This window comes from Beta vulgaris, chromosome 6 (genome assembly GCF_026745355.1).
Source record: "Beta vulgaris subsp. vulgaris cultivar EL10 chromosome 6, EL10.2, whole genome shotgun sequence".
Lineage (NCBI taxonomy): Eukaryota > Viridiplantae > Streptophyta > Magnoliopsida > Caryophyllales > Amaranthaceae > Beta > Beta vulgaris.
This window is the reverse complement of record NC_079207.1, coordinates 40,408,425-40,532,925: the sequence shown is the minus strand read 5'-3', so window position 1 is coordinate 40,532,925 and position 124,501 is coordinate 40,408,425. Positions and strand designations below refer to the sequence as shown.

General features: G+C 36.4%; 6 protein-coding genes and 2 long non-coding RNA genes across 8 annotated transcripts; 4 read left to right on the top strand and 4 right to left on the bottom strand.

The window, feature by feature from the left end:
* Positions 1-17,492: 17,492 nt before the first annotated feature.
* LOC130591928 (uncharacterized) lies at positions 17,493-24,721 on the bottom strand. The gene is made up of 3 exons (XR_008969880.1): positions 24,629-24,721; positions 17,758-17,850; positions 17,493-17,662 (listed from the first exon to the last, which is right to left on the bottom strand). It is a non-coding gene; the product is annotated as an uncharacterized LOC130591928 (long non-coding RNA).
* Positions 24,722-27,584: 2,863 nt separating this feature from the next.
* Positions 27,585-32,579, bottom strand: LOC130592009 (uncharacterized). Its single transcript, XM_057396039.1, has 3 exons — positions 29,095-32,579; positions 28,903-29,021; positions 27,585-27,788 (listed from the first exon to the last, which is right to left on the bottom strand). Exon 1 carries the CDS (start codon positions 31,795-31,797, stop codon positions 30,214-30,216), a length of 1,584 nt encoding a protein of 527 aa, XP_057252022.1. The 5' UTR covers positions 31,798-32,579; the 3' UTR covers positions 27,585-27,788; positions 28,903-29,021; positions 29,095-30,213.
* A 16,818-nt stretch (positions 32,580-49,397) lies between these two features.
* LOC109135348 (uncharacterized) lies at positions 49,398-51,418 on the top strand. The gene is made up of 2 exons (XR_007275653.2): positions 49,398-49,811; positions 51,023-51,418. It is a non-coding gene; the product is annotated as an uncharacterized LOC109135348 (long non-coding RNA).
* A 6,216-nt stretch (positions 51,419-57,634) lies between these two features.
* On the top strand, positions 57,635-59,050 carry LOC130591823 (uncharacterized). Its single transcript, XM_057395757.1, has one exon. The coding sequence runs from the start codon at positions 57,635-57,637 to the stop codon at positions 59,048-59,050; it is 1,416 nt and encodes a 471-aa protein (XP_057251740.1).
* A 10,817-nt stretch (positions 59,051-69,867) lies between these two features.
* On the top strand, positions 69,868-73,254 carry LOC104896789 (hypothetical protein). Its single transcript, XM_010683581.4, has 2 exons — positions 69,868-70,687; positions 72,781-73,254. The coding sequence occupies exons 1-2, from the start codon at positions 70,456-70,458 to the stop codon at positions 72,963-72,965; spliced, it is 417 nt and encodes a 138-aa protein (XP_010681883.1). The 5' UTR covers positions 69,868-70,455; the 3' UTR covers positions 72,966-73,254.
* Positions 73,255-91,140: 17,886 nt separating this feature from the next.
* LOC104907376 (uncharacterized) lies at positions 91,141-92,437 on the bottom strand. The gene is made up of 3 exons (XM_048646905.1): positions 91,447-92,437; positions 91,299-91,343; positions 91,141-91,217 (listed from the first exon to the last, which is right to left on the bottom strand). The coding sequence occupies exons 1-3, from the start codon at positions 92,435-92,437 to the stop codon at positions 91,141-91,143; spliced, it is 1,113 nt and encodes a 370-aa protein (XP_048502862.1).
* Positions 92,438-110,153: 17,716 nt separating this feature from the next.
* LOC104896788 (DELLA protein GAI) lies at positions 110,154-112,923 on the top strand. The gene has a single exon (XM_010683580.4). The coding sequence runs from the start codon at positions 110,626-110,628 to the stop codon at positions 112,459-112,461; it is 1,836 nt and encodes a 611-aa protein (XP_010681882.2). The 5' UTR covers positions 110,154-110,625; the 3' UTR covers positions 112,462-112,923.
* A 3,218-nt stretch (positions 112,924-116,141) lies between these two features.
* LOC130591822 (uncharacterized) lies at positions 116,142-120,311 on the bottom strand. Its single transcript, XM_057395756.1, has 3 exons — positions 119,831-120,311; positions 116,569-117,134; positions 116,142-116,381 (listed from the first exon to the last, which is right to left on the bottom strand). The coding sequence occupies exons 1-3, from the start codon at positions 120,309-120,311 to the stop codon at positions 116,142-116,144; spliced, it is 1,287 nt and encodes a 428-aa protein (XP_057251739.1).
* Between the last annotated feature and the right edge of the window lie 4,190 nt (positions 120,312-124,501).

Below are 124,501 nucleotides of genomic sequence, written 5' to 3'. Positions count from 1 at the left end.
TATCTCCCTTACTCTCTCTTCCTTCTTCTATTTTTTCTCCTCTGCATCTGTGAGGGTTAGTCATGGATGTTCTAATATATGATAAACTCCTTTTCACCTCTTGTTTGTAGTTTTTAGTTTGTTTTCATATTTTGTTAAATTGAATAAATTAATCTCTCTTTATGAGAATTTCTCGAGCCCTGCTATCGGAATTTTTGTCTCTGTTATGGAGGTTTCTTTCTCCACTATGGAAGTTATGAGTCTTGTTTATTTGTTTGTAGTATGAGAAATTATTTCCATTGGTTGGAGTTCAAGACTATAAACATGAAGGTATTAGAAGCTCGGATGCGGTCAATATTAATAGATCAGGAATATTCTTCTCCAAAGTATGTCAAAATGATATACACATCTATTAATAGCTGCAAGATTCAGCAAATACAAGTGGCTTGCGCTACTTTGGTCAATCTGGTTGAATGTAATTTCCTCGAAGACAAGTTTGAATTAATCTTAGTTTATTGTATTTTGTTTTTTTAATAACTAATGTAAATGTCATTTTACCTTAAATTAATAGAATTTTTCTTTAAAAAACACTTATTAATTGTCAACCCTTTAACTCATCCTGTAATACTCCATTATTCCCTATAACATATATTAATTTTCACCCTACACATTGCCATAACTTGCAAAAAAATCATCGCTACTAACCATAAGAGGATCATCCGTGAATGTTAGATTTGAGAAAACTTCCTCATTTTAGTGTTTCACATTGATCAAGATATATAGAGAGAGTTTTAATGCTAGTCATACATAAAATAAGAATTCTAACAAATAAAATATCTTAAACAGATGAGAATTTTGCAGTCATAGTGGGAGGAGGGCAAACACTTAAAATGGATTTGAAAGACAAGAATTATATTGTTGTCCATGCAAGCCTCTTGTAATAATGTTGGCAAAATCATATCTGGTAGGAACATGATGAGCCCATATTTGTCCCAATACAACCTTTTATCGAACTAAATGAAAATTCATCTTAACATGTTTGGTGCATTGATGCTGAATAAGGTTGGTCAAAAGACAAATGACGCTTACAATATTAGAAAATACGACAGTGACCTATATAACCAGGAAGGCAATTTAATTCAAGTAGTAAGTTAAGAAGCCCCAAAAATTAAAACCCTAGTTCCCTCTCTCGCTCTTTCATCTTCTTTCTCTCCAAAAAAACCTTAGTTTGTTTTTAGCCAGTTCGGATTGCCACTATCATTTTTATGGTGGTGGGGCCTTATAATTTCTACTTCGATGTACTATTTTTCTAATTTGTCGTCAATAAACATTCACTTATCTCTATCTATTGGAGAAACTTTTTACCCAATTGTTAGGCTATTTGTCTCCACTAGTGCTAATTTGGTGTTTGATTTCTTAGTATCCCCTTATGGGAATTTAGAGTTAAGTTTTACTTGCCTTATACTAGTGGAAAAAATTTCTTCGTTTTCCACAAACGCATCATTTGGTGAATTTCCTTAAAATTGATAAGTGCTCCGATTGACCAAAGCATTTGTGGTTCCCAATCTTTTTTCTTGTTTATCCTTGCTCGCCCTTTCATTTTCCATCTCCTCTCTTGTCACTCGTTTCTCCTCTTTCAAATGGTGACCTCACCTCCCTCCACTCTCCTCCCACCACAAAACACAAACCTCCAACTCATACCATCTATCACATCAACAAAAACCAAGGATTGGCATTTTGAGTAAAACATGGTTCACTCCCACTCTCACTAACTCCTTTCTTCTTTCTCTTTTTCACGCCTTCTCTCATGAACTACTTTCTCCCTCATACAAAATTGGTTCTTCAGCAGCAGCGATGGAAGTTCGTCAATTTCATTAGATCTGAAGGTAATCTTAATTCTTGCTTTCTCTCTTCTTCTTCTCATATCTAAAGGTAACCCTAATTCTCTTTCCCTACTTTTTCATTATTTAAGCTTTTACGCCATGCTCATCTTCATCTCGAGTAACTTTTCATCGGAGTACAACACGCTCAAATTGGTATGATTTTTTTTATGTTATCAAAAAACGAATTTAACATTATTTTTTATTAGTCGTGCGACTTCCATTTTTCCTCTTGAATTTTATTCTCTTTTGTGTGTTGTATTTTTTTGTGTTTTAATGATCCTCTAAGGTTTTGAATCGTTGAATTACAAGGAATTGAAGATTGTTTTCATTGTAATATGCTTTTCTCATGGTATGAAATCTATATGGTTTTATTTTGTTAAGTAAGGGGGATTAGAGACTATTTATATTGTATTTGCTTTTTTATACTAAATTTTTCATATAACCAATCTGTCACCCTTTTTCTATCTTATTGTGAGTATGAAATGTGATGTTTAGCAATTATGATCGGTGAGTAAGAAACTTGAGCCTCAGTGTGCTCTAATTCTCATACTTTGATAAGATCTTAAGATAGTTTTGAATTCAGGTTTGAATGTTCATGAGAAGATCAGTCATGGTTGTTGGAATATTCTTATCTTTATGAGTTGAAAACATGCTAAATGTTGCAAAAGAACTGATCTGATGGGATCCTAAACTAGAATAGTTGAGTCGATGTTTTTGTGCGCGAAGGAAATGATCAATTAACTGATCATGTGGTGTCTCGAACTAGACCAAATAGAAAAAAGTGATACCCGTTTAAGTGGACAAAATCATCAACTTATCGAATTAAAGTGGCATAACATATGCGCATATATGAAGCCCTTTTTAAAACCCTAAACATCATTCGTTCTTCTCACCTCAGCTCTTTTCCTCTTTCTTCTCTCCTAAATTCTCTCACCTTAAACCCTAAAATATATCATTTTTTGGATGATATTTTCGATGAATTTTCGTAATTTTATATGATATTAATGTTTCATAATTTAGTATAAGTTAATTTCTTTTTGTAGATTATCTTCGTAATTTTTATAGCTTTTAGATCTCTTTTGACCCTTGCTCTTTTTCCATGGATGATGGCTAAATTTAATGGATGTTAATTTGATGGTTGAAAATATATATTTTTTTAAATATAAATGGGTGATAAGTAAGGAGCTTAGAATATTTAGGAAAGAGGTCTAATCAAGAGATTAGAAAGAAAGAGGGTTGGTAAGAAAGGTTGTTGAGCAATGTGTTCCAAGCATCATTTTGCAATGAAGTGGGCAACAACCACTTCTTCTTATCTTGGGAAGTGACCTATGATTTGAACAGAGTGTGACCTATGGTTGGAAAGCTCTTCCAACCATAGGTCACACGTCCCATTATGACAAGAATTGGCTGCTGCCCACTTACTTAACTATTGAAACACGTTCTTAGTAGCCTTTTTGGCCGACTTTCTTTCCTTCTTCGGAAGAAAATATGTTTATTGGATCTCTTTACTTGATATTGTAATCTCCTTACTCGTTCATTACATAATAATGAACGATGTAAGCATAATAATCGTTAAATATTCCATTAAATGAGCTTGAAACAACCAAAACTTCTAGCACATGTAAAATCGATTAAGTGAACTTATTGGTTTTCGTTTCTTTAAGGCTTTGTGAGTTACTCAACTTGCTGAATTCATCACCATAGGATAATTAGAGGTATCAAAGCTCCTTAAACTTTTAATAAGTCTGGAGTATTAGCTAAAACCAAAAGTGAAAACAAATAAATCCTCAAGCATAGGTCAGATGCATATGCATCATTCTCCCCTTCTTGAAAGAAGATACGACCTCAAATCTTTCCATGGCTTTTAGAACATGATGTGTTAGTTAATCTTCTCCCCTTATTGAAATTCTCCCTCATGTATGTTTGATGGATGTTCCAGTGAATAGAATTCTTCACCTTCATCACTTGCTTGAGATATTCCATCTTGAATCTCGAATTTGCTTTAAGAAACATGATCATAATCAATTTTAATAACCCCAAAAGTTTGGACTACCCAACAAGGGGGAGACTGAAACATGGTATCAAAGTCTTTTACAAAAACTTTTCTTTGTGATACAGGAGTAGTTGATGCAAGTTTACTAGCTTTTGTTCATAAGAATGTTTCAGTAGACCTTGGCTTAATTGATATACATGGAGGACTCTTCATGGGGATGACTACTAAGGTGGTAGCATGCTTTCTAACCAACCTAGGTGTATAGAGTAGGCATGTGATATAAACATGTCTATGAGGTTTCTAGTTCTGTTAGAACTCATATCTTTATTGCTTTCCTAGTTATGTTTGTATAAGGAATCATGGTTTTGCCTACGTTCTTAAAACGATGGATTTTACATGATTTAAGGAGTCTAGAGAGTCTAGGACTTAGGGATTTTTCCTAAGCCTATTTGGATTAGTATAGGTGTTTCCTATTAGGATTAGCATGATAGAAGTAGTATAAATACAACCTATGTAGTTCGAATCTTAATATAATGATTAATAATCTTTCGTGAGTTTTAAACTTGAGTGTGTTTACACAAATTCTCTTGATTGTTGGTGGCTTTTTCTTTATACATTCAAAACCCTTAGATTTATTCCTTGTGGTGGCTTTGCCTTTATCATTGAATAATCTAAGAACTAGCTTGTTCTTTGTTTCTTTAACTTGTTCGAATAATCTTTGATTTAATTACACAAACTTTCGCACTTGTTATTTGATCTTAGAAGATTAATTACATCATCTGGTATCAAGAGCATTGTTGACATCCATTGAAGGGATTCGATCATTCATCCAAGTTCATACTATTGCTCGAAATTTTTTTCCTCTAAGGGGGAGTTGTTTGACCTTCAAGAAACACTTAAAGATCAAATCTTTTTTCCAAAATTCTTGAATTTTCAGAAAGTTTCATCAAAGGACGTCATTATTAGTTTTCAAGTGGTGAAATAAAATCATCCAATATCCACAAAAACATCCAAGAACTCGATGAAACACACGTTGTTCTTCAGTACTTGGAGCCCAAGTTTTTGCTCGTCCAAGCCAAATTCTGATTGGCTGCAGCATGGACAACGACCACAGTGGAAGAGAGGGTGGAGAAAAGAGAGTCCCTAGAGGGCTAACCTTTGAACAAGCCCAAAACTTGCGTAGGGATAGGCAGCTTGAGGACCTAACCACACGCATGGACTAGTTGATGTGTATGATGCAACATGGCATGCGTGACAATAGGCGTACCAACTCTCCTAGTCCTGTTAGGAGTGCACGTACTAGCAACCATGAAGCTAGGTCTGATGAGGAGGCTAACCATCCAAAGCATAGACAACCACCAAGAGAGGATGATCAAGGCCTAAGACTCGACCTACCTGCATGTGATGGCGCCATGAAGCCCGAAAAGTTTCTAGAATGGTTGCAAAGTATGGAAAGAGTCTTTGATTACAAAGAGTATGATGATGCTAAAAGGTTCAAGGTGTCTATCCTTAAGCTTACATGTTATGCTATTCTATGGTACAAAAATTTGAGAAAAAAGAGGCGCAAGGATGGCAAACCTAGTCTACGTTCATGGGAGAAATTGAAGACTAGAATGAAGAAGCGCTTCCTCCCTTCTGATTTCACACAAGACATGTTTCGAAAACTTCAAGTTTTACAACAACACTCCTTAAGTGCTAAAGAGTATGTGGTGGAGTTTGAGAGGATGAACATATTGTGTGATGTGGTTGAAAAGGCCAAGCATAAGATTGCTCGTTTCATAGCTGGTTTGGACAAGAAGTTGGCCAAGAAGGTTGATCTTCAACCCTATTGGAGCTTTGAAGAGGTGGTGCAAGTGGACATGAGGGTTGAGAAGTATGTTAAGGCCAAGAAAGTCTCCACCTTTAAGCCTTTTGTGAAGCAAGGAGACAAACCAAGTGGCGCCAAGAAGGATTGTTGAACCCTAGTTTTGATGATGACAAAGAAACAAAGATGCAAACTAAGTAGTGAACTAATGAGTTATTTAAGTGTATGATTTTTAAGGTATCAATGAAAGGAACTAGGAGAATACGAAGTCAAGGAAGAAGCAGTCAAGAGAGAATTTCAAAGGCTAAGTAAAGAAGTTTCTATATGTTGATACTGGAGCAAGCATTGGATCAAGAAGAATAAAAGCAAGGCGTTTTATTTTCTAGTTCCACTGTAAAGGAACATAAGGATGGTAAGGAACTTGGCAGTTTTATTTAGAATAGATTTGTTCCTTGTTAAGGAACAAACTAAGTGGCACTAAAGAATCTGTTAAAGGAACTTGATTTATAAAGGAACTAGACTTAGGCGTGCAGTATAAAACAATTATGTAATTGAGTAAGTCATGCCTAATATAAAGGAAATCAGTGTTACTAAGTGAAAATCAGTTTTAATAGAAAATCTTTTAAGAAAAGATTTTGTTTTTCGAAAAAGATAGAAAATATTATCCGGTTTTTAAGAGTTTATTTAAAAATATATTTTTTAAAGATTAAAATTCATTTTGATATAAAATGTTTGATATTTAAACTGATTTTCGGATAAAGCTCAAGGAACTCCTAATCTTTAGGAGTTGGGCTAAAATATCCACGTTCAAATAGATCATGGGATCATGGGACATGATGAGAAACGTGTTCCTTAGGGGAAGGAACATCATGGGTTAATGGATTAACATGAATATCGATTTTAATTCCCACGTTCTATGTGTTAGTCACTATATATTGAAGTCTAAATAAGTTCCAAAGTGTGTCTGACTAAGTAATTAAGTGAGTTTAACTAATTAAGTGTCAGTGCCTTCATTCTCTCATAATAGCCATTTGTTCTTTGCTTTCTTACTCTAATTCCACTAAGCTTATTTCGATCAATTGTATTTTGGTTTTTGGGGTAAGGGAACTTTGAGTGAAGTTCTGTAAGAGAGAAGCTTTGAGTAAGCTTGTAGAGTGAGAAAACTTCGAGTGAAGTTGAGAGGAACTTGTTAAGGGAACAGTGGCTCAGGAACTTGAGTTTAGGAACTCAAGGTGTGGCTCGAGTTAGAATTAGGTTGTAACAAAGTTGTTTGGCCTAATTAGTGAAAGAGTTGAGTTTAAAATCCCTAGTGGTCGAGGTTGTTTCTTCTTGTTGGGCCCAAGAAGTTTTTCCTCGTAAAAATCCCTTGTGTTCTCTAGCTTGTTTATTCTTTAAGTTTTAATTTCCGCAAAAAGTTACGTTTATTTCTACACCTACAATTCACCCCCTCTTGTAGTGTTCCTAGGGAACTAAAATTGGTATCAGAGCTAGAACTCACGTAAGATAGGAAACCCTATTGAGAAAAAGATCCAAGGAACAATGAATACCACCGAGAAACTTGAAGAAGGTTATTCCACTCAAAGGCCTCCTATGTTCAATGGGAAGTACTACATACTGGAAGAACCGCATGGAGATATTCATCAAAGCTGAAAACTATCAGGTATGGAGAGTCATTGAAGTTGGTGATTTCGAAGTCACAACTACAAATGACAAAAATGAGGTAACTCTAAAACCCCTCTCTGATTATGACAAATCTGATTTTGAAAAAATGGAAGTAAATGCCATGGCTATTAAACTGTTGCATTGTGGACTTGGACCCCATGAACATAATAGGATCATGGGATGCAAATCCGCAAAGCAAATATGGGATTTACTAGAAGTAACCCATGAAGGAACTAATGAAGTTAAAAGATCGAAAATTGATTTACTTATGAATCAATATGAACTGTTCTGCATGAAATCAAGAAAGCATCGAGACATGTTTACTCGTTTTACTAACATTATTAATGAGTTGGCTTCTCTTGGAAAGTTTATTTTATCTGAGGAACAGGTTCGAAAGGTTCTTAGGAGTCTTCCTAAGGACAGATGGATGGCTAAAGTCACTGCTCTTCAAGAAACAAAAGACTTCACTAAGTTCAACTTAGAACAGCTGGCAGGGTCACTTATGACTCATGAGCTTCACCTTGATACTGAATATGGTGAAAGCTCCAAATCAAAATCAATTGCTCTCAAAGCAGATGATGAGAGATTGATTCGTGAAGAAGAAGAAGCAGCCCTCATGGTTCGAAAATTTCGAAAGATGTAAGGAACATGAAGAATGGAAACTTCAAAGGTAAAACTAAGAAATTTTCTAACAAAGCTGCTTGTCATAAATGTGGTAGTACAGATCACTTCATCAAGGAATGTCCTCTTTGGGAAAATGACAAAACCAAAGAAAGGAACAAGGAACGCTTTGCTGAAAGGAACAAAGAATCAAAGACACCCTTTTCTAAGGCAAATGTGCGCAAAGCTATGATAGCTGCTTGGGGAGATTCAGAGACGAAAGAAGAAGAGGAACAACAAACTGAAGAAACAGCAAACCTTTGCCTCATGGCAAACACTGACGAAAAAGAAGATGAAGAAAAAGTTGAGGTAAGTCAACATGGTCTTGAGTCAGACTTAGATTGTAAAACTAGGCTGAAATATATGATCTTCTTTATGATGCAATTCTTGAATGTAGAGATGAACGTGAAAAACGTAAACAAAGCAAGCCTTAAAGTTTGCAAGGAACATAGAATGGCTTAAGAAAATGAGAACAGATGTTGAAACAAGATTCTTTGATTTATTTGATAAAAACTTAAAATCAAAGAATGTTATGAAAGTTTGAAAAATGAAAATTATCTAATTAATTTAGAGATTTCACACTTGAAGGAGTTTGTCCCTGTTCTGAGTTCCTTTGATATAAGATCAACCCTTTGAAAGGATACAGATCTGAGATTGAAAATTATGAATAAAGAGAAAAATTTTAAAGGAACAGATCTGTAATCTTAAAAAGGAACTGGTTGTCGCAAGGAACAGAGGCAAAATCATGAAGTTCCTAAGTGGATTGAGAAACCACAGACCAAAGGAAGGAAGGTCTTGGTTTTGAAAACTACAAGAAAAGGAACAAGACAAAGAAATATGTTGATCTACCTAGTGATAATTTTGTATGTATTGTGGAAGGTAGGTCATTACATAAATCAATGTCAACTAAAATCTGAGATGATTGGAAAAATGTGAAATAAGTAAGAAAAAATGGGTTGTCAAAACAAATCCTAGTCAAGAACAGGAACCCACGAAAGATGGGGTTCCTACAACTAACACTAGTTGATTTTTGCAGGTTGGAGTGAGGGGGAACAACACATGGTATCTCGATAGTGGTTGTTCCAAGCACATGACAGGAGACAAAACTAAGTTTCTCTCACTCACAACCTATGAAGGTGGAAGTGTAACATTTTGATGAATAAGAAAGGTAACATGTTGCATGGGTAAGGTGGTAAGTCACCACTACACTCCATTGAAAATGTATTTTTAGTTGAAGGTCTAAAACATAATCTATTAAGATTTCTCAATTCTGTGACAAGGAAATACTGTAAAATTTGATAAAGAAAAATGCTTGATCATCAACATTAAAACTAAGAAGGTTATCTTGGAAGGAACAAGGAAAGGGAACACATACATTGTGGATCTGACCTTGTTCCTCAAATCAATTTAACTTGTCTTAGTGTTATTGAAGATGATTCACTTCTTTGGCACAAGCGTCTAGGACATGCTAGCTTTTCATTACTTGAGAAACTTAGATCAAAAGATTTGTTTTAGGATTACCATCCATAAAATTTCATATTGATCAAGTTTGTGATGCATGTGCACGAGGTAAGCAAGTAAGATCCTCTTTCAAATCTAAAACGATTGTAAGTACCACTAAACCATTAGAATTAATTCATATGGACTTATGTGGACCATGAGAATTCAAAGCAGAAGTGGAAAGAGGTATGTACTTGTATTGTAGATGACTACTCTAGGTATACTTGGGTTATTTTTCTCATAGTAAAGATGAAACTTATGATGAGTTCCTTGTCTTTGCTAAAAGAGTTCAAAACTTGAGTGGTCATAAAATAATGCACATTAGATCAGATCATGGCAAAGAATTCGAAAATTATAAATTTGATGACTTAAGCAGAGATAATGGCCTAGATCATAATTTTTCTGCCCCTAGAACACCACAACAAAATGGTGTTGTAGAAAGGAAAAATAGAACTTTGGAGGAAATGTCTAGAACCATGTTAATTGCTAGTGAACTTCCAAGGAACTTTTGGGCTGAAGCTGTTAATACTGCTTGTCACATAATTAATCGTGCCATGATGAGACCTATCATTAATAAAACTCCTTATGAACTTTATTTTGGAAAGAAACCAAATATCACCTATTTTAGAACATTTGGCTGCAAATGTTATGTGCATAATAATGGAAAAGATAATCTTGGAAAATTTGATGCAAGGAGTGATGAAGCATATTTTTAGGATACTCACATAGTAAAGCTTTTAGAGTATATAACAAGAGAACTATGTGTGTTGAAGAAAATATTCATGTAATCTTTGATGAATCTGACAAATATAATCCAAGCATACAGGTTGATGACTATGAAATTGGGTTGGTACAACCAAGTGAGTAAAATGCAGATTCACAAGAAGAAGAAGAAGTGAAAGTGGAAAGGAACGAGGAAATGAAAAATAATCATGATGTTCCTGTTCCTCAAGGAGGAGAAGATGTTCTGTTCCTCAAAATGAAGGAACTGAGTCCACCGAGGCTAACAGAGGAACAACTGATGAGTTCCTCATCTACTCAAGGAACTCATGAGGAACAACATGTTCCTATAAGAGAGTTTCAACCAAAACCTTGGAGGCAACAAAAGTCACATCCAATGGAACTCATAATCAGCGACATATCCAAAGGTACGCAAACTAGATCTCAGTTAAGGAACTTTTGTGCATTTCATGCGTTCCTATCAATGATGGAACCAAGAAATCATGAAGAAGCCTTAACTGACTCTGATTGGATTACTGCATGCAAGCTGAATTAAATGAGTTTGAAAGAAACAAGGTATGGCATCTAGTTCCTCAACTAAACAACAAAAAGTAATTGGCTTAAAGTGGGTGTTTAGAAACAAACTAGATGAACATGGAACCATTAGACTTGTAGTAAAAGGTTATAATCAACAAGAAGGAATAGATTATGAAGAAACCTTTGCTCCTGTAGCTAGATTAGAAGCCATTAGAATTTTAATTGCATTTGCTGCTTACATGGGATTTAAACTATATCAAATGGATGTTAAGTGTGCATTTTTAAATGGCTATCTAATGAGAGATGTATATGTTGAACAACCCCCGGCTTTGAAAATAATAATCTCCCAAATCATGTCTACAAGCTTGATAAAGCTCTTTATGGGTTAAAACAAGCACCTAGATCATGGTATGAGAGATTATCAAAGTTCCTTTTAGAAAACAATTTTAAAAGAGGAAAGGTTGATAAAACCTTGTTCCTAAAATCTAAAGGAACTGCATTTTCTTGTTCAAATATATGTTGATGACATCATATTCGGAGCTACTAATGAAACATTGTGCAAAGAATTCTCAAGTCTCATGAGTAATGAATTTGAAATGAGTATGATGGGTGAGTTAAATTTCTTTCTTGGACTACAAATCAAACAAACTGAAAAGGGAATAATTGTTCACCAACAAAAATACATAAAGGAACTATTAATGGCCTCGAAAACTCAAAGATAAATCACACTCCTATGGGAACTTCAACTAGATTAGATGAAGACTCCATAGGAACAAGTGTTGATCAAACAAAATATAGAGGAATGATTGGTTCACTTTTGTATCTAACTGCTAGTCGTCCAGACATAGCTTTCAGTGTTGGTTTGTGTGCTAGATTTCAAGCAAATCCAAAAGTCTCACCTTACTGCTGTGAAGAGAATTCTTAGATATCTTAAAGGAACAGATGATCTTGGACTCTACTATCCAAGAAGTGATACATTGACTAAAAGGATATGCAGATGCAGATTATGCTGGAGATCTTGTAAATAGGAAAAGCACCTCAGGTATGGCACAATTCCTTAGTCATAGTTTAGTTTCTTGGAGTACCAAGAAACAAAACACAGTTGCTTTATCCACTGCTGAAGCAGAATATGTAGCAGCTGCTGCATGTTGCTCTCAAATGCTTTGGATAAAACAACAACTTAGTGACTATGGAATAAACTTTGATTGTGTTCCTATTTATTGTGATAATACTAGTGCTATACAGTATTTCTAAAGATCCAGTGCATCATTCAGAGTTAAACATATATATAGACATCACTTTTTAAGAGAAAATGTTGAAAAAGGTTTGATTAAACTTGAGTTTTGTCAAACTGAGAATCAGATTGCTGATATACTAACTAAGCCTTTGCAAAGAGATAGATATGAAAAATTAAGGCTTGAGTTAGGGTTAATAAAAATTAAGTGATTGTTCCTATGTCATTCCCCCATGTTTGAATCAATTTGAGTGACTTTGTGTGCTAAAAATAATTGTGTTTAATTGCCTAAGACCATTGCAAATTGGAATGTTACAAAACATAAAATGAATTCAAAGAATTAAACAACTCACAAATGTCACATAATACTCCCCTTACTGTTCCTAAGGTAAGAAACATGCATGATATGAAGGAATTGATATGTAGCATTAGTTGTTCCTATAGCACAAGTTCCTTAGCATTTATTTTCTTTCAAAAATTAAAACTCATAAAAATCGAAAAATCCAAAATATAAGGAATCAGATTTAATTAAATCTTGATTCTCATTTATTTCTTTTGTTTTCTTTTTCTTTTTATTTTTTTTATCATTTTCCCGCGTGTCAAAACCTTTACATGCAATTCCCTCTTTAATATCATTCAAGAAACGTGTTCCTCCAACCTTTATCTTCGCCATTAAGAAAACTCCTCACACCTCTTCACATCCTAAAAACCCCAACTCTACTTCAAATCATGGCAAGAACCTCACGCAACTCTCCTTTTCAACATCAAAAACTACCAACTCCTCAAAAGGAAATTCTCCTTCTCCTACCAAAACCTAGAATTGACCAAATCAAGAAACCCCATAAGTGAGCAACAGTTAGAATCTCCAAGAAGGAGTATGCGAGAAGAAAATTAATTGGGGAAGATGATGAAGAAGAAACCCGAACAATCAGGGGAAGAAGATGTTACTCCTGTTCCTTCGAAAGGAACATTTTCTTTTTCCAAGAAAGGGTTGAAAGAGCGAATCACGGTATGTACTGGGTTTTTGTGTAGATTTGAATGGGCAAATAAAGTAGAATTTCATGAATTAACAAACATTCTAAAGGATAGGTATGGAATTCTTATTTGAATTTGCATTTAACAATGCACTTGTTCCTTTAACAATGGATGAATTTTGTGCGAATTTTACTAATATTGATGGTCTTTTCACAACTGAATTTAGGGGAAAGAAAATTAAGTTTAATCAAGCCACATTGGGAAAGGTTTGGGAAGTTCCTTGCAAAGGAACCGATTTGTATTTTAAATGGAAAGGAACTGTTTCTTTTCCGAATTTTCCTCAGGATAAAATTGTTGAATTCTTTGGAGGAACTGCTGGTCATAACAAGATAAATCATAACCTACTCTCTCCACTTCACAAAATCTTGTTCAACTTAGTGTGGAGAGGACTCATTCCTCGCACTGAAAAGAGGAATGAAGTGGGTCTCTTAGACATGTGCTACATGTTTTGTTTAGACCACCACATTCAAATCAACTTCCCTTCTCTCTTTATCCAACATTATTCCCACTGTATTGAGAATCCTGTGTCATTGGTTATGGAGCCTTGATTACGTCTCTCCTTCATCACTTTGAAGTGAGACTAACCGGATGGCCTACTTTAGGAGTTAAGCAAGGGAATATCTTGAATGAGAAAACTCTAAATGGATTGGATCTTTCTGTCCAAGAAGGAGTACTCATTCAAGGGAGAACAGCTCCTAGTTCCTCTAGCAAGAGGAAACTGTCTAAGGTAGAAATTGAGGAACAGGATGATAATGTTATTTTGGAGGAATCCATGCCTAAGCTTCTTGGTACAAAGTTGTGTCTTAGTACATCACACCATCCTCAGACTGATGGGCAAACTGAAGTAACTAATAGAACTTTAGGTGCTTATTAGGGGATTGGTAAGGCAAGAAGTCTAAGGATTGGGATGTGAAGCTTGCATATGCTGAGTTTGCTTATAATAGGTACCTACTTATGCCACAAGATGTTTCCTTTTGAGGTTGTCTATGATACTAACCCTAGGGTGCCTATTGATCTTATTCCCTTCCCTAGTGATGAAGTGTATCATGTGGATGCTAAGGAGAAGGCGCAAGCTATGCTAAAGCTTCATGCACAAGTAAAGGCCAGAATTGAGAAGGTGAACGCCAAGTATCAACAACTAGCTAACAAAAATCGAGTACAACATATGTTCAAGGTTGGTTATTTGGTTCGGTTGCACCTAAGGAAGGAGAGGTTCCCATGCCTTAGAAACAATAAGCTCATGCCACGTTCAGATGGTCCATTCAAGATTGTAGAGAAGGTCAATGATAATGCCTTCAAGCTTGACTTACCTGGAGACTACAATGTGAGTGCCACTGTGAATGTGGGAGATTTGGCTCCATATGTCCATGATGATGAGATGGCTCAATTAAGGTCAATTGTTTCTAAAGAAGAGGAGGATGATACATGAGTAGTTGATGCAAGTTTACTAGCTCTAGTACATAAGAATGTTTCAGTAGACCTTGGCTCAATTGATGTACATGGAGGACTCTTCATGGGGATGACTACGAAGGTGGTAGCATGCTTGCTAATCAACCTAGGTAGTATAGAGTAGGCGTGTGATATGAACATGTATATGAGGGTTCTAGTTCTGCTAGAACTCATATCTTTATGGCTTTCCTAGTTCTGTTTGTATTGGGAATCATGGTTTTGCCTACGTTCTTAAAACGATGGATTTTACATGATTCAAGGAGTCTAGAGAGTCTAGGAATTAGGGATTTTTCCTAAGCCTGTTTGTATTAGTTTAGGTGTTTCTTATTAGGATTAGCATGATAGAATTAGTATAAATACAACTTATGTAGTTCAAATTTTAATATAGTGATTAATAACCTTTCGTGAGTTTTAAACTTGAGTTTGTTTACACAAATTCTCTTGATTGTTGGTGGCTTTGCCTTTATATATTCAAAACCCTTAGATTTATTCCTTGTGGTGGCTTTGCCTTTATCATTGAGTAATCTAAGAACTATCTTGTTCTTTGTTTCTTTAACTTGTTCGAACAATCATGATTTGATTACACAAACTTCCACACTTGTTACAATAGTGGAAAAAACCGCTTTTGCTACTTGTCAAATTCTCCGATTGACTAATCAACCCGAGCATTTGTGAAAATTTTAATAAAAAATATTTACAAGTGCTTTGGTTGATTAGTTAACCGGAGCATTTGACATCAAATGCTCCGGTTGACTAATTAACCTGAGCACTTAATTTGGACCCTCTCTTATATCAATTCATGAAAGCAGTACTTACGCGTATTACTAAAACAATTTAATTTATCGGCCTCCTCATCAGCCCTTCCTCCCTAAGTCTATCGCTCTCTCGACCCGAGTATTGTACTCGCGTCCTCTTCCGTCGTCCTTGCTCCTCCTTCGTCCTCTCAATATGCCGCAGTTGAATCACAAGGCGTCGACCTCGTTGTTTCTTCAATAACCTCCCAAACTTTCAGATTTTATTTTCTCCTAATTTCTAGGTTCTTCTGAATTACTCGAATTATTAGTTTGTTCATCGTTTCTCAAAGTCTTCCTCTATCATGTTGTAGAGAGCTTCTGCCCTGGAAGCTTCACCAGCATTCACACCCGACGGTGGTTTAGATCTGCTTCATGAATATGATTGATGTTTCGAAGAAATTATATCATGTATACATAGGTATTGCATCACATACTGGATGGTTCTTATTTTTGCATGTTTCTCTTCCGTTATGTTTTTCGGGAGAATCATGTTGTGATATTTCTAGTCCTTCTTGAGTGCGAGATTTTATCTTTCTAGTTGAGTCTTGTTTGCATATATAAAAGTTAGGGTTTTCGAATTTCACAATAAAAAACCCTTTCATATACTCTTCAAATTGAGTACGACTTGTATTGTTCTCGTTTTATGTTATTTTATTTGTTTTGAAGTTCTGTTATTGCATACAAGTCAGATATTGTGTTTCGAGTTCCCAGTCTATGGAAGTTTTGCCTAATCTGTTGCACCATTGCTTCCAAAATTAGCACCTTTTGAATTATTTGATCTTAGAAGATTAAATACATCACTTTGTAAATTAGCAACACAAGGACCTTTTGAGGATGCAGTCAGAACAACTTTGATCATCAAGTTTTTCTTATAAACCTCTTAATTTGCTTCTTGCATATTAATGGGTTTTAAAATATATACCGTAAATGCGCGGTATCTGTTGTTAGTAGAGACTTGCAAAATATGGTTCGGACAACAGGGAGAGGATTTCTATAAATTGATATTCAATTATTTAACTACTTCAAGAGAAAATTGTTGAATGATTAATAACTAAACTAAAATAAACTAGATCACAAATGGATGGATGTTTATCAAATAATTAAATACATAGGGCACTCAATCGGTCCACTATGCTTATACTCATGTAATCACTGCAATACAATTCAACAATACTTGGATTAAGGTTCGAGGAATTAGAGTATTTTGTTAATCCTACAATCAAGTCTTAACACTCTTAGACCAACATATGCTCGTACGGTCGCTCAACATAATCAGATCTACCAATTGAAAAAAGCCTCTAATGAATATGATCTTTCAATTCTAACTCATATTAGGTACGCATAACCCATGATATTGCGCAATTACATGAATTAAAAAATTATAACAAATCAATAGGAATTATTATATTTCAATCCAAACATCGAAGAAATTTAAACCATAATCAAACAGGTAAAAACATAGCTTACCTCACTAAGCTTTCGAAAAAGAATACATACTCATAATCTTTAAGAGCACAATAAACATAATGAATATAGAATAATTCTTCTAAATAGATTAAGTACAAAAAAATATCGAATGATTGAAGAGCTTTTAAAGCGAAACCGGTGATATTTATAATCTTTCCAAGCAAAGAGTTAATACAAAAGAATAGACAGCAGACAAGTGACACTACTACATAACTAGCTTTAAGTAACACCCATAAGGTGTTACTTAAAGTGCTTAAAGTGTAACATAAGATAATAGGTAACACTTTTTTGGGTGTTACATCTGCCCGTATCACCTATGCTATTAGAAATACTTTTGATCGCCTATAGTAACACTCAAACAAATGTTACTTTAGATTCGTTTATGTAACACTTTTAATACCTATTGTTACACTTTAAAAGTATTAATTCAAATTTATTATGTAACACTTTTCATATTATTAGTAGCATATTGTAATGCTACCATAACCTATAGTAACACTTCATTAAACTTTACGTATCACATTTTACCATTTAAAGTAGCATCTCTTGTGTTATTAGGTAACACTTTCTTGTCATATTGTATAGCACCTTCTAGGTGATTAAGTAACACTTTTCTTTATTAGGGAATATGTGTATAGACATATATATAAATTAAAATTAATATATGAGTTGAAAATTATATTTATATTTTAATAACTATAGAATTTTGTACACCTATTAGTGCTACTTTCATAGATAATAAACTAATAAAAAATAATATATGTTCAATCTAAAATCAAAATCATCCAACAATAATGTATTCAGATCGTATGGTAATCTAAAACTAGATCTAATAGTCATATATTTGTACTCCATCTTTTATCATCTCGCTATATGCATCCATTTTCCTAGCGACCTTGATGTCATGTGTTGCTACTCCAATTCGGCATTTTGATTCTCTTTTTCCTGCAATAAAAAAATATTAAGATGAAATCTTCAACAACAATATTATAAAGATGCTTGTTAATTATGTTTAAGAAGTAGAGAAACATAACAATTACCTTATCCTCCCATCTTTTTCTTTTGGATACAAAAGGCACTAACTGAGATTGTTTGCAAAAGATGAGTGCGCATGATGACAAATTTTCCAACAGCTGAACAGTGAAAAGGAATCAAAGGCAAAACATATATGAGAAGAGGTAGAGCAATTCGATCATAATGTTTATAATTGTAAGCATAAGAGTGTGGGAATCTATAAGTACTATAAGCGGAATTTCATGAATCTAATTCATAAGCACTTAAATCAGGATCACATGCATATATAATTAAGGATCACATATAAGTTTAGAAATAACCTTTGTAGCGTGAATTTCACAAAGCTTGAGTAATCCGGATAAAGATCCTCGGATGCGATTCCTCTACTTGGTCCACCAACCCGGATCAACACTCCACCAATGCTAGTATGAAAGGAAGAAAATTTCTAAACGTTTAAGGAGTATTACACGTGACTTTTTAGAGAGGGAATAGGAGAGAGAATATAATAAGAGATATCTTATGTATTTTCTTTTCTGCCTAACCCAATATATAAATATATATTAGGTCAGAAATCTCTCCCCTTTTCCTTGCTCTTGGTCGGCCACCCTAGGGCCCTCTTGCGGTCTAGGTTTCTTTTGTTGATCCAACTTTAATGTGTGACCTTGTAGAATCCATTATATTGGGCTTCGGGTTTATTAATTACTAACCCGAAGTTCTATATCGTTCTCTAGCAAGACGTATAGACGACCCAAATAACGAATTATTATCTCATAATACGATCCATATATATTAGTAATTGCATTTAAGTCGAGGACATAAATCCTTCAATCTCCCACTTGTCCGAGACGAGTGTGCAATGTTTTTATTCCTCAAGTCTCTTAATTCTTAATTTGATAGTATGATCATATTTCTATATCATCCATACTAGCTTTCAAATTATTCCTTGAAATCCGAGTTCAAATTGTCAAAACAAATGATCATCGAATGATCCATTTGAGCAGGCCATGCATTTTCAATTTTTCACTCTTCAAGGGGCCAAGACACCTATCCTATCTCATATGGAGGACTTTTCCAATCTTGTAGTAACCAATACTCCACTCAACTTTTAGCACAACCTGAATGCTGCCTTTATAGTCCCCTTTTACGGCATGACGTTTGACAGTATCAAAGTATACAATCATTGGGCTAAGTAATGTTCACTCATGTCTCAGGAATCTACTAATATAATTTCGAAGTTACAGAACTTCTAAGTAGGTATAGTTCGACTATGTATCAACTATACATATCCATATGATTGATTAAACATCTCTATGTTTCCATAGCCCATGAAACGGCGCTATCAATCAATCTTATATGCTAATCCCTTTAATAAGTCATTTATGTCCAGTTTAATGACTTAGATTAGGAACTTTAATATTCTATGAATCTGTTCACTTATGGTGTTTCATTCATCAAATCACATATTTGACAAAACCATAGAATTCAAGATATATTTTGGACATTTTATTTAATACCAAACCAAAATTAAATAAGAAAAATTTATTATCATAAACACAAATAGCAAGACCATGTCTTTACATTGTAAAAAGTTTCTCTAAACCTAGTACAATCTAAAGCCACTCTAACATTTGCTTCAAGCCTATAGCCCTAGCGTGACACTCATGCTTGGGTTGAGGTAGTGGTTTAGTTAGCGGATCAGCCACGTTCTCATCCGTATGAACTTTGCAGATTCTGACATCCTTCCTGTCAACTATCTCTCGAATGAGGTGATCTTCCTCATCACATGTTTGGACTTGTTATGTGACCTTGGTTCTTTTGCTTGCGCAATAGCACCATTGTTGTCACAAAACAACTCAATTCCTTCCAGAACACTAGGTACGATATCCAGCTCTGTCAAGAACTTCTTTATCCAAACTGCTTCCTTAGCTGCTTCAACTACTGCTAATATTCTGATTCTGTCGTAGAGTCTGCTACAGTGCTTTGCTTTGAGCTCTTCCAGCTCACTGCTCCTCCATTCAGACGAAAGACATACCCTGACTGAGAGCGGTAGTCATCTCTGTCGGTTTGGAAGCTTGCATCCGTGTAACCTTCAACAACCAACTCACTTTGTCCCCCATATACTAAGAACATGCCTTTAGTCCTCCTCAAGTACTTAAGGATGCTCTTAGCTGCAGTCCAGTGTGCTTCTCCTGGATTTGCTTGGAACCTGCTCACATGCTCAAGGCATATGCAACATCAGGTCGAGTACTTATCATGGCATACATGATAGACCCTATAGCCGAAGCATAAGGAATGCTACTCATTCGCTTTAACTCATCAGGCTCAGTCGGGCACTGACTCTTGCTAAGCGATATGCCATGTGACATGGGAACGAAACCTCTCTTCGAGTTTTCCATGTTGAACCTTGTAAGAACCTTATCAATATAAGTTTCTTGACTTAGCCCAATCATCCTTCGAGACCTATCTCTATGGATTTAATTCCCAGTATGTACTCAGCTTCTCCAAGGTCCTTCATAAAGAAACAACTCTTTAACCATTCCTTGACTGACTCAAGCATTGGTATGTCTTTCCCATGATTAGTATGTCATCTACATACAGAACCAAGAAGACTAACTGCTCCCACTAAACTTCTTGTAAACACAAGACTCTTCTTCGCTTTTGATGAAACCAAATTGTTTGATTGCCTCATCAAACCGAAGATTCCAGCTCCGAGATGCCTGCTTCAATCCATAAATGGATCTCTGAAGCTTGCAAACCTTTTAGGATTTTCTGGATCTTCAAAACCTTCAGGTTGTGTCATGTACATATCCTCATTCAAGAACCCATTCAAGAATGCGGTTTTGACATCCATCTGCCAAATTTCGTAATCGAAAATGCAGCAATCGCTAAAAGTATCCGAATTGATTTAAGCATTGCTACGTGAAAAAGGTCTCATATAGTCTATACCATGAACTTGTCTGAATCCTTTTGCAACCAGTCTTGCTTTGTAGACATAGACATTTCCATCTTTGTCTTTTTCAATTTGAACACCCACTTGCATCCAATAGGGTTAACCCCATGGCAAGTCAACCAGTGTCCAAACTTTATTCTCAGACATGGAGTCTAACTCGGATTTCATGGCCTCAAGCCATTTCTCAGAGTCTGGGCTCGTCAAAGCTTGTTTGTAGGTAGTAGGTTCTGAATTTTCCAAAATCATAATTTCAGAATTTTCAGTCATTAGGAAATCAACCAACCTTTTGTTTGGAATCCTTGGTCTACTAGACCTACGCGGGGTCTGAGCATCAAGAGAAACGTTCTCTTCAACAATTTGAAGATTTTCGCTTGAATCAACTTCGAATGGGACGGTAGGAGGTTCACGCGTTGAATACGTTATCTCCTAACATGACTTTCGTCTTGTTGGGCCGTCTCTGACATGGTGTGAGCCACGTCCAGTTGTTGCTCATCTCGAATTTCTTCGAGTGTTATTTTACTCCCACTTGTCTTTCTAGAAACAAATTCCTTTTCAAGAAAGACACCATCACGAGCAACAAACACTTTGTTCTCTTGACGGTTATAGAAGTAATAACCCCTTGTCTTTTTGGATATCCCACAAAGAGACATTTATCTGACTTGGGTGCGAGTTTGTCTGATAGTAACCGCTTTACATAGACCTCGCATCCCCAGATTTTAAGAAAAGACAAGTTTGGAGGTTTTCCATTCCATAACTCATATGGAGTCTTTTCTACAGCCTTTGACGGGTTCCTATTTAGTGTGTGTGCAGCAGTTTCGAGAGCGTATCCCCAAAAAGAAATCGGAGATCAGCAAGACTCATCATAGATCGAACCATATCTAGTAATGTTCGATTCCTCCTTTCAGATACACCATTTAACTGTGGTGTTCCTGGTGGAGTTAATTGTGAAAGAATTCCACAATCCTTTAGATGATCATCAAACTCTTGGCTCAAATATTCACACCACGATCGGATCGTAGTGCTTTTATTGTCTTACCAAGTTGATTCTGTACTTCATTTTGGAACTCTTTGAATCTATCAAAAGATTCCGACTTATGTTTCATCAAGTAAATATAGCCATATCTACTCAAATCATCAGTGAAGGTGATGAAGTAATTAAACCCTCCCCTTGCCTTTGTGCTCATAGGACCACATACATCTGTATGTATGAGTCCTAAAAGATCGCTGGCCCTTTCACCTTTTCCAGTAAATGGTGATTTTGTCATCTTACCCATTAAGCATGATTCACATACATCAAATGATTCGAAATCAAATGATGGAATTATACCGTCCTTTTGTAACTTGTGAATGCGCTTTTGGTTTATATGACCCATTCGGCAATGCCAAATATAGGTTAGGTTAGAATCATTTGATTTCTTTTCTTGCTATCTATGTTATAGACTTGTAATGATTTATCAAGCACATAATACCATTTATCAAATTAGCTCTGGCATAGAACATATTATTGTAAGAAATGGAACAACATTTGTTCTTTATTTCAAAGCAAAAACCTTCAGAATCCAAAACTGAAACCGAAATTATGTTCTTAGTTATTGTAGGAACGAAATAACAATATTTAATTCTAAAATAAGCCCAGATGGCAAGTGTAGACTATAGCTCCAGGCAAGTGCAGCAACTCGTGCTCCATTTCCAACGCGTAGCTCTACCTCGCCTTTTGCCAACTTCCTACTTCTTTTTAGTCCCTGCACATCATTAACTATGTGAGAACCACAACCGGTATCAAATACCCATAAAGAAGTAGAAGTCAAATTGATTTCTATAACATATATACCTGAAGTGAAGCCCCAGACTTCTTTATTTCCTCCAAGTATATCGGGCAGTTCCTCTTCCAGTGTCCAATCTTGTGACAGTGGAAGCACTTGCTTTCCGCAGCGACCTTGGCTTGGCGGTTGGCTTAGGTTTTTCAGGACAGTGGCAACTTGCTTGCCTTTGTCCTTCTTTCCTGCCCATTTCTTTTTAAACCCTTTCCCTTTTGAACCAACAGAACCTCTTTCTTTGGTTCAACCTTAGGGATGTTCCTTTCAGCATTGACCAACAATCCATGCAGCTCTTGCAAAGTCTTTTCAGACTCATTCATATTGTAGGTCATTCTGAACTGATTGAAACTATCAGGAGTGAGTGGAGAATAATGTCAGTAGCCAACTCGAGCCTATAAGGGAACCCAAGTCTTTCCATGTTTTCGAAAAGACCCATCATTTCGAACACATGGGGGCCAACAGCTTGACCCGGCTTCAAGTGACATTCAAGAATCCCTTTAGTCTCATACCGCTCAACTCGGGCCTGAGTTTTAAACATGGCCCGCAGCTCTTGCATGATCGTGTAGGCATCCTTGGTTTCGAACCTCTTTTGGAGGTTCGGCTCCATGGCTGCTACCATCAAACAAGTGATTGGTATAGACTTATCACTAGCGTGTTTTGCACGATGTTTCTCTGCGTTAGTTGATTCATCAGTTATCACATGAAGCGGGGTATCTAAAACGTCCTCTAGACCCTTGATATGAAATAGAAGTAGTATTTATGTAGAGTTCTAGTTCTGTTAGAATTTTATGTAAATTAGGGTTTTAATTTAATTAAGTGTTTAAGTGATGAAGGAATCCTATTGTACATAGGAGTCTAATTCCTTATCATTGAGTCTAAGTAGGAGTCTTATTTTGCTAATTATATTATGATAGGCGTGTGATATAGATAATTATAGGTTATTGTTTGTCTTTATCCTTAAATAAAGATAGATAAGTTTATTAGTTGTTATCGTTAAGCTTCACTAGTTTTAGTCGGTTTAGGAATCTTGTACTATAAATATAAGTTTTCGATCATCAATAATAGGAGTTAGTGAATATTTGAGTTAATTCTTGTGAATTAAAGTTTCGGGAGAGAATCCACCAAGACCCAGTTGAACTGTGAGACGAAATACGCCTTAGTTCTTCATATCCCGGTTACTAATTGAGTTGTTGAGACGAAATAAGCCAGCATACTCGAATAAATATAATATCAAAAATACAAAAGCCACTAAACTACATTAAAAAGCCCTAACTAAGTGAATCTTGCATCAAGATCCACATCAACCCTCAAACCTCAGAACGAGTCTTAAGGTCCTTTCCCAATTAAGGAAATTTTCACCCACTAGAAGAATAAATGCTTTTTGCCGCGGTTAAAAAGTGGCCTATTGCTGCGGTTTTGGGCACGCAACAATTAAGGGGGCAGCAATATGTATTAATTATATTGCTGCGGTTTTTAGGCCAACCCGCAGCAATATTTTCATTTATTATCTAGTTAACACATAATATTGCTGCGGTTTCTGGCCCAAAACCGCAGCAATATTGTTAATTAAATATAATAAAAGCAATATTGCTGCGGTTTTAGGCCAGAAACCGCAGCAATATTACCTTTTTAATTTTTTAAATTTTTTTTTGTATTTTATATTGATTGGGAACCTTGAGGAAGCTATATATGCAACCTTGAAGAAGCTATGCAGCAATATGCTATTAAATTTTCTGCATAAATTTCGGCAGAGCTCCGTTTGTAAATTGGATAAACCCATAATTGGAAATTAACTTGTACAACAACAACCAATAACATCTCTGAGATCCACCATCCAAGCAAATCCAAAATTCCATCAAACAACCACCATTATCTCCAACATCCATCATCCAATATTCAACCCAACAACCAACATCATAAATACAATTCCATTATAATCCAACCAAAATATTTAGCGAATCCAACGTATATATATATATATATATATATATATATATTATATATATATATATATTATATATATATATATAATGAAATCCAAATCACTACAATGTTGGTTGGTACAAGTTGCAATAATGTATGTTCGTCTAAAGTTAGAAAAACAAAGAAAATTAACATAAACTAACTAACCTACGCAATGCACTCATCAATAAAGTATCTTGCCCACTTATTCTTCACCTCATTGATTTGATCATCCGTATAAGGATCTTTGGTAAAGGTTTGAGCAACCTGAAAATAATTTACAAAAGTTAGCATCAAATAGTTAAATATATTAAATATGAAATGAATAATTATATGAACTTACTTTTCCATATCTCCGAACCAAAATATGAAGCGAGTACGTCAAAAATGTATCGCATCACAAAATAACCGCACTCCGTGTTCCTTGTTGTTGCGAGGCACTTTATCAAAAGTTTTAAGAAAATGAGAAAATTTACCGTATAATGAGAATAAAGTAAGCTTTTAATTGATCAAGCAATTCTATTATATATCCTCAACATTTTTCCACAAAAGCTTCTCCCGACGAACTTTGTAGCCGCTCATCCGAAACCTCCTAAAAGCACTAGATAATACAACATCAAATGACTCCGTCTTTAATTGTTGTATGTTATAATCTAATTCATTTAAAGTATATCAAACGTATATCAACTTATGCTATCATAGGCATTCTAAGCTTTAACTTCCGCGGTTTGTGAAAGCTGGCAGAATCGAAGGTATAAATTATCCCGAGCAAGGGACATATGATAAGGAGCATCCAATGTTGGTTATTGCAAGATTTGACAACAATAATTACTTAAAAAAGTACATATCATGCAACAATCAATATTTGTAGATATTAAGATAGAATATTACTCTTGAAAGATTGGCGCGAACATGATACTAGCATCTACATCGACGCATCCAACCATAGTCTGCACAATGTACGGCGTTACGTCCTCCGATGAATGCACCTCCATAACGGTGCTTTGCGGACACATCCAGCAAACACGTCCAATAGCATCCCCAAATCCATCCAAGTCCGACTGCGTAGCCCTAAAAATTGGCAAAAGTAAACAGTATGTGAAAAATACAACTACCATATAATTAAATATAAAAAAAATCATAACTTTGATTATTTTTACCTCATGTACACTTGGATAATAGAAATATTAATCATTTCTCCTTTCAAAAACTGACCAATATCCTCCTTGGTCAGAAAAGCGGTGCCATCATCTTTCGAATAATGGAACAAGGATCTCGGCAAGGTAACACTAACAGCATCATCGTCTGCGACGGCAAGGGCAAGCGTATCTGCTAACTCCTGCAGTCTTCAGTGAGGGAGTCCAAGAACGATCGATCGTCGATAACTGGACTAAACTGAGAAGCGAACCGCTGAATGCAGTGGCTAGAAGATCTAACAGCCTCCCCCAAATCCCTTTTTGTATTTTTAGGTGTCGGTGTAACCTATAATTATTTTTCAAAACGCGCATAAGATATGAAATGTTTAAATTGAAAGCTATTATTTTTACAAAAATGGAGGCCTATATGAACAATTACCTCATCACTTAACATTTGTGCTAAACTTTTTTGGCCATTGCACCCAAGTACCCAAAACAATAGCTATAGTGTCGATCTCATATGCAGGGACGGGAACAGGTAGTGGCAAATGACCATGTTTCTCTATAATTCGATGAATTTTCACTTTAGGTGATCATTCATCATTCTAGACCATGAACTGTAGTGGTCTCATCAAAAGCATAAGAATATGCATCTGCCACTAGACAAGTCTCTCCACTATTGGATCTATCAAATACAATCGACATGGAACCTCGTCCTAACAGCAACGTAAATCATGTATATAGATATTATTTGAATAAAAAACACTGTAAATATGATAATTATTTGTATAAAGGAATGTATATAAGATAATTTTTTGTATAAAGCACATGTATATATAATATTATATGTACCTTCAGCTGAGGAGAATGAGTGTTGGAAAATCTAGATAGTGGAGTACGTAGCTGAGTGGGCTGTGAAGCAGCTACCTCGAGAGATGGCCTAGGAGATGGCCCAGGATATGGCCCAGGAGATGGCCCAGGATATGGCCCAGCAAATGGTGAAGCAGATGGTGGAACAAATGATGGAATAGGTGGTGAGTCGCTGTGTAGGAGATGGCACACAAATGGTGGAACAAATGACGAATAGGTGGCTGAGTGGGCTGTGTAGGAGATGGCCAGCAAATGGTGAAGGGAAAAATGATATAGCCACAGGTGACTGAGTAGGTGGCTGAGTAGGTGTTGTACATGTGAAGGAGATGGCCCACAGATGGTGAAGGATATGGCCGGTAGGTGGATGTGAGGTGAGAGTGCTGTGAAATCATCAATTCGCATATATGTGGCGATGTCCTCCCTCCACCTTTCACTCATTTTCCGTATGAGTGCCTCCTCTTGTTCCTTACTCGATCTCCTATAGTGGTACGAGGTACGTGCCCAAAAGCTTGTGTAGCCAACATTACGCCCCAAAACCATAACAGCGACCCGAATGATCTGGCTTCTCTCCAAGAGCCATAAAAAGGGTGTCTCTGTTACGAACCGGAATGAACTCACCCTTGGCTTGCTTCTCCTTGTACTCCAACTGCCCAAAAACACTAGTTAACAGTAATAATAATGTAGTTAATAAATGAAAAAATATTTTATGTCAAACTAAAAGTTAATTATATGATAACATACGTATTTGTCAGCTGCTTTCGTTGTTTCCTTAGCTGGACAAATCGATGTTTAGTAACAGGATCTTTCTTATGCATCGCGCACCACCAATCATCACCCCGGTTAAAATGGAGGACACGAGGAGGATGGGTACTAGATGACGATCCATAATCAAATAGGTGGACCGAATTTCTCCTGCCTCACAACTCTCTAGCATCTCCATAGCTCTCTGACCTAAGTGGTGATGATGTGTGTTCTTCTTTGCGCTCGAGCGCCTTTTTCTCGCTTTTTTTGCAAAATAAAAAAAATACATTAAGTTAGTATAGTATAATATTATTTAAATCAGTAAAACCAAGTTAATAATTAGATTATAAACTTACTATAGCATATTGACTCATCTTTTCATTGAAGGTGGCCCAATCCTCCTTCTTGATGTGCTTGTATACATTTGGCAGACTATCACCTAACTTCTATTTCTTTGATCTAACTCTCTTCATTATTATCCAACCAGACACCAATTTGCTCTTAGAATCCATCCATCTAATGTTCACAGCAGACAAGTTTTGCTTCTTGTATGGAACCAAGTCCCAAATGTGAAACATGTTCTGTTTTTCAAAATAGGCTCAAATGGCTTATTTTGGTTCCAACTTGTCTACATGTTGTATTACTAATCAAATCTACCAATAAATACATGAAATTAAGTATATATGATGTGTTAGAGGTGTTTACAACTTAAACTAGCATGAAACTATTCATATTCATTCATTTGGAAAGAAAATGGCCTAAAATGGCTTATTTTGGTTCCAACTTGTCTATATGTTGTATTATCAATCAAAACAACCAATAAATACATGAAACTAAGTATATATGATATGTTAGAGGTGTTTACAACTTAAACTAGCATGAAACTATTCATCTTCATTCATTTGGAAAGAAAATGGCCCAAAATGGCCTAAAATGGCTTATTTTGGTTCCAACTTGTCTATATAATGTATTACCAATCAAAACTACCAATAAACACATGAAACTAAGTATATATGATATGTTAGAGGTGTTTACAACTTAAACTAGCATGAAACTATTCATATTCATTCATTTGGAAAGAAAATAGTCTAAAATGGCTAATTTTGGTTCCAACTTGTCTATATGTTGTATTACCAATCAAATCTACCAATAAATACACGAAACTAAGTATATATGATATGTTAGAGGCGTTTACAACTTAAACTAGCATGAAACTATTCATATTCATTCATTTGGAAAGAAAATGGCCCGAAATGTCCTAAAAAAGCTTATTTTGGTTCCAACTTCTCTATATGTTGTATTACCAATCAAATCTACCAATAAATACATGAAACTAAGTATATATGATATGTTAGAGGTGTTTACAACTTAAACTAGCATGAAACAATTCATATTCATTCATTTGGAAAGAAAATGGCCCAAAATGGCTAATTTTGGTTCCAACTTGTCTATATGTTCTATTACCAATCAAAACTGCCAATAAACACATGAAACTAAGTATACATGATATGTTAGAGGTGTTTACAACTTAAACTAGCATGAAACTATTGATATTCATTCATTTGGAAAGAAAATGGCCCGAAATGGCCTAAAAAAACTTATTTTGGTTGCAACTTCTCTACATGTTGTATTACGAATCAAATCTACCAATAAATACATGAAACTAAGTATATATGATATGTTAGAGGTGGTTACCATAGTGTCTGTCCACATCAAATCCAACAAGGTAGGAGAAATGTGTCTCCATGACCAATTGATGTTCAGCTTCCGTATAGAAAAACCGATCCAAATACCATACTTGGCTTGCCATTGCCCTAATATAGAAACAATTAGAAATCCAAACATGAAATGGTAATAAGCTAAGTATGATCAATTACATCTATTTACTTGTTGGTCTTCCCAAATCATCAAACTCTAAGACCATATCTCCCGTGTTGTGTAGATTCATCGTGGGACCTCGTTTACTCTTTCTAAATGCCTTTGGATTCCCACTTGACTTCTTCCCGCTCCCTTGTGCATCATGATATGTCGTCGTCTGGCGTGGATCTAAGAATCAAAATAAGGAAATTAAATTGAAAAACGAACAAGTAAATTACATATTGAATATTTACAATAATGAAATAAACGCGAGCCTGAGGGGCGTGGCTGCTCATCACCTGTCACCTCAATGCCAAGTAAAGCATTCCTAAAATTCGCCTTTTACCATTAATAACAATGCACCACTGAGTGTCTACAGGATTAGATACATAAAACACTTGTTTTGCTTGCGATGCGAGGATAAAAGGTTCTTCAGTGTCACGCAGACGACTCATATCGACTAGAGTAAAACCGCACTCATCCCTTTGCAAACCACGTCTATTATCCGCCCCACTTGCATCGAAAAATAGGCATAGTGAAGTCACAATAATCAAGCTCCCATATTTCTTGAATGATCCCATAATATGATTGTGTAACATCAATCGGAGTTTTATCCTTTGCACTCGCATACTCCCTAGATGATGCAACCGTTGAAACCCTACAATTCTGGACCACCTTTGATTTCTTATCCTGACGTTCAGTGTAAAAGGTATAACCATTGATATCATATCCTTCATACGAGTTAAAACTTTCACGTGGACCGTATGCCAACCACTTAATTGTATCAGGTACATGATGGTTGTTTGCAGACAATTCACCAATTACTTTATTGTGGACCTGTTATGCTCATTCATCAATGCCCTCTCCCCTTTTGACGGATTTTTGTGACGCAATTCACGCATATGTCTTTCTAAGTATGGATTAACTTCAATTCATGGTGCAACACGAAAACATGAGCTTTATGCAACTCACTCAATGAATGTGAAATATGTCGCATTCAGACCCCACCTTTGCCTTCTAATCTACCGTCGTGTCTGGACTTTGGAAGACCTATCGTCACAGCTTTAGCAAAATAAGAAGAACAATATCCTCCAACCTCTTCGGCAATTGTTCCTTGAATAATACTAGCCTCTGGTCTTGCTGGATTCTTCACTTCAAAGAACCCATATGTCTCTCAACAGGACCACACAATTTAATCTCCTTTACCAAATAAAGGACTAAGCTAACCATAATGTCAAAAAAAGAAGGTGGAAAATACATCTCAAATTGACAAAGTGTGATCACCACCTCATTTTGCAAAGCATCCAACTTATCAGGATCAAGTATCTTGTTGCATATGGTATTGAAAAATGAACAGAACCTCGTGATAGCAAGCCTGACATGTTTTGGAAGAATCTCGCGTATTGCAATCGGCAAAAACACTTGCATCATCACATGACAGTCATGAGACTTCAACCCAATTAATTTCATATCAGTCATAGAAACAAGTCTTCTCATGTTAGATGAGTATCTAGTGGGAACCTTAATACCGTATAAACACTCACAAAACAATCGTTTCTCTTTCCTAGACAATGTATAGCAAGCTGGAGGCAAATACGTTGTTGTTCCCTTTCCTTTCTTAGCTTCTTCCTTAACCTTTGGCCATAAATGAGGCCGAATCTTCAATTTCTCCATATCTCTACGAACCTTAAGACCATCCTTAGTATTTACTGGCATATTCAACAGAGTACCGATAATTGCATCACAAACATTTTTTCCAATATGCATTACGTCAAGACAATGTCTAACTGGTAAGTATTTCCAATAAGGAAGTCTCCAGAATATAGACTCTTTTTTCCAAATGACACCATCGTCTTTCGAAGGTTTAACCCGCTTACCAAATACTGTTCCCATCCCCTTAACACGATTATAAACTTCTTTTCCAGTTAACGGTCTAGGAGCTAGAGCATTTTCAACAAATCCGTTAAATGGTGCTTTTTTCTTTCGATATGGATGAGAACTATGTAGGAATTGCCTATTAATGATATAGACATGTTTCCCACAATGTGGCAAATGTGTAGCCTCCATACCATTCTCATAAGCAGGATAATAATTTATAGTACAGAATAACATAGCACGAAGCCTGAAATCTTCATTAGAATACGCATCAAACACCGTAACACCTTCGTCCCACATCTTTTTGAGATCTTCGATGAGAGGTGCAAGATATATGTCTATATCATTTCCCGGCTGCTTAGGCCCAGAAATTAAAAGAGACAACATAATATATTTTCGTTTCATGCACAACCATGGAGGAAGATTGTATATCACTAAAAGAACAGGCCAAGTACTATGTTGACTACTCAAATTACCGTAAGGGTTCATTCCGTCCGTACACAATGCAAGTCTCAAGTTCCTAGCTTTCTGACCAAATTCTCTATATCTGGAATCGATAGCTTTCCATTGAGGAGAATCTGCTGGATGCCTAAGCATCCCATCTTTCTTTCTCCGATCAGCATGCCATCTTAGGTTTTGTGCATCTTCTTTAATAGAAAAGAGCCTCCTAAACCTTAAACCTTGGCACAACTGGAATATACCACAACACTTTCGCAGAAGGGCCAGTATTGCCTGGTCTGGGCTCAACCCTATCCGGCAATTTGTAGCGGGACTTACAACACCTCGGGCATTCATAAAGGTCCGCATACTCATTTCGATACAACATGAAATCATTCGGACATGCATCGATCCGCTCATATTATTCCAAACCCAAAGGACACATTAATTTTTTGGCATAGTAGGTAGATTTTGGTAACAAATTACCATCATGAAACATATCTTGTAAAGCTTCTAAGAGTTATGTGAAGCCTACATCAGTCAAATTATGTTTCACTTTTATGTTGAAAAGAGTTAAAACCCCACTCAATTGAGTGTATTTTGTACACCCTGAATAAAGGGGTTTCCCAGCAGCTTCAGACAAACTGTCAAACACTCGTGGCCGCTCATTAAAATGTTCACGAGCCTCTTCCAACATCTCACCTAATCGATCACCAAACTCTTCATTCTCAGTGTCACTATTATCTCCGTTGTCATTTTCATCACCTACTCCATCATCACCTTCAATCCTAACATGATCTTCTATCACAACTTCATTCTCAACCCCGACAATTGACATATCAATCTCTAATGAATTACTAGTGCCAACATCAACATTAACCCTATCCAGAGTATATTTTCCTTTCTCACCATGCCATAACCAAATATAATACTCGGCCCTAAATCCACGACGAATAATATGATCCCTTATGATCCTAATATCATAAATCATATTCACATTGTAGCAATCAACACATGGACAATAAATCTCAGCCTCGCAAGTAAGTTGTTGATGTTCTACAGCACGTTTACAAAACTCATTCACACCTTCTACGAACTCCAACGTGTTCCGCTTTCCATGCATCCAACTTCGATCCATTTCTAAAAACCCCAACACATACATACAAATTATTATCAATTTAAAATTCACATAACTCCAACACAACAAACTAATATTCAATGCATGCTTCCATTGGGTCTTATCACTCCAACCTAACCCATCCTTAAACGTCCAATCCCACTACTGAATGCATGTATCATCATTGATTCTAAGTAAAATTCGGCAGCATTTCCCTTCAGTTCTCCAAGAACACGATAAAGATAATTGTTTATCTTATATGTACCCGGAGAACAAATTAGGGAAATGACTAACCGTATTTCACTTAGGATCAAAGAATCAACACACATTCACCACCTAAGTGAGATGTGACGTTTAAGAACAGTCCCAAAACGGGGTATTCAAGACTTACTCCTAATGAGTAAGTCTTGAACGGGTATCTAGGCAATATGATGTACATAAAAACAATCTCATTCAAGCGATTCCAAGTATTCACCAAACAATAATCGCATTCAAGCGATTTCAAGTTATCATCAAACAACAAGTTCCAAACCATTCCTTAGATTTCCCTTCCCCTCCCATTGGTGAGTCTATCAATATAAAGGTATTGCATGCATATCACTTTAAACAAAGAATTGCAAAAACATCACAATAAGTTTAGAATAAACAATCCCGTATAACATATTAGGGCATACAAAAACTAAAGCAAAATTATCACAGAATCAGTTTTTAATACTCAAATCTTATAACTAAGCATATATATACATTATACTAATCATTTTAAACAACAATTTAAGCCAAAAATTTCATTAAAACACTAATTAAGAAAAATTTACAAAAAAAATAACCTAAGATGACAAATTTGAGGAAACAGCTTGAATGCACTGGAAATTCAAGGAGAAGCACCGGAAATTCAGAGGAGAAGCGCCGAAGGAGAAGCGCCTGAGGAGAAGCACTGGAAATTTGAAGTGGCACCGGTGAAATAGAAGCGGATGAATTCGTTGGAGCAACAAAGGAGAGAAGTGGAGGAATTCGAACTCGCCGGAAAACGAAGGAGGAGAATCTTTCGCCGAAAATTTGTTGCAGACGTCGTCGGAAGAACGAAATCTTTCGCCGGAGGAGAGAGAGAGTGTGTGTGTGAGAGTGTGAGAGTGTGAGAGAGTGTGAGAGAGACTAAGAGAATGTCGTGAAACCCGCCCCCTTTTTTTTTGGTAACAACTAATATTGTTGCGGTTTCCACGTAGGACCGCAGCAATATATTAAAAAATATTTTTTTTAATATATTGATGCGGTCCTATGTGGAAACCGCAGCAATATTAGCTGTTATGGGCCCCACATGTTTTTCAAAGTTTATCCGTTGAACAATATGGCTGCGGTTTTGGTCGGGAACTACAGCAATATTGTCATTTTCTATTTGTTCTTTTCTTTTTGCGTGTTATATTGCTACGTATAGGTAAAATCGCAGCAATATCACCGCAGCAATAAGCATTTATTCTACTAGTGACCATTCAGTTTGTCCTTTTCCAGAAAAGGACGAATGTTGAAACTAGAGTTGTTGTTGTTATTAGACATGATATCTACATATAGAAAAATAAAAGCAAAGTTCAATTTTATGTTTATAAAGCAACTTAAAATATATAGTTGGTTTCTGAGTTGACCACCTATTCAAAATTAAAGACCCCTATGAATAAGTGATTTACAAGATCCTATCAACATGCAACACTAAGCAGACGGAGGTCTTATCTTAACATTACGTTATCAAGATAAGTAAACTCTTTTACTAATTATAACACTTTATAACTCTTGTTTAGATGGATAAACATCACATGCTTAATTAACCATCTCTTGCTTCAAAATTCAAAAGGTTTTTGATAATTTTGTTAAGGACAACCAAACTAAGTTGTAAAATTCACAATTTTACCATATATCCCAAAATAAATGATAACACCCTGCGGAGGCATGACCTATTACTATTAATTAATGGTTTTAAAAGTAGTCTATGTTTGGAAAAGCAAACCTTAATATTTACGGGGCCTAAGTTTATTATGTTGTTATGAATTAGTGAACTCTAGCGCAACAATAAACAACATACAATAAACTTAAAGCATTTTAAAGAATAATAAAATGCGAAATTAAAATGATCTAGTATGGCCCTAATCCTAAGAACTAAGCATCAATGGCTCCTTCTTGGACTCTTTATGGATCTCCATCCACCTTTTCCATGGACCTTCTCTTGATGGACTCTTTGTTTGGATTACATAAGTATCAAAAATAATTTAAATAATAACTAAATTAAATAAATTACAAAATACTTAACGATACGCAGATCGTATTTAAAATTACAAGAATACATCACGATACGCAGATCGTATTTTCTATCTTAATTTGGGCCATACTAGTCATACATAGCAAATATATCATAATATAAAAGCCACATAATAATATCACATATTATACTTGTCAATCAATTAAATATCAAATATTATTAATTAAAGCAAGAGGATAAAATTTTAAGTAATAACTAATCACCTAAAGATTCTATCCCTTGAAACTAGCCTAATTAATTTTAATTAGATTAAAAAATCAGATTATCGATTGAAATTTATGACCAAGTCAACATAATTGAAATTTACTTATCTTTCTCAAAATTCTGTTTTCAAAATAAAATTTCAAGAATAAAACAAAAAAAAATCTGCTGCTGCCCAGTTTTTAGGCACGTTTCCTTTTTTTAAACAAAAAAAAAATTATTTATTTTAGAAAACGTGAAGACCAACAACAACAAGCTGCCAGCCTTCACGCAAGCCTAGAAACGACCACCTTTTCAGGTGACCTTGCCGGTAGCAGAACCACCAGCCCCAGCCCACAACACCGAACTGCAACCGCACGTCACACGCGTGGCTGCTGTCAATAATTTCAGTCGCCGACTTCGACTGCGGGGCAACGTCGACTGCTCGCCGGCAGTTTGCGACCCCCCCCCCTTTGGATGTTCGCCGGCTGACCATCGGAGCAGCCACGGTGGCTGCTCCTCTTTCTCCCCTTCAATTTTCTTTTCTTTTCTTGATATTTTATTTGAAGGAAATTATAATTACAACCTATTGTAAAATTAATTTAGTGATCTTTATCAAATTAAACATAACTCTTTATGCTTAATACAGAAAATTAAATCTTAAAATCGCTATTTTAATTAATTTTCAGATTATTCATAGAATTAATCACTAATTCATATAAAACACCTTTTACATGAATTTATTTTCATACATAAACGATTTTAAGCATGAAAGCAAGTTTGATTAATAACATGAATTTATTTTTAAAATTTAGAGATCTAAAATCAGAATTTATAAATTTCGAAAATTAGGGTTGATAGGGTGAAAAAAATTCGGCTAATATTAATTTAGAAAGCAAGTAATTAAAACTTCTTTTAATCAATTTCAATTAATTATTCAATCCATAATTTAATTCCTCCCCTTAATCAAATTAAAATTAATCATACATAAACTAAACTTTATGACCAAAATTCTATATGCAAGAGGCTAAAACTGATACCACTGTAGGAATCTATAAGTATTATAATCAGAATTTCATGAATCTAATTCATAAGCACTTAAATCAGTATCACATGCATATACAATTAAGGATCACATATAAGTTTAGAAATAACCTTTGTGATGTGAATTCCACAAAGCTTGAGTAATCCGGATAAAGAACCTCATATGTGATTCCTCTACTTGGTCCACCAATCCGGATCAACACTCCACCAATGCTAGCTGGAAAGGAAGAAAATTTCTTTAACGTTTATGGAGTATTACACGTGACTTTTTAGAGAGGGAATAGGAGAGAGAAAATAATAAGAGATATCTTATGTATTTTCTTTTCTGCCTAACCCAATATATAAATATATTTTAGGTCAGAAAATCTCTCCCCTTTTCCTTGCTCTTGGCCGGCCACCCTAGGGCCCTCTTGGGCTCTATGTTTCTTTTGTTGATCCAAGTTTAATGTGTGACCTTGTACGATCCATTATATTGGGCTTCGGGTTTATTATTTACTAACCCGAAGTTCTATATCGTTCTCTAGCAAGACGTATAGACGACCCAATAAAACGAATTATTATCTCCATAATACGATCCAATATATATTAGTAATTGTATTTAAGTCGAGGACATAAATCCTTTAAAGAGAATGTGGAAGATTGAATCGCAAAAGTTTGTAGATGCCTAAGGGAAGATTGGGATTGATTGGTTAACTGACCTACTCAGTAATGAAGGACAAACATAATACCCGGAAGAGTGGAGGAAAAGAATCTTAATAACAATCTATAAAAACGAAGAAGAGGTCCAAGCCTTCTCTAATGAGTCACACCATGAAATGGTGGAAGAGAGTTAGTAGGTGGAATACAAAAGAAATAAAACATGGTTGAAAAAGGTGGAGGTAAAAGCTATTTACAATTGAACCTATCTATTCAACACAAGAGTTTAATTCCACCTAATTATTTCAACAAAATTGTGTCACGTTGGCAAATGCTTCGTAAAGGAAACAGTGACACCAAATCAGATCAACAAGCTTGTTTTGCAAGAGAGCTGGATTCTTGTAGCATATATTAGCGGACAAAAAAATTAGAAAAACCAAATATATGGAGATAGGGGAGGGAGGGGAGTAATTCATTGATGCATGTTTAAACTAAGATTAAAAGAAAAGGAGGCTCAAGAAAGCTCAAGTTCAATGCTCCAATTGTATTCATTTATCACCTTACCTCAAACCCCATCCCCTAGTTTACCTCTTGATAACATCCCAAAAACCTGAATAAATCTTTTTCTAGAGTAAATAAATCATCCAAAACTCTCAACTTTACATTGTAAGTCACTGAAACAACCAACCCCACAACCAAATGACCATTCATAATTATTAGTCATGACTTCATTTCATATATAAGTTATCAGTGATAGCTAAAAATTAAAATCAACTCGTAGCATCAAATAGCTGCATCCTTAGCATGATTTGAGCTAATGTGAGAAATTCAACTAAAACGAGCCAATTAGTACACATTATGTCAACAAAACCCCGCTCCTTGACACTTGTAATATTATTATAATGCACAAATAACGTGGTAGGCAGGTTAAGTACTGACTGGATAGACTAGGCAGATAGGGGGACGTTGACTGGAAAGGTAAGGGTGATGCTAGAGGGCGAGCACTCAGCGATAGCGTTGGGTAGTAGCCACTATAGTAGTGGGTGGCATGGGGCATGGGAAACGCGGGGAAGCATAAATCATAAGCAAAGTAAAGCAAGAGGACGACCCACAGGTGTTTGACTCAACGATCATCGCCAAATGAGGACGAGTGTCCTACCTAATAGGTTTCTTGATTTCTTCCTAGTGGAAAACCAACTACTTCAATCAATTCACAAATTCCAACTACTAATTATCCCAATTAGAACAACCCCATATGAAATTAAGCTACAAAACAATACTAAGCGCTTGAATTCTGTAAGACCACGTCATTAAATTAACAAAGAAACCAAAATTAAACATAATACCCATAAAGAAACATGATGTAAAAGAAAACTATTAGTCTCAATAGTACAAGAACAATCAAGAAATTAGAAATTGAACCTGCTACATCCATAAAGAGGTAAATATCTGATCTTAGAGAAATTCAATAGTTGCAGAGTCTAATAACCAACCCTCATGGCTGATATACTGTCAGGCAATCTCAGTGAATGGTACCATGAAGATTCATTGATTTTATTTAGCATCCAAATGTTTGATTTCTCTTCAGACTTATCATAGAATTTCAGTTTCAAATATATTAGGATCCGGTTATCAACATTATGATATAATTGGAAAGCAAAGTTATCGCAAATACAATGTTAATTACAAGAGAATGATCTACCATGTTTCAATGATAACATACTTTAAACTAACAAAAGAGAATCAGAATATAGACATGTACCATAGCAACCATGGCTGGCATTGTAGTTGTTCGATCTGCAATGCTGGCTCCTAAACCAACATTCGGTGCAGGATATATACCAATTTTAGAGCCCTAGATAAGTTAACATGCTTTCATTTAGAAAAAGGCAGAATATTCCATTAGTCTTTGGTGCAAGCAACAGGAAGCATATTGACCCCTCTCTAGAGAGAGGGAAGGGGAGGAAGAGAGATCAAAGGGGAAGACATCAATAGGGTAAAACACTGCAGCGACATACCTTCACAATTGCAGTAGAAGCCAAAGCAGAAGTATCAAATGAGTGATTTTCTACAGCACGCAATAGCCTAGTGCCACCATTATTAGCTAGAATTTTCACACAAAGAATTGAGTTTTGAACTCAAAAGGTTCCCCTGCAAGGTATCAATTGGATGAAGTATGAGATTCATACGTTCTGAATAATACCTTATCAAGAATTAAATTATCAAATATTTGAAAGAAACCTTGTTGAACGAAACTAAGGCCGTCAGTCTCCACATGAAAATGAGATAGAATATGAGTAATCTTCAGCATACAAATGGAAACTATAAAAAATATCCAACATATTAATGAAACAAATTATTCAAAAGAAAATTCCATAGCCTATAAACTATACATAGTGGCGATAGAAAAACAGATTCAGATTAAGAGAATCAAGAGTCAAACCTGGCAATCACTTGAAGAACGATAATTCCTTGAGAATCATAATGGATTAGAAGAATTCGGAATTAAAAGAATGTGAATTATGATAAATAGAAGAGGAATTCACAAATGTTGCGACAAATATCTCTTCAATAACAATCAATAGATGGATTGTGGATAACAACTCCAAATCGACACACCTTCAGAATCTTGAAGAATCCTTTTAATCCGCCTGCGCATTGTAGAAACCAAGGTCGAAGATGAAGGTGTAGCCTGCAGTGGTTTGTTCGTTTTCTATTGAAAGTTGAAGAAGGTAAACTTAGTTCGTCTTCTAGTTCTGAGGGAAAGAAGAATAATTTTTGGATTGTGGAAGGTAAGGCTCTGAAAATTCATTAATTGGGATTGGGTTTAGTGATAATTGGTTTTCTAAAACAAAAATCTAATTTCAAATTTTTTTAATTATAAATTTATAATTGTATAAACCCTCCAAGACTACAAGACCACAACACAAGTAACACTTATCTAAGTAACACTTTAGAGTGCTACCTCTGATAATTAATGTTGTTAATTTAAAGTGTTACCATATATGTTACATAAAAGTGTTACAATAAATTGTTACTTATTGAAAAGTGTTACCTAAAATGTTACATATTTATTAAGTGTTACTAAAGTGTTACAAATTTAAGCAACAGATTTATCATTTAAAAAGTGTTACCAACATATGTTTCTTAAAGTCAACTTTTTAGTAGTGTGTTTAAACCTAAAAATGAAGAATAAAAGATAAAAAAAATCAAAATTACTAAAACCCTATTTATAGTTTTTGCAAATCTGGCTCTCACTACTATATAATTGACCTTAAGTAATACATTTAGGTAACACTTTTCAAATTGTAGATTTTCTACATATTAAGTAACACTTTTGTAACACTGTAATTATTTTGTAACATTTAAGGTAACACTTTCACAAAATGTAACATTTCATAGTAACACTTCTAAAAATTGTAACACTATGAATTTTACAATAGGTAACACTTGCGAAATAATAACACTAGAACTTTAAAATATGTAACACTTTTAAAATAGTAACACTTAGGAACATTAAAATAACCCTCCCAAAAATATATTTACTAAAATAATGTTCGACCCTCATAATTAATTACTTACTTACTGCATTCACTTTTCCCTCAATTGAACTATCTCTCAATATAACCCTCTCTCACATTGTCCCTCCCTCTGCGGACCTCCACCGTCCTTGGCTTCCGTCTTCCCTCCCTTTGCCTTTCTTCGCTTTCTCAATCATCCTCACTTAGTCCATCGACCTATCATTTGGTTTTAATGACCTCAATCACTCTGTCGATCTCGTTGGCACTGTACTCCTCCGCCGACCTCTCAATTCATCTCTGACCAAGTATTTCTCCCCTTTTTTCGCTCTCCTCTTTAAGAGTTGAATTTTTGGGTTATTTTACTTTTTACATGAATTTAACTATTTATTATGGGTTTTGGTTGTGGTTGTAAAGTGCATTTTTTCATGTTTAATCTAGGAAGTTGTTGTTTGTAATTGGCAAATGGAACGTGCCTAATTCTGAAGTTGAAGTTCAATTTTAAGTGAAAGACTCGTAATTTGTTTATTAGGGCGAATGTGGCTGAGTATTGGTTTTTCATGGTTTTTGATGCATTGGGTATATGATAATTTGATGGGTCTGTGTCATTATTTTGTCTGTATCTTATTGAATGGAGAACTTTCTATAGAGTTTATTTGCTTGCAATGCTGATTAGTTATATTCCTGGCTAGATAAAGTACGCCCATGTCATAGAGGCAAGACTCATTTGCGTCGCATGAAGACTAAAATGCGACGCAGATGACACATATGTGTCGCACATAGCACTACATGCGACGCACATGAGGCTTTTCAATCCCAGCAGCCAAGCTCACGTGCGTCGCATGTAGTGCTATGTGCGACGCACATGAGGCTAATCAACCACACACAATTCATCCAAAACGAGGCTAATTCATCAGCAGCATAATTCACGCCCAATTCATCAGCAGCATAATTCACGCCCAATTCATCCACAACTTAATAATGAATTCAAAATTAGCAATTCATAAAACTAAACTGGAAAAATGTTGAATTTTTAGATTGGATATAAAATTGTATTTTTACAAAACTTAATTATAGAATAATACAAAAATTACAGACTAATACAAAAATTACAAAAAATGAAAATAAAAAAATTACAGAATAATACAAAAATTACAGAATAATACAAAAATTACAAAAAAATAAGCAAATCAACAAAAAGGAAAAAAAACTTCAATTACACAGTTACAAAAATTATACAAAAACAGAAATTTTTACATCTAATGAGAAGCAAACTAAAAAAGAGTTAAACCTAACCTTTTCCTTGAATTTCTAGAAATAAAACTAATTACAAAATCATGCCTCTTCACCTTCATCCTATTCAAACTCAAAATCAGTGGATTGAAAGTCGAATCTCGAACAACGAATTCAAGGCTAATGCTCGACGCTTTGTGTTCGTTTCTCTCTCCTCCCTGTGTTCATGCTCGTCGGAATGGGTCGATTGAAGCAAATAAGGAAAACAATCGCCGGCGAGATCTTGTATGCTGGAGATCCCCTTTTACCTTCGCCACAGAACACCGCGAACCCTCTCGTTGTTGAGATTCGAAAGAGAATTGATGGTAAGTGAGAGAAAGATGAGATGCGAAAGAGATGAGAGAGTCATAGAGTGTTTGAGTGAGAGAGATGAAGGGTTTGAGTGAGAGAAAACGGCTAGATGAAGTGAGAGAGAAAACAGTCTGATGAGAGAGAAAATAGTTGAAATCTAGGGTTTGAAGAGAAACTCTAAACTTGCACGTTAAATATGGGAAGCCCATCATGTGCGTCGTATGTCGTGGCCCACTCGACGCAAAGCTTGGCCCAAACTTACTTTGTGTCATCTGCGTCGCACACTTGGGCACGTGCGACGCACATTGTTGGATCGTTTGCGTCACGTGCTTCAAACTGTCCGACGCAAATCTTCTTTTTATGACTACAGCTCGTATCTGGACCCATGTTGTGCGTCGCACTCTTCATTGCGTGCGACGCAAATAGTATTTTTGCGTCGTTTCCGTGTTTGTGCGGCGCAAATGGGGCGACGCAAATTGACCTTTTTCTACTAGTCGTAGCAAAGTATGAAGCAATAAAAAGGGCAAGAGGAAGGAGTAGCTAGCTAGATTATGGATCAATGGGTTCAATATTAGGGGCTATATGAGTACTATCACGCATTGCAGATTATGGATCATGGTGTCATTTATGATGGATGGCGAGCTTGTTTGAACTCTTGTCCCAAGTTTTGGACATAAACCTGCATTAGTTTGAGGCTGCTTTGCTTAGCCTTAGTTTCAGAATGCGGAGTAATGGTGATCATTGTCATCCAAGAGAATGCACTAGATTTATAGTTGTAAACATCTTTCCCTTGGAGCATCTTATTTTACGTAGTTGCAGAATGTTGTAATGAACACCACTTTCGCTTCTTATTGATGAATGAAAATCTTGAATTTTGGTTACCCGAACCTTCGCATTATATCATTTATCTGAGACTTAAATTAATTAGCTCTTGGAGAACTCCCTCAAGTGTTTTGGAAACAATAAAGAATGCCAAACATAGCAGTATAGGCTGACACAGTTAGACCAGTGGAAAGGATCTTGTAACAGCCCGCTCCTTCAAGCTGCTAACTAAACACACTTAAGATCCATAAACAATAATTAACTCTCAAATAAATTACTTCGCAGCGGAAAAATATCTTTAAATACACCAATATCTCCAATAATATTCTCAAATATAATATACAACGAAACATAAATAACTATTTTCAAATCAGCTATCTATAGACAAACTCAATCCTAAATCTAGGACGAGACCATAATCTTGCTTCACTTCCATTCTCGAGCTCTTGATACCAACCTGCAAATTCAGAGAAGAAACTACAAAACAAACACAATTCCAAAATGAGTGGGAAACTCGTAACCTTTACTTCCGCCCGTTATAAACATTTTATTTCTCAAATCATTTCCTTTTCATTACAACGCTGGCATAGCTCATTCTCTTAAACAAACGAGCTTTGGACAAGCGACAAACGCTGCCTCCAAGGTTCGTTATGGAGCCCAGCAATACTACCCCCAAGGTTCGTTATGGAGCGTAGCAGACCATATCATGTCAAAAAGTAACCATCCTCCACCCATACCTTGCCCACTTTCTATTTTCAATTCATAAACTACGCCAGCAAAACATTTGAATATTCATCATCAATCAATGACATTGCATCATCGCATTCATATCTATGGCCATAGTACGAACTTAAGTATCAAAAACATAATGGAGATCCAAACACACATGGGAATAAGTAAATAATTTTCCTGAACATAAAAGTTACCTCATACGCGATCCATTATGTGAACAATACAACCTCTTTCATTAATCTTCATCTCCAAATGAGATTCAACTCCATAATCATCCTCCAATAATAACCTCACAATAATAATGATAATCAATAACCATTCCTAGAAAATATATAACCATCATACTAGCCATAACATTCTAAAAATGAACTCTAACTTATCTAAACTAAATCTGCAAAACAGAAACTAAGCAATTCTATAGCTTCCACACTTATCTCAAAATATAACAACCTCAACAACATAACATCAATCGCAATAACAGAACAACAACAACAACACCACCACCAACAACAAAAGATAACAACAACATCAACCCGTACAACTACAACAACTCCACCACCACCACCACTACCACAACCCATCATCAACAACAATAGTACCACAACAACAAAACAACAATATAACAGTAGCAACAATAGAACAGCACAACCTACAACAACAACAATTCCCTAACAAATAAGTTTCTTATATGAAACTAATAAACTATTAACAAAAACTAATACAACAAAGATAAATTATAAATCTTAATCTGATTTTCTTTTCAAAACCCATGAAATCATTGATCAAAATAAAATAACAGGATAAAGCTAGTTTTGATGAACATTCTCAATCCATAAATTTTGGACTTCAATTTTCATAACAGAAATTGGAAATACAAACAAGAACTTTATACCTCTACTAAAATAGCAACGAAGAAAAAAGAAGAACTGAGAAACAGAGAGGTTGAGGAAAGTTTTCGAAGCTTTCGTGCACATCAGCGGAGCTCCGGCGAGGCTGAATAACAGCAGCGCAACGCCAACGACAGGATGCCGGCGAGCTACGACTCGCGATGGCCAAATTAGAACGGCGGCACCACCGCCACCACAGCAGCAACAACAAACAAAGGGGAGAGAGACGCGAGCTACTAAACGACAGAGGAGTCGACACGACTCCGGCGAGCCTGGAAGAAACGCCGGCGAAGCACAGGCGAAGGTGAACGAGAGAGTTTTACGGGTTTGAGGTTTTTGGGTCTCACGAGTTTAGCGGTTTAGTTTGGGGTTTGTGGTTTTACGGGGAAGGAGAAAACAATTGGGTTGGGGTTTTGGGGATTAGAAGACACGGGGAGAGAGAAAAGTAATTAGGGTGGGTTTGGGGTTTCATTAAACCGACAACAAGAAGGGATAGAAGCCCGACTTTGGTTTCCTAATCGGGTAAATACAAGTCCACAAATTGCTAACTAAACGCGATATATAAAATAATATAATAATAACTCCATAAAAAAAAGTTAATATAACGAATATATTACAACTAGACAAATAAAAATAACACTCCACAACTCAAATAAAATAAGATTTTCGGAACATAATTAACTTAATAATTATAATCAACATTTAAATAAACGTTCTTAAAAATAGGGCTATTACAGATCTTCTTACCTTCTCTATCCTCATTGGTCACACGTGCATCGTCCTTACATTTCCTTATTTGAACTCTATCTCTCCGTGGTGGCGTTGCTACTAAAGCATGAGCTTAGGGTTTGCAGCTCCATAACCTCTAGTATTGATTGTTCAGAGATTGCCACAAAAGTCATTGATGAGAACCTATATGTTTTGTCTATCATAGGGCTCTCAGCTAAGTTGCAAATTGCAAATATGTGACAAAGTTCTTGAATGATAGGAGAAGTGAGAACAAATTCACAATTGTTAAAAATGTCATTCCAACACATATATTATTGTTGTATAATATGAGCACTATAAGAGGGGGGGTGAATTATAGTTAGAGAATAAGCTATACTTTTTGCGGAATTTAAAGTTAACTTGGGAACACATAGTAGGAACACGAAAGATTTTAGCGAGGAAAAACTTCCAAGGTCCAATAGGAAGAAACAACCTCGGCCACAAGGGATTTTAACTCAAAATTTCCACTATAATAGGCCAAAACCACTCTGTTTACAATCCTGTTACTTTTCTCTCGAGCCACAACTTAAGTTACTAAACTCAAGTTCCCAACGACAGTTCCCACAACTGTCGTTCCTCTGAAACTTCATTCGAAGTTACTTTCTCTTTCTCTTGCTTCACTCAAAGCTTCTCACACTTACAAGAGTTCACTCAAACCCTTTACCCAAAAATACAATTTGTAAGACAATGGAAGAGTAATAACTCAAATAAAGTAAGTATGAATTCTCTTAGGAACGGCACTGACTCTTTAGGCAACTAAGAATATTTAGCTAAGCCAGACACACGTTGGTGTGACTAATAGAAGTCAGACACACATTTGGTGTGACTAATAAAAGTCAGACACAAAATGTTGTAAGGTTTAGGCGCCTATTTATAGACAATTTACGCAAGACAAACTTATCCACTACTTAATCCATTATCTCATGATGTCCATGACTCTAATTAATTAATTAGTTTATATTAAATATTCCTTGAGAAGTAATTAATCCACTTCCTCCACTACTTAACTTAAAACTAAGAAGTAGTAAGTATTACGTGGTTTTAGATACTTGGGGAATAATTAAACTATTTAAATTAATTAAGACTTGGGAAATAATAAACTAAGCCCACTAACCACTAACTACAAACGTGTAGCAGTAGTTTTAGGCGTGATAACTGATTTCTTGGGGAGTAAATAAAATATTTACTTTAAATAGTTTTTAGGGAAATATCTCTAAAAATAAGTTGATTAAAACGAAAATCATTTTTAGATTTAAAAAGAAAATCTTTTTAAAACCAAAAATTATATTTAATTTTGAAAACAAAATCTTTTAGTTAAATTAAAATATAAAAGATAAGATTTAAAACGTTTTGATATTTATCCTAATTAAATCGGAAAATCAATTTAAATCTTTTCCTAACAAACTAATAACAAACTCCCTAAAATAGTGGATATAGTCAAAACTAGCCTACAACTTCTATCTAACCTGTTGGGTGCACAAATAATGTTAGGCGCACCACATAGAAGTTATTTAGGTGTTCCTAAAGTTGTTTATAAGTCTGTTCCTTAACCTTGTTCCTAACTGTGCCAGTGTCTGTTCCTTTCATGGGAACAGAACCAAGTTCCGTTTGAGAATTCACCACAAACTAAATTGAGCTTTCATTCAACTCCTTTCATGGGAACGGAACCAAGTTCCGTTTGAGAATTCACCACAAACTAAATTGAGCTTTCATTCAACCTTAACAAGAAGATATTAAATACACCCTAATGTATTCTAATCTTCACTCCAAGCTTGATACTTCATCATTCGAACATCTTCACTTCGATCTTTGATTAATTCTCCATTTTAATCCTCAATCAAGTATTCTCTTTGATCGAGAATGAATTACCTAGCATTAACATAAATAAAATACAATATGTCTTTTGTGGTTAAGTCATCTTCAAAACTCAAGGGTCAACAATTTTCCCCTTTTTGCAGATGACAACAAAAGGCATATAATATAATAATATAATACGTAATTTAGATAAGTCATATAAAACTCTTTTAACAAAGTAATTAAACTAAGTTAAATTAATTCTAATAGAGTTGTTATTTTATTTTTTAACTAAGAGAAAAACGATTTGAAGTAAACGTGAGAACATGAACCATGACTAGAGAATTTTACTCTTATTGTCTTTCTCTTTCCCCCTTTGGCATCTTCGAAAAGATGAAATTTATCTATCAAAACACATCACACCACCAAACTTTGTTAGAAACAATTTGGTTAGTATAAGCAAATAAAGCATTCAACTCTCAAAACCGCAATCCAAGAATATTAGTCATTCAAGAGACGCACACATGCAAAATGATTCAACTTAGAATTATCAAATTAACATAGTTCCATTGTAGCATGTTAAGAAGGAAAGAAAGAAAAGACATAAAACAAAATAAAAAGTTTTGTTTCCATAATAAAAAAACTAAACTAAAAATAGTGTTTAAGGCTTAGGAGAGGAAGGTTGTTCGACCACTTCTTCCACCACATCATCCAATTTAGTCATCACTTCCATATGATTTCCGACAACAATTTGATCAAGCTTGAGCACGATATCCTCTAAATGCATCAATTTCGTGGTCATCTTTTGGAAGGATGTGGTCATATCGCCAAGTTGCTCCATAATCAACTTTTGATCATCTAAAGCTTTGTCAACCTTGCTCATCAATCCTTGCACTAACCCATTCACACCCTTAGCTTCATTTGCAAATTCCATATAGCTTCCGAGTGACCCATGACCAATGTAAACAAGTAATCCAACCTTCGAGCATGAGCTAAGGTATAAGGAGCACCAACGGTAGGGTTTCAGGATGAAGAAGGTGAGGTGTTAGGAGGATTAGTGGCGGCAGGTTGTTCCTTAAGATCAGGAACAGCAGGTTGTTCCTCTGAGATGGGAACAGCTGCTGGTTTCTTTCCTTTGGGAACAGGAGATGGAGGTGATTTGGGAGGAGAAGGAATTGGAGTGTTTTGTGGTTTAAAAGGAGGTGGAGATGCAGTTTTTGGTGGAGATGAAGTGGTAGGGGGAATGGTGTCCGTAGGAACAGGAAATTGTTCCCTAAAAGGAGGAAGGCAAGCATCATAAACTTCTTTAGCAATTACTCTAACTTCATCATCATCAACACTTTCTTCCTCATCATGCGAATGAGAGTTTAGAACTTTCAAGTTTCGAACTCTTTGACTAGTTCGAGTAACTCTCTCAACCGGTTTCACCCATTCTTCCCTTTCAACCACCTTCTTCCCTTTTTCTTTAGCTCTTTCATCTCTTTGTTTTTCTTTTTCCAATTTTTCATTTTTCTTTTCTTTTTCTTTTTCGATTTTTTCGGTTTTCTCTTGTTCTTTTTCTTTTTCCTTCTCAACTTCAAGTTCGATTTCTTCATCGATCATCTTCATCATCATAGTCATCTTCTTCCTCATCATTATTATCCACATTAGCTCTTCCTTTGATCACTTCGTCATTCACAACACACTCATTCAACAGAAAAAATATGTTTATTACACTAAAATTTTCATAAATGTTCATTCTAAAATTGCAAATGTTCAATCAACAATAGAGTGTGTTCATCATACTATAATGTTCATTGGGATAAACTGAATGTTCATTCAAAATTGCAATTGTTTATTCAGCAGAAAGAATGTATTTATTACATTAAATTTTTCATAAATGGTCATTCTGAAATTGCAAATGTTCAATCAACAATAGCGTGTGTTCATTATACTATAACGTCCACTAGAATAAATTGGATGCTTATTGGTTTACAACGCACATGAAATAAAAAAGTTGAGAAAAAAGAAAGTGAGGTAGGTCCCATAAATATTCATTCCAAAACTGCAAATGTTCATTGGAAACCGTGCTTCATTACCAACCTGTCGTCTTACAGCACGAAGTTACCAGATGTTCGCTACTCTTCTATTAAGAAAGGCGGAGAGATGTTAGCCTTTCGCTATTAGTAAGTACTCCCTTAGTTTTGACCTAATGAGCTTTCTTTACGTTGAGTTAACCCGGCGGGTTCGCCTAGTGGAGAACGAAGAAGAATTCTGGGCCGACTACGTAGACTACATGCGCATCTAGTGCAGTGGCTTGGAAGTAAGCTACCTTGACCATCTTCCGAAGTTCTAAAGCTGACACGCCGGAGTTGGCTGCTGGCACAACAGGTGGTGCCTTACCGCACCGCAGGCGGACGCGCGGTAGCGTTCGTGGTGGTGCTTCAGGATTCCAATGTACTGCGTCCAAGATCAGAACGAGCTTGCCGGCGGACCACTGCCATGAGCATGAGAAGAAAAGAAAAAAAAATTAAAATTTTTGCCGATTTTTCGGAACGCCCTAATTTTATTTCCTTCCGGAAATGGAACGGGCGAGCAAAGGGGATAAAATCCCCCTATGACCCCCCCTTTCGGCTTTCCCCCCTTGACCATTGTTGACTGCCCCTTGCCCCCTTTCTCTGCCTTTTTGGAGTACGAGAAAGGGGCGGGGCAGAAATAAAGCAACCGGAATAGAGTAAAGTGCTTCCAGGCACACCTTCGAATTTTCGGTGCAACGTGAGTTTAGAAGTTCAGATTTCTTTCATCAATCCCGCCAATCCTGCAGCGAAGCCTCCATCACCAAAGCGTCAAACCTGTAAACCACCACCCCCGACAATCCAAAATTTCCCAGCTCCATTACCGGATTCTTCTCGGCCATTAAAATGCCACCTAATTACCCTCAAATTCAATCCACTTTGCAATTGAGAAATTCTAACTTGTCGTTCCCAAATGTCAACTCCATCACCGACGACAACTGCATTTTTCTGGTTCTTCAGCTTGCTTAATCACCGACAGCCGCCCTCTCCTAGGTTATTTTATTTTCTCTTCTTCAATACACTGTTCCATTGTAGTGCAAACTAAAAATTGAATTTTGGTGTAGTTTTAGGTTTTTGTGTGGATAATTGGTTTAGGTTCGGTTTTGTATATTTTCATGATGATTTTTAATTTTCCTTTTATTTTCTTCCTACTCTTATAGCAAGAAGTTAGTCTTCTTTAGTGATTGGCTGTGAATCTATGATGTCGAAATCGCCACGTCTTGGAGTAACGATGTTGTGGATGTCCTGTGATGATATTGATGGTTTTTTTGGAGCAAGAACTCTGTTTCACATAATATTGATTCTTTTATTACTGTTGTATCAAAAGCCAAATTACTTGCTCATTGAATGAAACAGTGCTATCTTTTGGTGGGAGGGGATGGGATTGTTGTAGGATGTATGTTGTTAATCAGTTAATGTAATCATGTATGTGAATGAAAATACTGAAAGAAAATAGAATATATTTGTGAACTATGATTTGCTTGATATACTTTGATTGAATCTTGGGTATATTATTGACATCTGAATTGATTAATTGATTGATTGATTGATTTTTGTTGTTGTTCTAGCTAGCTCATGTAGCATGAAACGGGCTTTTTATTGTTTGCATATCCCTTGCAGTAGTAGAGGAGGCACGCCATGTCGTAACATATGAAGGGGCTTTAGCCTAACTAGTCCATTCTTCATGGTCTAGTCGTTTGTTTTCTTTATCATTTTTATCTGTGGGACTTAAGGTAGAGGATGCCACAAGTATTTTGGGAATATGAAACATGATAACCATGCATATTGAAGCTTCCAGCTCTTTTCAACTATGTATTCCTTTCTTACTTTCCTAGAACCAGGGGGTGAAGGGTGCCCTTCTTTCTTGGAGATGTCTTGTTGTGGCAGTTTCTGGCTTTCTGAATAAAGTAATAGCTGAACCTCATATGATTATACTGAGTAAGTTCAAGATGACTCGTGAATTTTGTTATTGCTCTCTTTTATAAACTCTTGTGGTTTTATTTAATGGTATCATTGAACAAACATCTGCATTACATTAATCCCCTATATTAATTTTGTCCTGGAGTTGATGTTTAAAGAATGGTTTGATATTATTTTCCTTGTACGTTTAACTAACATATGTTAGTGACTGGTGGTATTGAGGGAATCTTTGGTGCTCCTTTGACTAATTGCTAACTGCTTGGTTATGTTATGTGCTTGTGTAGCTCTGTCTTGCTTAACATGGACTTGGCTCTCATGGTGCAGAATGATATCACTGCTCCATAAGTATTTTTTTGTACAGGCTCAAAAAAAAAACTTGGAAACCTTCTTATTTAATGTCATGTTTTTTCTTGTTCAAGAGAAAATATTATGATGCTATGCATGTCAACGTAAAACAACTTTTTCTCGTTTCCAAGGGTACTTCAGAAGATAAGAAGATGAAGATTGAATACGACGATCTAGTTTGAATCGTACATATTATTTGCTTATTTTAGAATTTTAGTTTAAGTAGATAGCATCATATTATAGCAATTTTATTTTTAGGACATTATTTGAAGAAATTGATGCTTTGACTGAAATTGGTTTTGAGTATAAATCTAATGTAGCAATTTTTTTTGGCATGATGAATAAAGCAAGCAGGATTTTCTATTTCATAATATTGTTGTATCTATTTATAATTGTTTTTATAAAAAAGCATATATACAAGAAGCCGCAAATACATAATCAATTACATTGTAATGTACACTGTAACATTCTAATTTTTTTTAAAAAAATACGTGTAATAAACTTAAGAAACTAGCTATGGTCAATAACTGGTCTCAAAGGGTAAGGTAAGGAGATTGGTTTCAAATGTTAACTGGTCTCCTAAACTCTTTACATATTATATGTATCTTTACTTAAAAGATTGGTTATACCTGTCAACTGGTCTCCCAAATAAACAAAGAAACCAGGTATTATAACCGGTTTCCTAACCTATGACACCTGTGAGATGGAGACTTGTTATATTTTGGTTTCCTAGGCCATTTTCAACCAGTTTCCTAAGCGCTTTTTGTAGTAGTTGAACTACGGACTGATGCACTCTACTTGCAACATTAAAAATAATGTTTTTAACTAACTGTTGCGGACTTAAAAAGAGTGTGATAAAAAAGTTCCTGTTTCTTATGATAAACACTCTCTATGAAGAACATAATATAAAGCTGAAAATTTTGTCCCTGTCGTCCTACTCAGCTTAGCAGCTATTTCAACCTCACTTCTTTGTTGCTGACCCCTGGTGAACCTAAGTAGCTTAAGACATATTACTGCCCAAAACAGTAGCACTATAACTAAATTGCAAGAAAAGATGTTCAATAGTTTCTCTATCATTTTTATAAAGGACACAGGTTTGATCCACTCCAATGCCCCATTAAACTAATTCTCTGTTTTGGTGGCAAGTCTACCATGTAACATTATCCAAGCAATGAAGATTGCTTTTGGAGTAGCTTTGCTCTTGCAGACAATCCTTCTCCAGGGAACCTTAGGGACATCCCCTTTCTGAGTGCTATTACAGTTTCCTGATGGAAAACTTGGAATTGACCACAAATTGATGGCAGATTGTGTCATTTATAACCAAGTCCCTAGCATCCAACATTTTCTTCATGGGCCATGAGACCCATTGAGGGATGTTCATGGTCCAAAGACTCTACCGAAATTTCTGCTCAAATTTAATAATATATAGTTTCGATGTTTGAGGTTTAGTATATGCAAAAACAAAAGCTGGAAAAAAAAAATCAAAGTGCATCATTTGCGTTGAACATTTGGGCCATATTCGACGCAAATGCTCCTCATCTGCGTTGCATGTTGCTCACATCCGACGCACAAGGGTCCAGAGCAAGCTTGGTACGCTGCTGCATGCTTGTGTGCTGGCGAGGATATTTGCTTCGCATGTTGAGCTACTTGGGTGCAACGTTCATGTGCATCGGACTGCCCTTGCCATCCGATGCAAATAGCCTTAAATTTGCATTGTATCCTACTCTGATGATGATGTCTCCCTAATTTGTTGGATCTAGTCCGACGCAAATGGAGGTCTCGCATCTGAAAAAATTCATTATATTTGAACTATAAGTAAACCTGTTAGTAAAATTATTTGAGACATGGTTGGATGGAGAGAACCACTCTTACTTGTCATCAATATAATCATACTCTTGCCCAACTCCCTGCAAGCTTATGACATCAGCTGTGAGCTGTGCCTTACAAGCAGAGCTACTCTCAAATTTGTGATTGTTAGTATATATAGTAGAGCTAGAGTGCATCTTTGGGACAGCAACATCTACATGCCACTCACTATTACTAGACTTGCTAAAATTCTAAACAATATTAGGGCTTCCTTTTCTAGTTGACAAGGGAATTCTTACCCTGACAATATTGGTCATTGATTCTTTATGAGCAACATCTTTCCACATAGAGCTACCAGCACTAACCCGATCACCGGAATCATCTCCATGGAACAGACATCGATCAGATTATTGATTAGAAGCATGTTGCAGTTAAGGCTGGTGGATGACATGGAACAGCTAAAATACGTGTTCAGGTGTCAATCGAAATTGTTTGGGCCCATTAAATCCCTCCAAGAGTTATGCCATGTGGCACCGCCACCTAAGCTCCGTGGGTCCCACTAAGCTACAGTATGGCTAACAAGCATTTGGGGATCCATGGGTCCCACCAGAATCATTCTTGAAGAGGTGTCACCAATCCCTAGGTGAGCTGTCCCATCCTGCACACCTCTTTCTAGGAATTCCCACTACTATAAATACCCCTTGTCACATCAATGCAAAGGTATTGAATTCTCACCTAACTAACTTGAGTTTCTCACTCTAGACTCTCTCTCTACCTCAATCATCAACTGACTTGAGCGTCGGAGGGGCGATCCCGGAACAACCCCCGGGGTAGTTTTTTTGTGTTTTGCAGGTTTCCGGTGAACTGATAACCAGCTCTGCTCAGACCTAAGGACTTGCTCAGCACAGACCATTAACCTTAATTTCTAGACAGAAACAGTTTGGCGCCGTCTGTGGGGAAAGTACAAAAAGTTACTTCGCCACCACTCAAAAAGTTCATTAGCTACTCGGCAGGACTTAACCTCAGTGCTAGTCAGTTATGGCACCATCCAAGAACGCCCGTAACAAACAATCTGCCCAACCCCAACGAACCGAGAGGGAACCTTCACCCCAACAGAGGAGATCTGCACGAACCCGATCCCCCTCAGTTCATACATTGGACCCTAACTTAGAACTCTCCCAGGAGCAGCAGCCATCCCCCTCTCGGGAAATACAACATGTTGACCCCCAACCCATACTCACAGCTGATATAGCACTCATAGCAGCCCAGCTGCAACAAACCCTACAACAAAGCATCATGCAGATGCTGACCACCCTCCAACAGGGACAAGGTCAGAATCAGCTCAACCTCCAGCAACGCGACAACAATGTCCCAAGACAATCTTACAGGGAAGAACGCAATCAGGGCCAGCCTAACCGGCAAAGGTCAGTAGGTCGAGAACCTGGTCGGTCTCACAGGGCACCCTCTCGGCAAGATGAGCGCCCTCCACCTGGGGAGAGGTCGGCCCATCGGGAGGCTGCCCTCCGAAGAGAAGAGAATCACGTCTCCAGGTCACCAAGGGGAAATCCTAGTCGCAAGCCGGAGGATGCTAGGAACATTCTTAACGAGAAGCGTCGCAGTCAGGGGTATGATGCCCGTCAGTTCTTAGATCGCAAGGCAGCTCAGCGAGAAGGGCAAGGCGACTCGGCGCAGTCCAAACCTCTAAAACTGGGCAATGGAAGCTTGAAGTTCATGACCCCATTCAGTCGAGAGATCATTGACACCCCTACCCAAGGGAAAGTTAAAACACCGTTGATCAAGCAATCTGCGGGCCTAACCGACCCAAAAGATCATATGGCCACATACAAGGCCCAGATGAGTGTACAGACCAGTTGCGAAGCCACATGGTGTCGATTCTTCCCCACCACTCTGAAAGGGCTCGCGCTGAACTGGTTCCAACTTCCAAGAGCTGCCAGCCGGAATCATCCCCGATTTTGCGGTACTCGAGGACATGTTTACCCATCAATTTGTGGCCGGAAAGAGGCAAAAGAAGACGAATTTACATCTCATGGGAGTCAAACAGGAGAAAAACGAAAGTCTAGCCGACTACATAAAAAGGTTCAATGAAGAGTCCTTGAAAGTATCCGACCTCCAGGATGCTGTTGCGTTTGCTGTTCTCATGTCCGGATTGCAGCCTGGCCGGCTCAGATGGACATTGGCAGAAAGTGAAGTCAAAACCTTTTCTGAGGCGATGGCTAAGGCCCAGAGATTCATCCAAACAGCAGATATCTGCCGTCATTCAGAAGAGGGTAGGAAGAAGAGAAAGGAAGAAGGCAGCAACAGAGATCAGCCCAAACAGCAAAAAACGGGCGGTAGGTCGGATAGATTTACTGATCATGGAAACGACCCTCGTTTTAACAAAAATCGGAGAGAAATCTACCTGGACATCAAACATAAGTCCATGCTACCCAATCCCCCACCCATCAGGACTTCAGCCTACCAAAGAGACAAAAGCCAGTGGTGTGAGTACTAGGGGTGAGCACAACCGGGTACCCGGTAGAATTTCATAGACCCGGACCCAGACCCGGACCCACTGGGTATTGAAAATCTGGAATTGGAATTGGAATTGGTCCAACCGGGTCCTAAATTTTTGGACCCAGACCCGGAACCGGTGGGTACCAGGTCCCGAACTGGGTACCCAGTTGTAAGTTTAACAACATACTAAAATTGGCTAATTGAGCTATAAAATTTTTTTTAAAAATAAATGGGCCTAAAGGCCAACTAAATACTAATTTTTTACTTAACAACTATTATCCTATTAACAATTCTATATGAGTATATGAAAAAAAAACCAATTCTAAGTACTGGGTATCCGGACTTATACCCGCTCCAACCGGGTACCCAGAGCCGGGACCGGTCAAACTGGGTACCCACCAGGTACCGGGTCCAAAAAAATACTACCCAGAATTGGAACCAGATGCAACTGGGTACACTTTTTTGGACCCAGACCCGGACCCAGTTGGACCGGGTCCGGGTCCAGACCCAGCGGGTCCATGCCGGGTCCGGGTACCCGGAATTTCTGCTCACCCCTAGTGAGTACCACCGAGAATGTGGTCATACCACAAAAGATTGTAGAGAGCTGAAAAAAGGATTGGATAACCTTGCCGACCAGGGCAAGCTGAACCGCTATCTCAAGCACACAAGCGAGGAGAAAGGGAAACAGAAGGTCGGTCAGTCCAATAGTGGGGATACGGAGGGTTTCATTGGAGTCATCGACGGTGGCTTCGCCTCAGGAGGCCTAACCGGTCGAGCTAGGAAAGCCCACCTCCAAAACCTCAAGCACCAAGTGCTAGAAGTCAAGCCAAGCCGGTCGGACTACCACATAATGACATTCGGGGAGTCCAGTCGGCCAGTCAGTGTACCCCATGATGACCCCCTGGTCATCGAGCTCAAAGTAGCCAACTCCTGGGTAAGGCGTGTCCTGGTTGATAGTGGGTCATCCGCTGATATCATAACTCTAGAATGCTTGAAGAAGCTGAAGTACAGTGAGAAGGATGCCACGCCACTCGATCAGCCACTCATAGGCTTCGGGGGTAATTCTGTGCAGCCTGTCGGGTCGATAAAGCTCCCCACTCGGATGGGTGAGAAAGGCAAGGGCAGAAGCCTACCGATCGACTTCCTAGTGGTCGACATTCCCCTACCATATAACATAATAATGGGACGACCCACTCTGAACAAAACAAAAGCTGTTATCTCCACGTACCAACTCCTCATGCAGTTCGAAACAGATGAGGGGAAGGTCGGAAAAATTCAAGGGGATCAGCAGGCCGGGCGAGAATGCTACGTTAACGGTCTGAAGAGCAGAACTGAAATCGACGTCCAAGAGGACTCGAGGAAGAGGAAAAGAGAAGAAGTTCACCAAGAAACTGGGGTGTACATCACAGAGAACCCCAAGCAGTATGAACGACCTCAGCCAGCTGAGGAAGATGAGAAAGTAGAGATCGGGCAGACCCGGTCGGACTGTGAGGTGGGCAAGGCCCTAAACCCAGAAACAAGAGCAAGTAGTGGAGTGCTCCGGGAATACCAAGACGTGTTCGCCTATGAGGCCTCAGAGATGCCGGTCTTGACCCCAAAATCATGTGCATGAGCTGAACATCAAGGAGGGGTACAAGCCAGTCAAGCAAAACTAAGGCATCAAGGTCCGGAAATGCAAAGCTGCCGCAGTGAGGTCAAGAAACTGCTCGAGGCAGGATTCATTGAGGAATGCCAGTACTCGGAATGGTTAGCTAACGTAGTACTGGTGAAAAAGCCGAGCGGGCTTGGCGCATGTGGTGGATTTCACGACCTGAACAAGGCCTGTCCGAAAGAAACCACCTCTGCCCAAAATTGACAGGCTGGTCGACTCACAGCTGGTCATGCCCTCTTAAGCTTCATGGATGCTAATGCAGGCTATCACCAAATTCCCATGGCGAGCATGATCGGTTCATACCGCCTTCACCACACCACAAGGGGTCTATTGCTACAAAATGATGCCATTCGGACTGAAAAATGCCGGAGCCACCTATCAGCGAACTGTTAACAAAATTTTCAATGATCATTGGGTCGGAACATAGAGGTATAGTTGATCGACATGATCGTAAAAGCAAGGCCCATCTGATCACCCAGCCGACCTAAGGGAGACGCTGAGCACACTGAGGAAGTATCGTATGATGCTCAACCCTAAAAAGTGCGTCTTTGGGGTGAAAGGGGGCAAGTGCCTCGGATTTATGGTTGATGAAAGGAGTATTGAAGCCAACCCCGACAAGATAAAAGCAGTGCTAGAAATGAAATCCCCTCTGAATGTCAGAGAAGTGCAGCGCCTAACCGGATGTCTAGCTGCTCTTGGACGATTCCTATCACGGTCGGCTGATAAGAGCCTGTTCTTCTTCAAGGCCCTTAAGAGAAAAGAGTTCACCTGGGACGAGGATGCTGAGCAAGCCTTCACCTCCCTCAAACTTCATCTTTCAACACTCCCAAAACTTATGTCCCCCTTACCGGGGGAAACATTGTTCATATACCTGGCCGTATCGGAATACGCCCTAAGTGCCGTGCTGGTGGCCGAAAGGGAAGGGACACAACACCCGGTCTACTTCATTAGCCATGCCTTTCGAGGGGCAGAAGCAAAATATAGCGAGGTGGAGAAGATGGTCTTCGCCCTCGTCATGGCTAGTAGAAAGCTGAAACCCTACTTTCAGGCCCACCAGATCAAAGTCCTCACCGGACAACCCCTTCGCAAGGTGATAGAAAGCAGGAACCACTCCAGTCGGATGACAGACTGGGCCGACCAGTTGGCTGATTTCGGTTTAGAATATGAACCTAGAAGAGCCATAAAGGCTCAAGCCCTGGCAGATTTTATAACCGAATGCACAACTCGGCCCCCGGTCGGCCAGAGTGAGGAGTGGGAACTGTATGTGGATGGCTTCTCCACCAAGTCGGGATGTGGAGCGGGGCTAGTGCTTAAACCCCCGGTCGGAGAAAAAATGGAGTATGCAATCAAGTTCGAGTTCCTGGGGTCAAACAATGAAGCAGAATATGAAGCTCTCATCCTAGGACTTCAGCTTTGCATTTTAGCGAGAGCTACAGCTATTGAGGCCCGATCAGACTTCCCAGCTTATAGTGGGTCAGGTCTCGGAGATACGAGGCCAAGGAGGAAACATGAGAACGTACCTGGCCAAAGCCCAAGAGTTCATCAAAAAGCTCTCCCATTTCCATATCAGCCACATACCCAGGTCGGAAAATCAACAAGCCGACGCTCTGGCTCGCATGGCCAGCTCGGCAGAAGGGTCAGCTCCTCGGACCATCATGTGGGAGGTACTTCGCCAGCCAAGCATAAATGCCAAAGAACAGTTGATTTTAGACCGAGCATCTACTTGGAATCTTGGATGGATGAAGTGGTCGGATATTTAAGGGATGGAATCCTCCCAGCAGAGGCCAAGGAAGCCGAAAGGATCAAGCACCGAGCAGGTTGGTTCCTATGGCATGATGAGCAGCTCTACAAGGAATCATACACGCACCCACTTCTGAAGTGTGTAACTCCCGAGGAAGGAAACTACATCCTAAGGGAAATACACCAAGGGGCATGTAGCAGCCATCAAGGGGGGAGAACTATAGCTGGAAAAGCTCTAAGGGCTGGATATTACTAGCCCACTCTCAAGGCAGATGCACAAGAATTGGTGAAAAGATGTCCATCTTGCCAGATCCATTCGGATATTCCCAGAGCCCCAGCCACCCCCCTCACTTCCATTCAAGTTGTTCTGCCATTCGACAAATGGGGCATGGATCTACTCGGCCCCTTTCCCCGAGCATCAGGTCAGCGCAAGTTTCTAATAGTGGCCATAGATTACTTCACTAAGTGGACAGAGGCCGAGCCCCTCGCCTCCATCACTGACAAGCAAGTCCAAGCCTTTATCTGGAGAAACATAATCACAAGGTTCGGAGTACCTCGGGCCCTGGTATCAGACAATGGTCGGCAATTCAACAGCGGACCAACTCGGGAGTATTGTGCTCGTTTTGGCATACAGACCAGGTTCTCAGCAGTGTCCCGACCACAAACCAACGGTCAAGCTAAAGCAGCCAATAAGGTAGTGCTCAAGGGAATCAAAAAGTCCCTCGACGCAGCAAAAGGGGCTTGGGTAGACGACCTACCTGGAGGTCTTTGGTCTGCTCGGACAACCACTAAGGAAGCAACTGGGCACTCCCCGTTCGGTTTGGTATATGGCAGTGAAGCCGTTCTGCCAGTAGAATTTGGTATCCCATCACCCCGAATCACCTTCTATGACTTCGAGCAAAATGAAGACGAGAAGCCTGTCAACCTTGACCTTCTACCAGAAACAAGGGGCAATGCATTGTTAAGGTCGATCCGCTACAAGCAGAGGGTGACTCGACAATTCAATCGTCGAGTTAAAACCAGGCCAATTCAGCTCGGAGATTGGGTGGTCAGAGAGGTTGAAGCAACGGGGCTCTCACACCTTAAAGGCAAGTTGGGGGCTAACTGGGATGGTCCTTACAAAGTCACCAAGGTAATCAAGCCTGGCACATTCCAGCTCGAGAACCCTGAAGGCATCCCACTTGCTCGGCCATGGAATGTGGACAACCTCAAGAAGTACTATGTATAATGTTTGTCAACTTCAATTGGGGCATAGATGATGTAAGCTGGCCAAGTATGGCATGTAATTGCTCGGACCAGTTCAGGTCATACATGTAAAAGACTTAACCAGTCATTTTGAAGTTATAAAAAGACTTAACCAGTCATTTTGAAGTTGTAAAAAGACTTAACCAGTCGATTTCAACGTGTTTCATTTTTATATATAAGTTGAAGTATTTTCAACTAAGTTAATTCCGACCAACATTATCACGCATGACTTAACCAGTTCAGAAAGCAACACTTGAAACAGAAACGAATTGCAATTGACAAACATAAAAGGTACTCAGGCAAAATAGAAGGAAACAAGTTTCATCGAAGATTGCAAAAAGTTACATCCTAAAGTCTGGTACTACCAAGGCCAATTAAACAAAATAAATACAAGGGTTGCCTAGACAGCAGGGGGTCGGTCTGATCATTAGTACTCCCATTATGCTCTTCGGACCTAGCCCCCTCTTGGTCCTCGACCTCAGCATCCTCCTCGGCATCCTCCTCATCATCCTCATCGGTGAGGGCAATGTTCAGCTCAGAGAGAAGGGCCCTATCTTCTTCTTCCAGGAGCGCCTTGTAGCTCTCCATCGCCTCGGCCTAGGAGAAGGATGGGTGAGATCTGGCCAAGGCGGCTTGCATTCGTTTGAGTCCATCCTCCACCCCCATCTTTTGGGCGGTCGAACCGACCTCATTTACGAACTCTTCGCAGGCCTTGGTCGCCTTCTAGCCCACGAACCACTCCTCCTCAGACTTGGGAGCCTTCTCCAGCTCAGCAAGCTGGGCCATTAGCTCAGCAACCCTCTTCTGCGCCTCCGCAGTCTGAGCTTCGGCAGCCAGCTTGGCGAGCTCGGCTTCCTCCCTCTCCTTGATCAGCTTTATTTTGGTCAGGGCCCATCCGTCCCGCTCCTTCTGAAAGTCTTGCTGATCTCGCTCTATACACCTCTCGGCATTAGCGAGATCAGCCTCGACTTTCCGCTGACCTTCCTGGGAAGCATAGAGTTGGTCGAAGTGCTTTTTGCCCTTCGAATGCAAAGTATTCACCTCCTCGGCCAAACGCACCCTGTTATGGGCCACGTTAGCTAGCCGAGCAGAGAACTGCACGAAAATGCAAGCAAACAGTTAGAAAAATTTCACGACAAAAAGCAAGAGGTAGAAACATGATCAAAGCTTACCTCGACCCAGCAGCGGAATAGGTCGTCGGTTTCCCGAGGGCCACTGGTAGTATTGATATGCTCCTGGTCAGCAGGGCCATAAAGGCAGTCCATCGCATTTGTCCAGCGCATGTCCAACTCCCGAATGTTCAGGTCGGCAAAGGATTTGGACAAGTTCACGCCGAGCTCTTCAGGGTCGCCGTTCGGACCAGGAGGAGTGGACAGACTATATTGGGAGCTGCTCACTGGACGAATGTCCTCCGAGTGAACGGATATGCGAGTCCCCTCAGTCTGATCAGCCTGCACCTCAGGTCGTGGACTATTGACCTCCACCGACCTGGCTTTCTTTGCTTTCTCGCCTGCGCCTTGGCCAGCGCCTTAGCAGTCATGGCAACCTTTTCAGGAGCCCTTTCTTTCCTTTTCTTCGAGGCCTTGGGCTTCGAGGGATCCTACGAGACAGCAAAGGGGTTAGTCGGCTACAAAAAGGCCAAAGAGACATCACCAAAACCTTTACCTTAGGCTGAGGAGGGACACTGAGTTTCTTAGCCTTCAGCTCGGCTTTTAGCTGAGCCGCCCTCATTGCTGCATAGTTGCGCTTCTCGGCCATATCAGGATCAGATTCAAGCAGATAGGTTAAGGAACAAGCTGTAAAGAAAAACAAGTTAGACGCTGAAAAGAAAACAATAATGCAAGTAAAACAACCCCCTCGGCTGATTACCCTTGGGGAATGTCCGGCTCAGCCCGACCGCCGACAGCAAATGTTCATTCTTGAAAAGGCGCCATCTAGGCAACCAATTGTTGGCCACATAAACCTCTCCGCCCTGAGCTATTTGGGCCTCGGTCTGCATGTAGATGGCGGCAACGGCCTCTTCCTCGGACATTTCTGGGACCCGGAAATTCAGTTCATGGTTCGGTTCCGTCTTCGGTCGGACAGTAGGGATCCCCCAATATCCTCCAAAAAATACAAACGCAAATTCCCTCCTGAACCCTTTCTAAGATGAAGGGAGGTCGAGCACAGCTTTGTAACCCTGTCGGGCTTGGAAATACCACCAGCCCGGACCGTTGTCTCCCGCCATCATCTCGACCAGCTTGAACATATTACGCCATAAAGTGAGAGTAGGTCGGACGCTCAACATGGAACGGATAGTCTGAACAGCTATGATTCCCCCCCAGGAGTTCGGAGAAATCTGGCTTATTGTCAAATTGTAGGCATTCAAGAGCTCCTTCACAAATGGCGTCAAAGGAAACCGAAGCCCCATCTCCATTGACTTATAATAGACCAGAGTGCAACCAGAAGGGGGGGTCAGCACAGTATGGAAGGCTTCCGATCGAACCAGCATATACGGATCCCTTATCTGGAATCTCGTCGCCTGCCCCCTCGGATCTTCAAGGAAGGCCTTCATCAGCGAAGGCCAAGGAAACTTTGATCCGGGGCCCCCTTGTGGGTCCGGATCTGGAAACTCTGGTCGGCCCGAGGTGGATGCTTCTCCTTCGCCATCCGACATGGTCACCCTTACTACACCATCATCAATAAACTTGTCTAAATAACTTGCTTTGGACGGGCAGGCCAGGGACACTTCCCAGGGGAAGAGAACAGCGCCCTCGGCCTCTTCCTCTATTGACGATGAGGGGCTCGGGAGCGGATTTGGCGTCGGGGGTGTCACTGACTCGGACGATTCTCCCATTATTGTATGGACAAGGGAGTCGCCGAGGATTATTAAAAAGAAAGCAAAAAAGGAAAGCTAAAACAAGAGCGTACCTGGTCGGACGATGAAAACCGGAAGATCTGCTGAGAAGTTAGAGAGAAGGGAGAGCTTTTAGAGAGAGAAAGAGAAAAATTTGTAAAGGATGCACAAATGATCTCTCTCCCCTACGTACATATATATAGACATGCCTCGGGACGCGCTCTTTCAGGGGCCTATCAAATGCTTCCAGATGGCATCATTTCCCTTCCAAAAAAAAGGCGGCCCATGGAAGATGAATCGTCGCATTTTTTGAAAAGCTTCTAGCTCAACCACCCAGCTGGGAAAAGCCATGTGGCAAATCACTGATTTCCAGCTCAATATCACCCGCTCGGCCATAGAAGTAGTTTCCTCAAAGATGTTGGTCGGACAAGATGACAGTCTCCATAAATTCCCTTTACTTAGTCAACTCAACTAAGTACTAGGGAATACCTTGTCGGCCTCTCCAGGGTTCATTAGCCCCTGTCCGAGCTGCGCCCGTCCATCTAGAACTTGGTCGGTCACATGGGGCTACCTTGCCCATTGTCCGACCAGGTCTCCATAAATTCCCTTTACTTAGTCAACTCAACTAAGTACTAGGGAATACCTGGTCGGCCTCTCCGGGGCTCATTAGCCCCTGTCTGAGCTGCGCCCGTCCATCTAGAACCCGGTCGGTCACATGGGGCTACCTTGCCCATCGTCCGACCAGGTCTCCATAAATTCCCTTTACTTAACTCAACTAGTACTAGGGAATACCTGGTCGGCCTCTCCAGGGCTCATTAGCCCCTGTTCGAGCTGCGCCCGTCCATCTAGAACTCGGTCGGTCACATGAGGCTACCTTGCCCCTTGTCCGACCAGGTCTCCATAAATTCCCTTTACTTAGCTAACTCAACTAAGTACTAGGGAACACCTGGTCGGCCTCTCCAGGGCTCATTAGCCCCTGTCCGAGCTGCGCCCGTCCATCTAGAACCCGGTCGGTCACATGGGGCTACCTTACCCCTTGTTCGACCAGGTCTTCATAAATTCCCTTTACTTAGCCAACTCAACTAAGTACAAGGGAACACCTGGTCGGCCTCTTTAGGGCTCATTAGCCCCTGTCCGAGCTACGTCCGACAGATCCGGAACCTGATCGGTCAATCAATGTGCTCCATAGCCCCCATCCGAGCTAGTCTCCTCTCCAAGGACCTGGTCGGTCAAGCAAGGGGCCCATTAGCCTCTTAGCCGAGCCGGCCTCCTCGTCAAAGACCTGGTCGGTCAATCAAGGGGTCCCAAGCCCCCATCCGAGCTGGTTTCCTCTCCAAGGACCTGGTCGGTCAAGCAAGAGGCTCCTTAACCCCTCATCCGAGCTAGTCTCCTCTCCAAAGACCTGATCGGTCAAGCAAGGGGCCCATTAGCCCCTCAGCCGAGCTGGTCTCCTCGTCAAAGACCTGGTCGGTCAATCAAGGAGCTCAGCTCCTCATCTGAGCAGGTTTCCCCGACATGTGAACTGCTTGGGATTAAGGGTATCTGGTCGGTGCCTGCCCGACCTGGTCTCCTTCCAATCTTTCTCCATGGAGGTCGGTCTATTATGTTGACCCTGCTGAGATCATAGACCTGGTCGGCGCCTGTCCGACCTGGTCTCCTTCCAGCCTTTCCCTATGGAGGTCGGTCATTAGATCGTTGAGAGAAATCTACGCCACCAATGGGCTTCACCCGGTCGGACGGCTCTTCTGCCCCTTCCTGGCGTGGGGCTAAATGTTTGGGCCCATTAAATCCCTCCAAGAGTTATGCCATGTGGCACCGCCACCTAAGCTCCGTGGGTCCCACTAAGCTACAGCATGGCTAACAAGCATTTGGGGATCCATGGGTCCCACCAGAATCATTCTTGAAGAGGTGTCACCAATCCCTAGGTGAGCTGTCCCATCCTGCACACCTCTTTCTAGGAATTCCCACTACTATAAATACCCCTTGTCACATCAATGCAAAGGTATTGAATTCTCACCTAACTAACTTGAGTTTCTCATTCTAGACTCTCTCTCTACCTCAATCATCAACTGACTTGAGCGTCGGAGGGGCGATCCCGGAACAACCCCCGGGGTAGTTTTTCTGTGTTTTGCAGGTTTCCGGTGAACTGATAACCAGCTCTGCTCAGACCTAAGGACTTGCTCAGCACAGACCATTAACCTTAATTTCTAGACAGAAACAGAAATTACTAACGTTCCATAAAAAAACGCATTAGAAAAGTAAAAGGAACAATGGAGTGGAATGTTTGCAGGTCTCTCCTTAATAGTATAAGTTTTGTGTTTCCATAAGTAATCAAACTTAATTTTATCATACAGAAAAGACCCTACAAAGTAACAGGCGAACAACCATTAAGGAATCCTCCAACGAAAATCCAGATAATTGATATTATTATTTGAAAGTCAAACCAATTAAGACGAATACAAGGGCCAATTTCGCAGATTCTATGGCGATCTTCATTCTCAGACTCATAGTAAAATTTGAAACTCATACGGCTATTTTCGAAGTCTAGATAACTGATATAACTCTTTTCACATCATTTTTGGTTTCCTTTGCCTATAAAGTGCTGCGATTTCTTTAGACATTTTTCATACTTTTTCCGTACGACCTTAATACTTAACATCCTACCTTCATCATACTTTCAACTACAAAAACACTCTACAAATACATTTGAACACATCAAAACTCACCAATCCCTACGAATGTCATATTTCAATCTTCAAGATTGCTCATCATGTATATCGTTATACAACAACCAGCCAACAAAGGTATAACAGCTGAGGGTCAATTCCAATTATAATCTCTTGTTTCATTAACAATCTACTTGTATTAATGTAGATCTTTACAAGATTAAAGATCTATTATAAAATCTATTTAATTTTATATCTTATGCATGGATTTAATGATGTCATCACTTTACATGATTATTATTGATAATCAAATATCTTAAATAAATATTCTAACGCCAAATTCAGATAATTTGAACAATTGGATTAAGTTTCCCGACCAGTAATTTGATTACATAATAACATGTCACCCAAAAATTAGCCTTTTGTAAACTACGTAGACTAATTTATACATTACGTTAACATATTACTTTGCTATCTAATTTCATAAAACTTGAATATGAATCGATATTGAGTAGAGGCCATCAATGGAGGAATTTTATTCTTGATCATATTCGTACCTACACCCTCCAAACTCAATTTTTGGCTCAATGTCTATTCGTAGAGTCATGACGGGGTAATATACATTGGATAAGTCCGTAATTTGTCCCTACATTTTTCCAATATCCAATTAGGTTTATAAGTCTTCTTTTAAAGACTTGTTGGCGACTTCAAAACATTTTTCAAAAACAAAACTTTTACAATGAGCTAGTCAAATACGCGCTCATCCAACATAGGCAAAAATGTCTAAAGGGGTCGATGTGGAAAATTTAAAAAATCGGGTACAGTGTAGGGTTTCGTAAAACACATGGGCACTATGTATAATAACTTAAACAAATGTAATAATAGTGAGACTATATCAAAAATTGAAGCGTTGAAGCTAATATGGAACAAACAGAAAAGAAATTTGTTCAAATTATTTTGAAACGGAGGGAGTAGTAGAATTTAATATCTATATTGGTTTAGGGTTTATTTTCATTATTATAGATGTGCAAATTCTTAGGTACTCTTAAGAGCACGTAGAATAATGTGCTCACAAGCACATCTTTTGCACATTTGTTGGGTACTTTTGTCAAATGAGCAAAACATAACATATACAAATATAAAATAGGCAAAATAAGTGAGTGAAAACCCCTAGTTCTAGATGCTCTAAGGAACAGCATAAAAGTTTTGTTGTATATGTCGTATGATTTTTCATATATTAAAATTTTTCTTTAGAATTTTGTTTTGAGATAATCCTTTTCAATACTAACAAATCCTTTTTGAATATTTTTGAGATGGTATTTTGGATAATTTTATATTGGCTACAATAAAATTTATACTATTCATCTAATCAACTTTTATTATTAAACTAACAATTATATATTAATAAATTAATAATTAACAACTCATCTAGTTTCGGCAATTGTTTTTTAATGTTTTATAGGTCAATGAAATTAATGTAGGTGATGAATCACTAAAAATAGAGGAAAGAGATTAAGTAGTTGTAAGTTGGTAACAGTTGACCAATCCTTTTATTTTATTTTCTCTAATTTGCTTGATGCTCAAGACTTTCTTTAGGCAGAAAAACTAATTTTATATGCACGTAACGGGGGAAATTATATAAAATTCTCATATATAACAAAGATAGAGATATGGTGATCTTAATTTTTTTTTTGTTTAATTAAAGTAGGTATTTAGCTTTCCTTTCCATGTGTTGACATTCTACCTCCGTATTCTTTTAGTTGCAACATTTGCTTTTGTTGCACTATTCGTCAACAAACTTTGTTTATAATATAAATTAAAATTTAAAAAGGGTTACTATATAGAAAAAAGGGACACTATCTCTATTATATAAGGGAAGGGGGGAGCAATGGTGTCCTCTTTTGAAATGCCTATTTTACCCCCCTTCTCATTCTAAATTACAAATTCACTTACAAATCAAAGGGGGCGGCTTCAAATAAAAATACCAAAAATATAATTATTACAATCACTCACAAGTCAACTAAAATCATAAAATTGCATAATTTACGTTATGCAAATCACTAAAATAAGGAAACTTTATAAAAACTTAAAAATTCACTTACAAACTACAACCTATGAAAAAATTGACTTGAAATCAAAGTGTCCACTTTCTTTACAATTTATGAAGTACTGTACTTAATTCAAAAATCAATTAAAAAATTATAATATTTAAAATCATAAATAAATTCAATAAAATTTCTATTTTATTCATAGAATTTAACTTTGGAAAGTAAAAAAAAAACAAAAAGAATGGTGAGAGACTTAAGTGACAGAAACTAAACCAATCAAATTTTGCAACTAAAAACAATTATACTTTGTATGTCTAATGTTCAAATTTTGACTCTAATGCCGAAAAAAAATTGAGTTTTTTATTCGAAAAAAATTCAAGCACGCATCGCGTGCAAAAAATTCTAGTGTTAAATAAGCTAAGTGATTTTGGCCCACAATAATATTCTTGTGGATCAGGTCCATGCAAGACTAATTCTCTCTATTATATATATACTACTCCCTCCGTTTTTTTTTTAATTTATACACTTTCTTTTTTAGACCATTTTTTTAATCTATACACTGTTGTTTTTTCTATTTTTTATAACATATCACATCTACTTTCCCACTTATGTCATTCACTTTTTAATATTTCAATCCACTCTTTTGTTTCTTTCTCTTTCTATCTTTTCAGTTTTTCTTTCATACTTTTGTACTTCCTCCTTGGTTCTCCCCGAAAGTGAAGTGAGTAAAAAATAAAACGGAGGGAGTACATCTCTATTTTTTTTAGTTGCATCCTATTTTTTCATATTCGATAAAACAATTCTTTGAATGTTAAAATCTATTGAGGGTAAGTAAAAAATTATTAAAATTTGATATTTGGAATCTTCGCATTGAGACGAATCTAACAAGACCTTACTTGACTATATTTTTTCTTATATAATGATGCGAGATAGTTTCTCACATTAGTTTATCATGATGAAAATTTTACACTTGTTGACATAGTAATTTTTTTCCACATGGTCAAACTTCACAATCTAATATTCATTCATCTTTTGTACTCCCTCCGTCTCAAAATATAGTTCCTATTTTTCATTTTCACGGTAATTTATGCAAGTAGAATCTAAGATGAATAGTAAAGATATTTTGTTTATTTAAATAAATGTTGTATTGGAAAAGATGATTTTAGGAGAGAGAATGGAGAATAATTGGTGAAAGAGCATTCATTGTAACATTTTGGTTGAATAAACAAAGGAAAAAACAAAATTCAAAAATCAAATAAATGATGGGACACGGTTTTTTTAGACAAATTACGGAAAAATGTGGAACTAAATATGGAAATGGGAACTATATTTTGGGACACCCAAAATGAAAATGAAAACTATATTTTGGGATGCAGAGAGTATCTATTTTTTTATGAGTGATCTTTTTTATTCATAAATGACATGAATTAGCCTTTAAGGCTATGTTTAGTTCACCTGAAATTTTCTGATCTGAACTTATCTGATCTGATCTGAACTTATTTTTTCTGATCTGATTACAAGATCTTATCTTTTAGATTTTTCTCAATATATAAGAAAAAATATAGTCATGTGCGGTCTTGTTTGATTCGTCTCAATGAGTATTTTATTAATATTCAATTATTATAATTTTTACTAATATGTAATGAAAGATATAATGATTTTTAAATATAAGCATGATCTGAACTGATTTGATCTGAACTTATTTTTCTGATCTGATCTGATTAAATCTGAAATAAGCAAAATTAAGGTGAACTGAGGATGTTTAGTTCACCTGAAATTTTCTGATCTGAACTTATCTGATCTGATCTGAACTTATTTTTTCTGATCTGATCTGATCTGAACTTATTTTTTCTGATTACAAGATCTTATCTTTTAGATTTTTCTCAATATATAAGAAAAAATATAGTCATGTGGGGTCTTGTTTGATTCGTCTCAATGAGTACTTTATTAATGTTCAATTATTATAATTTTTACTAATATGTAATGAAAGATATAATGATTTTTGAATATAAGCCTGATCTGATCTGAACTTATTTTTTCTGATCTGATCTGATCTGATTAGATCTGAAATAAGCAAAAATAAGGTGAACTGAACATAGCCTGAATATAGCCTAAGTCTACACTAATTTATTGTGAACTAAGTCCATATAATTTTTTTTTTTTAACTAATAGAGATGGGAAAAGATTACATAATTGAACACGTGAAAGACTGAAAGGTTCGGACTTACAAGCACAAATTCCGACGGCTGGAAACGGATATGCTTCGCTTAGAAATTACGAGGAGAGAGAAACTAAAGCAACGGCGTGCAGTGCAGCGTATTTTGTTTGAACTCTGACGCACTCTTTCCATTTATAATACCTTCAAATCTCGATCACCAAACCCTAACCCTCACTTTCCTATAAACTTCCGCCATCTCAATTTTCCCCTCAACAACCGCTTCCAATATTCTCTCTCTTCGATCTAACCTAAAAATTGTGTTTTTTTTCTTCAATTGATTTGGGGCAAACACAACTAATTTCAAGACGACTTCCATAAGCAAAATTTCTCAAAACTTCGAATCTCAATTTGTTGTGAATGGTGGAAATCTCAAGTAATTTCATGCGATCTTCCCCCTTCCTCTTCACAAGGGGGATCTTCGTTCTTTCTCTCTCCTCTGCTTCTGCATTTGCTTTCGGCTCTTGCATGGAAGGCTGGTACTACCGCTGCCTTGGCCTTGACCCTTAAACAATTCTTTCATTCAGATTTCAAATCAATCACTAAATCGAATTAATTTCTCGTAGATCCGAACAAAAGAATTTGAATTTATTGTTTGAATTTTTTAAAGCGAAAAACAGATTTTAAGAAAAGAAAAAAGAACAAAAAAAAATGTTGCTAAGCAAGCAAAAAAAGGCGCAAAATTCAAAGGGTAATCGCTTGTTGATTACTGTCAACGTTCTTGGAAGCGCGGGGCCGTTGAGGTTTGTTGTGAATGAAAAGGAAATTGTGGCTGCTGTTATTGATATGGCGTTGAAATCTTATGCTCGTGAGGGTCGTCTTCCTGTTCTTGGCTCCAATTTTAATGATTTTCAACTTTACTGTCCTACTGCTGGATCTGATGGTATTCAATTCTTTCTTCTTCTAGCTCAATTTAAATATTATGCTTATTGTCTTTGTTGATGTATTAATATTGCCATTGTTGTCTGCTTTCTGTGTTAACTTAGGGCTTTCCGCCGCAATCATATTACTAGTTTCAATTTCAGTGGGTCATTACTTAATTAGAAGGTTTAGCTGTTGTTGTTGCTCATATTTTGGTTTTGCTGATTGAACTTTGGAAATCATCTATGTGAGAGAATGATACACTCTTTCTTTAGTTGTGATTGGTAATCGAGTGAACATGAGCTTAGCAATATCAGGACTTTGCCATTACTAGTTTCATTCCAAGAGCAAATAATTGTTTCCTTTTGGCCATTTTTTCACCTTTGTAGGATTGATTTTGAGCATGACATACACCAAATTAGAAACTTGGTAGTAGTTTTGTGTGAACCGTGACTAGTTTTGGTGATTTTTCTCAAATAAAATATGAGGGAATGACAACACTGCTCTTTCTTTTCTCTGTTATACTGGTCACTAAATGGAAATATCAGCTGAGCAATATGAAGATGCCGCCATTCCTTTCTATAATTTTGTTTGGAAGATCCAAGAATTGTTTCCTTTGATTATTCTTAGGGTGTGAACAAGACTTATCATAATTTATCTTTTTGAAGCTTTTTGTATTGAAACTATTGGGAACTTATGAGTACTCATTGAAACTATTGGAAACTTCTGAGAACTCATTGAAACTATTCTGAAGTTATTGGAAATATTCCAAACTTATTAGACCTGAGACTTACTCTTTAATGTGAAGTGAACACACCTTAGTTGTCTAGTTAGAGTAGTAACTAGTACGGATATTATATTTCTAGTGTTTTCTTTTTTTGGCGTTGTCAATTCTGAGTTTTAATTTCTTTATGATTGATGATTCATGTCCAACAATGAGGCGAATGTCTGGGTTTTTTCCCAGAGTTACTTTGGTCTGATATCTCATGATTGCCTTACCACTGGCATTTTTTAATCATATTTAGAGCTCCAATATTTGCCTAATGAATATGTGGTTCTTTGGGTGCCGGATTTGTAGTGCTACGGTAAGGATCAGGTAACTGGAGTCATTGTTCATGGAATACTGTTTTCCTGCTTTCCCTATTGTGCTCGCCAAATGTGGGGCTATGTCGATTTTACTCATTCTGTGTTTATACCCTATTGTAATTTGGGGCTGTCTGGCATTTTTGATGCTCTATAAATCTTTGGTTGTCTGCTGTTTTGTTCCACATCATTGTTATCCTCGATAATCTTAGCATTTTTTTAATTTAGGGGAGATTTTTTGAGATCATTTTTTGCTGTGTTTTGTCTGCTTAATTTATTTGTTTTGATATTTATCTTGGATTTATATTGTTATACTCCATCCGTTTCCTAAAGATCTTCCCACTTACTGTTCCTACAGATACCAAGGAAAATCAAGTTGTGTGGGGCATGGTGCGAGTAAAGTAGGAGAGAGAAAAGGGTTAAGATAAATAAACAAATAAAAAGGGGTTAAAGTAGGAAAGAGAAAGAGAGTAAAATTGAATTAATAATGTAATGGTGGACCATATGATAGTGACATGAGAGGGTAAATAGGGAAATTTGTTTTGCCAAATAAGGAATAAAGCAAAAGAGGGAAGATCTTTTGGAAACACCCTTAAACGAAAAGAGGGAAGATTTTTAGGAAACGGAGGGAGTACTATTGAACTTGATAATTACTCCCTCTTTCTCCATTTATTTGCTACATGTGCTTTTGAAGAAGAATTTAGGATGGTATATAAAGTATGGTAGAAACCATAATTTTATGGGAAAATGACAAATATATGGGAGTTAACGATAAGAAGAGGACAAACACAAAAGTAAAGGGATTGTTGGTACTTTTATGTTAGTTATGGTTACTAAGGAAATGTATAACAAGGATTCTTTTATGGTAAATGTAGCAAGTGATAATTAGAGGTGGTGACGGAGGGAGTACACTCTTAGCATCAGTGCTTGACTTCCTGTACTTATAGAATTTATGATTTGTGCAGCTCTTAAGTGTTAGACAGTATGAAACTGATTGTATCTGTGGTCTGATTGCTCTCCTGTTTTCTGCAGCTTTAAGTCCACTCCAGACAATTGGAGTTCATGGTGCCCGGAACTTTCTTCTGTGCAGGAAGCCACAACCTCAGGAAGCTGCAAATGTTGAGGTTAAGGCTGAGGCTGCTATTACACGCAGAGGGAATGGAAGCTGGAAGTCATGGATCAATAAGACGCTCATTCTAAAAATCGCCTCACATTAAAAGATTGAATTTCATTTTTCTCTGGGTTGCAATGGTAGATGATTATGTGGTTGCCAGTGCTGTCAGAGATTTAGTTATCGCTTTTCTTATGATTTATACAGCCCTTACATTGGTTGGAATCAAGGATTATTTGATCATTGGTATATTATCTTTTTTTTCTTTTTGAAATCAAGAGAAGCCGTTGATTGGAACTATTAATATTTCCTGCTGTATTTTGATGCAATTGAGTTTTACATGTCTTAATTGTGGATCTCTAAGAATTCAATGAAATTTATCTATTTACCTTGTAGTACAATGTTGTTTCAATTTGTATTTGTGGTTTTCATTTGATGCCAGCTGGTTAATCAATTCACCTTTAAGGTGATCTATAAAATGATGTATGAGAAGTTTTAAAATGATCTATCTACTATGTTACCTGGACTTGCAGACCTATATCGGGCATGGGCGTGTGTTTAAGTGTTTGACTTGGCTATTCGATGTAAATTTTCAATAATTTTGGCCCAAAATGAAGTGTCCAAGTGTATATGTGTCAATGTTCAAGTGTCAAGGATCTGACACGGGTACTTGAGGTAAATTGAAGAGTTCGTGTAAGCAAGTCTATCTATATTCATCATCTGTCGCGACTTGTGATAGAAGCCTCATCCTTCATCTCTTCACTACCAGCAACACAAAAAGCACTCTTCAACAACAGCAAGTGAACATTGGCAACAGAGCTAGTGAAGCCTTCATGTCATACTTCTGTTGTATTTGGCGAAAAGTACTCTCCCATCCTCAACTAGAACCCTCATCGGGATTCGGGAATGATGCCATTTGCCACCATTTGGTTGAACGTTGAAAGAGCTTGTCTTCCCTTCCCATCATCCCATGATGTCTATATGCTGAAAGCATAGTAGTCCATGAAACCAAAGTCTTCTCTGCTAATTTACCAAGAGCACTTTATGAACAAGATAACTTGCCACATTGGGCATGCATACCTGTAAGAGCAGCTGCAGCCATAAAGCTATAAGTTATAACCAAAGCCCTTGGGAATAAGATAAGAGTGAATACACATGCCAAAATTAATGGCAGTGCCCTGTAGGCCTGTTCACAAGCGCAAAGCAGAGATAGATTGTAGCTAAATCTGGCTGTTCAGGATTGCAACGCATAGCCATGCACTCCTTTTCCCTTCTCAACCATATGCAGATGCGAACAAGCAGAAAGTAGGCCAATCAAAGAATCAACGGCTGATTGAGATCTTCCCAATATACCAAAAAAAAAAAAAAAAAAATAATGCAATTTTATTTGATAGCTATATTTATTAAAATAATGATTTTTTTTTTGAGGGGAATAATGATTTTATTTAGTTTTGATTTATTCAACAAGTTTTATTTAAATGATTTAATTGAAACTTATTTTATTATTTATTTTATTATTTCTAAATAATTTAATTGTCGTAATTAAAAACCTTTACTTGATTGTTAGTATTGTTGCACAAAAAGGTCCATCTTAACAACCCATATAAAGCCCAAAGCCAACTTCATAACCCATGTGTTATTTTAACCAAAAAGAAAAGATAAAATAAAACAAAAAAACAAGGAAAAGTGATTTATCACCATCTTCCTCCCCTTCCTTCGTTTCTTTCTACAGCACCAAAAAGGAGCCAAGCTTTTCAACACAATCAACATAATTTGTCAGTAGAAATTGAATTCAACCCCCAATTTCAGATTTTAGGGGTGAAGTCAGTCAAAAAGCTACCCCTAAACACCATAGCCCTCACCTCCACCATTAATGGAGCTTGACCAAAGCTCAAAATTATAACCACAAGCCTCTATAAATACTGAATTTCATTCACCAAATTGCTCAAGCAAACACTTTCCTCTGTTTCTCTTCACCACCGCGACCCGCCCACCCCCCCCCCCTTCGCACCTCTGCTCCCGCCCCTGACTACACATGCGAACCACAACCGGAATCCAGTCCCCTGCCTTACTTCATCGGCGGCACACCAACCATCAACACCACAAACCCCCTTCTTCTCCCCTGCTTCGACCTCCTCTGTCTCCCTCCCCTTCTTTCATTTTCTCGCTGTTTCGTTTCTCAGTTTTGAGAAACTGATGCTTTTAAAGCTTTTTGTTTTTTTCGCCTTTTTTTTTTAGTTTATGTGAGTTTTAATTAGTTTTATTTGTTTATTTTTATTTTTAAAATCAAAATCTATAACTTTCTTAAATTAGCCTACTTTATTGAGTTAGTATGTTTTAGTTTAACTTAATCTTTTATAATTTGAAAGTATTTCTTAATTTTTTTCTTAGATAAAATAAGGAATACAATAAAGTTAGTTTCTATGTTTAAAATAATTGTTTAAGTTATTAAAAATTAAGTTGAAGTAATTTTTGTGAGTACTTAAAATGATTTTATAAATAATTTGAAAATCATAAACTTTGATTTATAAACTCTCTTAAAAATAATTAAGAATTTCTTTAAGTTATTTGAATTATTTAAATTATTTATTTTATAAAAAGGGGTTATTTAGGTAACTAACTTAGATCTCGTTAATATCTATTGTAGATTCCGATTGCGTAGACGAGGAATATCAAGAGTGCTAGTCCGTTCGTGAACTTAACTTTTGGGCACGCGTCACGAGGTAATCTTCGATGTCCATCTAAACGTAGATCCCGTTAGTGCAAAACGATTTAATTATATGATTGTATGCTTATAAAATTTATAAGTATGGACTATAATTATGAATTATCGACTTAATGCAGATTATGAATACGAAAAACAAATGGATAACAACTATGGATTTCGATTATAATCGTGACTATGGACGATGTACAATATGACAAAGATGTTTATTATAACGTTGTTAACGTCATTATTAATATCAACTTAATCACTAATCTTTTACCCCTGTTATTAAAATCGTTTAATGTCATTTAGTAATGTTATGGTTATTATTATTATTATTATTGTTATTATTATCACTATTATTATCACTATTGTTGCTGTTGTTGTTGCTGGTGTTGGTGTTGGTGTTGGTGTTGGTGGTGTTGGTGTTGGTGTTGGTGTTGGTGTTGGTGTTGGTGTTGGTGGTGTTGGTGTTGGTGGTGTTGGTGTTGCTGCTGTTGGTGTTGCTGCTGTTGTTGTTGCTGCTGCTGTTGTTGTTGCTGCTGCTGTTGTTGTTGGTGCTGGTGTTGTTGTTGTTGTTGCTGTTGTTGCTGTTGTTGTTGTTGTTGCTGTTGTTGTTGTTGTTGTTGTTGCTGTTGTTGTTGCTGTTGTTGTTGCTGCTAGTGTTGGTGTTGGTGTTGGTGTTGGTGCTGGTGTTAGAAAATACACTTGCGAACGAAATAACATATATGCATGAGTTATTGATGACACCATGCACCATTGGCATAATATCCATAGACTTTTCACACCGAGGTCCTTTTTTGCAATTTTAATTTATAGTTTAACACTAACTTAATATATCAAAATCAAATATAGGTACAACAACTTATAAAATTCACGAGAACAAGTTTATTGGAACATAATAACAAAAACCTATAACTTCTACGTTGCTCATGTTGCTCTATTCATTTATTTAATATAAATTATGAAGTTTTTGTTTCTTTAAGCAAACTACATGTTTTACAATTATGAAAGTCACTGAGTTGATGCTCGAATTCTTGATCTCACTTTTGTAAGGAGCAGTCAATGTGAGATATAAATAATGAAATATTTATTTATGCATGTAAATCAAACTTATTTATTTAATAAATTGAATTGAAAAATGTCTTTTCACTTTAATTTTTGTTAATATATATTTAGTACATAGGATAAATTACAATGTCACGACTTTTAGGTCATCAATATCTTACTAAATATTTAATTATTTACACAAGATTTCAAGGAGCATATTGTGAAATAATAAAAAACTAAAATTTGAGGTGAAATATTAATCAACTTTTCGATCCGATTGAACACAAGTAACCATCACAACATGTATGTAAGATATAAATAATATCTAATCTCAAAATATCAAACAACACTACAACATAATTGACTTTAGGTAACACGTTTAGGTAACACTTTTTAAGTTGTAGATTATCTAAATATATAAGTAACACTTTTAACATCCAAGGTAACACTTTTATAAAATGTAACATTTTATAGTAACACTTCTGAAAGTGTAACACTATAACCTTTATAATAGGTAACACTCGTGAAATAGTAACACTAGAAACTTTAAAATAGGTAACACTTCTAAAATAGTAACACTAAGAACTGTTAGGTATGTGATCAATGAGAGAATCGGATACCCACTCCAAGGCACGGAAACTACGCTTTCCTATTAGTTTAATTTCGCCCCTCTAGGATCACCGGGTTAACACGAAATAACTAATGAGATACAATGGAGAGAAACAATCCACTTAGATGATCTTCTAAGTGAATCAAACAAGAACTTGTGTTTTTGTGTTTGTGAAGAACACTCAAGAGAAGATTGCAAGTTTTCTCTTAAGCTAAGCAAGAAGTATTAGAGAGAGTATAGAATAGAAAATTCTGATTTTCTTCTAACCCTTCACTCATAGGAATCCCAAGGTTTATATAGGAAGAATAAACCTTTCATTGACTAGGGAGGTTAATCACATAACCCCCATTTTAATCACATTGATGGAGAGGTTAATCACATAACCCCCATCTTAATCACTTATCAAAGGTCTTTAATCTACTGATTAAAGGACCTTAAAAGTCATTAAAATGATCAACAAAGCATCACAACGGATATAAAACCGTCGAGGCAACTTTTTGCATTCCAAGGCAGAAGACACGTCGCGACTCGCGAAAAAGCTCGCGAGTCGCGAGGCGCTGGTCGCGACCCGCGACGCCTGTCGCGACTCGCGACGGGCCACTGGTCGCGACTCGCGACACCTGTCGCGACTCGCGGCCAGTCTTCTGTCTCCCTTGGTTTATCAATGCGTTTTGCCACTTGATGCACACTAGTCTTTTGCATACTAGACCTCCTCCTCTTCTAGTACATACCCTTATGAGTTTCAAACCCATTACCCTATAAATGTTCCAACAATCCTCCTCCCATTTATAGGGTAATGTTGAAAAGTTTTTCAACTTGCTATAAATCGCAAACACACATGTTCATGCATCATGGAAATATCTAACGATTGAATTTCCATTTAGTAAAAGTAATCTTTACAATAATTTAGATCATAATGATAGACAAAGCTTTGAATCATATAACCATTACAAATTATTGAAGTTACTAATACACACAAACATAAACTAGGTTCTTAAAACCTCCGACACCTATGAAGCCTTGGTGTCCATATCCATTCATAAGCATTCCAAGTCAAGCCTAAGACTTGATGAAGCGGCCAAACTTCTAGCTTACATAGGTAAATCTTTCCGGACATGCTCCTACAATTGAGCACCTTATCAAAGATTTATTAAGAATAAAATTCAACCTCTTTATCATTGTAGCAACAAGCACTAACCTTGGGATGTATTAAACAAGTGCTCCCAACCTCTTAGAGAAGTACTATCCTCCTTGAATTTGAGATCTAACGTTGTATTAGACATCAAATAGAGTTTTCCTTCACCATAGGTTGATCAATAGGCTTAAGACCCATCCCTTTGTTCATTTTGTTCACTAGTTCCCTTGACAACGGTTTTGTAAACGTATCCGCCAAGTTCAAACTAGACCGAACAAAATTAATAGTTATACAACTATTCCTTATCATTTCCCGCACATAGCTATGTCTAACTCCAATGTGCCTTGACTTGCCATTGTAGACTTCACTATATGCTTTAGCTATGGTTGATGCACTATCACAATGGATAGCAAGAGGTGACATTGGTTTCACCCATAAGTCCACCTCACTCAACACATTCCTTAGCCATTCCGCTTCTTGGCAACAAGAAGCCAAAGCAATGAATTCCGATGCCATAGTGGAATCCGTTATACATGTTTGCTTCTTGGATGCCCATGAAATGGCACCTCCTCCAAGAAGAAACACCCAACCACTAGTGGATGAATAATCTTCCTTATTCGAAATCCAACTAGCATCCGAGTAACCTTCTAAGATAGAAGGTTCTCTTTTGTATGTTATGACATAATCCAAGGTCTTATTCAAGTACCTTAACACTCTTCTCAATGCTTGCCAATGCAACATACTAGGATTACTAGTATACCTACTGAGCTTGCCAATAGAAAGCTATATCCGGCCGAGTGCTAGTCATAGCATACATCAAGCTTCCAATTAAGCTTGCATACTCCAATTGTGAAATTGGAGTACCACTACTCGGAACCAAGTGAATACTAGGATCCATAGGAGTAGCAAAATGAGTCGAATTTGACTCATTATACCTCTTGACCACTTTCTCAATATAATGAGATTGTGATAAAGAAAACGACCCTTTCCCTCTTATTATTCTAATACCTAGAATAACATCCGCTTCACCCAAATCTTTCATGGAGAAGCTAGAGGAAAGGAAGACTTTGGTCTTTTCCACTTGTTCCAAATCAGTCCCAAAAATAAGCATATCATCAACATATAAGCAAATTATAACTCCTTTACCGTTATTATCAAATTTGCTATATACACACTTATCGGACTGATTTATTTTGAACCCACTAGACAACACAACTTCATCAAATTTTTGATGCCATTGCTTAGGTGCTTGTTTAAGACCATACAAAGATCTAACTAATTTGCAAACTTTAGTTTCTTGACCTTTAACCACAAACCCTTCAGGTTGATTCATGTACACTTCCTCCTCCAATTCACCATTAAGAAAAGCAGTTTTTACATCCATTTGGTGAATTACTAGACCATGAATCGCAGCTAATGCTATCAATAGTCTAATAGTAGCTATTCTAGCTACTGGAGCATAAGTATCAAAGTAATCGATACCATATCTTTGCCTAAAACCTTGGACCACTAACCGGGCCTTATGTTTTAGTATGGTTCCATCGATTTTCTTTTTCCTTACAAAAATCCATTTACAACCTAGGGGTTTGCAACCGGGAGGTAAATTAGCTAAAATCCAAGTGTGATTACCCATTATAGAATCCATTTCATCATTCACTGCCTCTTTCCAGAAAGCAGAATCATGAGACTTCATAGCCTCATCAAAGGACCTAGGATCCTCCTCCATATTGTAACAATATGAAATTTGAGTCGAAATTGACTCCCTTGACCCTTCAACTAAATATAGTTGAAAATCCGGTCCAAAAGATTTCTCTTTTCTAATTCGTTTACTTTTCCTAATTTCCGGTGTTGTAGTATCATGATCATTTAAATGTCATCTACAACATTGGAACTAGTACTAGGTATCATGTCCTTTGGTCTTGGAATCGATGAGAATCTAGTCTCATCAAATATTGCATCCCTTGACTCTATCACGGAGTGAATAGAGACAAAGTCATTGGGCTCAATGACATAAAACCTATAGGCTTTGCTATGTACCGCATAGCCTATAAAAATGCAATCAATTCCTTTTTCACCTAAAGTTTTCCTTTTAGGTTCCGTCAATTTGACAATTGCCCTACAACCCCATACCTTAAGGTAATTGAGATTAGGCTTTTTATTCCACCAAAGTTCATAAGGGGTGTCTTATTCCTTTTATTAGGAACTCGATTTAAATGTAACATGCAGTTAAAATTGCATCACCCCAAAAACCGTCATTAAGACCCGAATTAGAAAGCATGGTATTAACCATTTCTTTTAGGACCCTATTTTTCCTTTCCGCTATACCATTACTTTGAGGTGAGTATGGGGCGGTTGTTTCATGAATTACACCAATGGAACTAAAATAACTTGGATTATAATATTCACCACCCCTATCCGTTCGAAGTCTTTTAATCTTTTGATTAAGTTGGAGTTCCACTTCGATTTTAAAGGTCTTAAACTTTTCTAGTGCTTCATCTTTAGTAAATAATAAATATATGTAACAAAACCTTGAAAAATCATCAATAAAAGTTACAATATATTTTTTATTTCCTAAAGAAGGTGAACTATGAAAGTCACACAAGTCACTATGCACCAATTCAAGCAATACCGTTTGTCTAGTCACACTAGGATAAGGATTTTTTGTAATTTTATTTAGCACGCAAGTGTGACACTTCTCTAACTTTAAATCGAAAGGAGGTATCAACCCCATTTTAGACATGTCATATAATCTACGATAATTCACATGACATAAACGATTGTGCCATAGAGAAGAAACATCAAGCATGTAAATAGAACTAGTACCAATTTTATTATCAATACTAAATTTAAACATTCCATTACAAAAGAAACCTTGTCCAACAAAAATACCACCCTTGGAAAGTACAAATTTATCCGACTCAAAAACAACTTTAAAACCATACTTATTCAAGAGACCTCCTGACACAAGATTCTTCCTAACTTCCGGTACATACACAACATCCCGGAGAGTTAAAGTCTTTCCCGAGGTTAACAACAATTCTACTTGGCCTATGCCTCTAGCCTTTACCGTAGAATCATTCCCCATATACAAGATTGGACCATCATCCAAATCTTTCAAAGACTTGAAGAAATCCTTGTTATTGCACACATGTCTAGAGGCTCCCGAATCTATCCACCAAGAATCATCAACCTGCACACACATAATTTCAGAAATCATAGCAACAAAATGCATTTCTTCAATTACATTAACATGTGCATTGTTACCTTGGTTTTGAACAACACTAGGTTGTGTGTTCTTTGTCTTCTTCTTGTTGTTAGAAGGACAATCCCTCTTAAGATGAGGACCATTGCATATCCAACAAGAGAGGGTCTTCCTCTTCTTGTTTGCAACATTGGTTTTTTATAGTGTTGTTGTTTGTTGTTGTTGTTGGATTTCTTGGTCTTACTAGACCCACCAACCTCTACCAAATTAACGGTATATAGGAATACTAGGAGTAGTATCCTTAACCCCATCTTGAGCCCGGATCCCCTCTTCAATACGAAGATGAGTTCCTAATTGCTCCATGGACATGTCTTCCTTTTTATGTTTTAAAAGATGTTTTGTATCTTTCCAAGAATTTGGTAATTTGTCAATGATTGAGGCAACCGCAATTGCCTCATCCATCACCATACCATGTGATCTTATTTGGTTCAAAATATGATGAACCTCATGGAATTGCTCCATAATAGGCCGATCATTAGTCATTTTAAAAGAATTAAAATTACTAACAAGGAATTTCTTACTTGAAGCATCTTCCGAAATGTACTTGGCCTCAAGAGCGTCCCAAAGTTCCTTTGCACTCTCCACATTTTGGTAGAGATCAAACAACGGGTCGGTGAGAGAGTTGAGAATATGACCACGACAAATGTAGTCATCATTCTCCCACTTGCCTCTTCCTAGTAGTCTCAAGAGGCTCTTCCTCTCCATCTTCCGGGAGTGGTGGCATAGGAGTTGATAACACATACACCACATTCAAGGCGGTCAACAAAAATGCATCTTCTTTTGCCACCTCCGATAGCCCACCCCCTCAAACTTATCCAACTTTTGGAAGTTCATAGTCATGTCCTTGAGTGATTGAGCCATATCCGAAAAGGAAAATTAAACTAATAGATTGTTAGTATGTGATCAATGAGAGAACCGGATACCACTCCAAGGCACGGAAACTACGCTTTCCTATTAGTTTAATTTCGCCCCTCTAGGATCACCGGGTTAACACGAAATAACTAATGAGATACAATGGAGAGAAACAATCCACTTAGATGATCTTCTAAGTGAATCAAACAAGAACTTGTTTTTGTGTTTGTGAAGAACACTCAAGAGAAGATTGCAAGTTTTCTCTTAAGCTAAGAAGAAGTATTGAGAGATATAGAATAGAAAATTCTGATTTTCTTCTAACCCTTCACTCATAGGAATCCCAAGGTTTATATAGGAAGAATAAACCTTTCATTGACTAGGGAGGTTAATCACATAACCCCATTTAATCACATTGATGGAGAGGTTAATCACATAACCCCCATCTTAATCACTTATCAAAGGTCTTTAATCTACTGATTAAAGGACCTTAAAAGTCATTAAAATGATCAACAAAGCATCACAACGGATATAAAACCGTCGAGGCAACTTTTTGCATTCCAAGGCAGAAGACACGTCGCGACTCGCGAAAAAGCTCGCGAGTCGCGAGGCGCTGGTCGCGACCCGCGACGCCTGTCGCGACCCGCGACGGGCCACTGGTCGCGACTCGCGACACCTGTCGCGACTCGCGGCCAGTCTTCTGTCTCCCTTGGTTTATCAATGCGTTTTGCCACTTGATGCACACTAGTCTTTTGCATACTAGACCTCCTCCTCTTCTAGTACATACCCTTTTGAGTTTCAAACCCATTACCCTATAAATGTTCCAACAAGAACTTTGAAATAGGTAACACTTCTAAATAGTAACACTAAGAACTTTGAGATAGGTAACACTTCTAAAATAATAACACTAAGAACATTATTGTAGTTTTAAAACATTTGTGGTAGGTTATTAATTCACGCAAATTTTAACTCCATGAAAACTAACCCAATTTTTTAACTCCATGAAAACTCAAAAAAACGGCCCCAACTAACCCAAATTTTTAATCCACGAAAACCCAATTAAATTTCCAGAACACCGAAGCTAATCAAGCGAATTTCTTCAATTAAATTTCCAGAACACCGCGCGAAATTAAGCTAGAAGATCAGGTTACATATTAGATTCTTTTTCAAATAAAGATTTTTTAAGAAAATTGGAGCAAGCGCTAATTTTTGCCATTGAAGAATTATTCCACACACCAAACATTCCTTGTACGGCGGAAAACACCAACAACTTCACAATTCATCGATCATCCGCAGCGTGAAAGGGTAATTTTTCATTCCTCAAACTCTTTTTTCATCGAGTTTAATTTGATCTTCATCCAGTTTAATCCGCAGCGTGAAAGGGTAATTCTGTTACATTGGCATCTATGTTCCTTGAATTCACTATTTTTATAATATAGGAATAAATTTCGATTTTCATCATTAGTGAGTTTGAAATCCCTAATTTAGTTTTACCAATTTGTTGATTAACTATCAATTATGTCGAATTATTGGTTGTTCATAAGTTAGAAACAAATATGTCTTTATTTGTCTGTTGCTCTTGTGATAGATACATATCTATAGCATGGGAAGCTTTACCAAAGACTTGATCAACAGATTTGGTAACTAGTGCATCCGCCTCCTCAGGGCTCATATATAGCCTTACGTTTGCACAATTTTAAGTGCTTTGACATGAGCATTAACCTGCCATGAAATGCAAGATTCACATAGAAAGGTCAACAATGCTATCTGAGCAGATAAATAGGGTGTAACAAGATAAAACTAAAGACAGAATTAGGCATCTTCAAAGCTGGTGAGTAGATTCTGCAGTAGCTAGAGAAGTAGTTGTCAACGCATTTCAGATTGACCTACGATATCGAGGAACTTTTGCTAACTGAAAAAGGGATGGTGATCAATCCATCTCCTGTAAAAAGTCATGGGCTACCACCATGTACTCCAACTCTTAATGTCCAACTCTAGACGTGCACCCGTTTAAAGTCTATAACTATCCTTGTTATACTTTACGTTCTTTCCTTGTGATTACTTGTTATGACACACATACAAGCAACACATAGTACAAAGCAAACATGCACAATTGAACTTCTTTTATCTTAGGATTTCATAAGTGATCACAACTTACAATACAAGACTTACTTTCTTTTAATCTCAACTTTCTTATTTGTTGAACCTAGCCAACAATAATCTTACCTTTAAAAAGGAATAACTTATCAACTTACCAAATAAGGCCCACAGTCCTCATAAGATAGTGAAAATAATACTTGTCAGGGAATACATGAATAACATGATTCAATCTCTATAACATATATTAATTCCTCAGCGAATTAATAATACAATTCCCTTTCACATGCTTGCATCAACAATTCCATACAAACATACAATCTATTTCTCATAATAAATCTCAAATTACATGCTTGCACACAGGTATAAAACATGTAACAATCAAATACTAGAAATCATATATGAACATATAAATTTCCTATACATGATACTAAAATTTCTTTCTCCTTAGATCATGATACTAATCACATAGCACACAAGTGTGTACGTACCTTGTGTAAACTAGTCGGCAGGCCACTTTTAACTTCTTAAAAGTCTCCTACAAAATATTCTACGCCTAGAAATCAATATAAACTAAAATCAATACTCTTAAATAAAAATACATCAACTTTACAATATTTAAAATCCCCTTTAAATATATTCAAAAGCTGATTTTAATATCAAAACTTCAATTATTTTTAATTCCTAGCATAGTACTACCATACTAGTAATTAAAATTCTTAAAACTCCATACATAAAATTCTTTCTGAAATTCCAGCAACTTTAAAAATTATAAACCTTCTTCAAACATATATAAACATGTTTAAAATCATAATCTAAATCAATCTCATAGTATCTAACATGCTACTATGGTTTTCTAGTAATTAAACCCCTAAAAGTCCATGCTTTAATGATTAAAACTTCAATCTAACCATAATAAACAAATCTGAATATTTATTCTTGTAATATATAATATATTTGAATCAAGATTATTTATTAAAACAGTAAATTAAAACCAATAATCATGGTTAACATTGAAAGAAAGCATAAAAACATAATCTTTAATGGAATCTTCAGGAAGAAGAAAAGAAAAAACCAACAAGAAGAAGAAGCAATAACACGCCGGAAGAAAAGGCTCACGGCAGCAGCACAACGACACAAATCTTGGAGTTTTGAAGACTTTGTGACGTTTCTTGTTGAAGAAGAAATTACTTGATGAAGAAGAAAGAAAGAACTTGAAAGAGAGAAAATCGGTGAGGGAGTGCCGTGAGATTGGGGTGAGAGGAGAGAGAAAATAATTCTTGTGTGGGGGTAAAATAATTGGGTCTAGGATATTTATAAGAAGGCTTCCTTTTGGGTTTAGGAAAAAGAGTTTGGGCTCAATTAAAATTGATGATGAATAGGATAAATAATTTAAAACTTCTATTATCAACATGGCTCCTTTTCCTTATTCATTTAGGATTCTGGGTTCCTCAAGTCCATTAGACTTCTTTTTCAATATAAATTAGTATTTAAAACTTTTATCAAAGCATGCTTAATTAAATATTTTTAACTTTCTTAAATCCTTAAAATAACTTCATTTGACTTTAAAAATAGTCAACCTTTTAAAATAGTCAAATCATTTTAAAACTAAATTATATAAACATATAAATATTAAATATATTTATAAAATCCTTTAAAATCATGGGGGATTACAATTTAGGCCCTTAGTTTATTAGTTAAAGTAAGCTAACTTAACATTTCCTAACTTTTTATTAACAGTAGAGTCATGGTAGTAATTAGGATGTAATTATAGTTGTATTAGTTGGATAATTTTTAAAATATGGATACCAAATGAAATTTGTAAAAACCGAGTGGTAGCAAATGGAATTCCCTAAATTTAATTTAAATGATAAATTAGCTAGGTTTTAAGTGAATTAAGACCACTAAACATAATTAGCCTAATAAGTAGGTCACTTGATATAAAAAGATTTTACCTGCCACCAAATTGGAAAACTCAAAATAGAAGACCACCATGTATAAATTTCCCTTAAAAAATTTTGTGCAATTTGCACAGAACAAAAATCTAGTTAAGTTAATAAACTAGTTAGAGGGTTAAAGATGACCACCAATGATTTATTTTAAGCGACCCAAAAATAAATACTTGAAAGTTAAATGCATACTTACAAACTTGAGCATGTACACTGACAATGACTCACCAATGAACTCTCTACTACTTTCTCTCTTTAAACTATTATTATATATTCTCTCCATTTTCTTTTAATTTTTACGCTTTCCTCTTTAGTCCATTTTTTTTTAATTGTTACACACTTACACTTCTACTTTTTCTTTATATGGTAACTTAATTATCATATCAACTTTTCACATTTTTCTATATGATATACCTCATCACCCATCTTAACAAGAGCTGTGATAAAACGCTAGCAGCTAGCGTTTTAATTTGTCAATAGGAGGACTCAAAAGCAAATAGAGGAGTGGGAAGGAATTTGGCAGAGAAAAAAAAAAAAGCTAGCATCCATGTGTCAACATGTAATTAGCACACATGTCACAATATTGTTTATCCAAAACAAATTACTTTTTGCAATTTTTAAACTTGCATATCTCAAGAAATATATTTTAGAAAAAAAATAAAAAATATACCAATATTTATATATTTTTATTCTCTACAAATAGACATCCATTTTAATATAATTTCATACAATATTTATTTTACTCTTATCCTTATAACACACTTGTATCTTGTTATTACAATGCACCTGTTTTATGTTAACATACACTTGTTTCTTATATGCATTAACAAATATGACAAAAGAAAATCAAAAGATGAGAGAGAAAGTAAGAGAGATAAGGAGAAAGTTCCCCTCTTTTCTTTACCCAGCCCGAAAAACCCTAGCCAAATGCAAAAAATCCCCAAATCAATTGTACTTGTTTCTTGCCCAATTTCTTAGTCTTCAATGCTTATTAAACACTCAAGATCTGCGGTTAAGATTAATTGTAGGGTTTGGTTTGTCCAAATTCTTTACTAATCTGCTTCCTCTCTTCTGTCATTATTGCGAGTTTAGCCACCCTAAAAGTAGGTCTGCGAAATTAATCTCTCAAAATTTGCAGGCCTATGCGTGTAGATCTGGAGTTAAATTACTGCTGGAGTGTTCGAAAATCTTTCATCTTCTGTTAATTTGGATGAGGTGGATCCAATTTATTAGTATCAAGTACAAATCTTCTCTTAAAGCTAGGGTTTTTGGGGTCTGGACAGTGATGGGTCATTTACATCTTCTAGTGAGAGAGTGTGATCTTAAATTTTTTTGGTTTACTGTAATCATTTCGCTACGGGTAACCTATTTCTTGTTTGCTTGGCGTGCTGTTCTTGGAGCTTTATCCATAATATCAGTTTTTGCATTTAATGTGATTAGAGGTTTCTCTGATGGAATGCATTTGTGGATGTGTGAGCAAGGTAGGTGGGTGTGGTTTTTCTTCTATAAATTGGCTTCATTCCAGGTAGATTGGTATAACTCTTTCCTTTGCTGTCTTTTAAGAGCTAATTCTTGTCTTCTTAAATTGAGTCATACAATATTTCTCTCCTGTTGTTACTTGGTTTTATTTTTCTTTATGGCATCTGAGTCATCTTTTAAGGATGTTCTTATGAAAAATTCTGGTATTGACAAGTCTGGGTCTGGGGTTAATTTAAACCCTAAAGTGTTAGAGTCGACTGATACAACTGATAAGAATGTCTTGCATGATGTTTGTTTTGACCCTCCTGGTCCTCCCTCGTTTCCGGAAGCCATCATTCTTGATGATCTTCCACAAGTCCAGCGTGATATTGAAGACTTATCGCAATCTTGTCTTGTTGGTAAGATGTTAGGTGAGCCTGTGGACTTGAGAACTATTATCTCAAGGACTCGGGCTGACTGGAGTTTTTGTAAGGGAGATGTTGAGTATCTTGATATGGGGAATCATTGGGTCCTTATTAAGTTTGCTAATCCTGGGGATTTGTTCTTGGTTTGGTCTGAAAGGCCATGGCATGTAATGGGTGAGCTGTTTGTGATTTACCCTTGGAAAGCTCAGTTTGATCCTTTCTTAGAGGAAGTAAAGTGGGTGGACTTGTGGGTGAGAATTCCTCGGTTCCCAACTGAGTTATTGAATTTTGAATTTATTGCAAATTTGTTAGCTGCAAATTATGTTGGCTCTTTGATTAAACTTGATTCTAGGTCTTTATTGAGACACAAGATAAGATTTGCTCATGCATGCATTAGGGTTGATATTTCTGCTCCTTTAGTTGAATATGCTGAGATTAAACGTGCTGGTGGGGTTGAGAGTGGTTATTTAATCTGGTATGAGGACTTCTCTGTTGGGTGTAGCTTCTGTGGTAGTGATGATCATGTTATTGACTTTTGTGCTGTTCTATCTCCTCCTAAATCTGAAAGAAAGGTTATGTTGTTGCAAAACCCAAAGAAGAAATGGTTAGCTGAGTTCTTGAGTACTGCTAATAGGCAAGCCATGCCTCCTTCCACAGCTGAGCCAGCTAATGTGGTGGAGGCTAGGCCTAGGCATGTATCAAGGCCAAGGTTGGGCCCTTCTGGTAACTCTTTTACTGCTGGTCCTAAGAGATTTCCTTCTAAAGTGTTTGCTGGTGCTGTTAAGAAAAATGGTCCTTCAGGTATCATTATTAATGAACCTTCTTCTGCTGGTCCTAAGAAAGCTATGCTTTCTCCTGCTGGTATTCAAGGTAAGGGTAAGAATGTTGTTATTAATGATGTAGTTGATGTTGAGTCCTCTGATGATGAATCAACCAACTTGGCTGTGCTCCCTCCCTCTTCCTTAGCTCCTGGTGAGAGTGCTCTTCCTCCCTTGGATGTGCACTCTTCTGTGCCCCAGGGAGAGATTGTTTTATTGCCCCTCCCTCCTGCTCCTGAATTTGAGGGGTTAATCTCTCCAGTCCCTCTGAGAGTTGTCTACCCTTCTGATTTATTTGCTTCTGCTATTCTGCCTGCTGATCCCTTTCATGAGCATGATGGTAAAGATTTTTTTAATGCTGAGATGCAAGGCTAGTCTGATGTGGATGATGATGATACTTATCTGATGGATGAAATGGTTGATGCTGAAATAGATGGTGAGTATATCTCACAGCCTGAGAACTCTTTTCATTCCATCTACTCTGATCATTCAATAGTTAAGCATATAGAGAGCTTGGGGGTGGAAGGGGCTAGTCAGTCTGAGCATCTCTCGTCTTCCAGTTCTGCAAAGAGAAGAAAAGGTATGGTAGAAGCAGATTCAGCAAGTTCTGATCTGAAGAGGAACAAACAGTAAGTCTGGTTCAATTTTCCATCCGTTAAATATGTTTATAGGTAGTTGGAATATCCGAGGGGCTAGGAGGCCTCTAGCTTTGGAGGAGGTAAAATCTTTTTGCAAGATGAATAATACTACTATTATGATGCTATGTGAAACCAAACTGTCTACACCTCCGTCAGATGGTTGTGTCAGGAGATGTGGTTTTACTCATTTTGATTACCTGCCTTCTTTTGGTTTAGCGGGTGGAATGTGGATTTTTTGGAAAGTTCCTAACTGTAATCCTTATGAGCTTTCATCTATTAAAAAATTTGATCGTTTTTGGTCTTGTAATATAAAGTTATTAGAGTTAAATTTTTTGTTTACTTTGATATTTATTTATGCGCCGCCAAATTATAATCTGAAATATGCATTTTGGGAGGAACTAATTGAGTTTATTCAAAATCTTTCTGGACCCTATCTTATTATGGGTGATTTTAATGAGTTTAAGTTCGCATCTAGAAAAACAAGGGGGTGCCGCTTTTAGTTTTGCAAGACTTGCATGTATGAATCATTTCTTTTCTAGTATTGATTGTTATGAACTCCCTTGTAGTGGCCATAAATTTAATTGGCGCAAATCTAGAGATGGTATCTCTAACATCTATGAACAATTAGATAAAGGAATAGTTAGTTTGGATTGGCTTAGTAAGTTTCCTAACACTATAATAAAACATCATGCTTTCACTTCGTCAGACCATTGCCCTATTTCTGTAGAACTACAAAGTAGATGTAATATTAAGTTTCCCCCGTTTCGATTTGATAAATTATGGACTACTCGCAAAGATTTTGATGTGCTAATTAAGAAGTCATGGTGTCATAAGTTTCAAGGTTCGAATATGTATTGTGTAGTCCAAAAAGGTAAGTTATTAAAATCTTTAGCAAAAAAATGGGTCTCTACTAGATTTGGAAATATTAATAGACGATTAATTTCAGTTGAGGCCAAGCTAGGGCAGATACAAAGATGTATAGAAGAGCAAGGTATAAATTCAAGTTTGTGTGCTAGAGATATTTGCTTTTAGCTAAACATAATAAACTTCTAGCTTTTCAAGATATGTACTGGAAAACCCGAGCTAAATCTAATCAGTTAAAACTTGGAGATGCTAATACTAAGTACTATCATACTTGTGCTTCTATTAGGAGAAATCGCAATATTATTTCGGCTATTAAGGACGTTTCAAATACAACTCTATCTCACCCAAAGGATATTGAAGAGTGTTTCACAACTGCGTTTAAAACTCGATTTGAATCAAATGCGAGCTGTAGGTTAGACTCAGAACTCTGCGTAAGGAAATGGTCCTGCTCTTCTTTCAAATCTCTCCGGTTCAAATGTTCTTATTGCATTTGAATCTGTTACATAAATAAGAGTTACGCATATTTTTGTATATCACATTGATAAATAACATAACAAATAAGTTGATATATGTATACCTCCATCTCCGCTAGATCGAGTCGTCGTATTTGCTGCACTTGAATCTGTTATATAATTATGAGTTAGACACTTCACACTGTAAATATGATTCATTAATAACATAATAAATAATTCATTGAAGAAGTTAATTGCAGTAGATATATGTACCTCCCTCTCTGGTAGATCGAGTCGTCGTAGTTGTACGAGTACGATTACGAGACCTTGATCTATCCTGCAATTCGCGCTCCACATGTTCGAAATTACTCGGGTTACGTCTAGTAGATGATGAGCCAGGAGGCCTACCTATCGTAGAAGTAACTACATCAGGCTGTTGAACTCCCTCGTCCTCTGGGTGTAAATGTCGACGAATAAGATCTGCTATACCCCTCCTAATCACAGGATCACACTCAGAAAGTTCATCAAGTAATCCCCGAAGGTATTCAACATCCTGATCACATTGACTAACGTAATATGATGCATTTATAAGATCTCTGATCACCAAACTCTTGAAGAAAAGATGAATATGATTAAGATACAATCCCCCGAATTTGTTAATTGCACGTTGTATGGCACATGCGCATGGGATACCAAAAGAAGACACAAGCACACAATCACAATAATCAAACACTTGAACTCCCATGTTTAGGCGTTTAGTGTTTTCCATTTTCAGCAAATTGAGACAGTAATGTGAGACATGACCAACCAAATGACGAAAAGGATTTATCATATGTTGTCTACTAATTCTGCACCTAGATTTCTCTAAGTTATCCCTGATCTTGATCATTTGGCTATCTATGAATAAATTCACACGTGTGAAGAGCGTATGCAAGTCACAAGTGGAAGTTTGCAGCCACGCTTTCAGAGCTGCATGTGCACTCTCCACTCTACATGTGGTTGTGTTCCCAAAATGAAGCACGTCGTTGGTCCATGCTTTAGCAAACTTTGTCTTATGGGGATTCAACCACGTTGTCTCAACATAATTAATAACGGAGTGCTTCCATGCCCAAGCAGACTTCAAATTTGCCAATGCAACCTCATAATCATCTTCTGTTTTTGCATTTACTACATTCCACCAATGACTAACACGGAATCGCTCTCCAAATGCCTCCCCTCCGCATAATCTACTAACTCTTGCCTCCACATCTTTGTTATATGCCATGTACAAAGAAGATGAGCAGAATCTGGAAAAACTTCCATAATAGGTCTAATCAAACCCAATTCACGATTTGTAAAATATGACACTCGGGCTCACATGATCGCCAAGTAGGTTACGTAGACACTGCAACACCCACGTGTAACTTTATGCAGTCTGATCATTCACTATGGCATAGGCGATGAGGAAGTTCATATTTGTCGGTGCCACCCCCCACCAGCTCAATGCAAGGCATACCGTACCGATTCGTTTTATACGTTGAATCGTTACCAACTACCCATGGATAGGTACGAAATGCGTTCGTACCACCAGGATGAGACATGAAGGCATGAGTGATAACTCCATCATCATTCCGTAATGACCATGAAACATAGTTTTTCGAACGAGCAAGGTGCAGAAAATTTTCAGCTGAAGTCTGTTCTTCACGTCCTTCCATCTTGTAAAAATACCTCTCGTTGTATATGCTTTATCGTTTGATGAAGATGGGGGAATGCCTCATTTACAGCAGCTTGAATGTTTCTGGGTGCGATCTCGACATCAGTCATCTGTCGAACCATCCGCCTAGCATCATCATCGAGCCACTAGTCCGTCTGTGACCCTCCGCATATACTATGAATACGTTGTTGTGGAAACCATACTTACTTTTGGGAATAGACACATGCCATTCCCCCCCCCCCCCAAAGCCAACCTAATCATAAATGGACATCCACAAAACTTTGTCGATGTATTAGGTCGCATTACAATTTGCGGGTCTACCTTATCCCCCGAGCATCTCGTCCCCCAAAAACATTTCAAATAGAAACGCTGTGGACCTCTCGGATTCTGCTTATGCGAGTGAATAACCAATTCAAACCCTATGGGTACTGCAATTGAATTTAGATGGTCACACGCATCCGTAGTCGTTGCGAATCCATCATTTATCCTAAATCTACCATGATAATTAACCCCGTCCCCATCATTGCTCGAGTATGGAACCTATTAAATACCATAAAAGTAATAGAAACTATTTAATAAATTATATATCTAAATTACAAAGTTAAATTCAAGCGACAAATTACAAAAACTAAATCGCTCCAATATACTTGCATAGGCGTCTTGATTAGGCGCCTGCACCATAGGTCAAGCGTCTAATAAAGGCGTATGCACCATTGGTGAAGCATCTAATCAAGACGCATGCACCATAGGTCAGACGTCTAAAAGAGGCGTTTGACCATAAGTGCAGGCGTCTTGATTAGATGCTTCACTAATGGTGCAGGCGCCTTTATTAGACGCCTGACCTATGGTGCAGGCGCCTAATCAAGACGCCTGTAAGCAATTCTACACAAAAAAAAACTGGCTTCATATTTCATGCTTTGTAATTTAAGGTGAGCTTAAAACCTATTATAATATGCAAAATATTATCATTTACGTGTTGTTTTCATTATTTAAATAATTTATGTCTACTATATTTTAACTACTCTAACATGTTGAAAATGTAAATATAACTATTATAATTTTATAAAATTCTACATATACCACTTTATGTAAATTCTACATCTAATATGTTAAAAATTTAAATATATAACTATTATTATAGCTAAAAATATAAATATAATATATCATGTAAAATTGTACATTTATTATGTTAAAAATGTAAATACAACTACTCTAATATGTTAAAAATATACATATAAGACATCATGTAAATTCTACATGTGATATGTTAAAAATGTAAATATAACTATTATAATATACTAAAAATCTACATATATTCATGTAAATTCTACATTTCAGCTCAAACATAGTAAATTCTTACAAATATTCTACCATGTAAAGATATTATTCTTCTACATATTCTAAACTGATATTTTAAGCGTATAAGGTCATGCTTTAACTTAACTCTAAAACAGGTGAGGCGCCTAAAATAATCTTCAAACCATATAGTTAGGCGCCTAATTTAGGTGTGTGACCATATGGTGAGGCGCCTAAATTAGACGTCTGACCTTACGGTGAGGCGTCTAACTTAGGCATCTCACCAGCTGGTTGGACGCCTAACTTAGGCGCCTTACCATTTGGTTGGACGCCTAACTTAGGCGCCTTACCATATGGTTGGACGCCTAAGTTAGGCGCCTGACCATATGGTCAGACACCTAAATTAGGCGCCTTACTAGTTTTGCCGTTTAAAAAACTCACATTGTTTGCCATGACGCCAGAGGAGATTCTTCTTAATTGGTCAACGTCGGTCAATGTTGGTCAACGCCAGTCAATGTTGTTCAAAGCCGCCAAACACCTTGGTCAATGCCGGTAATTTCTTGAAAATCAAAGTGAATAAACAAAGTTTGGAAAATGAAAGTGAATTGTGTGGAAAACATGGGAAATGTGGGGGGTTTAAATAAAGAAAGGGAAAGAGAAAAGGAAGGAGACAAATGTCATGTATTAAAAAAAACAACCCATGTATTTGTGTACTAAAATACAGGGCGTTAGTAGGAAAATTCAGGGCGACGTTTAGCAAAGCCCTATTCCTCATGAATCAAGTACTAATTTGTAGGATCCTTCACAGTAGTTATTTGCCACATAGTGAAATTTTTAGAATGTTGAAGCTCCCATAAGCTTTAGCTAATATTTTTCTACTACTCGAACAAGTTATATCTCCAAAGAAGAATTCAGGGAAAAGATGAAGTTGAGACCCTATAGGCATCAATCAACTGTCAAAACAAGGGCACCAACGGTGTAAGAACAGAAGGATTGAAAAATGATTTCCTTGATTGATACAATGTACAACAATCTCTCTCTCTCTCTCTCTCTCTATATATCTTATATATATATATATATATATATATATATGTATATATATATATATATATATGTATATATATATATATTATATATGTATATATATATATATATATGTATATATATATATATATATATGTATATATATATTATATATATATGTTATATATATATATATATATGTATATATATATATTATATATGTATATATATATCTATATATATATGTATATATCTATATATATAGTATTATATCATTATATATAATATATATATATGTATATATATATATTATATTATATATATATATATATATTATATGTATATTAATATATATATATATATATATATATATGTATATATAAAACAAGGTTCAATTGGCTTATGTGTCATTTATTAAAAGAATCTATCCACATGTCATTTGCAAAATCCCCCTCACTACCTTCTGACACGTGTAATTCTGACTAATGTAATGCATCAAATACAATCTTTGTAACTTTAGTAAGTTTGTATATTTATGTAGATTAATTTCTAACTGTTTTCCTATTTAATATATATTAGCGATTTTTTTAGCATTTTTCTCTCCACTCTCCACATCAAACAAAAAAAATCTTTATATCATACACGGAAGTGGATACATACTGTCAACCACCTTATTTGTAATTCTCGGTAAAAAAAATACTTTTTAAAAAAATTGTTAAAAATTAAACCTTAGATCATCAACTCAAAAATTCAATGACCACCTACTTATTAGCATTTAGTAGGGTTAAAGCAAAGAGAATTGGTACAACTTTTAATTAAACAAAAACATTAAGTACATATTCACCAATTTGAAGTATAAACAAAAAACGATGAAGTGTGATATATATATAAAAAAAAACTACCACGTTAGAATGTTGACAATCTATGATTCCACTCTAACAGTCTCACTTAGATTTCACTGAATTAAGAGGAAACAAGTGACATTGATAGAGTTTTTTCAAAATAGGAGTTTGGTTTATATAATTGAAATTAAATGGAATGACAAAAACAACCATATTATTATACAACAACCATATTATTATACAGTCGGGCTATGGATGATGAAGATTGAAAAAATTCGTGTAAAATGAATTACCTTATGTAATTATTATACAACAACCATAATATTATAAATAATTGTAGCTCAAAACGATTTGATATACCATTGTCAATTACCATCACAAACAAAATAGTGATTTCGAAAGTGTAGGAGCCTTTTAATGGAATATCTAATAGTAAGATAATCAAAGATCAAAGAATAACAAAGAATCTAGAAAAGGGGAAAATAATTTTATTCTACAAATAATCTTCAAAAATATAATTAAGAAAAAAAAATCAAATGGGTGATTTCACAAGTCAAAAGATGTACCTTTTAAGCAAAGTGTAACTTTTAATTTTAAATGGGTCATTTCTAGATTAATAAAATTGACGTATTTAAGGCAAAAAGTTACCCCTGTCCCACATTAATTTATTGTATATTTGTATATCTGTGTTACTAAAGAATTGTATGAATAAAATAGTCATCAATATTTTTCAGTATATCTAATCAACAAAAAATCTCACGTGTATTTTATCATGACATTAGCTACATCAGTCATTGAATGCACGGGTCATAAGTAGGTTTAAAATATATTTTTTATTACACGATATGATTATAAAAACATTAAATCACGAGCTAATATTCAAACCATGATTTTAGGAGAAACATCCTAAAATCCTAAATTTACAAAACAAAATATTCCCGTGCACTTTAATGTGTATTTTGTTTCATCTATGTATTTATATATGTATATATTACGATTACAAGATTTTTAAAGTTTAAAAATGTTGTAACAAATGATTTTGATATATCATGAAATATAATTTTACATTTTACATTATTTTCATCTTAAAGGCACGAATTCTAATAATAATTATTGATTCAATAAATTTGAAACAAAAACAACTACTTAATTAATAAAAGAATTCTCATGCATTATGTACGAGTCCAAATCATATCTATATAAATCCTTTCGTGCGTTGTTGCAAGTGGGTTTACTGGGGCCGATCGTAATGCCTGGGTGCAGCCATAAATACTCAATTAATTTTTCTCCAAGAAAATACACTTGCGAACGAAATAACATATATGCATGAGTTATTGATGACACCATGCACCATTGGCATAATATCCATAGACTTTTACACCGAGGTCCTTTTTTGCAATTTTAATTTATAGTTTAACACTAACTTAATATATCAAAATCAAATATAGGTACAACAACTTATAAAATTCACGAGAACAAGTTTATTGGAACATAATAACAAAAACCTATAACTTCTACGTTCTCATGTTGCTCTATTCATTTATTTAATATAAATTATGAAGTTTTTGTTTCTTTAAGCAAACTACATGTTTTACAATTATGAAAGTCACTGAGTTGATGCTCGAATTCTTGATCTCACTTTTGTAAGGAGCAGTCAATGTGAGATATAAATAATGAAATATATTATTTATGCATGTAATAAGTCAAACTTATTTATTTAATAAATTGAATTGAAAAATGTCTTTTCACTTTAATTTTTGTTAATATATATTTAGTACATAGGATAAATTACAATGTCACGACTTTTAGGTCATCAATATCTTACTAAATATTTAATTATTTACACAAGATTTCAAGGAGCATATTGTGAAATAATAAAAAACTAAAATTTGAGGTGAAATATTAATCAACTTTTCGATCCGATTGAACACAAGTAACCATCACAACATGTATGTAAATGATATAAATAATATCTAATCTCAAATATCAAACAACACTACAACATAATTGACTTTAGGTAACACGTTTAGGTAACACTTTTTAAGTTGTAGATTATCTAAATATATAAGTAACACTTTTAACATCCAAGGTAACACTTTTATAAAATGTAACATTTTATAGTAACACTTCTGAAAGTGTAACACTATAACCTTTATAATAGGTAACACTCGTGAAATAGTAACACTAGAAACTTTAAAATAGGTAACACTTCTAAAATAGTAACACTAAGAACTTTGAAATAGGTAACACTTCTAAATAGTAACACTAAGAACTTTGAGATAGGTAACACTTCTAAAATAATAACACTAAGAACATTATTGTAGTTTTAAAACATTTGTGGTAGGTTATTAATTCACGCAAATTTTAACTCCATGAAAACTAACCCAATTTTTTAACTCCATGAAAACTCAAAAAAACGGCCCCAACTAACCCAAATTTTTAACTCCACGAAAACCCAATTAAATTTCCAGAACACCGAAGCTAATCAAGCGAATTTCTTCAATTAAATTTCCAGAACACCGCGCGAAATTAAGCTAGAAGATCAGGTTACATATTAGATTCTTTTTCAAATAAAGATTTTTTAAGAAAATTGGAGCAAGCGCTAATTTTTGCCATTGAAGAATTATTCCACACACCAAACATTCCTTGTACGGCGGAAAACACCAACAACTTCACAATTCATCGATCATCCGCAGCGTGAAAGGGTAATTTTTCATTCCTCAAACTCTTTTTTCATCGAGTTTAATTTGATCTTCATCCAGTTTAATCCGCAGCGTGAAAGGGTAATTCTGTTACATTGGCATCTATGTTCCTTGAATTCACTATTTTTATAATATAGGAATAAATTTCGATTTTCATCATTAGTGAGTTTGAAACCCTAATTTAGTTTTACCAATTTGTTGATTAACTATCAATTATGTCGAATTATTGGTTGTTCATAAGTTAGAAACAAATATGTCTTTATTTGTCTGTTGCTCTTGTGATAGATACATATCTATAGCATGGGAAGCTTTACCAAAGACTTGATCAACAGATTTGGTAACTAGTGCATCCGCCTCCTCAGGGCTCATATATAGCCTTACGTTTGCACAATGTTTTAAGTGCTTTGACATGAGCATTAACCTGCCATGAAATGCAAGATTCACATAGAAAGGTCAACAATGCTATCTGAGCAGATAAATAGGGTGTAACAAGATGAAAACTAAAGACAGAATTAGGCATCTTCAAAGCTGGTGAGTAGATTCTGCAGTAGCTAGAGAAGTAGTTATCAACGCATTTCAGATTGACCTACGATATCGAAGAACTTTTGCTAACTGAAAAAGGGATGGTGATCAATCCATCTCCTGTAAAAAGTCATGGGCTACCACCATGTACTCCAACTCTTAATGTCCAACTCTAGACGTGCACCCGTTTAAAGTCTATAACTATCCTTGTTATACTTTACGTTCTTTCCTTGTGATTACTTGTTATGACACACATACAAGCAACACATAGTACAAAGCAAACATGCACAATTGAACTTCTTTTATCTTAGGATTTCATAAGTGATCACAACTTACAATACAAGACTTACTTTCTTTTAATCTCAACTTTCTTATTTGTTGAACCTAGCCAACAATAATCTTACCTTTAAAAAGGAATAACTTATCAACTTACCAAATAAGGCCCACAGTCCTCATAAGATAGTGAAAATAATACTTGTCAGGGAATACATGAATAACATGATTCAATCTCTATAACATATATTAATTCCTCATGCGAATTAATAATACAATTCCCTTTCACATGCTTGCATCAACAATTCCATACAAACATACAATCTATTTCTCATAATAAATCTCAAATTACATGCTTGCACACAGGTATAAAACATGTAACAATCAAATACTAGAAATCATATATGAACATATAAATTTCCTATACATGATACTAAAATTTCTTTCTCCTTAGATCATGATACTAATCACATAGCACACAAGTGTGTACGTACCTTGTGTAAACTAGTCGGCAGGCCACTTTTAACTTCTTAAAAGTCTCCTACAAAATATTCTCCGCCTAGAAATCAATATAAACTAAAATCAATACTCTTAAATAAAAATACATCAACTTTACAATATTTAAAATCCCCTTTAAATATATTCAAAAGCTGATTTTAATATCAAAACTTCAATTATTTTTAATTCCTAGCATAGTACTACCATACTAGTAATTAAAATTCTTAAAACTCCATACATAAAATTCTTTCTGAAATTCCAGCAACTTTAAAAATTATAAACCTTCTTCAAACATATATAAACATGTTTAAAATCATAATCTAAATCAATCTCATAGTATCTAACATGCTACTATGGTTTTCTAGTAATTAAAACCCTAAAAGTCCATGCTTTAATGATTAAAACTTCAATCTAACCATAATAAACAAATCTGAATATTTATTCTTGTAATATATAATATATTTGAATCAAGATTATTTATTAAAACAGTAAATTAAAACCAATAATCATGGTTAACATTGAAAGAAAGCATAAAAACATAATCTTTAATGGAATCTTCAGGAAGAAGAAAAGAAAAAACCAACAAGAAGAAGAAGCAATAACACGCCGGAAGAAGAGGCTCACGGCAGCAGCACAACGACACAAATCTTGGAGATTTTGAAGACTTTGTGACGTTTCTTGTTGAAGAAGAAATTACTTGATGAAGAAGAAAGAAAGAACTTGAAAGAGAGAAAATCGGTGAGGGAGTGCCGTGAGATTGGGGTGAGAGGAGAGAGAAAATAATTCTTGTGTGGGGGTAAAATAATTGGGTCTAGGATATTTATAAGAAGGCTTCCTTTTGGGTTTAGGAAAAAGAGTTTGGGCTCAATTAAAATTGATTATGAATAGGATAAATAATTTAAAACTTCTATTATCAACATGGCTCCTTTTCCTTATTCATTTAGGATTCTGGGTTCCTCAAGTCCATTAGACTTCTTTTTCAATATAAATTAGTATTTAAAACTTTTATCAAAGCATGCTTAATTAAAATATTTTTAACTTTCTTAAATCCTTAAAATAACTTCATTTGACTTTAAAAATAGTCAACCTTTTAAAATAGTCAAATCATTTTAAAACTAAATTATATAAACATATAAATATTAAATATATCTATAAAATCCTTTAAAATCATGGGGGATTACAGTTTAGGCCCTTAGTTTATTAGTTAAAGTAAGCTAACTTAACATTTCCTAACTTTTTATTAACAGTAGAGTCATGGTAGTAATTAGGATGTAATTATAGTTGTATTAGTTGGATAATTTTTAAAATATGGATACCAAATGAAATTTGTAAAAACCGAGTGGTAGCAAATGGAATTCCCTAAATTTAATTTAAATGATAAATTAGCTAGGTTTTAAGTGAATTAAGACCACTAAACATAATTAGCCTAATAAGTAGGTCACTTGATATAAAAAGATTTTACCTGCCACCAAATTGGAAAACTCAAAATAGAAGACCACCATGTATAAATTTCCCTTTAAAAAATTTTGTGCAATTTGCACAGAACAAAAATCTAGTTAAGTTAATAAACTAGTTAGAGGGTTAAAGATGACCACCAATGATTTATTTTAAGCGACCCAAAAATAAATACTTGAAAGTTAAATGCATACTTACAAACTTGAGCATGTACACTGACAATGACTCACCAATGAACTCTCTACTACTTTCTCTCAACTATTATTATATATTCTCTCCATTTTCTTTTAATTTTTACGCTTTCCTCTTTAGTCCATTTTTTTTTAATTGTTACACACTTACACTTCTACTTTTTCTTTATATGGTAACTTAATTATCATATCAACTTTTCACATTTTTCTATATGATATACCTCATCACCCATCTTAACAAGAGCTGTGATAAAACGCTAGCAGCTAGCGTTTTAATTTGTCAATAGGAGGACTCAAAAGCAAATAGAGGAGTGGGAAGGAATTTGGCAGAGAAAAAAAAAAAGCTAGCATCCATGTGTCAACATGTAATTAGCACACATGTCACAATATTGTTTATCCAAAATAAATTACTTTTTGCAATTTTTAAACTTGCATATCTCAAGAAATATATTTTAGAAAAAAAATAAAAATATACCAATATTTATATATTTTTATTCTCTACAAATAGACATCCATTTTAATATAATTTCATACAATATTTATTTTACTCTTATCCTTATAACACACTTGTATCTTGTTATTACAATGCACCTGTTTTATGTTAACATACACTTGTTTCTTATATGCATTAACAAATATGACAAAAGAAAATCAAAAGATGAGAGAGAAAGTAAGAGAGATAAGGAGAAAGTTCCCTCTTTTCTTTACCCAGCTCGAAAAACCCTAGCCAAATGCAAAAAATCCCCAAATCAATTGTACTTGTTTCTTGCCCAATTTCTTAGTCTTCAATGCTTATTAAACACTCAAGATCTGCGGTTAAGATTAATTGTAGGGTTTGGTTTGTCCAAATTCTTTACTAATCTGCTTCCTCTCTTCTGTCATTATTGCGAGTTTAGCCACCCTAAAAGTAGGTCTGCGAAATTAATCTCTCAAAATTTGCAGGCCTATGCGTGTAGATCTGGAGTTAAATTACTGCTGGAGTGTTCGAAAATCTTTCATCTTCTGTTAATTTGGATGAGGTGGATCCAATTTATTAGTATCAAGTACAAATCTTCTCTTAAAGCTAGGGTTTTTGGGGTCTGGACAGTGATGGGTCATTTACATCTTCTAGTGAGAGAGTGTGATCTTAAATTTTTTTGGTTTACTGTAATCATTTCGCTACGGGTAACCTATTTCTTGTTTGCTTGGCGTGCTGTTCTTGGAGCTTTATCCATAATTTCAGTTTTTGCATTTAATGCGATTAGAGGTTTCTCTGATGGAATGCATTTGTGGATGTGTGAGCAAGGTAGGTGGGTGTGGTTTTTCTTCTATAAATTGGCTTCATTCCAGGTAAATTGGTATAACTCTTTCCTTTGCTGTCTTTTAAGAGCTAATTCTTGTCTTCTTAAATTGAGTCATACAATATTTCTCTCCTGTTGTTACTTGGTTTTATTTTTCTTTATGGCATCTGAGTCATCTTTTAAGGATGTTCTTATGAAAAATTCTGGTATTGACAAGTCTGGGTCTGGGGTTAATTTAAACCCTAAAGTGTTAGAGTCGACTGATACAACTGATAAGAATGTCTTTGCATGATGTTTGTTTTGACCCTCCTGGTCCTCCCTCGTTTCCGGAAGCCATCATTCTTGATGATCTTCCACAAGTCCAGCGTGATATTGAAGACTTATCGCAATCTTGTCTTGTTGGTAAGATGTTAGGTGAGCCTGTGGACTTGAGAACTATTATCTCAAGGACTCGGGCTGACTGGAGTTTTTGTAAGGGAGATGTTGAGTATCTTGATATGGGGAATCATTGGGTCCTTATTAAGTTTGCTAATCCTGGGGATTTGTTCTTGGTTTGGTCTGAAAGGCCATGGCATGTAATGGGTGAGCTGTTTGTGATTTACCCTTGGAAAGCTCAGTTTGATCCTTTCTTAGAGGAAGTAAAGTGGGTGGACTTGTGGGTGAGAATTCCTCGGTTCCCAACTGAGTTATTGAACTTTGAATTTATTGCAAATTTGTTAGCTGCAAATTATGTTGGCTCTTTGATTAAACTTGATTCTAGGTCTTTATTGAGACACAAGATAAGATTTGCTCGTGCATGCATTAGGGTTGATATTTCTGCTCCTTTAGTTGAATATGCTGAGATTAAACGTGCTGGTGGGGTTGAGAGTGGTTATTTAATCTGGTATGAGGACTTCTCTGTTGGGTGTAGCTTCTGTGGTAGTGATGATCATGTTATTGACTTTTGTGCTGTTCTATCTCCTCCTAAATCTGAAAGAAAGGTTATGTTGTTGCAAAACCCAAAGAAGAAATGGTTAGCTGAGTTCTTGAGTACTGCTAATAGGCAAGCCATGCCTCCTTCCACAGCTGAGCCAGCTAATGTGGTGGAGGCTAGGCCTAGGCATGTATCAAGGCCAAGGTTGGGCCCTTCTGGTAACTCTTTTACTGCTAGTCCTAAGAGATTTCCTTCTAAAGTGTTTGCTGGTGCTGTTAAGAAAAATGGTCCTTCAGGTATCATTATTAATGAACCTTCTTCTGCTGGTCCTAAGAAAGCTATGCTTTCTCCTGCTGGTATTCAAGGTAAGGGTAAGAATGTTGTTATTAATGATGTAGTTGATGTTGAGTCCTCTGATGATCAACCAACTTGGCTGTGCTCCCTCCCTCTTCCTTAGCTCCTGGTGAGAGTGCTCTTCCTCCCTTGGATGTGCACTCTTCTGTGCCCCAGGGAGAGATTGTTTTATTGCCCCTCCCTCCTGCTCCTGAATTTGAGGGGTTAATCTCTCCAGTCCCTCTGAGAGTTGTCTACCCTTCTGATTTATTTGCTTCTGCTATTCTGCCTGCTGATCCCTTTCATGAGCATGATGGTAAAGATTTTTTTAATGCTGAGATGCAAGGCTAGTCTGATGTGGATGATGATGATACTTATCTGATGGATGAAATGGTTGATGCTGAAATAGATGGTGAGTATATCTCACAGCCTGAGAACTCTTTTCATTCCATCTACTCTGATCATTCAATAGTTAAGCATATAGAGAGCTTGGGGTGGAAGGGGCTAGTCAGTCTGAGCATCTCTCGTCTTCCAGTTCTGCAAAGAGAAGAAAAGGTATGGTAGAAGCAGATTCAGCAAGTTCTGATCTGAAGAGGAACAAACAGTAAGTCTGGTTCAATTTTCCATCCGTTAAATATGTTTATAGGTAGTTGGAATATCCGAGGGGCTAGGAGGCCTCTAGCTTTGGAGGAGGTAAAATCTTTTTGCAAGATGAATAATACTACTATTATGATGCTATGTGAAACCAAACTGTCTACACCTCCGTCAGATGGTTGTGTCAGGAGATGTGGTTTTACTCATTTTGATTACCTGCCTTCTTTTGGTTTAGCGGGTGGAATGTGGATTTTTTGGAAAGTTCCTAACTGTAATCCTTATGAGCTTTCATCTATTAAAAAATTTGATCGTTTTTGGTCTTGTAATATAAAGTTATTAGAGTTAAATTTTTTGTTTACTTTGATATTTATTTATGCGCCGCCAAATTATAATCTGAAATATGCATTTTGGGAGGAACTAATTGAGTTTATTCAAAATCTTTCTGGACCCTATCTTATTATGGGTGATTTTAATGAGTTTAAGTTCGCATCTAGAAAAACAAGGGGGTGCCGCTTTTAGTTTTGCAAGACTTGCATGTATGAATCATTTCTTTTCTAGTATTGATTGTTATGAACTCCCTTGTAGTGGCCATAAATTTAATTGGCGCAAATCTAGAGATGGTATCTCTAACATCTATGAACAATTAGATAAAGGAATAGTTAGTTTGGATTGGCTTAGTAAGTTTCCTAACACTATAATAAAACATCATGCTTTCACTTCGTCAGACCATTGCCCTATTTCTGTAGAACTACAAAGTAGATGTAATATTAAGTTTCCCCGTTTCGATTTGATAAATTATGGACTACTCGCAAAGATTTTGATGTGCTAATTAAGAAGTCATGGTGTCATAAGTTTCAAGGTTCGAATATGTATTGTGTAGTCCAAAAAGGTAAGTTATTAAAATCTTTAGCAAAAAAATGGGTCTCTACTAGATTTGGAAATATTAATAGACGATTAATTTCAGTTGAGGCCAAGCTAGGGCAGATACAAAGATGTATAGAAGAGCAAGGTATAAATTCAAGTTTGTGTGCTAGAGAATATTTGCTTTTAGCTAAACATAATAAACTTCTAGCTTTTCAAGATATGTACTGGAAAACCCGAGCTAAATCTAATCAGTTAAAACTTGGAGATGCTAATACTAAGTACTATCATACTTGTGCTTCTATTAGGAGAAATCGCAATATTATTTCGGCTATTAAGGACGTTTCAAATACAACTCTATCTCACCCAAAGGATATTGAAGAGTGTTTCACAACTGCGTTTAAAACTCGATTTGAATCAAATGCGAGCTGTAGGTTAGACTCAGATATTGATTTAGAGTTGTTATCTTCTATTATTTCTGAGGAAGATAATGAACAATTATGTGCGCTTGTTTCTATGAAAGAAGTTAAAGAGGCGGTGTTTGATCTTGCCCCGGATAAATCGCCAGGCCCTGATGGGTTCACCCCTTTTTTCTACCAAAAATATTGGTCGCTTCTAGGTAATTCTGTATTTCGTGCAGTTGCGTCTTTTTTCCATTCAAGTAAACTCCTTAAAGAGATAAACCATACTTTTATCACGCTGATCCCAAAGGTGGAGAACCCCGATAATCCTAATCAATTTAGACCTATAAGTCTTTGTTCTACTATTTACAAAGTTATTTCTAAAATATTGGCAAATAGGATGAAAATTGTTCTAGGGAAAATAATCCATCCGCTACAGGGAGCTTTTGTCCCAGAAAGATTAATTCAGGACAATATTCTGTTAGCTCACGAAGTTTTCCATTCTTTTAAAAATAAAAAGGGGAGGGAAGGATGGGTAGCTATCAAGTTAGATATGGAAAAAGCATATGACAGGTTGGAATGGAAGTATGTGCTGGCCTGTTTACGAAAATTGGGGTTTTGTGAAAAATGGGTTAGTTGGGTCGAACAATGCATTACGACTGTTTCTTTTTCTGTGTTGGTTAATGGCATTCCGGGAGAAATGTTTCGCCCATCCAGGGGCATAAGGCAAGGTGATCCTTTGTCTCCGTATCTTTTTATTTTGTGTGCGGAAATGTTGGCTAGATTATTGTTTAAAGCCAGTATTGATCCACCCAAATTAATTGGGGTCACTCTGGGTCATTCCAGGTGTAATATTCCGTTTCTAACCTTTGCTGATGATACTATGATTTTTGCCAAAGCTAAACTCGAGAGCTGTGCTGCCATCAAATCCATTCTAGATAAATATTGTCTCATGTCAGGTCAATTAGTTAATTTTCATAAGTTAGCTTTCCAGTGTACAACTAACACCCCGGAGGAATCAATTTCGTCCTTTCAGAGGGTGTTAAGAATGTCACATTCTGACTCATTAGGGAATTATCTAGGCTGTCCACTAGACAGTGGCAAGGTGACCAATTCCTCCTTTGCTTTGATTCAAGAAAGGGTTTCTGCCCAGCTAACTAAATGGCGTGCTAACTCTCTTTCGCAGGCCGGTACAACTGTTTTGATCCAATCTAATCTTGCGGCAAAAGCAAGCTTTCAGATGCAGAGTTTCTCCTTGCCTCCCCATATTCTCTCTTCCTTGGATCGGTCTTATAGGAATTTTTTATGGAACAAGGATCCTGAGTCTAAAGCTCCTAATTTGATAGGATGGGATAAAGTCTGTCTGCCCAAGAAGATGGGTGGGTTAGGTTTAAGGAAAGCTAAGATTAATAACCAAGCTCTCCAACTTAAGCTTCTTTGGAAATTAATTAGTATGCCGGATAATTTGTGGGTTAGGTTGGTTACCCAAAAATACTTAAAGCGAGATTCTTTATTTCTTTACCAGCCTAAGACGAATGTCTCGTGGCAATGGCGTAAACTTATGGCCCTTAGGGCTCCTTTTAGGAGAGGTCTAAGATGGGTAGTAGGGAATGGTAAGGCTATTTCTTTCTGGGATGATAATTGGATTTATGACTCGCCTATTAGTGAGAGATGCTTGCCACGCCCAAATTCTGCTCATATTCAGGTAAGTTTTTTTAATTCTGAAACAGGAATTTGGAACTATGATCTTTTAATGCAGTTTGTTCCTATGAATGTCGTCAAGGATATTTGTGGTCTTTTTCTCCCTTCTAATGGTGCTGAAGATAAGGTTGTCTGGGGGTTAACAACGAATGGAGAATATTCAGTTCAGTCCGGTGCGCGCCTTTTGCAAGGTATTAAGTCTGGTACAAATAGCCGTGTGACCTTTGATTGGATTTGGTCTGCAGATATCCCCCCAAAGATCAAATTTTTTCTTTGGTAAATCTGTCAGAATGGGCTTCCCACAAAAAAACGATTAGAGTTTAGCAACGTGTTTTTACCTTCTCATCATTTGTTTTTTTCCTGCCCCTATAGTCAAGATGTTTTTTCTTATACTTCACATCTACCTTCTTATTCAGATCTCCCTAGGATGGGTAATTCAATGTGCTTTATAGATTATGTTTGTAATTTTAAAAAAGTAGTTACTATGCAGTCTGTTAGTTTTATTACCACTGTCTGGTGGTTTATCTAGTATGCTAGAAATAGTATTATTTTCCGACAACATTCAATTTCTGCTAGAGCTCTTGCAAGTATGATAAACACGTTTATTCAGAATTGGGAACAGGCTAATAAGGGGTTGAATTTGGATTGTAACCTAATTTCTCTAGCTAATAAGATAGTTTCTAAGAGGGCTCCCAGGAGAGATATTTGTTGGGTTTTGCCTCCAACCAACTATGTTAAAATTAACTTTGATGGTTCTAAGACTTCTGATGGGAGTTCAGCGTATGGGTTTATAATTAGAGATTCCGATGGTAACCTCCTGCTTAGTGGAGCTAGTCAGATTAAGCAGTTTCACTCTGTAGTTGTAGCTGAAGCCTGGGGTCTTAGAGAAGGGATTAGGGGTGCTTTATTTTTAGGGGTTAAGAATATTATTATTGAAGGTGATAACATGTCTGGTATACAGGCTATTAAGCGCCTTTGGAAAATTCCGTGGGCGATTGAAGCTCTAATTGTTGATGCTGAAAAAGATTTGAGAACGTTTGAGTCGTATGAAATTCATCATGTGTTTCGTGAAGCTAATATGGCAGCTGATTGGATGGCGAATTATGGTCATTCTACTACTAATCTTTGTTACTGGTTCGAATCACAAAATGCTATGTTTTTCAATATCATCCGCAAGGATGCTTTAGGGTGGCCTGTCACGTGGACCCTACCCTAGTTTTTCTTTCTGGCAAAAAAAAAAAATACACTTGTTTCTTATTACCATACACTTGTTTCTTAATACAATACACTTGTTTCTGGTTGAAATACAATTGTTTTTTATAACACACTTGTTTCTTATTATTACAATACACCTGTTTCTCGTTAACATACACTTGTTTCTTGTTAATATACACTTGTTTCTTATTATTACAATACACCTGTTTCTCGTTAACATACACTTGTTTCCCCATACAATACACTTGTTGCTTGTTAAAATACACTTGTTTCTTATAACAATAAACTTGTTTGACGTAAGGTAATTAAAACTGATATAAATTTTAAAATTGATATATGATGAAATTATATCAAAATGGATGTCTATTTGTAGAGAATAAAAATATATGAATATTAGTATATTTTTTATTTTTTTCTAAAATATATTTCTTGAGATATACAAGTTTAAAAATTGCAAAAAGTAATTTGTTTTGGATAAACAATATTATGACATGTGTACTAATTACATGTTGACACATGGATGCTAGCTTTTTTTTTCTCTGCCAAATTCCTTCCCACTCCTCTATTTGCTTTTGAGTCCTCCTATTGACAAATTAAAACGCTAGCTGCTAGCGTTTTATCACTCATCATCTTAACAATCTACCCAAAACCTTCCCACCTATCCTTTTTCCTCTCTCCTATATTATTTTAATGCTTATTTTACATTTCTCAAAACCAAATATTTATTTATTATACTTCTTTCTTAATTTTTGCACAATTTCCTTCATTATTTCTCAAGTGAAGTGTACGTTTAAAAGAAAACGAAAGAAATTTAAAAAAATCCAATAATAATAAAGCTCATCAAAAAGACTATTCATTTATTTTTTACTATATAATGATCTCATATCAATTAATAAACTCCTTCTTTTGTCAGTTGATCTTTGTTAGGAAAATCAAAACATGAGTTTACTAATTACATATTATAACTATACCGCCTATTATAATTATTTGAGTTACTTTGTATCATGCTTTACCCAATAAATTTTCAAAAATCTCATTATGCTCTTACAGAGTTACAGTTCTCCTCGTCTATCGTTGTACGAAACTTTTTTACGGTTTTTTTTTTTCACCAAGTGAGAATAATTGATGTTTAGGACCAAAAGGAAAAGCAATGACCAATATTATTTAAACCCCACCAAAAAAAAAAACCCGAAAATAAAAAAGAGTTCAATCTTTATCCTCCTGAGCCAGGCCAGCTGTCTCATTCCTTGGTCCTCGCGCCCCATCACGAGCGTTCCTCATTATTCATCTCTCTCTGATCTCTGATCTCTGATCTCTCTCTCCTCTCTGATCCACAAACACAACGTTTGCAGCAGTAGTCGTACTATCAGTAGTGAAAAACCAAGCAACATCCCCAATCCCCTACGCCGCCCAAGATTCCTTCTTAACCTCCCCTCTCTTTCAATCTCTGTCCTCTTTTCCCAAATTTATTATTTTTTTAATTCAATAAAAAAATTATATACGTATAGAAGGTTAATGAAATTCCTCAAAAAAGGACCTTCATAAATTTTTGGTGAAAAAGCAAGAGAGAGAAAAAAAAAATCTCAAAAACTTCCATCTCAATCCAAAATTGTGAGACCACAGAAAATAAACCTGAAGAAAACCCAAAAAGAAAAAGTGATGAAGAGGGAACACCCCTTAACGAATTCTGAACCACCGGTCACTGGAAAACCAGCGGTGACAGGAAAGTCAAAGATGTGGGAAGATGGAGCTCAAAACGACGCTGGTGTTGACGAGTTGCTTGCCGTTTTGGGTTACAAGGTGAGGTCATCAGATATGGCGGAAGTAGCAAATAAACTTGAACAACTTGAAGAATATATGGGAAATGTTCGAGGAGATGGACTTTGTCAGTTAGCTTCTGAAACGGTTCATTACAATCCTTCAGATCTGTCGACGTGGCTTGAATCTATGCTGTCTGAATTTAATCCATCAACAAATTTCGACCCGTCTCCTCCTTCAATTGGATCGATTATAGATCCGATTGTGAATCCTTCCCAAAAAACGGTGGTCAAATTCGAGCAAGGTTTCAACGACCCGTTTTCGGATTATGATCTGAAAGCTATACCAGGTAAAGCTATCTTGACTCCACCATCTCAAAGTCAGAATCAATCATGTTCTAGCAGTATGCTTGTTAATAACAGTAATAATAATAACAATAATAGTAGTAATAGTTTGGTTAATACTACTACTAGTAGTTCAAGTTCAAGGGAGGCGAAGAGAATGAAATCGTCTAATTATGGAACCGCAACAGCAACAGCAACAGCAACAGCAACAGCAACTGCAACCGCTGCAAAATTGGCGAATTCAGCCGTGTCTAGACCGGTTGTTAGGGTTGACTCACAGGAGAACGGTGTAAGATTGGTTCATACTTTGATGGCTTGTGCGGAGTCAATTGTACAAGAAAATATGGGTTTAGCTGAAGCACTTTTGAAACAAATTGGGTTTTTAGCTGCGTCACAAGCTGGATCTATGAGAAAAGTTGCCACTTATTTTGCTGAAGCTCTTGCGAGAAGGGTGTATAAATTATGCCCATATGATGATAATTATTCAGATATGTTACAGATGCACTTTTATGAGACATGCCCATATCTAAAATTCGCTCATTTTACGGCAAATCAAGCGATTTTAGAGGCTTTTAGTGGTAAGAAGAAGGTTCATGTGATTGATTTTAGTATGAAAGAAGGGATGCAATGGCCTGCTTTGATGCAAGCTTTAGCTCTACGACCTGAGGGTCCACCGGCTTTTCGGTTAACTGGAATTGGACCGCCGGCTCCTGATAATACGGACCGGTTACAGGAGGTGGGTTGGAAATTGGCTCAGTTTGCTGATTCCATTCAAATTCAGTTTGAGTATCGTGGGTTTGTAGCAAATAGTTTGACTGATTTAGAATCATCATTGCTTGATCTTAGACCGGAGTCTGAGGTTGTGGCTGTGAACTCTGTATTTGAGCTACATCGTTTGATGGCTCGACCAGGTGCGGTTGAGAAAGTATTGGGTTTAATGAAAGAGGTAAAACCAGTGATTGTTACTGTGGTGGAGCAGGAAGCAAATCATAATGGACCGGCTTTCTTGGACCGGTTTAACGAGTCACTTCATTATTACTCAACCCTATTTGACTCGTTGGAGAGCTGTGTTGACAGTCAAGATAAATTGATGTCGGAGGTGTATCTAGGCAGGCAGATATGCAATGTTGTAGCATGTGAAGGGGTTGACAGAGTAGAGAGACATGAGACATTGGCTCAGTGGAGAAATCGGTTTAACTCAGCCGGGTTTACACCGGTTCACATAGGGTCCAATGCGTTTAAGCAGGCTAGCATGTTGCTGGACTTTTTTGCAGGTGGGGATGGGTATGGTGTGGAAGAGAATGATGGTTGTCTCATGTTGGGTTGGCATAGCAGGCCACTCATTACCACATCGGCTTGGCAACTCGCTAACAACTCGCCAACTCATCGTTGAGTTCTGAGTTCACTCGTCCTTCCCTTTTTTTTTTTTTTTTTGGGGGGAAACATATGATAAGGGTGATGACTGATGAGAGCGAAAGGCCTAACGAGTTTGGTAACTCGGTGCCCCCACACCTAACCACTGCCCACCCCCCTCTCACCTCAGCCTCTCAGACTGATTGATGTGCTGAGCTGGGTGTGTTAGTGCGCGGGACCCATCACCACTTCTCAATTCCCAATTCACTAGTACTGTCTTTTCTTTCTCTCTCTCTCCACCTTAAAAATTCCTCTCTTATTATCTCTTGATATTTTCCTTTTTATTACTCTTGGTTAATTTGTTTTGTTTTCCTTTTTCTTTTTGTGTCTAAAGGAGGTCTTTGTAAGTTTTCTGTGAGGTGAAAGTTAGAGGTGAAAAAGTTGTATTTATGTATGGCCTTTTCCATTCTCTCAATAAAAAGAAGGCAACATTTTCGAATGATTTCGTTTTTTGTTCTTTGCTTTTTCAATTGAACGATACTTCCATTCAACGTTGATTGTTTTATGAGAAAGGTCAATAAGAAGAAATTGTAAAGTCCTACGTTGTAAGGAGATGTCTAAGGGTGCGTTCTGTCACCTTTGAGATGTCTGTAAATAGGGCTAATTAAAGCTGAATTAGTTATAAATATAAAACGAAATTTGGATTAATCAGTGTAATAGGTTAACTTTAGATATGTTCGAGTGAAAGATAAAGCAATTATTGAAAGAAGGGACTACAGTGAAAATAGATATGGATCTATGATATTTAATGCATGGGTAAGCTTAGACATCCTCTGAGGTGTAGTGGCGGAGCCACATAGCAAGTTGTAGGATTAATTGACCTCACTCAAACCTAAAAAGTATGGAATTTTTTTCTAAATTTTTTGAAATTTTGGTGTATTTTCTTATAAATTTAACTATTTGATCCTTCTGAATTTCTTCAATTTTATTTTAACCCCACTAAGTATATTTTTTAGATACGCTACTGTCTGCGGCAGGGTGTTGATAATAGAAATCCTAATCCTCAAAAGTTTTGAATCAAGCTAGTTTTAGACTTGTGTAGTGCTCTAAAATATATTTATTGTTATATTTTAGTATTTGAAGACAACGGATATCATTTGTGTTTGTTAGGCAATTTGTTTCAACTTTTGTTGTGCCTTGACTTTTTGTTTATGGACTGCTAATTGAATCGGTTAATTTTCGTACATAATGTCCTCGAATTTAAAGATGAAAATGGATTTTGGACATGGCTTGGATTCGTGACCCAAATCTATTTTTTAAGAAATGAATCCCAAAATTTTAGACCCGTTGGATTCAGGTCGAATCTGAATTCGCAAGTAAAAATACCAATCTTGGTCCGCGTCTGATCCCTAGATCAAGATCCAGATCCGTAGATCTATTTTTCTTATTTAAAGAAAATATAATACGTTTTAATATTACCCAACCTCATACAACAAACTCTAATCCATCTCCCTTTTACTCCCCTAGTCCTTTTTATCCTATGCCCTCTAGCCACCAACTGCCCAATTGATGTGGATTTGAAGGGTATCTTTCGAGCTCTTGATTAAAAGAACGAATCCTGAATGATTCTTGAACCAAGAAAGCAAATTATGATAACAATTAAATGCTTAAACTCGGTTCCTTGATAGTTTAATCTCACATTTATGACTGATTATAAAGGTAACTAAGTAACAAGGATATGAATTATCAATTTCTAACCAAGGATTGATAATAACTGGGGTTGCATTAACTGTCAAAGCTTTGAATTTCTCCTAAAACGTTAATTCCACAAGGTATAGGTTAAACTCAAAAACATCAACCCCTTTTATTAATCAAACAAATCGAAATACAAATACATTAGAAGAGTCCTAATTCTAATGTAACTAACAAACTTGAAGATAATAACCAACAAAACAAAGATAGACACAAATCACACGCCTAAAACAATAGCCAAACACACGGCTAACACACTTCTAAGTTATCAACACTCCTACTAGTGTTAAAACTCTAACATAAGTAAAATAACTAAAATAAACTAGAGTTATAAAGCAAGTAAATTACATAGTTTTCTAACAGAACTAGAAAACTACATAAGTGTCCTAACAGAACTAGGACTTGTCACAATGATGCTACTCACACGCGCATTAGCATATTAGATAGGCTCATATACTTGGTTGATAATAGGTTGATGTAATGTTAGCTTTGCGAAAGATTAGTAAATATAAGTTTTTGAACTAGTTTAGTATGATGTGTTAGTTTAGCATCATTAATGAAAGTCTTATTCTAGCTATGTTGGGTAGTAAGAAATCTAACTGAATTATGTATTCAATTAGAAGTTGTCATTTAAGTAAGTAGAAGAGTTCATATTAAAAGGAATCATAAATTATTTTTGATGATGGTCATTAGTGGCCAAAAAAATCAAATAGCTAGCGGGTCATGCAAATTCTATTGACATATTGGCGTATGGCCTCGGCATGAAATTAGCACAATAGCAATTGTAGTTTATTGACATGTATCATGACATTATAACAGAGACTAAGAATTTCATGTGGCTTATTCAGAATACTAATGCACGACACTTTATAAGAGGATATTATTTCACTCAACTTTTTAATAATAACAATCGAACCTTCGATTAACTATAAATTACTAGCATGTTCATAGTAAGTCATAAATTTTAACATACTCATGTAGTCTCATAATATAATATTCATAATAAAGCTCATGAAGTTCATAATAGAACTCATATAAACATGCATTTCAATTCAAAATAATAACCCTAAACATGATACTACGCAAGCAGAACAACATTCAAAAATCTACATATACACGCACTTTGAAAATTAATAACTACTAGGGAGAAGAGAAAAGGTAGGCTAAGAGGGAGAAATAGTTTAAACTTGAGAAAAGAGATGTATTCCTCAAATTTAGTGTAAAGAATATGATGGGTAGAGACCCCTATTTATACTAGTTGGCACGTAGAATCGGAATAGGATTAGGAAACTAAAAGATGGATTATTAAGAAAAAGATAATAAATTTTAGCTAGGATACACTATCTCTTTATGATCATATAGCTAGAATAGAGGAATATTCCATAAGATGAATAGTCTAGATGCTAATTAACCAAAAGATAAAAAAGGTAACCAAATTTGATAGACATAAACTTAGCTCCCTGGCGGTGAGTTGCCGAAGTCAAAACTTTGATTTTATTTTCTTTTTATAAATCCTTTTTGAATTTTTCCCTTTTAAAATATTTTTAATTATTAACCAATTACTTGGATTAGATTTGTGAACTCAGGCCCAATACTTAATTTTGGGCTAGAGTCTATTTGAAAAACCCATAATCTAATATAAAAGCCTATTTAAAACCTTTATAATTAAAAAAAAAAGCCTTTTTAGTATATAAAACCTTTTTAAAAATTATAACTAATAACTTACTAAAAAATACGGAGTATTACAGACTACCCCCCTTAAAAGAAGTTTCATCCTCGAAACATAAAGCAAGCAATCCAAGAGACAAAACAAGTAAGACATATATACCACCAACTTCCTATAAAAAATAAGTTGGCTCACATAGTAACTCATAAAATATGTCAAACAAATAGGTTCTAAGTCAACGCGCAAAACTCTATCGCATTCTATCCCCCTTAAAAAGGAGTTATGCCTCCGTAACTCTACTACTAACCTTCTGCAAACAACTCTGGATATTTCTTTCGCATCTCAGCCTCTGCTTCCCATATTGCTTCTTCGAACTTCTGATTAGACCAAAGCACCTTAACAATTTTAACATCCTTATTCCGGGTAGCTCTAACCTTAATGTCAAAAATCTTAATAGGCCTTTCTTCATAAGACAAGTTCTTATCAATTTGAACTGTTTCAGGTTGCAACACATGGGATTTATCTGGGATGTACCGTCTTAACTGAGATATATGGAACACATTATGAACACGGCTTAATTCAGTGGGTACGGCTAGTCTATAGGCCATTTTTCCAACTTTATCCAATATTTCATATGGGGCCTATAAACTTAGGGCTGAGCTTTCCTTTCTTTCCAAACCTCATCACACCCTTCATTGGTGATACTTTCAAAAGCACTTTTTCGCCCACTTCATATTCTTCTTCCCTACGCTTCAGATCAGCGTAACTTTTTTGACGATCTTGGGCTGCCTTAATCTTTCCTTGGATCATCTTAACTTGTTGCACGGTCTCTTCAATCAATTCAGGCCCAAGTACAACTGTTTCACTTATATCGTTCCAGCATAACGGGCTTCTACATTTCCTACCATACAAAGCCTCGAATGGTGTCATGCCTATACTTGAATGATAACTGTTGTTGTAGGAGAACTCTATCAGATCTAGATGATCTTCCCATGATCCCTGATATTCCATGACACAAGCTCTTAACATATCTTCTAAGGTTTGTATGGTACTTTCAGTTTGACCATCGGTGGCTGGGTGAAAAGCAGTACTCATCAATAGCTTCGAACCAAAGGCTTGCTGTAACTTCTGCCAAAAGGTAGACAAAAATCTAGAATCTCGATCAGACACAGTATCTTTCGGTACTCCATGTAGTCTCAATACATGCTTGATGTAGGCCTTAGCTAGTGGTCCATCGACCATGTTGCCTTCATAGGTATGAACACTGCAGACTTGGTCAACCGATCGACAATTACCTATAATCCCCCACAATTTTAAAGAATTTTCATAAATATATTAAAGTATTTATGTAGTTATATTTAAATCCAAATGAGTTTGGAAAATGATTTGACTTCTAAAAAGGGTTGACTATTTTAAAAGTCAACTGAAATTATTTTTCATAGCTTAATAAAATTTGAAATATTTTAATTAAGCATGTTTTAATAAGAGTTTTAAATACTAAAAGTATATTGAAAAGGTAGTTAATGGAATCGAAAGCCTAAAAAGTGATAAAAAGGGAAAGAGTCATTTGATGACTAAAGTTTTAAATAGCCCATCTTATTAGTCATCAAGTTTCATTAATTAAAATCTCTTTTCCTAAGCCCACAAGTAAAAGCCTTTATATAAATATCCTAAAAACCCAAAATATTTTCACCCTACACTTTATTTTCCTCCTCTTCTCACGTGATTCTCTCTCTCTACTCGGCATTCTCTCTCTCCTCCTTGTGTGTTGTTTTCTTCATCTTTCTCTCTCAAAAATTCGTTTCTTCTTCTTCAAGTAACGTTTCTTGTTCAACAAGAAACGCCACAAATCTTTTTCAAGAATCGAAACCAGCCGACCGCCGGTCCCCTGCTGTGGCTGCTGTTGTCCGGCGCCTTTTTCATTCATTATTGTTGGTTGTTCTCTTTCTTCCTCTCTAAGATTCCATTAAAGTACTAGTTTTTATGTTATTATATTATTATTTATCATATTTGCAAATTAAATTACTGTTTTATATGGACATATATATTCGGTAATCATGAATATTATTATAATAAATTTCAGATTTATTATGTTAAGTTTATTTTAGTTTTTATCATGAAATTTATAGTTTTTAGGGTTTTTAATTACTAGAAACTATATATATAAAATATAAATCATGAGATTTACTTAGTACACAATTATATATATTGAATATATTTTCAGAAGATTTATTAAATATTATAAGTGCTGTAATTTCAGAAAATAAGAATATTAGAGAGTTTTAAAGATTTTTAATCACTAGAATAGTTGTACTATACTAGGGATTAAAAATAACGAAAGTTTGGTACGTAAAAACGATTTTAAAACACGTTTAAGGGGGTTTTGATCGTTTTAAAGTTGCTGTAAATTTTTAGTTCGAGATATTATTTCATTATTTATTTTCTAGGCGGAGATTTCGTTGTAGGAGACTTTTACGAGTAAAAGTGGCCTACCGTTGCGTTTATACAAGGTACGTTCATCGTCTACGTGCTATGTGATTTAGAAGCATGCTCTAAGAGTATTTTATTTATTAGTATCATGTATAGGACTCTATTTGTTCATATATATGATTACTGGAATTAGTTTTACATGTTATTGCCTGTGTGCTACATTGATCTAGAAGTGTTATGATTATAAATGTTTGTATGGAAGTTGATGCAAGCAGGATAAGTCAAGTTTATTTATTAATTCGTGAGTGGAATTAATATAAGTTAGAGTGAATCATGTCTTACATGTATTCTTTGAGTATTATTTATTATCTTATAAGGACCGTGGACCTTATTTGGTAAGTTACAAGTTCTACCTATATAAAGGTAAAGTTTATTGTTGGCTAGGTTCAACAAGTAAGTTAGTAAAGTATAAAAGGAGTTAAAGGAGTCTTGTTGATGAGTTGTGATCACTTTTAATCCAAGATAAAAAGAGATTCTGTTATGATTGTTTGAGTATTAGTTATGTGTTGCTTGTTTGTTGTGTCAACACAAGTAATAAAATATATTAACGTAAAGTGAAACGAGAAAAGTTATAGACTTTAGACTGGTGCACGTCTAGAGTTGGACACTAAGGGTTGGATACATGGTGGTAGCCCATGGCTTTTCTAGGAATGGATTGATCACCATCCCTCTTTCAGTTCAAAGGTTCCTCGATATCGCAGGTCATTTTGGAATATGTGGTAGCTCCCATATTTCATATTTTTAGATAAGTCAACTCGTCCAATAACTATTCCATTTAAAGAAAGAGATTGTTTAGAGTCTAGTTCAGTAAAGTTGTCTGCAGATTATTATATGCTTATATTATTATTTATCCCTCAAGTTATTTTGTAGTGTATCATGTTTAGAATTATTTATGTCTGATATGTAGTACTCAGCTTTGCTGATTACGTGCTTGTTTGTGTGTGTGATCATGGCTTTGCCTATTGATCCTGTGGTGATCCTTCGGGGAGCAGAGTGAAGCATTGACATTACAGGTTCGCAGATGCATCTCATTGGGAATCTGGAATGGAGAGACTCATTGTATTACTAGCAATTTTAAGTTGCTTTCGTAGGAACTGTGTTTTCAGACATTAGTTTTAAGTTGGTGTGTTTTAGTTTCAAATATTGTTATCGATTTCATAAGTTTTAATAAAGTTGTTTTTAGTAAATTGTTTTCCGCTGCAAAATTCTGAGTAAGCCGAAACGTTATCACATGGGCGATAATGCCTGCGTAATTCTCTAAGGTTTATTATAAAAGTATTTTCTAGAAAGAGAGAATTATCGGGGTGTTACATTACCCATATCGTATCATTCCCAGATTAACCCTTAGGTAAAGCAACAACGAAATCCATCGTAATAGAATCCCACTTCCATCCTGGCATATCTAAAGGTTGGACTTTCCCTTGGGGTCTTTTATGCTCACTCTTCACCTTTTAACATGTTAAGCATTTGTAAACAAATTCAGCTATGTCCAACTTCATACGAGCCCACCAAAAATTCTTCTTTAAATCCTTATATAACTTATAACCCCCTGGGTGCATCGAATATGGAGAATTATGGCCTTCTTCCATGATTTTGAATTTCAAATCTTCACAGGCTTCGGGTATACACCACCTTCCTTCCATTCTTAAACTTCCATTTTCATGAATTTCGAAGTCTCCAGCATGACCCTCTCTCACCTTTTCTTTTATCTTTTCATCCTTCAATTGAGCTTCCCTAATTTGATCAAACATAGAGGGTTGAATGGTCGATACACTAAAAATTTTCTCTACTTCTCCATATTGCATAACTTCAAGATTCATCTTCTGAAAGTCTAAACACAGTTGATCTGCCACCACCATAGTGCTTAAGGTATGACTTGTCTTCCTACTCAAGGCATCTGCCACTACATTAGCTTTCCCTTCATGGTATTGGATATCGAAATCGTAGTCTTTTATGAATTCTAACCATCTCCTTTGCCTCATATTCAAATCCTTTTGGGTGAAAATGTAATTCAGACTTTTGTGATTTGTATATATCTTACATCTCACCCCATACAAATAATGAAGCTAAATCTTTAAAGCAAAAACTATTGCGGCCAACTCTAGGTCATGAGTAGGGTAGTTGACTTCATATGGCTTCAGTTGCCTTGATGCATAAGCAATGACTCTTCTATTTTGCATTAAAACACACCCTAGGCCATGTTTAGATGCATCATTATATACTTCATAAGTATCACTCCTATCAGGTAAGGATAACACAGGGGCTGAGGTTAGTCTTTGTTTTAGGATGGTGAAGGCTTTCTCACATTCTGGACTCCAAATAAAATTGGACTCTTTCTCCATAAGATTAGTCATTAGTCGGGCTATTTTCGAGAAATCCTTAACAAAACGTCTGTAGTAACCTGCCAGACCTTGAAAACTTCTTATATCAGTCACATTCTTTGGAGTAAGCCATTCACTAACGGCTTCAATCTTTGCTGGAAATGCCACTTTTTTCCAACCAAAACTCACACTTCAAAAACTTTGCATACAATTGCTTCTGTTGGAGGGTTGACAAAATTATCCAGAGTTTCTCATGCCCTTCTTTATTCTTAGAGTAAACCAATATATCATCTATAAATACTACCGCAAATTGGTCTAAGTATGGCTTAAAAATTCGGTGCATGAGATCCATAAATACTGCTGGCGCGTTAGTCAATCCAAAAGGCATCACTGTAAATCATAATGACCATAACGCGTCCTAAAAGCGGTCTTAGCAATGTCCTTATAAGCAATTCTTAACTGATGATACCCTGACCTTAAGTCAATCTTTGAGAAAATTCCAGCCCCCTTCAGTTGGTCAAACAAATCATCGATCCTCGGAAGAGGATACTTATTCTTGATGGCCACTTGGTTTAACTCACGGTAGTCGATGCACAACCTTAGACTACCATCCTTCTTCTTTACAAACAAGACAGGTGCACCCCATGGGGATACACTAGGCCTTATGTAACCCTTTTATAATAACTCTTCTAATCGGGTTTTAAGCTCATTCATTTCAGCTGGAGCCATACGATATGGTGTAACACCCCGATTTTTGAAACAGTTTATTATTTATTTTATTAGCTATGTTATATATTTTAGTTTATTTAATAATTAAATTCATTTATCTTTAGGAATTATTTTGTAAATAATTTATATGCTTATAGTGGGACAAGTTTAGTAAGTAATTTAACTAGTAATAGTAATAAGAGGAAATTTATTCACATATATGTAAGAAGGGGGAAAAGGGAAAAATAAAACAAGAAAAGAAAAAGGAAAGAAAAAAAAAATAATAACGAAACATACAAAAGAACGACATTCAAAACGGTGTTCACCACCGTTCACCATCTTCACCCTCTTCACCATCTTCACCATCTTCACCATCTTCACCATCTTCTTCTCTCAAAATCTTTAACATTCTTCCTTCATCACAACCACCACCATTGCTGACGACACAACCACAACCGCCACTAGAGGTGACACCATAGAAGTAGGCGGCGCAAGGAAGAAAAGGGGGGTCGTCGTTGCTGTAATTTGGAGCATTTGGTGCTCGAATTAGGGGCGTTTTCAAGTTATTTTTCATCCCCTATAATTAGTGGGTAAGATTAATTCCTCAACTAATTTAAGTTTTCTTTTAAAATTATGAAATTAGGGTTTTTAGATTGAAATTGAATTGGGGTTTTTGATTTTTAGAGTTTGGGTGTGGAATTTATTGAGTTGAATGTTCATTCATGAGTCTAATAGTTAGTTTAGAATAGTAGGAATGTTCAAGTGAATATAGTGTGCTGTAATTCGTAGAATTACCAGTTCAGGTTCGTATTTTTCGTTTTTAGGCAATTTACGGGCATTTTTAGCAAAAATACTATTTCATAAAAGTTGTTCGTATTGAAATTTTACTCAAGATAGGCTCACGAAACGCTTGATTTGGACTTTGTAGGAGAAAGTTATGCTCATATTAAGTTTCTGTTCAAATTTCATATTTTATATAGGTGATTTTAAAACTCTACCTATTCATATAATTGCTTCATAACAAAATTTTGAGTTACCATATGAACATATGATTCTTTAATGTTGATTTTATATAAAGTAAGATGATTTTGATTAATTTGGTAAGGGTTTTAGTTAGATGGTTTAAGTTAGACGGTTTGACTTAGACGTTAGAACATGAAATCATTTATATGGTAAAGAACATGATATGTTTGTTTGATGTTTTATGTGAAATTAGAAAAGGTTGATGGCTTTGTGAACTAGAGTTAGTTGTATCCAAGTCTTTTACTTATGAAGTACACACATTTATATTGTAGATTCCGGTTTCATTGAGGAGCCGTATTGACTGAGCTAGTTGCTTTGATATAGTTTAAAAGGTAAGATTCCTTACTTAAATCTTTAATAGTTACAAGAAAGGTCTACAAAGATAAGATTTCAACTAAAACTTTCATATTTACGAGAAACGATTATAAAGGTATGTATCTCTCTTGAGTTGAGATTGGTTTGAATAGGAAGATGTTCCTCCTAATACGGATAATTTGTTTTCAAACCTTGAATTATAAATGTTACAGAAAAGATTTATGGATAGTTTTATGTTTTTAAACTGGTTGGGATTGCCTTTATGGTGTCTCAAGGAATTGGAACTTTGTCGGGATCGTCTCGACATTACAGAATAGTTGGGGGGGTACGTTGATCAGTACCTCAGACTTAGATCTTCTGCTACGGTTTAACCGTTTGTGGGGTGTGCACACTAGGGGTCTTTGTCTAATAGTTACCCGGAGGCCTAGCTAGCCCAATGGGAAATAAAGTTCGTTCCATTCATAGATTTATGATTCTAAGATTCTGAAAGAAACTGTTTTAGCAGAGAAAATAGAAAAGAATTTGGTTTGGAAAAGAAATGAAGAAACTGTTTTACAATATTTTATTAAGTATTAGGGTTGCAAAAGTGAATGATTTGTAGGATATAATTAATGCATCCTACCTGCATATGTATTTGGCTTTACAGTATTGAATCTTGCTCACCTGTTTGGCTGATACTACATGCTTGATATATGCAGGTACATGAAGGCTTAGAGTCGGGGTATGGGCGGAGAGCAACGTCCACTAGTTTTGCGTAAATATAATTATAATAGTTCTGTTCTGGTGCATTTCTTATATATAATCAATATTTTGAGACTTAGGGTTGTAAATATTAATCCACCTAAATCTTTATTCGGTTGGGTTGTAATAGTTTAAAATAAGCTTTAATTATTTTGGTGCAGGTAGTTCTTCCTTAGCGATTATTCTCTAATAATCGTGGAATAACACGTTTGGATTTCGAGTAGTTATTAAGGAATTTCGTTGGTATTTGAAATGGGTGGAGTTGTTGGGAATTTGGATTTTGGATTGCTGTTTGTTGAAACAGGTTTAAAATTCGGACGCCAGTCCTAAATTAAATTTTAGGCAGTCCATTTTTCAAACGGAACTCTGCCGAATTTTCTATAGAATTTTAGTATTATTTAATTTAAGTAATCACTCGAAATTCAGGGGTGTTATAGTTGGTATCAGAGCCTAGGTTAATAAAGGACTGGGTTAAGTTAAAGATGATAGGAAACTAAAATTTTGACAAGCCGAGGTGAGAAAGTGAGATGGGTTATACACGGGAAGTGTATATTCTGTGTTGTTTATATGCTTATATTAATTATGTGATTGTTTTTGTATATCGTGATTTGAGAGTTAATATTCTTTTATGACAATCAATGTGTTATACTCGTTTTTATCGAGATTCAAGTTCTTTTACCTTATGTAGTGCTTACAAGATGCACAAGCGCGAAAGAAGTAAATCATCAGAGATGCGCGCTTTGATGCGCAGATGGCCGAGTCTAATAAGGCCATGATGAGGGCTGTGCAATTGCTAGCGGAAGCACGAGCTGCTACTACTAGCACTAGCAAAGTAGCTATCACTGAAGTTGCTGCTGTGCATAAAGCAATTGACGGGAAGAAGCCGCCTAAGTATGATGGAAAAGGCGACCCCGTGAAGATGGAGAATTGGATTAGAGAGTTTGACAAGATCTTCGTCACTCTCCAGGTCCCTGAAGAGATGAGAGTAGACTCCGCACCTACCATCTCACTGAAGATGCTGATATCTGGTGGACCAACAAGAAAGATAATTTTACCACCAAAGT

Excerpts from the sequence above, each read along its gene's own strand:
- LOC130592009 (XM_057396039.1), bottom strand. The coding sequence starts at position 31,797 with ATGAGCGGATCGATGCATGTCCGAATGATTTCATGTTGTATCGAAATG.
- LOC130591823 (XM_057395757.1), top strand. The coding sequence starts at position 57,635 with ATGGTTGATGAAAGGAGTATTGAAGCCAACCCCGACAAGATAAAAGCA.
- LOC104896789 (XM_010683581.4), top strand. The coding sequence starts at position 70,456 with ATGTTGCTAAGCAAGCAAAAAAAGGCGCAAAATTCAAAGGGTAATCGC. Across the intron at positions 70,688-72,780 it reads TCCTACTGCTGGATCTGATG|CTTTAAGTCCACTCCAGACA; the intron begins GTATTCAATTCT and ends TGTTTTCTGCAG.
- LOC104907376 (XM_048646905.1), bottom strand. The coding sequence starts at position 92,437 with ATGGCATATAACAAAGATGTGGAGGCAAGAGTTAGTAGATTATGCGGA. Across the intron at positions 91,344-91,446 it reads TCGATCTACCAGAGAGGGAG|ATTCAAGTGCAGCAAATACG; the intron begins GTACATATATCT and ends ATTATATAACAG. Across the intron at positions 91,218-91,298 it reads TCGATCTAGCGGAGATGGAG|ATTCAAATGCAATAAGAACA; the intron begins GTATACATATAT and ends TTTATGTAACAG.
- LOC104896788 (XM_010683580.4), top strand. The coding sequence starts at position 110,626 with ATGAAGAGGGAACACCCCTTAACGAATTCTGAACCACCGGTCACTGGA.
- LOC130591822 (XM_057395756.1), bottom strand. The coding sequence starts at position 120,311 with ATGAGGCAAAGGAGATGGTTAGAATTCATAAAAGACTACGATTTCGAT. Across the intron at positions 117,135-119,830 it reads GAAGAATTTTTGGTGGGCTC|GTAATTGTCGATCGGTTGAC; the intron begins GTATGAAGTTGG and ends GGGGGATTATAG. Across the intron at positions 116,382-116,568 it reads GTAGGGAAGAAGAATATGAA|TTAAGACGGTACATCCCAGA; the intron begins GTGGGCGAAAAA and ends CATATATCTCAG.